Here is a 125,255-nt window from a genome sequence, read left to right as displayed (position 1 = left end):
AAAAGCTTCCAGTACAGTGGTAAATGATGAGCCCCCCGATAATTGTCCTCAATGCAAATTAATTAGCTTTCAATAGGCGTCCAGTATAGTCGTAAACCACGTTCATAATCGAATGGAAATTGCACCCTGATTGCTCTAAAATAAAATAGCTGTGTGATGATATATTCCATTTTATGTTAATTATGAGGGATAAGCTACCATTCTTGATGAAGTCTGTAATTGAAATGTTAGCCCTAAATCCAAGTGTATGGCATTCCTCCCCCTCTCTGGTACAAGGCAATAACAGAGCAACGATTGTGTCGCTATTCCAAATAATATACTTGGATCAAATCATTCACACATTCTATAAAGTAAAATTGTGGGTTCAATATGTTAAAATTAAGCTCAATCAACAGAACTTAATGCTGATTACTGCAAAAAGTAATTTATACTTAACTCATTTAAAAAAAAAAAAAACCCTGAGTAAGGCACTTAAAATGGATAATAGAAAATTGGCATAAAATTAATTTTCATCCCATCAGTTTTCAAAGTGAATGTTACTGATGTTTCTTATTTTTTGAGCCAGTAATTTTTTAAATCAACAGCAACAACTTTTTCAATAATCTGCTCTCACTCGGATGTACGTCACAATATGAGTTTCATCTCCTCCCATAATGTAGACACAGATTGAGTAGTATAGTCATGACAGAAAAAAAAAGGTTTTCTAATCTTTTCTGTATAAAGTTGCATACAATCTTTATATGTTGTTGCCGTGACATTATTGCCTAAAACCCTAAAATGACCAAAAAAAAAAAAAAAAAAAAAGTACTGAATTTGAAATATTTCCTTTAACACAAGTCCTTGGAACTGAATCTCTGCATCACCGTCCAGTTATTATATTTAACACATACCAGCTGCTTGAATTAATCCTAAAATTTCTTTTAATATAGAATGTGGGTTCATAATTCATACATGGTGCATTCATTTCCAGGGTCTAATATTAACCCAAAGGTTGTGCCAGAATGCTGTGGCATGGTGAAGTCAGGAATTTACTGGTCCCAGTAATGCATTTGGCAAGACATTCCTGAGTTCGCATTGCAAATTAGTGGTGGAACGTTCCAATGTCAGCCGACCAGCAAAGAGAGCATGAAACTGCCTTATATAGCCTTATATTTGTCTTCAGACTACATTCATGTCAGATTATGGCTGTTTCTTTGAGAGAGCTCCAGAGCCACAACAGACATCTTAAAAACAGAACAACATAGTCATTCATTCTGCATAATGGGACAAAAAAGCTGTGCTTTATCCTCATTTCCCCTACTGAGAGGAAGTCTAAATTATAAATCACAACTTTGAAGCCTAACTACTCCATGTTCCCTATGAATATATTGTATGATATTTGAAAGAGAGTATGTTTAGCAGACTGGCTTCACAGTACAGAATGCGAAGGACTGACAAAAGAGGGAAATGTATTGTAATTGATTGTTACTAAACATTACTTTCTGTGAGACAACATGTAATGATTGCAGAACCACATCTGACTGCTGGGAGTTCTGAGGGGAAGAAAGCATCGCTTTTAGCATCACACACTCCCGCTGGCACGCAGCTCGAAAAAACAATTATTGCACTTTGTTGTTTTGTCTCCAACTCTTGACTAGCCAAGGTGCAGCTTTGGTTGCTCTTCTTTCTAGATGTATGCTAAAAATTCTATCCTTGCTCTGGCAATTACAGCTAAATTTTTCGACACCTCCTTCAAGTGATTTCACATCAACAGCAGATGCATGTCATCGCTCTCACCATCCGCTCATCGCCGCCCAACACAAAGAACTATGACAAACTGTCAAGAACCAAGCAGCATGCTACATGGAAATGAAGCAATTAAAATAATGCCACATTACAGTTTCCACTGAGGATCAGCATCTGGTGCTCAAAGCTTTGATTCTCCTATACATTAGCTTACATGAGCCAAACTAATTGTTCTTTTCATACTAGTTTATAGAAAACAGAAATATATATTGTGAATATATTAGTGGTGGGGATTTTTCTGTCTCTCTTTCTGAAGGTTCAGTGATATAACAGTATGTAAGAGACTCTAGGGAGTTCAACGAGTCATTCATTCAACAATACTGATTCATTCACTCAGGAACAAAACAAATGGTGATCTTTATGAGTGAATCACTGAATCATTCACTCAAATGATTAATTCAAAAACACTGATTCATTCAGGAACTTACTTATAACCTATGTACATTCCCTAGTGAAAAAATACTAAAATGTATTTGAAGTACAATTATTTTGTGTTTGTTAAAACACCCTGCAATTGTACTTTTGTTATCCTAAACTGGTAGACTTAAAGTCTGCTAAATTGGAACAACTAATGGTGTGCTTAATGTGGCAGGTAAAAAAAAAAAAAAAAAAAACATTAATGTAAAAGTTTTCTATGTAAAATAAATTATGTTCTTTTAAAAGTTCTATTTATATTTATCAGAAAAAAAATCAGGTTTTCCGCAGAACTTTTAAGCAGTACGACTGTTTTCAACACTGATAAGAAAAATAAATGTTTCTTGAGCACCAAGTCAGCATGTTAGAATGATTTCTGAAGGATCATGTGACACTGAAGACTGGAGTATTAACTGCTGAAAATTCAGCTTTGCCACCACAGGAATAAATGACGATTTAAAATGTATGCAAATAGAAAGCAGTTATTTTCAGCTGTAATAATTTTTACTGTGTTTTTGATCAAATAAAGGGATCCTTGGCAAGCCTTTTTGAACAGTAGTGTACTGTATATGCTTTATATTAAATTGTCTTTTTCTGTTAAGCTAAACACCGTAGAAGAAAAAAGCACTATGGAGTTAGAAGCTAATGGGAAAGAAAAGGGCTACCACTGCGTTTCAGTTCAAACAGAAGAGATGCTAGAAACCCTAATGTCTATGGAAATCGGGAACAATCAGAAGTTATTTTTTTAATCAGCTGCTTCTATATGGTTGATTCATCAGAGTCTCTTTTTTTACAGGAGACATGTGAAGCCACAGGGCTGGCTGCTGCAACTTCTCAACCTTTTTGGTGACAGGTTTTATGAGCCTAATGCAGTTTGTGATGTATAGCATAATAACCTCTCTGACTGTAGGGCCCGGCTCCTAATATCAGCTGGCTTGTGTATCGGGCAAAATTATTGTAATGAGACCCTATTTCCATATAACAGCGAAATGAGTTCATTATTCTAAGTTATATTGGTGGAGTAACCGAAAGAAATTGATGCTTTTATTTGGGCGGAATTGGATTCTGGGCATAAATAGAATTAAGCAAAGTTGCAGATAGCAAAAAATGCAATAATAATTATATTGTAGTTATCAAAAGGTCATCACCGGCGGCCCCCCTCCCTCGCACGTCCCTCCAATCTCCCACCACATATTTCAAACGGAGGTGCGCTTGTCAGACCGTCTGCGATTATTCCAGTCACTATGCCCGTACAGTTATTGAAATTCTGTCGCATGTCAATTTTACCACAAAAAAAGCAATTGTTAGACTGTGTCCTTGCATCGAACACCATTTCAAACATCTCCTTTGAAACACAAAACATTCACACGAGTATGCCATCCATCACCGACATGCCGACACAAGCGAGATTTGGTGGATTCCACAGAAGGCTCGCCGTCCCCCTTTATCACCCGTGTTGATCATTCGCATTCCTAATTGCATTTATTTCTTTCAAGGTAACCTTTACAGCAACCCGGTGTGTGGCTGCAGCAGCACTATTCAAAGAGCCCGTCGAGAGCAGCGCTGCAGTGTATCCTCTTCATCAGCTGATTATGCTATCTATCAGCCACAGCTGTCAATGCTCATTTAAGAGCCCTGCCAGACCCTCCGAGTGATGCAGTCGAGTGTAACCCCGCTGATTGCTGTTTTGTAATCCAACACCTCACCCTGTTCCTTCCTCGAACAAACATTCTAGCCCCTTTAAATCTAAAAATTCATAGGCCTAAGCTCTGCTGTTCAGGTTGGGGGGCGTGGGGGGTAAAGCCTAATTACAAACACACTGCCATCGAAGAAAACATTGTTTTGTTTTGTTGTTGGGGAAAGAAACTAACTGAGTGGAGGAGAAGAGAGAGAGAAAGAAAGGAAAAAAAACACAGGTTCAAATTCCTTTCTGCATTGCCAAGACACGCTTGGGATGCTGGCAGCTACAAAGATTCAATTATACAAAGTGCAAAAAATAATTAGAAAAAAATAATAGCACTTAAAAAACAGGCCCCTCCAGAAATTGCGTAGAACAATAAATCTGTTAATTAGCTCATTAATATTCAATTGGGGTCAGTGGACTTAATGGAACCTTTTTCATGGGCCAAGGAAATGTTTAACACTCAGTTCTTCCTCCGCTGGCTCCTATTATCAACTATGCACAGGCGAGTCTTATCAGCGCTCCAGATGGTGGAGAACAATGCCGACCCATTATCGTCCTGCCACAGCGTGTGTGCCTTGTAACCGGTGTGTGGTTGAGACAGTGAAGTATAGATACCGAGGCATTTAGTGTAATTGATATGTGGTATATATCGTATTGTTTAGGCCCTGTTTGTTTGCTCCGCCGCTATTCCAGGCGAAAAGGGAAGGTGAAGATGGATTCTCAGCACTGCGGTTTCGGGGGTCTCTCTCTACAGGTCACAGATAACTTGTCAACACCGAGGCTGGTGTAAAATGCATCAAAGCTAAAACTCCTGGGCACAGAAAAAAAGAGTGAAAACGCAGACAGAGTAAGGTTTTGTTTGTGCAAAACAGAGAAGCCGCTGTCAGCCATTAGCATGCGCTCAGCCTGATGTTTTATTCAACAAGTGTGATGAGGAAAGTTGTCTAGGCGCAGATTGAGCTCCTCAGCGTAGTTTAACTGTTTTAAAGGCTATTATGATCTTATTGTCTACCTTCCTCTTAGTCAATCACATTGCACACCAACGGCAAAAGGTCAAAGGAAACGTAATAACAGTGCCGAAGTGACGTGAAGCATTTGAATGCTTCGAAAAGTGGGATTTTTCATACTCTCGGCTTATGAAAGCTCTCCTGATGTCTCCAGCATGGAGACAAATCTTTGAGAAAACACAAGCTAAATGAATCAATAAAAGCCGAGAGCACAACCGAGTTAGGTGACACATATTAATAGCAACTGGTTATTTGGTGTAGGACATAAAGTCAGAATTTTGCATAGCTCAATAAACAGCTAATGTAGTTCCAGAGAGTCTTGTTCATTATTTCTGATGTGAGAATATGAGAAGTCTATGAATTCTCTTATAAACACTGGGCTCGCAAGACTTTCAATTGGCTCTGTTTCTCAGTCAGGACAGACAGCCGTTTTTATCATCGGCTCTCAACTTGACACTAAAGAGAGAAGGCACAATCATCAAATCTTCTGTCTTGCCACCAGATAGTAGAGGCAGATAACTAGTCTTTGATGAGGTCACTTTCTGTGTCAGGTGCTCTGAACTCACGAGGACCTTCACTTCACTTTCACTTATTAAGAGCTGACAGACTCACAGCACTTGAAGTGTGTTTGCAGACACCTTTGTGATCCAATTTCATATAGAGCTGGGAGTGTAAGCGCCTAATATTTGGTATTCTGTCATGTTTGATTAGACATGTAACCACCTTACACCACTAACTCTATTGCCATTACCTGAATGCACCGAATACATTCTCTTGACTAATTTTGACATAACATTCACACATGCTTTTTCGGTACTTCAGTATATCAATAGATAGAGAGTGCTACAATGCTGGAAATGGTTAAAAGTTGAAGGTGCTCTATGGAAAGGTCATACTTTATACACAAAAAGAGCATTTCCTTGGCACTCATAATACATTTAAAAAGCCTTTCATGGCTATAAACAAGGCAAAAAAAGGGGGTCTAGCAAAAGCTGAATGTGGAATAGTCTGCTATGATACTACTCTTAATATTTACAGTATGCTATTTAAAGATATGACAGAAATAGTGAGTATTTCAAAACCAGCCAGAAAATCTCACAACACAATTCATATACAGTAGTTGACACTGATAAATAGCAACCCAATCACATTATCACTTTCCAAAGTCTTTGCAAGAAACTCAAACTAAAACTGAATCTAAAATGAATTAGGTACAACTATAAATATTTTTAAAAAATAATAAAAAATTATGAAAGCACATAAAACTACTAAAACTTAAAGTAAAACAGTAAAAATAAAAAAATAAAAGCTAATTCAAAATATTAATAAATACAAGTCTATAATAGTATATGAATAATATATAATTATAATAATATATTAGTATTATTATTATTATTATTTAGTCATTTAGCAGACGCTTTTATCCAAAGCGACTTACAAATGAGGACATTAGAAGCAATCAAAACCAACAAAAGAACAACAACATGCAAGTGCTATTACAAGTCTTGGTTAGCCTAACGCAGTACACATAAAAAGTTTTTTTTTTTTTTTTTAAGAAAACGAGTAGATAGAATATAGAAAAAAGAAACCTAGTGTTAGTTTTACAAGAAAAGCTAGCAGTTAGAGAATAACTATGCAACTGATAGAAGGCCAAATGTGTGGGTTTTTTTTTTTTTTGTTTAAATAAAAAGAAAACAAATAGATAAAATAAAATTAGAATAGAGAGTGCTAGAGTTAGAGGGTCAAATAAAGCTGAAAGAGACGAGTTTTTAGCCATTTCTTGAAGATGGCTAAGGACTCAGCTGCTCGGATTGAGTTGGGCAGGTCATTCCACCAAGATGAAGATCTGTAGGAAAGAGACATTATGCCATAAAAATGGACTCTTCTCTAATTAATTCATAGCAAAACCTTTCTTTGAATGAACACACATATCATGGAGACAAAGAGTCGTAAACTTTCCCTCCAAACGTTCAAGTCACCACAGGCTCTTTGACTCCCCAGAGGTGTGACCTCTATAGCAGATAAAGCTCTCACATCAGTGAAGCCCCTGCAGTCTGCGGTTCTGTTAGATCCTAGGAGGATGTGAGCTAGAACTCTTCTGGACCCTTAAGTTTTGTGCCAGGCCTTGCGGCCTTGACTTCCCATTCAACCAAAACTCCTCGGACCTCAGCAGATCTCTTTCTTAACTCTTTTTCACTTTCTACCTGGGAAGAACATTTCTACCTCAGAACATCTTTGGAATTCATCACTCTTCAACCCAGAAGAACGCGATCGGGAGTCCAAAACCTTGAAAACATTAAGACTTTCATCGGAGACTGCATTCCGGACACTCGTCACAACCAAGGCAATGCAAATATCGTACGTTTATCTAAACGAAACAGGTTTAGTATAAGTTATAGAACCCGTTATAAATGGCGCTGATGGTTTTACTCAGGTGGTTAAATGACTCTTTCCATAACTGCATTCTCTGGTTTTCCTGATGGTTTCATCCATCATTTGTCCTTTCCCCATGTATGAGTGATTGTATGTTTGTTTGTTTGACTAGTCTGTGTTAGTGTTTAGTTAATAACACTCGTGCACAAATTACATGAGTTTCTGATTCTGCCTTGCAAATTAATGTCCCTTTACGATTTTTGATCCTTACTACATGCTCTAATGTATTAATACTTAGGAAAGTATTTTCCGTGGCCAAGAAAATATCCTTTCTTAGAGTTGATATGGACTAACAGATTAGTTTTTGGCAATTTATTTCTGCTAAACAGTTAATGAAAAAGTCTGAAAGTGATTGTGCCTCTTTGAGATGGCACAATAATGCGTCGCTCACTTGCAGAATGCAAGTTTCTAGAGGGCACATAAGTCTGAAGTAATGAATTTAGGTAAAGGGGTGCAGAGCCAGTGGTGGTTCTGTAGGCAAACATCAATGTCTTGAATTTAATGCGAGCAGCTATTGGTAGCCAGTGCAAATTGATGAACAGATTTTATATTCTATATAAAATATAAATAATACTAAAATAACATGGTCAACATCAGAAATTGGTAAAAAAATCATCTGAATCAAGAGTTTTACTACATTTGACTATAAACATCCATTCTAGTTTTTCCTCCACAAGTTGACTAACATGCACAAAAACACATTGTCTGCTCCATGTTTTTCTATTATTGTTTCCAATTTAATTTTCTGTTTTAAATGGAAAGGTTTCCTATTTGTTTATCTTGTTTAATTAACATGTTTGAAATGAGGGATGGGAGTGGTGATCAAAATAATTTTGAACAGCACCAGTGAATAAATTCTTGGCAAAAATGAAAGCACCCATGTTTTTCCCTTATAACTCATCCAGTAATGGGGTTGCGTTTTTATATTTACAGAGAAAAAAAGTTATTTCTTTACTATATTTATTAACTGTTGTTATCGTAACATACAAATGTTGGAATAGTGTAAGAAAACTACAAAAGCACATAAACTGCCATAATTGAAATTAAACAGAAATATAAATAATATATGAATTAAAATAATTTACAGGATTTTTTAGCAAAGTGTTTAAATTGAACTAAACTTAATTATAAGCTATAAATACATGAATGCATGTCCATTCCTGCCACAAGATTATAATTGTCCTGCCGAGTGAATAAACTGTTTGCTCTGTAAGATTAGCCTGACGCTCACTCTCTATTAACTTTCTCTCTCAATCTCTCACATGTGCAAGATAAATGTCAACCATAAGAAGGCATGCCTCTCAAATCCCAAATGGGGTCTCACTTTTGAGAAAAGCCAGGTGAAACATAAAAGCAACAACCACTTTACCTCTGTCTCAGCTTGAAGTAAAGACTTTATGGATTTTTCACTGAGATAAAAGCAGAAGCATTTTGTTCTAAGCATGCTTGTTTATTGACACCATTCAGCATGCACAGTAAGATTATTTCAAACTGTATTATCTTTTTAGTCGCTTGTAATATTTCAATTTTACTTTGCTTTATCTCTGTGGAGAATATCTATGAGGGTTGCACAGAGGGTGAAGGACTTAGTGGAGATTTTCGCTCACCCTTTTGCTCAGGCAGCTTAGTGAAATGAAATACAAAAACAACAACAGGGAGTCAGTGGGCATGGCAGTGACCAGCAATGCTGAGGCTTCTCTGGGGAAGATTGAAGTGGCCTGCCATTTCTTTATAAACGTAGATATGACGGAGAGATATCGCTCACACACAAAATGTGTTCAATTTAGTTAGCAATGAAAAAAAAAAACAATTTACTCAGTCTAGTGGATTTAAAAACTGAAAGAAAAAAAATTGAAAAAGGCCTCACACAAGTCAATGTAATTAAAAATAAAAATTAAGCAAATTAAAATAATAACTTTGATATTGGCAATATTGTATGTCTATAGATTTGGTATTAGCAGGTAACGTACGAATTTCAGTACTTCAACATAATATGTAATTCTGACTTCCCACATTCAAATAACTCTCAGCTTTAAATCTTGCAATTGCAACAGTTACAAATATAATGTGACTTCAATGATGACTTCGTGTGCACATGGGGAGCTCCATAATGTCATAATAAAGAACTGGGCATTTATGACATTTCCTAAATTGAAGTTGAAAAAAAAAAAAAAAAAAAAAAAAAAAATTACAGAAGTAGCCTAAACAAAATGATCATATCAAGTCACTACATCTGAAATTATTAAAACCATTATGCATGCTAACGCAACCTTATATTTTGCTTAAAGCAAACCATGACAGATCAGTTTAATTTATATAAGTCTATATAAAGTCCTATATGTCTATAAGTTCATTTACATAGAGCACCCTAATGAAATTGAAATATGGCACAGAAAATAAAAATAACTGCAAAAACCTTCATTATCATTAGAGACTTATTTGCCACCATGTTTCTGTCACGGTGCACACACGAGGGAGGACACAGGAACACGCATACGAGGAGGTAAACTCAAAGAACATACTTTTACTGGACAACATCAAAGCACGACAAGGCAGGGCAGACATCAAACACCAGGGATAACGAGTAGACCAGACGAAATGGCACTACACAGACAGGATTTAAATACTAGGGTAAATTAACGAACACGGCTGGACAAGGATAAACTACTAATGACATGAAACGAGAACAGGAAACAAACCAAATAAGGGCACAAGAGGCAGGAACACATGACACACAAGACAGAGGTCTGACAGTTTCACATCAAAACACCCATTCCAACTTCAAACGTTGGGAATACCCTAGATTTTATTTGTAATTATGACTACACTTTGTCATTCATATGCTTGGAACTCATAAATACAATATTTTCCTCTCCACTTTGTTTGAGTAGTTTGAGTATGTCTCACAATGTGACTTTACTTTATATCAAGCAATTACAACTTTCATTCAAGACATCTTATTCAAGATATATAGACATATATCTTGAATAAAACCGAGCCAGTTATTCCATCATTACCCAGGCACCTCTGGCTGAGCTTATGGAGTGGATCTCATCATTAGATAAGAAGCTGTATTTTCAGTCCCTCTTCTTCTCCTAGCTCACTTTCACCCTTCTGACAGCAGAGCCATTATCCAAACAATCCTCTAGTGATCCAACCCCCTACTAACACACACATTTAGGATCCAGACACAAGGGCAACCTCGAGAGCAGAGCTGTAGGCAAAAAAGGAGACACCCTCCTGCTGAGTGCAATTGGGATTTGAGAAAGTTAAACACTTCCCGAGCACAAATTCCAGCCTGGGCAGCAGTGTAGAGATCCCATTCTCCTCACAGCACACTTCTGTCTAGCAGAGGTCATCTCCATCAGCAGCACTACTCTCAAACACACACTAATGTATACACTGACTCCTCCTTGCTTCCCTGCTGGTGTGGTGGTCCTGAGCCCTCAAACGCTGCTGTCAACACTTTTACAGCCGCCCTTGACTTTCACAGGACTCGCAGATGCTGAAGGAGCTGAAGGACAGAGACATCAAAATGAAAAGGTGATATCAGACAGAAAATATGAATGGCAGAGAAGGAATACATGGAGATCTAAAGTAATTCCAGGAACGATCAGAGGGTTAGGGTGATTCCTACTGCATAGCATATGAGGATCACTTTACATTAATTGCTCATGTCATAATCACTTAATTTTAAAATCAGACTGAGATGGGAAACTAGGTATAGAAAGAATGGTGGACAAGAATCGCAGTTTGGGAAATAAGTTCAAAAAGCGGATATAAAAATCTCGGTTTCTAAAGGTCAGGCAGATGGTGGCATGTTTTTCAGATTAAAATGAGACAGTGGCTGGCTACCTTCACTGTGAAGTGAACCTAAACACATTAGGTTACACCAGCAAAATGAAACTTATGGGTTAGATCAGGTAGAAAATGCTCCTTAAGCTAACAATTGCAAGTTGCCATTTCTTCAGTTTTCATATGTATACTTTTTTTCAGCAAACGTGACAGTAAAGACTTTTATAGATTTAGAAAATAATTCTATTTCAAATAAACGCTGTTTACTTTCTATTCAAAAAATTTCTAGGAAAAAAATGATTGGTTTCCACAGATATTAAGCAGTGCAACTGTTTTCAACATTGATAATAATAACAATGTTTTTGAGCATCAAATCACCATATTAGATTAGATTTCTAAAAGATCATGTGTCACTGAAGACTGAAGTAATGGCTATTGAAAATTCCGCTTTGTTACCACAGGAATCTTAAAATAGAAAACGGTTTAAATTGTAATACTATTTCACAATATTACTGTTTTGTAATCTTAGCCATCTTTAGAACGGTGTTGTTCACAGTCAGAGAGTGACATCCATGTTTACTAACAGATGTGACTGCTGAATTGTTCTGGTAATAAAACAGCTTACAGGAGAACTTTGAATATTTTATAACTTTTTTGTCTCTATAATCTTTATGAACAAATGACCAAAGTCAAGCCCTATTTCTATTTTCTTTCCAAGTGATACATGTGAATAATTACTACAGCAATAATAACATTCATTAAAGTAAATATCAAAGATGCAACTTCCACAATGGCAGATCTCATCATAATTGACATATTATATCAATCAAGGCACATGTTCATGCATCAAATCTTAATTGATCAACAACATCTTTAGTGTGTTTAAAAAAATAAATAAGATACTGGTTGTGCACCAAGCTCTAAGCTCCAGTGTAAAACAGAGACTGGATTCAGATATCATACGTGTCTTCATATAGTACATATAGCAACACACAAGAGATAAATGCAACAAAAATGATCAATGAATTGGAACGTTTAGCATTTTACAGCCAAACCCTGATGAAGTCCTTGATGTTTTCTATAATACATGTAAACCGGGCTATAACAATCACTTATCTCTTCATATATACTCAACTCATCTGAAAGGTTAACATTCCTTAACTGTTGTCTTATATTATATAGTGCTTTAACATAACCATTCCGCACACTGGTGGTTTTTAATTTATGAATGAAGAGCCCTTGAGAAGACAACTGCTGGATCTTTCAAAAGGTCTTACATATCATACTGAATAATCACAAGTTAGTACAATGCTTCTAAAACATGTACCATATGAAACTTTTTTTGTTAGCAATGATATCAGCAGCCAGTTCACTTGACGTCATTTGATAGTGGACAGAAGATCGCCTGATGCTATACTTTGTCTTCCATTGTCCGGTAGCCTTAAGCTATGCCCTCAGGCAATCTGATCAGGTCTTGCTATAACGTATCACTGTTAGCTCATCACGCCTCCGTGTGTACAAACCTGTGCTGCTCCAGCAGAAAAATCTACACAGGAAGGGGGTGGCATTACAAAAACAAAGAGAAGCGTGTTTACAAGTACAAAAACAAGCACATTACATTCAAACAATGCCACATCAGCCCCAATCCCCCTGTCAAGCTCACTCTCCCCAGCACATGCCCCTGGGGGATCCCAGACCTTCCTTCATGTTCAAAGATTATCAGTTAATCCAAAATGTGCCTGAAACACAGCAGCAAAAAAAAAAAAAAAAAAAGCAGGAGCAGGCCAAGAATCGGAGGGGGGCTCATGTGGAGACACAGGGTGTTTGGACTTTATTTATTTGTTGGCTTTCATATTAATCCATTGGAACAACACACCATTTTTTCTTTTCTTCTTTTTTTTTTGGGGGGGGGCATGTGTAAATGTTTCAGAGCCATTAAATGGGAGATGAAAGTTTCAATGGATAGCATGTGAGAGTATTAATTGTAAAGGCCATTATTTGGTGTCCATGAGGCTGAATCAGCTTACCCACTCCATTCCCCATTTGCATACAAAATGCTTTATTTTGGCAATCAATGAAAGTGCTCCACTGTATGTGTGGCTTATCACATGCTTGCAGGGAATGGATTCCTTCGCCATCTCGTTAAATTCTGTTGATGCAGAACAATTTGAAACATGGCACAGGCTGCAATGACATTTAAAGATGCCTCGGCTTAATTATATTTTGCAAACATTTGGGTTGTTTGTCCTCAGGGATAAAGTGTCTCCACTACAAAGTTAACTTGTTAATAACTGCGTGAAGAAGCGCTCTCTCCTTCTTTCTCTCTCTTTTTATCTGTTCTTAGTTTCTCCTTTTTTGTGGAGAACTAATCATTATCACCTGTTAAAGCTGGTTAAGGCCATTCAAGGTGCCTGCTGTTCACACAAGGGACATGCCGATGACATTCTGTCATCTCATTTATTTAAACTAAGGGTTCAGATGTCTGGGATCCATCAGAGGCACAGCTGAATAGTCAACTGAATCAACTCTATATAAAATGTTCATCTTATATGGTTTAAATGTTTGTATTGTATGTGAATCCCACACTCATCTGACTCACGCAGCAATTCACTTTATGTATGTTGTAAACTTTTAATGCCAAAGCACTAAGTCCTATTCTATGCAAAATGAAACATTAAACAGTATGCATGCAGGAATACAGCTTTAACATAAGAAAGCCATAAAGTGAGCTTTTATAAAACCACATATTCAAGATAAAGTGACTCACGTTCTGCATTTGATTTACAGTACATTGCACATTAAAACTGCCTTTGGTTTCTCATTGAGAAAAATCACTCACATTCTCAGGACAGAGATTGTGCAACAAACACTATTCACTTTTCTTTCAATTGTTTGGGATGTTGTGTTTACAGTAAAAAATATATTCCACAAACACTCAACAATAAAGGAACAGTTCAGACAAAATGTAAAATCTGCACACAACTCTTTCTGTACTTGTACAATAATTTACTGACCACAGATCCAAAATAAGCTATGGCATCTTTATCAGAAGACCAAACTAAAATTTCAGTATTTCCATTGTTATCGTTTTTAAGATGGATACATTATACGCGAGGTGCAATGTTCATTATAATACATCGACAAATAACGGTAAGAACAAGTAAGCCAGCAACATAACAGCAACACAAACTTCCTAAGCATTAGTAATAAAAACACAGCAACACATTTGCGGTCCTTATCTCCTTTGCAACGTGTAAGAGCCATACAAACAAGCAAATATATATTAAAAATCATCGCTAATACTTACTGTTCTTGGCCTGTTGTATTTTGCGTTCCCACCAAAAAATGATGTCACTTCCTACAGGAAGATGTCATCGAGGACCCGACTTGTCAGGCCATTCCTTAATTTTTTTTTGTTTTTTTTGCCTCTTAGGAAGAAAATGGAGCATTTTATTGACACAATATAATTTTCTATGAAACAAAAAGCAATTAACACTGTGTAAGTTTTAGAATTAGTTTGAAAGAGTTTAACATTTAATCCATTATATTAAAGGATATTTATTATGGGATGTGAAAATACCATGACATGATTATTTGGAGTCGTTCAAGAAAATTTTACTTCATGCACCTCTGAAATAATGGGTAATGAAATAATAAATGTATTACTGTTATATGTATAGGTATAGGTTACTGTATGATTATATTATGCTGATGTTATTCTTGTCAATATTGTACTGTACAGTGTAAAACTGCATAAATATCTAATCTAAAGTTTATCTCAAGTCTGAATTCTGTTTTGTCTCTCCTAAACTAAATTCATGGCCATTCATCCACTCTGAGTCAACCCATGTAAAAACAAACAGCTCTCTGTCACACTTGAAGAGTCCACATGTATTTGAAGCATTTACATTCCTCACAGTGAGGCATGTGTGCGCTTGTGATGCCGACTCGCCTGTGGGTGGGTTTCTGCTAATATGCTTGTCTGTGTGTTTATGCACAAGTGTGTGTGTGTCCGGCATTTCAACCATGTGCAACTGAACCTGCAATTTCACAGCGCATCTCTCGCTGTGCTGCGGTGTCGTGCTGGTGAGGCACCTTAAATAATGCCATTTCACCCCTGCTGTTTGAGATCAAAGCTTCTATCAGCTGAACCTCTGCGCCTTCTCCACCCTCACAGTGGCCCTCTCCGCCTGCCCACACTTTCTCCACCACATACAGCGTCCATAACAAAGATGCAATGCACTGGCAAACAACTCTAGATGTCAAACAAAGCCAATCAATTGCCTGTTTCCTGTGTGAAAACACAATCAGTTATGGCTTACCTTTAAAACGATAGGTCAGGCACATGTAATTACCTTGCTGGAAGGAATTTGCATCACTGTTTTAATATACTGACATTTGTGCCATATATGTAGTTTGTCACTAAGCAGTTTAATGAAAACTGACATTGGCTTCATAAACAACCATTTCAATACAAATGCAACACTGCTGTGGTAATTAGTATATTTGTTTCCCCCCATGAATAATGTTTATAGTGTATGCAGGCACGTCCAAATATAAATTCACAGGGGTGATATAGGGGAGACCGAGGCTAGCTGTCACAATTTCCCTAAAGTCTTATATGCACTATACAGTTCAAAAGTTTGGGGTTAGTAGGTTGTTATATATGTGTGTGTGTGTGTGTTTATTATATATTATAATTATTGTGATTAATATCATTCTGCAGGTGAACGGCCATCCCATAAAGGCACAAAATCACTTGCACTGATTCTTAACTTAACTGTTCCAACTCAGTCCAAGCAGTCTTTTGCCATCTTCAAGAAATGGCTAAAGACACATCTCTTCCATCTATACTTGTCCTCTAACACTGGCACTCTCTATTCTAGTTCTATTCTATCTACTTGTTTTTATTATTTATAAAACAAACTTGACCCTTTAACACTAGCATCCTCTATTCTTTTTTTTTATTCCAACTATTAACTGTTTTCTTATTAATTATTATACGACTCCCCCGGGCAGGGACACTGGCAAAGGATACAAGTATCTCTTTTTATTTCTCCTTTCCTACTACTTGTTTCACTTCTACTTCAGTTTTTATAATCATGTCGTACTATGTGTAAGTAAGTTGTTTTTTTTTTTAGCATGTGTGTTTGGCTCAGTGTTATTTTTTTAGGATTACTGATAAACTAATGTAGTTTGATTTGTATTTGTTATCTATTTTAATTTTAATTAAAGTTGGAGTAATGTTTGTCATTTTATTAGTTTTTTTATTTTGTCTGTATAGGTTTTTTTTTATTAAGTTTTAGTTTAATTTAATTTGAGTTATTTTAGTTCTTCAACAAACTACATGGATATTAAAGAATATATATATATATTGAATTTATATATGTATATGTATATATATATATATATATATATATATATATATATATATGTGTGTGTGTGTGTGTGGGTGTACATACACATATATGTAGTTGTTTTTTGGTGTTTGGCTTAATGTTTTGTTAGAATCATTATTATACTCTTTTTTTGTTCTTTAATATTTTGAATTGTTTTTTGCTTTATTTTTTGTTTTCATTTAAATATTAAGTTTAGAAATTTTGTTGTATGCATTTGTCATTTTTATTAGATTTTTCTTAAATGTGTGTGTATATAGTATATACTATATAAAGTTTTAGCTTTTAGTTTTGGATCTGTTTTAATTGTTGTAATACTACAATTGCTTGCTGTTGCCCTCATTTGTAAGTCGCTTTGGATAAAAGCGTCTGCTAAATAACTAAATATAAATATATAAATATAAACAAAATAATAGTAACTTGACCCTCTAACACTAGCTCTATCTGATCTATCTATCTATCTATCTATCTATCTATCTATCTATCTATCTATCTATCTATCTATCTATCTATCTATCTATCTATCTTATATATAATTTTACTTTTTAAAATTATTTTAATTAATTATAAAAAAAACTTGCTATGTGTACTGTGTATGTGTTAGACAATCTTGTCACAGTTCTTAAATATTGTTGCTCTTTTGTTGGTTTGATTGCTTCTATTGTCCTCATTTGTAAGTCTCTTCAGAAAAATTAATCTGCTAAATGATTAATGTATGAGAACACAGTTCAACCTTCCATTAATTTAATAATATAAAAGAAGCTGGCCTGAAGTGAATGCCAGAGTTGTTTTCTTGTGTTCACTTGTTTATCTGGGAGCTTTGTAAAAATGTGATGCTTAGAGGATAAAAATTTACAAAACAATATTTTAATACAGTTTATAACTAGGCGTTTGAAAGCAACATACTGTACAAAACATTTGCCAAAAATAATTAATGCATTTTGACCTTTGACCCCTCGAACTCTGACTGGGTGAGGAGCGCAGCAGCGAGTAATGTGACGTCTTGTGCTGGAAGGACCCCAGTGCTCTCTGGCCAAGGCCCAAGCTGCTTTCCCACATGCACGGCGCAGCTACAGATCAGATTACTATTTACACTGCTTTTCAGCCTTAATCAGGATCCCCATCTGCTGCATCTCTTCACCACATAATACATCATCAACACATTCACAATACTGTACAGTTATGCTTTACTTTTACACGTTCATGTCCGGCATCACTTCCCAATTCCACAGTATGAAGACAGTTTGAAGGTCTGGTAAGCATTTGAACTCAGATTATTAATCTGCTTTTGAGCATCCGTCTGATAATATCTCAGAACCAGATTATTCAAAGTCTCAACTGTGGCGTCCTGCTCTCCTCATGGTAACAAATGGAGGATGACAACTGGCCGGTGTCTCAAGGCCTGGCTCACACAGACAAGCTTCCCCAGGTTTGCATTAATCCAGCACATTCACTCACCATCACTGTCTCTCCTCCATGAATATAAAGGCGCCTGGATTTGTAACAGTATGTCCTTCATGACACTCAAAGCCAGCTTCATTCCCATCAATATTAAATAAAAATTAAAGCCCACTCGATATATGGGAGTGTGCATTGATTTAATATTTCACCCCAACAGTGAAAGAAGCCCTTGCTCCTGCACTCAACTTGCAATTTGGAAATAAATTGACTGATTTAGACAGAGCCAGAAAGAGAGAGAGAGCAAAAAGGGGTTTGACACGAACCTGGTCCGCCAGCACCGAGTAAGGTGACATTGCACAACAAATCACTTGCATGAATATAGAGAAAGAAAAAACGATTGCTATTTCTGAAAGCAATTTTGTTTGGTGAAGGTGTGTTGATTGCCATGTATGTGAATCTATCGCTCACATGACAGGAAGGGGCACAAGCATTTCATAACAATCAATGGCATATTTTGCTTTTAGCATAAACAATATGAGCACTAAGACTTTCATACAAAAGCAGACAAAACCTTTTTTGTTTTTTTTGAAAACATAAAAAGGCAACTTTCTGCACAGGCCTTGTGTGTTTCTACGAGGTGTCAGGCACAGTGCAACTTTTGTAACAGTGCATCCGTTGTACTTAAATTGAGCCTAATGAAGAATAATTACATAGTTAAAACCTTGATAACGGAGCAGCCCAGTAAACAGACAAAAGATGAGCTGGCCTGGAGGAAGAGTTTAAGCACACATGTACATTCGCATTACATCACCATGCCCAACTTAACCAATTTACTTTTCCAATTTCCTCCATTTCTTTGAAAACTGGTAATGTTTTTTTCCTCACATGCTCATTAAAACTGCATGTGCTAAAACTCAAATTAAATATGGATATTTATTTAGCTAAGCAACAATGTATTTTCACACCAATGTTGACCATGATATGCACTCAAAGGTCTTAGAGAGGACCATGAATGTATTTTAAAAAAAAATAAAACATAAAACGTAAAAAGGGAAATGACTGTGTAGCCTTTTCATGACTGGTTCAGTATAAATAGTAGGGAAATACTCAGTATAGTATCTTAAATATCTTATAAATATATTTGATTAAATATACATAGAATATGAGTTAAATCAGTAAAATTTTTGATATACGTACATTTCATCATAATTTAAAAATAACATTATATAAAATTATGTAATAAAAATTGATAATTCAGTAGATCATACACTATACACGGAGATGCAATATGGTGACATACTTAGGACATACATTTTATATGGAATCAATATATATTTTTATTCATTCTTATTGTTTTATTAATTCAATCATATGGAGACACAAACTGAAACTGTCCACAGCGTATACAAAAGTTCTGTGAATTCCCTCACAGATTCATCTCAATAAAAGGCTTTCAATGATACAATAATCACGACAGCACTGCCATCTCCTGGATTAATAGTTGAATAACAACAACAATAAAAAATACATAATAATAATAATAATAATAATAACCTATCATTATAAATGCAGCTGCGTTACGCAAACACTATGTAATGTAAATTTGGAATGTCTTATGGATATACGTGATAAATAAAGTGTTCGTGTAAGGGCAGCAATACAATTACAATAAAGAGTAAAAGACGAAATTATCTCATAAAACAGGTTAACAACAGGTCACGAATTTGATTGTTGATTTAATGTGTCGTCAGTCTAATCTCAGCCGGAAGGCGGATTAATGTTTCCAGTCATTTCCGCTTCAGCGAATCAACAGGAAATTTCGTAAAAATGATGTCGTGATGTTGACGCTTGGTTCTACAGCATCTCTTATCTCTGTCGTATCGATATGGCTGTTTCAACATGTCAGAAGATCACCTTCATCTCTTGCATCGTTCTCTGCATGTCTTTATTCCTACCTAAATTATTTTTACCCAGAGTGAAGAAAGAAACAGTGAAGTCGGAGGGTAAGATGAGACAAAAATGTAATCCCTCATTTAGTGTTTCAGTAATGTCAGTGCTGATTTGACCACCCCTGTGATCTCTGTGCTCAGGTCCCCTCCCCTGTTAACCTCTACCAGCTCCATAATGTGAGGATCACTTTCCCTATGTCATTTCCAAAACAAATATATCCTTATTTATTCCTACATCTTTTAAAAAACTTAACACAATAACCACTCTTTTTTTTGGGATCATTAAAACATTATACAGAGTTTTAATTTTTGTCATTTTGTTTACTTTAGTTTATTTTTGTTTTATTTCATATTTTGATAACCACTGGTTACTGAATTTTTGTACAGAAAAATTGTCTAGAAATTGCTTTATTTTAAGTGCAAGCTCTGTAAAATTATTGCATTTAATTATTTTTGAAGTTGGACCAGGACATTTTCCTCCCCCACAACACAGACATTCATTCTCTGAAGATCATGATCACTGGGACACAGACTCTCATTACAACAAGTATTACAACCCCGAGGCCATTGCCAGAGCCAAAGGTGTTGGCAAGCCAAATCTCCTGGGCCAGGTCATCCCTGTCTATGGCTTTGGGATCTTCCTTTATATCATCTACTTGTTCTTTAAAGTGAGTCTTATCAGAAGCTATTAGGAAAGCTTCTCTGTTCAGCACCTCTCCTGTAATAATAATTCCCCTAGAGAAAATATCCAACAGGTGCCATAAAATATATACAGCAAGCTGTGCTTAAGATTTTTTGCATTTATTTGATCAAAAATACAGTAAAAACATTAATATTGTTAAATGTTAATTACAATTAAAAATAACTGTTTTTTTATTTTAACATTTTAAAATGTAATTCATTACTGTGATGCAAAGATTAATTTTCAACAGCCATTACGTCAATTTTCAGGGTCACACGATCCTTCAGAAATCATTTCACTATGCTTACTTGGTGTTGAAGTAACTTTTCTGCTTAGAATTGTTTTTACTCGTCTTTACTCAACTTATCAATTTAATGCATCCTTGCGGAATAAAATAATTTATCTAAAAAAAATTTAATGGTAGTGTATATCTTCTGCAATAAATTATAAACAAAAAATGTGTTTTATTGCCATTGGTTTTATGCATACTGTGTGTGTGTGCATATATATATATATATATATATATATATATGCTTTCAGCAGAATCACTGATACTTACTTTGATCTTTCAACAGCTGACCTCTAAGGACAAACCTCATCGACAAGAGTGCCGATTCCCCATACTGCAGTCAGAACACACATTTGAAGAGATGCGTGAGTTCACATATACATCACCATATTAATTATATACTTAAAGATGTTCATCTAAATGGCACCATATATTCAAATTGTGACTTTTTTTAAAATCACATTTATGTTTTACTCTTATTGCATGCATTCTCAGCATTTCAGTATCTAAACCATATGCAACTCCAGATTAACATTGTGTCCAAGTCCTCGCAAGCTTTGTTCTCTCCCTTTTGTTCAACCCGGATTAACAATCAGAAGTAATGTTTTATAAGCCTAGCAGCTCCTAATACCAATTAACTGCATGTCTTTTGGATCAGTACTAAGAGGTTTAGCTCTATTCATCAAATGGATACCAAAGGGTGGAGGGAGCAACCGATAGAGCATCAGTACTGCACTCACTGTCTGTACAGCATGTTTATGAAAAGTTCAAACTTTTATTAAAATGAAAATACATAGTGTGGCGTCCACATGTTTCAGTGAACCTGTATCTAATATGATTCTTAACCTCATTCAATTGTCTCCCTGACAGCTACTTGTCAGCTGGCGCAGATGCAGACCAGAATGAGTGAAAAAGCCAGAGAAAAGAGAATATCTAAAGTTGTCCACCCACCTGCCAGGTAATCAGATCATATTTCTCTCCTAGCACCATCCAGTATCTTACTGATCAAAGAGCACTGACATGATCTGCTTGCCACTTCGAATGGAATCCAAAAGGAAAAGTGCTAGTTCACAGCATTACGTTTCCCAGGAAATGCATAAACTGCATGCCTGGAATGCTTTGTAAGTCGCTTTGCATAAAAGGATCTGCCAAATGCATAAATGTTTATAGTATGTAATTATTTGACCCTGCCATTATTTGGTATTTGACCCTGCACTCCATTGTTGGTTTGCTTTAATTAGTTAAGTTTTACTAGCTTTACCTTTGTGACTGCATAAGTTTTCTGATAAATGTGTATGTGTTCTAGCAGTGGCTGTGATTTGTTACTTTTCTGTTTTTTTTGTAATAAATCACTGTTTCTGACTCACCACTTGTTCTGACTTCAGGTCACGCAGGGGCACACGGAGGCGTGACGAGAGACAGCTCAAACAGTTGAAGGAGATCACCCAAATGATGCGGGAGAGAGAGTTGCGAGAGGGAGCCTCGCCGGAGGAGGAGGCCGAGGAGGCCCCTTACACTGCAGATTGGGAAGGTATACCTCAAGGCTTTGTGTTGGGTCCACTGCTGTTTCAGTTTTTTTGCCCTTGAATTAAATTTTATTCACTGCTTCCCAAGGCTATCCAGAGGAGACCTACCCAGAGTTTGGCATGCCCTCCCGTAGACACAGATTTCCTAGTGTTATACTTGAAGAACCGGACCATGTCATACCCACAGCAGAGGAGCTTGCTGAGAGAATGGAGAAGGAAGAAGAGGAGGATGAACCTGATGATGCATGTACTAATGAGGAGATGAAAGTGGAGAATAATGAGGGAGAAAAAGAAGAGGATGAGAAAGATGATGAGGAATATGAAGAGGATGAATATGAGGAAGTGGAGGACGAGGAGGCGGAGGAGGAAGATGAGGACGAGATTGGAGAAGACCAGCCCTGTCTTCCTAAAAGTATTGATGAGGAAGATGAGAAACTTGAGTACCCAGGTGAAAAAGAAGAGGAACAGAAATCAAGCAGGAGAAGACGACAAATCACTTTTAGTGATCACAGACACGTCTTCCATTATCCAAAGGGTGGAGCTGTTGGCTGCAAGTATGAGGAAGAGGAGGAAGAAGAACATGATGGAGAAGAAGAGGAGGTTGATGATGACGAAGGGAAAGAAGAGGAAGAAAGTGGTGATGATGAAGACTGTGAAGAAGAAGAGGAGGAAGATCAACATAATGAAGATGGGAAGGGTGTGACAGAGAAGGAGGAGGAGGATCCCCTGATGGAGGCTGAGAGCCTGGGATTCAATGATGAAGTGGAATGTGATACTGAGGAACAGGAAGTAGACCTCATTGACTTCCTACAAACATACCAACCTGAGGTAACCGTCATCTCAAACAAGTCAGAGTCTCCCAAAGCTCAAGCCTCTGGGACTCTTAGAATGCGTCACAAGAAACAAAAAGTGAATAAGTGACGAGTCTGTCAAAAAAAACAATAGTCTTCTGTTCTACCCTCTAGTTCAAACATACCTTACTGTGAATCTTTCTTGCTTATCTTAAGGAAACAGTTTCTCTGTAAGCATTTAGGCTTTTCTGAGATTTCATTAATCTGTTTCCAAGAACAGCTAGACAACATTTTAGAGTGTGTTGTCAAAAAAGGCACTTTTAAGACCCTTTTCCCAGAGAAAATCTTTATCAATAAAACATTTCTGAACAGAAGTAGCTTTTTATGAAAATTATTTCATGAAAACAGAAGTACTGTACCACAAATGCAATGATTTCATCTTAAATATTTGTGAAAGATGTGAAAATTCACGTTCAGATTTTTTTCATATTTTGAGTACTGTATACAAACACTTTATATTGACCAATGTACACATTTTACAAAACAGTGTGACATAACAGTTATACATTATCACTTTAACACAAGAGTGGTGAGATGATTTTTTTCCAAACTATAAAAAAATAGCAGAAAAACACTTTTCATTTGACATTTTCAGTGTTTTTAACCATTTAGAGCAAACCGAAAATGTTAGAGCATTACATGAAGTATAGAAAGTGCTGGAATGGTTTCACAAGGCAGTTATTAACAAACTGTAATAACTTACACAGATTTCTTTGCAGTTTCGCTCAAGAATTTAATATATATTTTATATTCTTTTCTAAAAAAAAAAAAAAAAAGTAATATTAAAAATACTTTTCTGGGGGAAAGATACGTTTCAAAATGTAAATGTCTAAAGTCACAACATATCTATGACAAAAAGAATAGTAACAAAAAAGGTAAGCCATTTGCATCACACTTCATGCCTTTATCTTGGATGAAGAAACATTCTAAAAGTTATTTTTAGCCTAAAATGCAGTTTTGTGCAATTAAGAATGTTCTGTTTGATGGAAACAATGGAAATGTTTCACATTAAACCAAAGGGGCTCTCAGCAGGAAACAAAATGATGATAGATGAATTTCTTAAAAGCAAATTCATTCAAAATTAACGTTTTAGATTTCAGACAATGACAAGATTTTTGAAGACTTTGCGGTGACGTTTGAAATGAAAAATAGAATGATAAACAAACTGCAAATCATGCTAATGCATTATAGAGCAGATCTAGTAAACCTATGTGGCCATCTGAAGACTTCTACAACACTTTAAAGAATAGTTTGGCTTTAAGGTACAGCAGGTCTTTGTATCAGGATTTTTTAAAAATTAAATTGCCACACTGATAATATAACTTCACTTATTTCCTTTCTTCATTAATCAGCACTGTTTAGAACAGACAGAAGTGTACAAGCTATAGTACAATTAAAGATGATGATTTGAGTTTTGTGTAAATTCCATTCGGACACTTTGTTTGATCCACATTTTCACAACTACCCTCATGCAGCAGATTTCATAGATGACTTGAACAAACGGAGTATGTTTACATGCACAGTAGTAATCAAGCTTCAATCACTTTATCAAGTTCTGGTAGTCAAACTCTGCAAACATCTGACCAATGCAATTTCAGCTGGACTAAAGTGTTTCCATGACAAATGATTAATGTAGGCAGACAGAAAGCAAATTTTAAAAAATGCATGTAAACGAACTTACTCGCTTCATTGTCATTGGAGTGACTCTGTTCAGGAAAATCAGCTACTTCACAAGTAGGCAACTAAAGCTGATCTTTCTGGAAAGCTACAGCCCAGTATACTGGAAATATACAGGTTGTTTTCAAGAACAAAGACAGAAGCTTAAAAGGACCTGCATGACAAACAACACTGGCTGAAGAAAACAATGTAGCATCTCACCATCTTCAAGCATCACAAGTGTTTTGTCCAAAGGCACGATATTTACAGCTTTTACCATTAATCTCTGAATAAAGTGCTCAGTACATTCCCCTACAAATGTAGCGGGTCAGTATGAGATGATAATGTACTTACCCTGATATTGACCCTCACGTAAAATGACTTACTACACACTTCTTCCACCACGTAGGACTTCAGGTGCTTTCACACTAGAGCTACTGGTGTGGACCTGGATATGGTAAACCATCCATTTTGGATCTCATGCCCTCTTAAAACTGTATATAAACCGTCCAGGAGGACACAAAGTCATAATGATTACATCTATTTTGTGGAATTGTCACACATTCATCAGTTGAATTTGAATAAATCTGCACCAAAAGCTCTAATGTGAAGGCACCTTGGTCAAGCTTTGTGCTTGAAGCACAGTGAATTATGGGCATGGGGGTAAGACACAAGCAGCTGATGGCATGGAAATGTATAAATACATAAATAGTGGTTAAATATGTCAGACTGTCATACTTCATGCTGGCTTTGGAGTCCTTGTGGAGCATGTGATACGTTACATATTTAAATGGCATGTTGAATGACACAAGTGACATGCATGACTGAAGAAATGTCACATATTAAAGTCATTTACAAAAGTTCATTAAATCAAATAGCCAAACTGTTATAGCACAGCTACATGTTATATTTCTTGTGAAAACTCATAATTGATTGGTTAGTGAACATTAATTCTTTTAGAATTATGGCAAAATTATTTTCATTTTTAATCTTAGGGACAAAAGTATAACTAAAAGATCCTTCTTTTAACATTAGCAAAATGTTAGTTTTACCTTGACAGTTAAGTAAAGAAAGCGAGTAGGAGATTTTTGACTGTCGATTCGAATGAATGCATCCTCTTCTTATAATCGTCCCAGTTTGAGCTTTGAAGTCTTTGTGCTTTCCCCTAACTGTGATGCTCTTTTTAAAAAAAGCAGAAATGCCACTTTGCTCACGCACATTCACACAAGACCCAAACTCGATACGCATTCATGCCTCCAAAGGAGGATCTTGAGAGAGGGACCCTGCTGCTTTGGAGTTCACCGCAGCCCTTAACTCAGTTATTGGGATTGTAAAGCAATCTGGCTGGGTCCTTTCGAGCTTGTGGCTGGCAGAGAGAGATAGTTACTCACAGGCTAGCTTGCTGTCAAAACTGGACAGAGCAATAGCAAATGCCTGCAGGGCACACATGGGGTAGTTGTAGTCCATTGTGAAGACGTCCTCTGCTACACGACCAAACTGCATCACGATGTAATCCGCTGCATACATGAAAGACAGAATACAGGGATGAGAATACAGACAAAACATACTGTTTCTAAAATAAAAATCCATTTCTGGAGTATGTGATGTATGTTCCATGTTTAGTGCCTAAAAAGTGTTTGGACAATTTTGGACACTAAAGTAACTATTTAATGTGTCAGATTTGCATTGCATTACATGCAAAATATTGAACTAAGTGGCTTTGGCAAACAAATGATGCTAGAGCTTTTCTCAGCACTAACAAAACTTTTCTAGGTCCCTTTTTCAACTATTTTTAACCATGGTCTCAAGGTCATTTCAGATAGATCCTCTTGTGTTCAAGGGATAGTTCATCGAACAATGAAAATTTTGTCATCATTTACTCACCCATATGTCGTTCCTGTATGAGTTTCTTTCTTATGTTGAACATAAAAGAAGATATTTTGAAGAATGCTGGTAATCAAATATTCGATGGTCCCCATTGACTTCCATAGTACTTCTTTCCCTACTCTGGAACAGTTTGAATATTCAAAACTCTTCAAAATGTATACATTTTTCATGTTCAAAATGAGAATGAACCTTATACAGGTTTATATAGGTTATAGGTTAAAATCTTAAATTTTGGGTGAACTATTCCTTCCAGACTAGCAGAATAACCATTGGTTGTAGTTCATAAAATTAACATGTTCCACAATGTTTGACAATCAGACTTTTTGACTCTATTTTGAATAACATATTGGTTTATATATTGAAAGTCAACAGACTTCATTTTGATTGAAACGTGTTTATGCTAAGTTATGCTGTTGTTATGCTATATTTCTTTGAAATGAATTGCACTTGTTTACATACACATTACTTAATGGACTATATTAAAATTAAAACTTTAAACATTTTACAAAATCATTGAATTAAAAGTATAAATCAAATGTTATATATATATATATATATATATATATATATATATATATATATATATATATATATAAAATTGTTTTTTTACCAGTATATATTCCACTACAGATGGATTTTAATTCATTCACTACATTTAAACATTGATATTGTTCCGAAATGACTATTTTTCCTTGAATTCACAATGCAAACCAAATAGTACACAAAACTAATATGATCATTTTTAACTCACGGTCATTGTCATGAATTATCTGAAAATTTTTGACAGATGCTTGGGTGACCCTGCCATGGAAGTTGAGCACATATGATTGTGTATCATCGTTCCACACAGGCGTCTTGTTGTGAAGCTCTATCACACTCTCTGTGCTTTTGTTCTGCCATCGAGCCAGTAGAGACTCATGGTCCTGCAAAATAACAGACAGATGTGGGGGATTAGCTTTCCATTAGACCAACATTTTTATACAAAATATAGGTCAAGGGATATTGGTTGCCTCAGACTAATGTTTTACATAAAACATACATTAACTAGTATTTTACTGCTCATGTAACACAAATGTCACATAAATTAACAAACTGAAAAAGATTTACGTAAAAAGTAGGTTAAAAACTTCAATATGATATCATCAGCTCCACATTTGAACAGCTTCTTCTATTTTATTTTGAGAACTACAATTACTCTTTTGATATTCTAGCTAATCACAGCCTATTTACACACAAATAGGCCTACAGTACATGCTGGATTTATGCTATCCTAAACAGCCTTGCACTCACATTTCGAGGCCTTATGGAGACTCTTTCATGGTCCATGTTCATTCCAGGAATAATGACACTCATCTTTCGAGGCCCCTTGAACCCTAAAACATTAGTTTCCTGCGGAACAGAACACAAACATATGAATTAGTCACCATGTTTATATACATGTGACTCACATCTACTTACTGAAGAGGAATTCTTCTTAGAAAACGTTCATGTACACAAACATTTCATTTCCTCTTTTTCCTTTATCAGTGGTATTGCTATGTATACAAATAACCAGCAGAGGTCAGGCTTGGCTCTTTGTTGTTCGTGGCTTTAAGATGTAGTGCCCTTAGGGCTGGGTGCTGGCCATTGACCAAGATCATGCTCACAAACTCACGTAGCAGATTGCGGCAAGCTCCTGTCTTAGATTCCCTGCTTCTAGGCTGGAGGTGGTCTTGACTGGGTTCAGACCACTGTCATATACCGTAAACTTGGTACCCATAATGTTCGATCTGTGGGGATAAAAATTGAAATTCATACAATGAAGTTTTCAGCGTCACAGCAAAGGGATGAATCTCCTAAAGATTGTCAAGAATATGTTCAAGCCATATTTCCCACCAAAATCGAAAGAAGAAAAATAAAAATCATATAAATGAAAGTGTAGCAATACGAAATATGCTATTAGAACACATTTCATATCAAAAGTTTGTTTTGAAATGTGCTGTAATGAGACTCAGACATCAGCATGCACACAGTTGCTCTCTCCTCATATGAATGAGGACACGCCAGCACTCAGGCAATGAACCCAATTACAGTTTTAAATAGGTTCAGCAGTGAACACATGCACACAAACTCATTAAAGGTCCCTCTAGAAGTTTAGAAAGAGACACACGCCTCTTGTCTGTAAGAACAGCATTGATTTAAGTTACGCTACCTTATGAAACACGACACAATGGTTCATCTTTAAATATACCTCAGTTTGCCAATAAAGCTCTCGCCGCCTCGTGAGAGGTCAGTAGGGTCGATGGAGATGAGGTAATTGGATGTTTTGCTCTTCTTTCTCTTCCTCCCGGCTAAAAGGAAAACCTAATGTATAACAGAACAACAGCACAAAACCGACATCAAAAACATCCAACAGAGATTGAGACATAAACAAACAATCAGAGACCATAAAAGAATTTCCATAAACAACTATTATACTATTATGTGTGTATATACACATACACACACACACACACACACTGAACAAAATTATAAACGCAACACTTTTGTTTTTGCCCCCATTTTTCACGAGCTGAACTCTAAGATCCAAGACTTTTCTATGTACACAAAAGGCCTATTTCTCTCAAATGTTGTTCATAAATCTGTCTGTGTTAGTGAGCACTTCTCCTTTGCCGAGATAATCCATCCACCTCAGGTGTGGCATATCAACATGCTGATTAGACAGCATGATTATTGCACAGGTGAGCCTTAGGCTGGACACAATAAAAGGCCACTCTAAAATGTACAGTTTTACTGTATTGGGGGGGTGAAAACCAGTCAGCATCTGGTGTGACCACCATTTTCCTCACGCAGTGCAACACATCTCCTTCGCATAGAGCTGATTAGGTTGTGCACTCCTCTTCAATGGCTGTGCGAAGTTGCTGGATATTGGCAGGAACTGGAACATGGTGTCGTATACACCGATCCAGAGCATCCCAAATATGCTCAATGGGTGACATGTCCAGTGAGTATGCTGGCCATGCAAGAACTGGTATGTTTTCAGCTTCCAGGAATTGTGTACAGATCCTTGCAACATGGGGCCATGCATTATCATGCTGCAACATGAGGTGATGGTCGTGAATACACCAATCCTAAGTGCCAGACGCCATCGAATGTGAGCATTTGCCCACTCAAGTCGGTTACGACAACGAACTGCAGTCAGGTCGAGACCCCGATGAGGACAATGAGCATGCAGATGAGCATGAGACGGTTTCTGACAGTTTGTGCAGAAATTCTTTGGTTATGCAAACCGATTGTTGCAGCAGCTGTCCCGGGTGGCTGGTCTCAGACGATCTTGGAGGTGAACATGCTGGATGTGGAGGTCCTGGGCTGGTGTGGTTACACATGGTCTGCGGTTGTGAGGCCGGCTGGATGTACTGCCAAATTCTCTGAAACGCCTTTGGAGACGGCTTATGGTAGAGAAATGAACATTGAATTCACGGGCAACAGCTCTGGTGGACATTCCTGCAGTCAGCATGCCAATTGCACGCTCCCTCAAAACTTGCGACATCTGTGGCATTGTGCTGTGTGATAAAACTGCACATTTTAGAGTGGCCTTTTATTGTGTCCAGCCTAAGGCACAAGAATCATGCTGTCTAATCAGCATGTTGATATGCCACACCTGTGAGGTGGATGGATTATCTCGGCAAAGGAGAAGTGCTCACTAACACAGATTTAGACAGATTTGTGAACAACATTTGAGAGAAATAGGCCTTTTGTGTACATAGAAAAAGTATTAGATCTTTGAGTTCAGCTCATGAAAAATGGGGGCAAAAACAAGTGTTGTGTTTATAACTTTGTTCAGTGTATACACACACACACACACACACTCACAGTGTATATACACAGTGGTGACCAAAATTATTAGAACACTAGTATTTTCACCAGATAAAAATGGTTTTAAGTCAGTTATTTCTCTCTTTGCTGTAGCGTGTCAGTAGGGAATATCAGTTTACATTTCCAAACACTCATTTTGCTATTAATTGTAATAAACCAGTGAGATTTTTGTTTGACAAAAGCAGTGCTCCACACAGAGATCTGATCTCATCATCATCCTGCTGTCTGGAATGACATGAAGAAACAGAACAAACTGAGACAGACTAAATCCAGAAGAACTGTGGCAACATCTCCAAGATGCTTCAAGAGACCTACCTGCAAAGCTATAGTACTGTTAAAAGTTTTAGGCACTTGTGGGGAAATGCTGTAAAATGAGGATGCTGTCAAAAATAATGTCACAAATAGATTCTTTATCAATTAACTTCTATTAACTAAATTAAAAATCAACATTTGGTGTGACCATCCTTTGATGTTTAAAGCAGCTTTTGCCCTAGGTGCGCTTGCGCATAGTTTTTCAGGTAGCTTTGCAAGTAGGTTTCTTGAAGCCTCTTGGAGACGTTGCCACAGTTCTTCTGGATTTAGTCTGTCTCAGTTTGTTCTGTTTCTTCACGTCATTCCAGACAAACTGGATGTTGTTTAGATCAGATCTCTGTGTGGAGCACTGGCTGTTGTCAGACTCCTTGTGCAAACAAAAATCTCACTAGATTATTACAATTAATGGCAAAATGAATGTTTGTAAGTGTAAACTAATATTTCCTCCTGACAAGCTACAGCAAAAGATAGAAATAACTGACTTAAAAACATTTTTTCGGTGTGTGTGTTTTTGGGAAATTATTGTTTATAGGAAAATATAATTTATAATTATATTTAAAATATAACATATTTATATATGTGTTATTCTATTTGGTAAATAAGACAGCTATAATACATTGTTTTTAACATATGATTTATGATTTAGTCCTGATATTTTTAGGATAAGCAGCAATATTATAGTTAACTGTCATTTAGCTAAATCTCCCTTCGGGCTAAATTTGGTTCCTTTCATCAGAATCAATCATTTCAAGCCCTTCGGCAAATTAGAGGAATGGAGTGTCACTGACTGGGCTTGATTGCTGGGGCACAACAATGATGACTTCCAAATAAGCCAAAACTCTTTAGAAAAGCTGGAAATAATCACTGTTTCGTTGTGCCTGACCTTCTTGCCATCCTCTCTCTCCAGATGGAGGTAGTAAGTGGGGTACATGCCCCTGTCCATGCCCTTCTTATCCCGTGTGATCCGGCATTTCACAGTCACCCCTTGGGGTGCGGGTCTGAGAATGAACTCCTCCAGGTCATCCACGTCAATCAACGGTTCATTGGCCAATGGGGTGGAAGCTGAGGTCGCCTCCTGTCACATTGATTAGGCAGATAGAGATCGTTCCCAGTCAATTATAAATTTACACGGTGGAAGAAATGTACATTTATGGATTATTACAAATACACAATCATATTTCTGTATATTATATATTCTTATTTAAACCTGGAAAAAAGCATTCATTTTTTAAAACAAATTAACTGTAAAATGATGGAAAAAGGTAAAATAAATAAATAACCTTTGTACATTATTATTATTTAGTCATTTAGCAGACGCTTTTATCCAAAGCGACTTACAAATGAACATGAATTGTACATGTAGATTTTTTATTTTTTTTGCCCTAAAAAAGTAAAACCCAGGTACTCAAGTCAAGTAAGGGGAACTCCATTGTGCAGACGGTCATATGTGCTTGCTTTTATTAAATGAAAAAATGTAGCAGTATTTCCACTAGAGCACTCAGCTGTTTGGACCCAGGGTAAATGAATCAAACGTCCCTGTGGTCTGAAATGCAAGCAGCTAGGATTAAAACTGAAATGTTAAAGTGCAACAAAGTAGCCCAGTGACGTTAGTAGGGTCAGGCCCAAGAGACATGGATGAGTCACTACACAACCAAATAAATAACAGACCGATTTAGACTACACGACTTTAGTTTACTGGAATAACTTGGAGAACTGACAAATAACATGCACAAGAATGTGTGTGTGTGGTTTTTTTTTTTTTGCATGTATACGCAAAAGTGAAAAATACAAGAGTGGTCACCCTTTCTTTAAAGTTCATAGATTTTATTTTAATGCATTTCTCTTTGCATTTTCTGCAGTGTGACAAATAAATACATCTTTAAAATGTCCAAGTATTATCTCAATTAATAAAAGCATAAAAATGATTTAGAATTTAGATTAAATATTACAGCCACACCACAGGTATTCTCCTTATTGACTTATCTACAAATACATTTTTATTTTCTACAAAATACTGTACACTGTGATCACCATTGAGACGGTGGTAAGAGCAGGGGTTTCAAACAGGCACGGTTTCCATCAAGTTATTTTAAGAAAGTAATCATTTCACTGTTGCCATAGGAAACAACAGGACTATGACCCTCCATTTCCAGCATTGCAGACTTTGTGCCAAGGTAGACACAAGAGAATACATCCTAGCATGACAATACACAGACTGCTAGTGTCAGCATTGTACATGTAACACTACTGGACACTGAGGAGACACATTTGAAGCTAACACACATAGGCCGCTTGAAATAGCAGTCAACCTTCAATTTTAACATCTCAGAATAGACAGGAATGGACAAGGAGTGACCTTTACCAGCACTATGCAAAACTGCTAGTTGGGGAATCATCAAAAGATACAGTCGACAATGTATCATATTCTGTGGGTGTGGTGGGCAAGTCAGAATCTTATTGGTGCAGAACTGCATCTAATCCGATGATGATCATGATGATACTTTATTGTCAGACAAGTCTGAAATTTTTCCCGCATAACAGTATCTATGTTTACAACATTCAACACCAACAAATACATTTAATCTACACAGTACAAAAGTATCATACATTATACAGTATATTACACTTACATAAGTATTACATTATCCAAGGATCACAGTAATCTAAGGATCTTTAACCTTTTGCAGGCCAAGGACCCCTTGATGTATGGAACAGTGAGCCTCTGTTACATACTGTAAAAAAATTGTGTTACATACTAGACGAGGCCTATCACAACTTGCCTATAGTACCAATGTAATTGCCTTACATGTTATGATGCTTATATTGCAACCTCATTAAAATAATTAAATTCTCATTAAATTCTATCTGTACAGATGTTCAGAGTCATGTATGTGTGTATTGCAATTTAATTTTACTTCCTTTTAATGGATTTTAAAGGATTTAATGCTTAAAAAAATCTAATGTGGTAGGGACAATGAAACCTCTCTCTTTCTTAGCTTTAGCTTTATTTAAACTTTGTATTTATATATTATATATTTTACTATATTATGTTTTTATTTAATACATATTAAATACATATGTTTTAATACAAAAACACACACATTTTTTTCCCAAACACTTACAAAATACACTACTATTTAAAAGAGATATATATATAGTCTCTCATGCTCATCAAAGCCACATTTATTTATTTATTCAAAAATATAAAAACAGTAATATCACACCACTTCCAAATATGCAGAGAAAGTAGTCTACCTTGCTGGACTTTTTGCTGGTGGCAGATCCAGGTCTTGTGTTGCTGTTGAGCTGAGATGAACTTGAGCTGACCAAATCATCTTCATCATCCTCTTCATCAAAGTTCATGCTACTGGAGATTCCTTTGAACAAGAAAAAATATTGAGGTGCTAATCAAACAGTGTGTCGATAGCTGAACATGAGGAGAGAACAGCAGAAGGCATAAAGCAAACATGGAGGCATTATGCAGTGCAAATAACTGCGCTCTGATGCCAAAAGAGCATACGGCATGAAATTCAGCAGACGCAGCAAACTGAGTACATTTGGATAAAAAAAAAAAAAAAAAAACTTCACTCTTTTAATCAGTTAAACAAATTAGCAGAAAATGGGATGCACAGGACAAGATGATTGTCCACAGTCCAGATCGGCTCAAACCAGCTCTAATAAGTCATGCAGAGAGTAAAGACATGATCTAATCCAAATATGTCACGGAAGGAGGAGAGAGAAGCAGACACTGAATCTGAATGCTATAGCATGTAAGTAGATCTCAAAGTGTTAGTCGCCAGATGATGATACATGACGTTGTTTGCATGTTAGGCGATCAGTAATACTGAGGAACGATCTGCAAATCTGCATGGCTTAAGATCGTAGGGGTCTCGCCATCTGTCTCTCTCCCCACTCTCGTTTGTGTTACTCTGAGGACTATCGCTGGTGTACCTTTCTTCAGCATGGTGACCCGTAGGTCCTGTTTGCCCTGTGACTGTGTGCTGCCCACTGCCTCACTCTGGCCCTCTGCCTCGCTCTCCTGGGCAGGTGAGTGGCCCACTGTCAGGATCTGAATCTGGTTGCCCAGCTCCTGACCCTCATCCTGGAAGGCAGCGGGCCCATCAATTCCTGTGGTACCACCACAACACAGTAACACTGTTAACTCCACTACATCAACCGTCTTGCATCCACGTTGGTGTCACAGAATAATGGTGTTCATGGAAATATGGAGACAGACATTCAAATCTTAATGAGTGAATGAATCCCTCTGCAGTATTAAGAGTCTAATTGATGGTTCTTTGTGACACAAACACTACCGGTCGAAAGTCTGGAATTATTTAGATTTTTTAAATGTTCTCTAAAGTTTATTACGCTCACCAAGGCTGCATTTATTTGATTAATAATAAAAAATACAACAGAAACAGCAGTAATATTGTGAAAATATTTTAAAGTGTAATTTATTCCTTTGATGGCAAGCCTTTTACTTCAGTCTTCAGTGTCACACATTCCTTCAGAAGCCATTCTAATATGCTGATTTGTTGCTCAGTTATTAATAATGTTTTTTATTATTATCAGTGTTTCAGCATTCTTTTGTGAATAGAAGTTCAAAAGAAGAGTACTATAGAAACAGAAATGTTTTGTATAATTATAAATTACTTTACTGTCATCCATTTAATGCATCCCTGCTGAATAAAAGTATTAATTTCTTTCATTTTTAATTTTTTTAAAGAAATCAGCATATTAGAAAGATTTCTGAAGGACCATGTGACACTTAAGACTTGAGTAATGGCTGGAATAAATCACAGGAATACATACATTTTTAAAATATATTCGAATTGAAAATAATTTATTTAATTGTAATAATATTTAGCAATATTACTTTTACTGTATTTTGATCAGTGCAGCCTTGGTAAGCATAAGACACTTCTTTCAATAACATTAAAAAATCTTAATCATTTCAAACTCTTGGCTGGTAGTGTATGCAATATATAACCTTCTCATAGATCTTTGCATGTGCTGTTGCTTTTAAACGCCCTTTGGGTTTCAAGAATTTGCCGTCGTTTATTTACAGATGCTCTTATGTCAGCCTGCATTTTGTATTTCATCCAATTAGCCACTATCAGCGAAAGAACATGTTGTCCCGGTCAAGCACAGCTACATGCAACTGTCCAGATTATAGCTACCATCCATCCATGCATCCAACCAGGCCAAATCAAGTCATTATAGCTATCGAGACCTTTGGTTCCCCTCCAAGGATTCATCTGCTGAACAATGTCAGAGAATTAGCTCTGACTAAATGGCCAAGAGGCATTAGTGCTCGTGATTGCACAAAAATCCGTATTGCATTTAGACTATGATTGTCACTGAAGTTAAAGTGACCTGTGACGGGGCTCCTTAACAAGGTAAGTAATCAGAGAAAAAGCCAGGATCATTGATCAAGAATAGTCTCCAAAATATGTTTGCATCAGCTTATTCTTTCAAAGCTTTTGGTCCAGATATAGCATGTCTGATTTGAAATCATCATTTGTGAGTCACAGATCTATTTTTGTTGGTTATGTCGTGTATAAAGCACCATAACCTGTGTCGAGGGCCACTACACGAGTGTGGGGGAGATAATGATGGTTCAGTTGTCGCAGTCTCAGAAGACGACAAGCAGCAGCATAATAAAAAATAGCTGTGTTCAGACATGCAGCAAAAAAAATCTGGTTTCCTTTTATAGGCATATCTGACTTACTGTCTTTTTTTCTTCCAAACCACATCCATACCTGTTTCCTGACAAATGTTGTGGTTGTAAAATCAAATTTGTAAAACAAAAGAAAGCAGCCATCAAACTTAGCTTGATAAAGTCAAAACTACACTGAAAAGAAGTGCATTTGCCTTGTCATTATTAAATTTATTAGAATATTTTATAACTTAAATAATTTACCTTTCTGTCTCGTCACTGAGCTAAAGTAAATTGTTTCGTTAACTGAAAGTAAAAGTTCGTTTTTTGGTGTAATTTAAAATGTTTGTTTCACATCAAATCAAGAATTTTGCATCCTGTGAAAACCACGTGACCACTGATGTCATCGAAGTTCGGTTTGAGAAATTTCTGATCGACTGCCATCTTGTTTTCCCACATCAAGACCAATATTGGTGAGCAATACAAATAACTTAGTTTGTTACAGTTGATATATAAGTATATGATGATTTTGACTAAGTTTTTTGACTAACTGCTTAATGGGTGTGTTTTGTCACATGTACATGTGGCAGCATCTGCGCATCTTCCTTTGTGCGGATTGTGTATAAGTTACACCCGATGCACACTTTAATATATTACAAAGTGCATTAGATGATTTAATGAAAATGATGCTGTTCTTATTGAAGGTATTGATCTCAGACATTTGTGTGTATACTACAAGTCATTTCAATTATTTTTCTCAAAATCTCCCGCAGCAGGAAAAACAGACCCTTTGGAGAAGGCGATAAGCTCTGCAAGGACAAGAAAAAGCAGCCCTGCTTGGCAGAAAAATAAAAAATAAAATTCTTTGTTTTATTTCTACAGATGGACACAGACCTCAAGAGTTTGGTTTTACTCATTTTTCATTTACTCACAATCACGTTGTTCCAAACCCATAAGACTTAGGTTCATCTTTGAAACACAAATTGAGATATTTTTAATGAAACCTGAGAGTTTTCCGTCGATCCATTGAAAGTTCATGTAACCAAAATGTAGAATTACCTAGAAAGTCGTAAAGATGTTTTAAAATGATTACATATGAATTGAGTGTTTTTTTGTTTTTTATGAAGAGATATTATCACTTCATATGATGAACAGATTTAAGTTATGCTTTTATTCACATATAAACACATACATTTTTACAAGGATTCATTTTATGATGCCTTTATGACTTTTTTGGATCTTCTAAGTTTTGGTTACATGGACTGTCACTGGATAGAAAGAAAGCTTTCAGGTTTCATTATAAAATATCTTAATTTGTGTTTTGAACAACAAGAAGTAAATGATTATGATGATTTGCTTGAAAAATTCAGTTACAGATGACATTTTTCCTGTGAATTCAAATATCAGCAGAATTTTAGTAAAATGTACTGAAATCTATAAGAAGTTTATAATGTTTACCTTGCATTCTAATGCATTCTTTGTTTTCTTTTTCTTTTTTTAAGTTAATGCAAGTTCATCTGAAATATGAGTGACTTTTTCAATTGCACATGGACGTTAAATTTCTTGGATGAACATTGTATTCTAGAATTTTATGTGTTTAAGGCATGCAGTGTCAAAGCAGTTTTCACTATTAACTGTTGTAAATTCTTCTTCAAATTGGAATGAAAATTAGGTTAATTAGTGTTGAAGATTTCACTTGATGTAATAAACATTTTTAAATGTTTTACTCTCAAGAGTGTAAAAAGCTGGATTTTTTCCAAACAGTAATTCAATAACATTTAACACATTCTGAAGGTGATGAAATTGCAATTGTACAATTTAAATTTGTATTTATCTGAATATTTTATTTAAAATTATGTACAAATTTAAACTAATCCAAAAATATTTAGTGATAATTTGTGATGTAATCATGCAAAAAATATATTTGGTTGAAAGTGAACCAAAAAATATGTTTGTTTAGAGGAAGTGCTTACTGTAGGTTCACTTCTCACTTTATAGAGGGCTGCAGGAGTCGTAAAACTAGGAAATAACATTTTTACACTACCAGTTCCATTGTCCTGAAGTCAATACATTTTTCTGAGTGGGTTTTTAGTTAAATGCTTGAAATAAGGTCTGTGGTTAACACAGGGGCATAGAATTAGGGGGGGACGCTAGGGATGTGTCCCTACCAATATCAGCCACTACCAAACTGTCCCTAGCAATATTTTTATTAAATAATTAAATATATGTATATGTTTTTGTCATTTCAGACGCATCTGAAATGTCAAATCATTGATATTACCTAACAAGTTAAAGAAAATACGTTCTCAAGGACGTGTATTTAATACGTGCGGAATGTAGTCGCACACCAGACGAGAAGCGTTCTTTACTACAGCAACAGCAGAGTAGCATATTCTTTCAGAATCATCCTGGGTCCAATTCAATTAATATTAAAATAAAGTGATGTGTGATTAAAGGGATAGTTCACTACAGCAACAGCAGAGTAGCCTATTCTTTCAGAATCATCCTGGGTCCAATTCAATTAATTTTAAAATAAAGTGATGTGTGATTAAAGGGATAGTTCACCCCCAAATGAAAATTCTGTCATCATTTACTCGCCCTCAAGTAGTTCCAAACCTGTATGAATTTCTTTGTTCTGCCGAACACAAAGGAATATATTTTGAAGAAAGTTTGTAACCAGGCTGTTTTGGGGCACCATTGACTTCCATAGTAGGAAAAAAAAAATACTAAGGAAGTCAATGGTGCCCCAGAACTGTAGTTGGGTTTATGTCCCCACCAATGTCGAAAGCAAACCTACGCCCTTGGGTTAACACAAGATCAAGATATTTGCACATTTTATGGTGGTTACTAACATGTGACTAAATGGTTGGTACAGAGGTCGGTGGGGACATTAAAGGCATAGTTCACCCAAAAATGAAAATTCTGTCATTAATTACTCACCCTCATGTCACTCCAAAACTGTAAGACCTTTGTTCATCTTCAGAACAGAAACTAAGATTTTTTTTGTTGAAATCTAAGAGCTTTCTGACCCTGTATAGACAGCAATGGAACTACCACGTTCAAGACCCAGAAAGGTAGTACACACATCGTTAAAATAGTCCATGTGACATCAGTGGTTTTAATTTTATGAAGCTATAAGAATACTTTGTGCATGAAGAAAACAAAAATAATGACTTTATTCAACTATTTCTTCTCTTCCGTGTCAGAATTTGATGCGCGGTTAAGTAATTGACACAATTTTCATTTTGGGGTGAACTATCCCTTTAAATGTGATCACCCAGAACAGGAAAACTCATCTATTGCTAGTTCGCTTTTACAGCCTCATTGTGTTTACATTCAAAGTCTTGCAAGCCAGTCTAAATATATACTGAAATACAGAATCAAAGCTCATAAATCTTATTTTTTCCCAAGATTATAACATTTATCATTTGCAAAGATTATCTTGATGAACAAAATGTATAAGAATTATACACTTGGTCACACATCTTATTTAGGCAATAATCCGATGGAAATGGAAAATCCTATTGGCTTTTTGTCAATGGTTAATTCTGGGTTTCTGGGTCGGTCTAATACATCATCCCTGCAGCATTGTATTAAATTTTATTATATTGTAAGCTAGTCTATACAGTGCCCTCCATAAGTATTGGAACAGTAAAGACAGAATTGCTCTGTTGGCTGTGGAGTCAAGACATTTGCAAATATGATTAAAAGATGAATATGGAGACAAAACTACAGAATGTCACATTTTATTATTAGCCGTTTCAACACATACATGTTTTACCAAATAAAAAAACAGCACTTTTAGAGTTCATCCCACTCATTGATGTGAGCATAAGTATTGGGACAGTTGAACATAAGGCAGATATAAAAGATTAAAAGCTATTATTTAGTTGCAGATCCCTTGCGCACAATCACAGCAGTGAGTCTGTGACCCATAGACATCACCAGACTCTTGGTCTCATCCTTTGAAATGCTTTTCCCAGCCTTTAATGCAGCCAATTCCAATTGTTGCTTGTTTTGGGGAGTTTCTGCCTTTACTCTCCTCTCCAGCTGGTGAAATTCATGTTCCATCGGATTTAAATCTGGAGATTGACTTGGGTAATCTAAGACTTTCCATTTCTTTGCCCTTATAAATTCCTTGACTGAACTGGCAGGGTGTATTGGGTCATTGTCCTGATGCAATATGAAGCACTTCCCAATGAATCTGGTGGCATTTTCTTGAATATTGGTAGGCAAGATGGTTTTGTACCTCTTCAAATTCATTCTGCTCCTGTCATAATACATTAAGTCATCAGTAAAGATGAGAGGGCCTGTTCCAGAGGCAGCCATGCATGTCCATGCCACAACACCACCTCCACCATGCTTTACAGATGAGGCTGTATGCTTGGGATCATTGCAGTTCCCTTTTTTTCCTCCACATTTTTGCTTTCCCATCACTTAGATAAAGGTTCATCTTTGTCTGATCGGTCCATAAACACAGTTCCAAAACTCTTCTGGCTCACCTTTGTGCTTTTTTGCAAACTCTAATCTTGCCTTTCTATTTTTGGTGCTGGTCAGAGGTTTGCATCTTGCTGTGTAGCATCTGTAATTCTGTGTCAAAGTCTCCTGAGGACAGTAGATTGTCAGAGCATCACCCCAGCTTTCTGGAAGTTGTTGGTGATTTAACAGACACGTCTTTTAGGATTCATTTTCACAGCTTTTATGATTTGTCTGTCATCAACTACTGTTGTTTTCTCAGCCGATCAGGTCGTTGTTGGTTGCTGGTGTCGCTGGTGGTTTCCAAACTCTTGATTTCTCCATGCCCTTTGTTTTTGCTAGAGCTCTAACTGACTTCCTCTTTTCTTTTAACATCCAAATTGCTTGCTTTTCTCTCAAAGTCAGCTCCCTCGTCTTCATCCTGGTTTGTGTGTGTCATCATCGAATGCAAGATTCAGAATGCAGAAGTAATGGATATAACTGATACGACACATTCCCTGCTTTTAATAGCTTAAGAATTAATGCAACAGGACACAGCTGATCACTTAGAAAGACTTGTGAGGCAACTGCTCCAATACTTATGCTCACATCAGATAGAGGGATGGAACTCTAAAAGTGCTGAACTTCTTAGCTGGTAAAACATCTGTGTGTTGAATCATCCAATAATAAAATGTGACATTCTGTAGTTTTGTCTCATATTCATCTTTTAAACATATTTGTAAATGTCTTGACTCCACAGCCAACAAAGTAATTTTGTCTTTGCTGTTCCAATACTTTTGGAGGGCACTGTATCTATGTCAGCTACTCCACTAAAAGTCATACAGCAAACAAAAAGCAAGAAATAAATATTTTCGCCCCCAAGAAATCCAAATGCTCCCTTGTATGAGTCATTATGGTGCTGACGTTGAGCTAAAAGCATCACTACTGCCAGCGTTGATGGATGGAGCCCATACGTCTATTTGTCTATTTGATGAATGTTTGTGTCTTGTATTGATGAAGGCTGCAGTAGGTCATCTCAGCGCTGCTCTTGGCAGGCAGACAGCAACTGCTCCTAACCAGTATTAGAGGGGATTTCATTATTCCTTGAGAAAAGATTGGCAGTAGAACAGCGGTTTGTTTCTTCTCCAGGGGCACGTTCATTAACGCCCTGTGCCACGCTGTCATTGACAGAGAAAGCGGTGAAAATCCTCAACACGCTCTCTCTCAGGGAGATGGATTTAGATGAGGGGAAATGAAATACAAAAACAATACGGAGAACATGAAGACATGAGAAGATTGTATATAGCTGTGGTAGTTTAAGCAAACACACCACATGAGCGATGGCAAATTACAGTAGCTGCTGTTTGACTTGATATGCTTTTTATTGGTTTACTTTTTTCCACTTAGAAAGCAAATTAACTTAACGTTTTAAACCTGTAGGACTCGCTTTCTTCTGCTGAACAGAAAGAAAGAAAGAAAGAAAGAAAGAAAAAGAAAGAAAGAAAGAAAAAAAAGAAAAAGTAAAACACACGTGTGTGTGTTTTACAGAAGGAGTCATACAGGTATGGAATGACATGAGGGTGAGTAAATGATGACAGAATTAAAATTTTTGGGTAAACTATGCCTTTAAGGCAAAGTCAAACTGTGGTATAACAATTAAGCAATGCTAAAAATAATAAAAATGCTAAGTGACATTGTTGTCTTGCATGGTAAGACAAATTTACTTCATGTGTATGACACCAAGGCAGTTGTGAAATCAATGTAAAAACCATGGAAAAAATACACAACTGTTTAAACGTTTTGAAAGAAGTATCTTATGCTCAACAAGGCTGTATTTGTTTGATCAAAAATATAGTAAAAATTGTAAAAAAAAAATTACAATTTAAAATAATCTTAATACTTAATACTACTAATGCTATATACAATTTTTGGGGGGAATTCACAATCCATGATTTTTTTTTTCAGGATTCTTAGATGAACAGAAAGTTCAAAAGAACACATATACATATATATACATATATACATATACATATATATATATACTGTATATATACACACACACACACACATATACAGTATATATGTGTATGTTAAGCCCGGCTCACACTGTGCGATTTTGAGCATCAGAGAACGCTGAGCGTCATGCTGGCTTTCACATCGAGGACATGGCGTCGTGTACGGTCATACGCCATGTAATAACGCTCATCACTAACGCACCTTCCAACAGTCTGATCATGGAGAAACTTCAGCGACACTCCAGCGCCTCAGAGGACAAAGACTGATGGAAGTTTGCAAACCTGAGCAAAATCTACCAAAATAACGTACTGTTTCTTATAGAAGATTTTTTTTTAGTTCTAGAGAATTATTCAGCCATAAACTCCGGCGCTCTCGTCCTCCGCTCACAGAATTCATCTGATATGTTGCCTTTTCTATATAAACACTGGTTGTGCCGCTGTTTTCATGTGGGTGTGTAGAGCTGCATACACTATTCTTCTTAAATGCGCCGCTATTGCCGCTGTTCATATACTTTTCATGATAGCCAATATTTCGGGCCAATATCTCGAAAGCAGTTCGCAGTCACAGAACATGTATGGGTTGATAATGTATAACTCCAGACAAGTTTTCTTGCGTGCACCCGTTTTTTAACTCATCTTGACTGTTGTACAGTCTGACATTAATGACAACTGAGATCCAATAGTGTGACATGATCATCATGTTCGTACAGTCTGACAAGTACAATCCTAAAAGACTTAAAAAAAAAAAAAAAAAAATTGCACAGTGTGAGCCCGGCTTTAGGCATATATATTTATATGTATATGTATATGTATATGTATGTATGTATGTATGTATGTATATATATATATATATATATATATATATGTGTGTGTGTGTGTGTGTGTGTGTGTGTGTGTGTGTAACATGGTAGTCTTCACTGTCACTTTTGATCAAATTAATGTGTCCTTGCCAAATAAAAAAAAATCTTTCAATCAATCAATCAACTTACTGATCCTGAACTTTTGAACAGTAGTGTACATTCATAAAGGAACAAAAAAATCTTCTGCATGCTCTTGTGACACGTGAACATCCTCAATATTTTCCTCTGTACAGTGCAGGTAATGCTGATCATGACACAAACCGAATCACTGGATGACACAAATGTCCTACACACACAGATACACTCACACACACACACAGATTTCCGTGCACATGCTGGGCCTGATGGTTAACAGGCTGCTCAGCTGACCTTTGTGCTTGCCCTTTTTCTCCTTCTTGGCGCTGCCAGTCTGAGGAGTGGAGGTAGGCGGCTTGGTTTTTTTAGCCGAGCGAGGGGCCTGAACCTCTGCTACAGCTTTAACTTCTTCCTGTTCCGCTTCTTGTACTAAACAAGGATGTGCAGGATGAGCCAGCAGGAGCAGAGAAGATAGTGTAAGAGAATACAAAAAAACAAGAGGAAAATAAAGAAAGGGGTTAACGTGAATGAGAAGAAAAAGAGTTAGCAAAGACACAAAGCAGAAATAAATATTATGTTTTCAGCATACACACAGAAGACGGCTACAAGCACAAAAAAACAAAATATCCCACTGCTCACATACACCCCTGAATGCAATTTTAATTGAAGAGGATTTGGTGGCTGTCAAAACAACTGTGAAATCAAAAAAATTCATTCCTTCTCACAGTCTGTTTCTTTGAACTGTCCTTCAAGGCCGTGAACTGCTGTGCTTTCCTAAACAACAGATCTGGGAGGATTCATCTCATTCACTCATGAAAGTGCATATCTCTGTCGGCTTGATGCTTGTCGATAGCTACAGTACATCACTAACACTGAAAGGCATTAAGAGACGAGCCTGTCAGAATGAGAAAAAGGTGATTAATGGTTTAGTTATGGAAAGAAACCACAGAGACACTGACTTGCTATTTTTGAAAAGAGAGAGTGACGCAGAGTTAAACAATGGAGTTACTTTTTGTTACTCATGCTTTTGAGAGACTGAAGGCATCAATTTACAGGTGAGTAAAGGCTGCTCTGTTTAGGCTCTGTGCAATGAAAACCCTCAAATGTTGACATTGTCATTTAAATTATAGGGCCTAATTATTATCAAAGCTTAACAAGTGAGACAGAATTCGCAATTAAAATACTGCAAATACTTATGGAAGGCATTTTTTCCCAAGACTATAGCCATAAAATGTGAGAAAGTTGATCAAAAATACTAAATGATTATTATATCATTAAATGAAAACTAGTGTTTGCATTTTCCATGCATTGCGTCTAATCCATACAAATGAGCAAACCTGATAATTACATAAAGGTCAATTATTTAGCTTTCCTGGAACTGGATATGACAAAATTATGACATTTTAATCAATTTCAAAAATCAATTTCATCTCATTCAATTATCATTTTATGCAATAACATTGCTTTTGTGTGTGTAAATGCATTTAGTGCATTTATGTGCCTTTGTGCAGAAAAATATTCTGAGCAATGCTCCTTGAGGTACAGTATATATGCCACTTCATATCATCCAATAGGCCTGACAAACACAAATGTACAAAGAAGGAAATAATATGCACGGCATAATAACTGCAGTTACAATTCACTGCAGCTCACGCTGGATGAGTGCCAAATGTTCTGTCTCTTTGATGAGACAGCACAACACTGAGGGAAACAAGGTAAATTATTCATAATACTGTATACCGCTAGTATCAACAGACATTCCTCTCTTTCATAACACGACAAGCCTGTGAGGAAAATAACAGTCCCACAGCACCAGTGTCAAATAATCAACATCAACTGAATGATGATTTATGGGAATGTTCTGGTTTCAGAACCAGTTAAACTCTATTGACAGAATGTGTGGCATAGTGAAAACTGAAAAAATGGAAGATGTCCCTCAGCAGTAAAAAACTCCTACTGATTCTTCACTAGATGTAGCATCAGGAATGTGACTCTAAACTTCTGACACAGTCAGAAGGCATCGGTATGCCATAATAAACATTCAAAGACCGCTTAGAGCACAGCTGTGCTGTTACTGCTAACTAAAACTAAAACTACTAAAAATAGTTTTCAGAAATTAAAATAAAGCTGAAATAAAAAGCCTTGACAACTAACTGACATAAAACAAAAGTTTAAGTTGTAACCCATCAAGTATAAAAATGACTAAAATAGAAAAAATTCAAGCAAAACAAAAATATTTAAAAAATAATAAAAATGACAAAACTGATCATATAAAATATTAGAATTAGAAGCAAATTCAAAATATTAATAAACACTGCAATAGTATTATATAAACAATACTAAAATAAGACTAGTGCAAAGGGCTTTAAACTAACAAGGTACATAAGAAGTCATTAAACACTATAATGCAAATCTATAACACTCACTCAAAAAATGTGATTGCCTGTGTTATTCTGCAATTTTATTGTCTACAGCTTAGCCATAATGCCAAACAGAAACATGGCATGACAATGCAGCACGAACGGCTAAAAATAATGTTAGCTCACAAGTTGGCTAAAATGAAGAAAAGGCTTCTCATAGCTCAGAGGAAAGACCCCTGACATTTAGAAATGTTGAGGTCTGCATTGCCATTGTAGGAAGGGTTTATCTAACACTGAGCAGTCTGGGGCAGAGATCAATAGAGTAACTCAAGCCAGATCCGCTGGCAGTGCGAAGAATGACAGCATTGTTTGCCGAACAATCAGCAAACAAGCATTTCCATTTTCAATCACCGGCCTTTGTAAGCCTCTCTGTTTGAGCAGCTTGGGTCGATATTGGCATGTCAGCATAATGACAGCTTGGAATAACGTCTCATGCCCTTGAGAGTGAACGTGACCCTCCAGTCTCTGTGGCATTATGGTTATTTGAAATATAAGGAAAGAGTTTTTTTGCTATGTGGCTTTGAACTGTATTTTGTACCGTGGTAGATGGTGCTGCTGTTGCCGCTGAGGTAGCTCTCCACAAGGGGAGCCTGTTCCTCCGACTGCCGGGTCCTGCGCACTCGAGACCGCCCGTCCAGATTAGACTGCACCATCAGGGGCTCCTGACGCTTCTTTTTCTGCTTCTGTTCCAATAAAGCTCGCTACAAACACACATTAACAGACACAGGCATGTGATCTTTAGTGTGCAGTCAGTGTACATAACAATACAGTATTTCAAAGCAGATTTGAGATTTACAGTACTTGTACAGTCTGTTTTCATCTTCTGAAGAGTTTTTATGCAAAAAGACATCGCTAGAGATGAGGACAAGATGCACTGCATGTTTTAACCTCGGGGATGAATATTTCCTTTGTAATGTTTCTATATAAAATAATGCAAATCTTTCAATATCAAAAACTTAACCACAGAAGGATACTGCTATGCATGGACATGAAAAGCATCTGCAGCGTTTTCTGAAAACCTAAACAACTGCTAAGCTAAAGAAACCTTAATAATAATCATACTTAATGCTTGTGTAATTAGGGCCCAAGCCAGTAAGGCGCAGGGCCCTATTGTTCCCCTAAGGATTATTAGGGCCCAAGCCAGTAAGGCGCAGGGCCCTATTGTTCCCCTAAGGATTATTATTAGGGCCCAAGCCAGTAAGGCGCAGGGCCCTATTGTTCTTCTAAGGATTATTAGGGCCCAAGCCAGTAAGGCGCAGGGCCCTATTGTTCTTCTAAGGATTATTATTTTTTTTTTTTATTTTTTTTTTTTTATTTTTTTTTTTTATTTCAATCATCCGGGCACTTTTGGGGGCCTTAACGTGCCCGAAAACTCTCGAAAATTGGCACGCACATTGGAACCTGCGGCCATTAGGACGCCGCTGAGGCTGGGACCCGGGCGTGGCACAGGGGCTCTACGGCGCCCCCTGGAAAATTGTCAGAAAACTTGATGTATAGCTCACACATACTTGCACGTATTCATATGAAACTCGGTACACATATAGAACTCATTGAGCTGAACAACTTTCACGCAGCATGTCTTAGGCTCCGCCCAACAGGAAGTCGGCTATTCAGGGCTGTTTAAAAAGCGCATGCTCTGGAATTTGATATACTCCTCTGAGGATTTCCATACGATTGCCACCAAACTCGGTGAACATGATCTCAGGACATTGGGGACGCTAAATTGCGAAGATATTTTTGATATGTCAAACGGTTTGCCCGTGGCGAGGCGATGAAGTTATGGCGAAAAATGAGACCCAGGAAATGCCTAATAACGTCCACATACATTGTATGATGTAGATCAAACTTCAGTGATTTGTTCTTTGTATGATGCCGATCGGATAGATGTGACTATTATGACTGAAAGTTATAGCGCCACCAACTGGCTGCAGGAAGTGTGTCGTTTTCAAAATGCTTTGAATTCAGCATCTTATTTTTACTCGATTTGCTTCAAACTTCACCAGAATAATGTCAAAACACGGCCGATGTAAAACTGTGAAGGGAAGATTGATATCTAAAATTATGTTGCCATGGCAACGTGTCAAAGTTGAAAATTCGTTTCTGGTGATTTTGAGGCAGATAACATGTTTAGAATGTCATGAAACTCAACACACATATGAGTATTAATGATAGTTAGACACTGGAAAAAGCTCATATACGGGCGTGGAAGAGGCACTCTATAGCGCCACCTTTTGTCAAAAATGAGGGGGTTAGTTTTAGCTACAGACCCCAAACTCGGTACATAAATTGTTCTAATTAATCCGGACAACTTTCTAATTTACAGTCATTAGCTACGACCAACAGGAAGTCGGCTATATTTATTTTAATGTGGGTTTTTTTTAAAAACGGGCTGTAAACAAATTAATACTCCTCCAAGCAGAAACACGGAAATCACACCAAACATTTTTTATCATGATGCCAAAATACTGAAGATGCTAAATTGCGGACGGATTTAGGATATCTTGAACGATGATTTAATGGCAATTTATTAAAGTTACAGTAAAAAAGATCATTTCTTTTTTTTTTTTATCTTTTAAGAGCAGCTTCCAAACACTTCATAAAAAATTACATACACAGAACAATACAGTCTGAGGATATGTGATTAATTTTATGAATTTACAATACACTATGCAGAGGAGAAAATTTGAAAACTATCAGAGAGTTAGACTTAGACTGCTTCTGAGTGAGAGATCCCTGTCAGCCTGCAGCTGAGTGAGGGGTGGGGGTGGGGTGGGGTGTGAGTGACTGTGTGAGTGACTGTGTGGATTGAGCCAGTGGGTGAGAGAGAGAAAGAGAGAGAGAGGGTCTGTTTTTTTAAATCTTTAAAAAATGCTTATAAATCATTAAAGATTTTGATAACACTTTATAATAAGGTCTCAATTCTTAACATTAGGAAATGCATTAATTAACGTGAACTAACAATGAAAAATATATTTTTACAGCATGTTAATTCTTCCATGATAGTATGAACTAACAAAGAACAATTTTTTTAAAGCATTTATTAATCTTTTTAATGTTAGAAAATTAGTCATGTTCAAAAGATAAACTTTAAAATGTAATAATATATAAACACATTTTGGAATTAATATTGATCAACATTAAATGGTATATAATTATTAATGATTATATATATATATATATATATATATAATGATAGCTACAGACACCAAACTCGGTACATAAATTGTTCTTATTAATCCGGACAACTTTCTAATTTACAGTCATTAGCTACGACCAACAGGAAATCGGCTATTTTTTTTTTTTTATGTGTTTTTTTTTTTTTTAAACGGGCTGTAAACAAATTCATACTCCTTCAAGCAGAAACCAAAAATTCACACCAAACATTTTTTCACATGCTTCCAAGATACTGAAGATGCTACATTGCGGACTGATTTAGGATATCTTGAACGGTGATTTAATGGCAATTTATTAAAGTTACAGTAAAAAAGAACACTTTTTTTTTTTATCTTTAAAGAGCAGCTTCCAAACACTTCATAAAAAATTACATACACAGAACAAGACAGTCTGAGATATGTGATTAATTTCATGAATTTACAATACACTATGGAGAGCAGAAAATTAAAACTATCAGAGTTCTCCTGTCTCTGTGCTTCTAATGTGTGCGGTGGGTGACTGGGTGGGTGACTGACTGTGTGAGTTCAGTGAGTGTGGAGGGGGAGAGAGAGAGAGAGAGAGAGAGAGGGTCTGTTTAAACTTCTCAATAAAATCCTTAAAAAATGCTTATAAAGCATTAAAGGTTTTGATAACACTTTATAATTAAGTCTCTTTTGTTAACAGTAGGGAATGCATTAATTAACATGAACTAACAATGAAAAATATATTTTTTACAGCATGTTAATTCTTCATTGATAGTATGAACTTACAATGAACAAAATATTTTTAATATTAGAAAAATAGTCATGTTCAAAAGATAAAACTTTAAAATGTAATAATATATTAACACATTTTGGAATTGATTTTGATCAACATTAAATGGTATATATTTATTAATGATGTAAATTAACAACAGTTAAATAATGTTGTTTTTAACATTGGTTAATTCACAAATAACATTAAATATTAACAATATATGTTTTACTTTATTCATTTGTGTTAGAATAAATTATTCATGTTAGTTAATGGAAAAATAAATCATTAAAAAATGCTTATAAATCATTAAAACCTTTGGTAACTATAATAATTTCTCATTTGTTAGCATTAGTAAATGCATTAACTAACATCAACTACCAATGAAAAATATATTTTCACAGAATTTAAAGTTTTATATGTTGTTCTGTGTGTGTGTGTTTCACAGAGTTGATGGTTTGGAATAACCCTTTAATTGCCGTATCCCTTAAAACCAAACTGCCAGAGGGTTACTGTAATGTGTGTGCTCGCTGGGCACCGTTTTATCGATGCCACCGGGATGGCGTATGCTGACGGCTTGGGCCCGTCATCGCTGCTCGCAGCTATATTTATTTATTTTTTTTTTTTTTTATTTTTTTTTCAATCATCCGGGCACTTTTGGGGGCCTTAACGTGCCCGAAAACTCTCGAAAATTGGCACGCACGTTGGAACCTGCGGCCATTAGGACGCCGCTGAGGCTGGGACCCGGGCGTGGCACAGGGGCTCTACGGCGCCCCCTGGAAAATTGTCAGAAAGCTTGATGTATAGCTCACACATACTTGCACGTATTCATATGAAACTCGGTACACATATAGAACTCATTGAGCCGAACAACTTCCGCGCAGCATGTCATAGGCTCCGCCCAACAGGAAGTCGGCTATTCAGGGCTGTTTAAAAAGCGCATGCTCTGGAATTTGATATACTCCTCTGAGGATTTCCATACGATTGCCACCAAACTCGGTGAACATGATCTCAGGACATTGGGGATGCTAAATTGCGAAGATATTTTTGATATGTCGAACGGTTTGCCCGTGGCGAGGCGATGAAGTTATGGCGAAAAATGAGACCCAGGAAATGCCTAATAACGTCCACATACATTGTATGATGTAGATCAAACTTCAGTGATTTGTTCTTTGTATGATGCCGATCGGATAGATGTGACTATTATGACTGAAAGTTATAGCGCCACCAACTGGCTGCAGGAAGTGTGTCGTTTTCAAAATGCTTTGAATTCAGCATCTTATTTTTACTCGATTTGCTTCAAACTTCACCAGAATAATGTCAAAACACGGCCGATGTAAAACTGTGAAGGGAAGATTGATATCTAAAATTATGTTGCCATGGCAACGTGTCAAAGTTGAAAATTCGTTTCTGGTGATTTTGAGGCAGATAACATGTTTAGAATGTCATGAAACTCAACACACATATGAGTATTAATGATAGTTAGACACTGGAAAAAGCTCATATACGGGCGTGGAAGAGGCACTCTATAGCGCCACCTTTTGTCAAAAATGAGGGGGTTAGTTTTAGCTACAGACCCCAAACTCGGTACATAAATTGTTCTAATTAATCCGGACAACTTTCTAATTTACAGTCATTAGCTACGACCAACAGGAAGTCGGCTATATTTATTTTAATGTGGGTTTTTTTTAAAAACGGGCTGTAAACAAATTAATACTCCTCCAAGCAGAAACACGGAAATCACACCAAACATTTTTTATCATGATGCCAAAATACTGAAGATGCTAAATTGCGGACGGATTTAGGATATCTTGAACGATGATTTAATGGCAATTTATTAAAGTTACAGTAAAAAAGATCATTTCTTTTTTTTTTTTATCTTTTAAGAGCAGCTTCCAAACACTTCATAAAAAATTACATACACAGAACAATACAGTCTGAGGATATGTGATTAATTTTATGAATTTACAATACACTATGCAGAGGAGAAAATTTGAAAACTATCAGAGAGTTAGACTTAGACTGCTTCTGAGTGAGAGATCCCTGTCAGCCTGCAGCTGAGTGAGGGGTGGGGGTGGGGTGGGGTGTGAGTGACTGTGTGAGTGACTGTGTGGATTGAGGCAGTGGGTGAGAGAGAGAAAGAGAGAGAGAGGGTCTGTTTTTTTAAATCTTTAAAAAATGCTTATAAATCATTAAAGATTTTGATAACACTTTATAATAAGGTCTCAATTCTTAACATTAGGAAATGCATTAATTAACGTGAACTAACAATGAAAAATATATTTTTACAGCATGTTAATTCTTCCATGATAGTATGAACTAACAAAGAACAATTTTTTTAAAGCATTTATTAATCTTTTTAATGTTAGAAAATTAGTCATGTTCAAAAGATAAACTTTAAAATGTAATAATATATAAACACATTTTGGAATTAATATTGATCAACATTAAATGGTATATAATTATTAATGATTATATATATATAATGATAGCTACAGACACCAAACTCGGTACATAAATTGTTCTTATTAATCCGGACAACTTTCTAATTTACAGTCATTAGCTACGACCAACAGGAAATCGGCTATTTTTTTTTTTTATGTGTTTTTTTTTTTTTTAAACGGGCTGTAAACAAATTCATACTCCTCCCAAGCAGAAACCAACAATTCACACCAAACATTTTTTCACATGCTTCCAAGATACTGAAGATACTACATTGCGGACGGATTTAGGATATCTTGAACGGTGATTTAATGGCAATTTATTAAAGTCACAGTAAAAAATAACACTTTTCTTTTTTTTTATCTTTTAAGAGCAGCTTCAAAACACTTCATAAAAAATTACATACACAGAACAATACAGTCTGAGGATATGTTATTAATTCCATGAATTTACAATACACTATACAGAGGAGAACATTTTCAAACTTATCAGAGTTCTCCTGTCTCTGTGCTTCTAATGTGTGCGGTAGGTGACTGGGTGGGTGACTGACTGTGTGAGTTCAGTGAGTGTGGAGGGAGAGAGAGAGAGAGAGAGGGTCTGTTTAAACTTCTCAATAAAATCCTTAAAAAATGCTTATAAAGCATTAAAGGTTTTGATAACACTTTATAATTAAGTCTCATTTGTTAACAGTAGGGAATGCATTAATTAACATGAACTAACAATGAAAAATGTATTTTTTACAACATGTTAATTCTTCATTGATAGTATGAACTTACAATGAACTAACAATGAACAAAATATTTTTAATATTAGAAAAATAGTCATGTTCAAAAAATAAAACTTTAAAATGTAATAATATATTAACACATTTTGGAATTGATTTTGATAAACATTAAATGGTATATATTTATTAATGATGTAAATTAACAACAGTTAAATAATGTTGTTTTTTAACATTGGTTAATTCACAAATAACATTAAATATTAACAATATATTTTTTACTTTATTAATTTGTGTTAGAAAAAATTATTCATGTTAGTTAATGGAAAAATAAATCATTAAAAAAAGCTTATAAATCATTAAAACCTTTGGTAACTATAATAATTTCTCATTTGTTAGCATTAGTAAATGCATTAACTAACATCAACTACCAATGAAAAATATATTTTCACAGAATTTAAAGTTTTATATGTTGTTCTGTGTGTGTGTGTGTTTCACTGAGTTGATGGTTTGGATTAACCCTTTAATTGCCGTATCCCTTAAAACCAAACTGCCAGAGGGTTACTGTGATGCTTGTGCTCGCTGGGCACCGTTTTATCGATGCCACCGGGGTGGCGTATGCTGACGGCTTGGGCCCGTCATCGCTGCTCGCAGCTATATTTAGGGCCCAAGCCAGTAAGGCGCAGGGCCCTATTGTTTTTCTAAGGATTATTATTTTTATTTTTTTTATTTTTTATTTCGACTATCCGGGCACTTTTGGGGGCCTTAACGTGCCCGAAAACTCTTGAAAATTGGCACGCACATTGGAACCTGCGGCCATTAGGACGCCGCTGAGGCTGGGACCCGGGCGTGGCACAGGGGCTCTACGGCGCCCCCTGGAAAATTGTCAGAAAACGTGATGTATAGCTCACACATACTTGCACGTATTCATATGAAACTCGGTACACATATAGAACTCATTGAGCTGAACAACTTCCGTGCAGCATGTCTTAGGCTCCGCCCAACAGGAAGTCGGCTATTCAGGGCTGTTTAAAAAGCGCATGCTCTGGAATTTGATATACTCCTCTGAGGATTTCCATACGATTGCCACCAAACTCGGTGAACATGATCTCAAGACATTGGGGACGCTAAATTGCGAAGATATTTTTGATATGTCGAACGGTTTGCCCGTGGCGAGGCGATGAATTTATGGCGAAAAATGAGACCCAGGAAATGCCTAATAACGTCCACATTCATTGTATGATGTAGATCAAACTTCAGTGATTTGTTCGATGTATGATGTCGATCGGATAGATGTGACTATTATGACTGAAAGTTATAGCGCCACCAACTGGCTGCAGGAAGTGTGTCGTTTTCAAAATGCTTTGAATTCAGCATCTTATTTTTACTCGATTTGCTTCAAACTTCACCAGAATAATGTCAAAACACGGCCGATGTAAAACTGTGAAGGGAATATTGATATCTAAAATTATGTTACCATGGCAACGTGTCAAAGTTGAAAATTCGTTTCTGGTGATTTTGAGGCAGATAACATGTTTAGAATGTCATGAAACTCAACACACATATGAGTATTAATGATAGTTAGACACTGGAAAAAGCTCATAAACGGGCGTGGAAGAGGCACTCTATAGCGCCACCTTTTGTCAAAAATGAGGGGGTTAGTTTTAGCTACAGACCCCAAACTCGGTACATAAATTGTTCTAATTAATCCGGACAACTTTCTAATTTACAGTCATTAGCTACGACCAACAGGAAGTCGGCTATATTTATTTTAATGTGGGTTTTTTTTAAAAACGGGCTGTAAACAAATTAATACTCCTCCAAGCAGAAACACGGAAATCACACCAAACATTTTTTATCATGATGCCAAAATACTGAAGATGCTAAATTGCGGACGGATTTAGGATATCTTGAACGATGATTTAATGGCAATTTATTAAAGTTACAGTAAAAAAAGATAATTTTTTTTTTTTTTTATCTTTTAAGAGCAGATTCCAAACACTTCATAAAAAATTACATACACAGAACAATACAGTCTGAGGATATGTGATTAATTTCATGAATTTACAATACACTATGCAGAGGAGAAAATTAAAAAACTATCAGAGCTGCTTTTGAGTTAGAGCTCCCTGCCAGCCTGCCTCTGAGTGAGAGGTCCTGTCAGCCTGCAGCTGAGTGAGGGGTGGGGGTGGGGTGTGAGTGACTGTGTGAGTGACTGTGTGGATTGAGGCAGTGGGTGAGAGAGAGAAAGAGAGAGAGGGTCTGTTTTTTAAAATCTTTAAAAAATGCTTATAAATCATTAAAGATTTTGATAACACTTTATAATAAGGTCTCAATTCTTAACATTAGGAAATGCATTAATTAACGTGAACTAACAATGAAAAATATATTTTTACAGCATGTTAATTCTTCCATGATAGTATGAACTAACAAAGAACAATTTTTTTAAAGCATTTATTAATCTTTTTAATGTTAGAAAAATAGTCATGTTCAAAAGATAAACTTTAAAATTTAATAATATATAAACACATTTTGGATTAATATTGATCAACATTAAATGGTATATAATTATTAATGATTATATATATATATATATATATAATGATAGCTACAGACACCAAACTCGGTACATAAATTGTTCTTATTAATCCGGACAACTTTCTAATTTACAGTCATTAGCTACGACCAACAGGAAATCGGCTATTTTTTTTTTAATGCGGTTTTTTTTTTTTTAAACGGGCTGTAAACAAATTCATACTCCTTCAAGCAGAAACCAAAAATTCACACCAAACATTTTTTCACATGCTTCCAAGATACTGAAGATGCTTCATTGCGGACCGATTTAGGATATCTTGAACGGTGATTTAATGGCAATTTATTAAAGTTACAGTAAAAAAAGAACACTTTTTTTTTTTTTTATCTTTAAAGAGCAGCTTCCAAACACTTCATAAAAAATTACATACACAGAACAAGACCGTCTGAGGATATGTGATTAATTTCATGAATTTACAATACACTATGGAGAGCAGAAAATTAAAACTATCAGAGATCTGCTGTCACTGCGCTCCTAATGTGTGCGGTGGGTGACTGACTGTGTGAGTGTGGAGGGGGAGAGAGAGAGAGAGAGAGAGAGAAAGAGAGAGAGAGAGAGAGAGAGAGGGTCTGTTTAAACTTCTCAATAAAATCCTTAAAAAATGCTTATAAAGCATTAAAGGTTTTGATAACACTTTATAATTAAGTCTCATTTGTTAACAGTAGGGAATGCATTAATTAACATGAACTAACAATGAAAAATATATTTTTTACAGCATGTTAATTCTTCATTGATAGTATGAACTTACAATGAACTAACAATGAACAAAATATTTGTAATATTAGAAAAATAGTCATGTTCAAAAGATAAAACATTAAAATGTAATAATATATTAACACATTTTGGAATTGATTTTGATCAACATTAAATGGTATATATTTATTAATGATGTTAACTAACAACAGTTAAATAATGTTGTTTTTTAACATTGGTGAATGCACAAATAACATTAAATATTAACAATATATTTTTTACTTTATTCATTTGTGTTAGAAAAAATTATTCATGTTAGTTAATGGAAAAATAAATCATTAAAAAATGCTTATAAATCATTAAAACCTTTGGTAACTATAATAATTTCTCATTTGTTAGCATTAGTAAATGCATTAACTAACATGAACTACCAATGAAAAATATATTTTCACAGAATTTAAAGTTTTATATGTTGTTCTGTGTGTGTGTGTGTTTCACAGAGTTGATGGTTTGGATTAACCCTTTAATTGCCGTATCCCTTAAAACCAAACTGCCAGAGGGTTACTGTGATGCGTGTGCTCGCTGGGCACCGTTTTATCGATGCCACCGGGGTGGCGTATGCTGACGGCTTGGGCCCGTCATCGCTGCTTGCAGCTATATATTTATTTTTTTATTTTTTTTTTTTTTTTTTTTTTTTTTTTTTTATTATTTTTTATTTCGACTATCCGGGTACTTTTGGGGGCCTTAACGTGCCCGAAAACTCTTGAAAATTGGCACACACATTGGAACCTGCGGCCATTAGGACGCCGCTGAGGCTGGGACCCGGGCGTGGCACAGGGGCTCTACGGCGCCCCCTGCAAAATTGTCAGAAAGCTTGATGTATAGCTCACACATACTTGCACGTATTCATATGAAACTCGGTACACATATAGAACTCATTGAGCCGAACAACTTCCGTGCAGCATGTCTTAGGCTCCGCCCAACAGGAAGTCGGCTATTCAGGGCTGTTTAAAAAGCGCATGCTCTGGAATTTGATATACTCCTCTGAGGATTTCCATACGATTGCCACCAAACTCGGTGAACATGATCTCAAGACATTGGGGACGCTAAATTGCGAAGATATTTTTGATATGTCGAACGGTTTGCCCGTGGCGAGGCGATGAAGTTATGGCGAAAAATGAGACCCAGGAAATGCCTAATAACGTCCACATACATTGTATGATGTAGATCAAACTTCAGAGATTTGTTCGTTGTATGATGCCGATCGGATAGATGTGACTATTATGACTGAAAGTTATAGCGCCACCAACTGGCTGCAGGAAGTGTGTCGTTTTCAAAATGCTTTGAATTCAGCATCTTATTTTTACTCGATTTGCTTCAAACTTCACCAGAATAATGTCAAAACACGGCCGATGTAAAACTGTGAAGGGAATATTGATATCTAAAATTGTGTTGCCATGGCAACGTGTCAAAGTTGAAAATTCGTTTCTGGTGATTTTGAGGCAGATAACATGTTTAGAATGTCATGAAACTCAACACACATATCCATTTTAATGATAGTTAGAAACTGGAAAAAGCTCATAAACGGGCGTGGAAGAGGCACTCTATAGCGCCACCTTTTGTCAAAAATGGGGGGGTTAGTTTTAGCTACAGACACCAAACTCGGTACATAAATTGTTCTTATTAATCCGGACAACTTTCTAATTTACAGTCATTAGCTACGACCAACAGGAAGTCGGCTATATTTATTTTAATGTGGGTTTTTTTTTTAAACGGGCTGTAAACAAATTCATACTCCTCCAAACAGAAACACGGAAATCACACCAAACATTTTTTCTCATGATGCCAAAATACTGATGATGCTAAATTGCGGACGGATTTAGGATATCTTGAACGATGATTTAATGGAAATTTATTAAAGTTACAGTAAACAAGAAAAAACATTTTTTTTTTTATCTTTTAAGAGCAGCTTCCAAACACTTCATAAAAAATTACATACACAGAACAATACAGTCTGAGGTTATGGGATTAATTTCATGAATTTACAATACACTATGCGGAGGAGAAAATTTAAAAACTATCAGAGCTGCTTTTGAGTGAGAGCTCCCTGCCAGCCTGCCTCTGAGTGAGAGCTCCCTGTCACTGCTGCTGAGTGAGGGGTGGGGGTGGGCTGTGAGTGACTGTGTGAGTGACTGTGTGGATTGAGTGTGGATTGAGCCAGTGGGTGAGAGAGAGAAAGAGAGAGAGGGTCTGTTTTTTAAAATCTTAAAAAAATGCTTATAAATCATTAAAGATTTTGATAACACTTTATAATAAGGTCTCATTTCTTAACATTAGGAAATGCATTAATTAACGTGAACTAACAATGAAAAATATATTTTTACAGCATGTTAATTCTTCCATGATAGTATGAAATAACAAAGAGCAATTTTTTTTAAAGCATTTATTAATCTTTTTAATGTTAGAAAAATAGTCATGTTCAAAAGATAAACTTTAAAATTTAATAATATATTAACACATTTTGGAATTAATATTGATCAACATTAAATGGTATATAATTATTAATTTGTATATATATATATATATATATATATATATATATATATATGATAGCTACAGACACCAAACTCGGTATATAAATTGTTCTTATTAATCCGGACAACTTTCTAATTTACAGTCATTAGCTACGACCAACAGGAAGTCGGCTATATTTATTTTAATGTGTGTTTTTTTTTTTTAAACGGGCTGTAAACAAATTCATACTCCTCCAATCAGAAACACGGAAATCACACCAAACATTTTTTGTCATGATGCCAAAATACTGATGATGCTAAATTGCGGACGGATTTAGGATATCTTGAACGATGATTTAATGGAAATTTATTAAAGTTACAGTAAAAAAGAACACTTTTTTTTTTTTATCTTTTAAGAGCAGCTTCCAAACACTTCATAAAAAATTACATACACAGAACAAGACAGTCTGAGGATATGTGATTATTTCATGAATTTACAATACACTATGGCGAAAAGAAAATTTTCAAACTTATCAGAGTTCTCCTGTCTCTGTGCTTCTAATGTGTGCGGTAGGTGACTGGGTGGGTGACTGACTGTGTGAGTTTAGTGAGTGTGGAGGGGGAGGGGGAGAGAAAGAGAGAGAGAGAGAGGGTCTGTTTAAACTTCTCAATAAAATCCTTAAAAAATGCTTATAAAGCATTAAAGGTTTTGATAACACTTTATAATAAGGTCTCATTTCTTAACATTAGGAAATGCATTAATTAACGTGAACTAACAATGAAAAATATATTTTTACAGCATGTTAATTCTTCCAGGATAGTATGAACTAACAAAGAACAATTTTTTTTTAAAGCATTTATTAATCTTTTTAATGTTAGAAAAATAGTCATGTTCAAAAGATAAACTTTAAAATTTAATAATATATTAACACATTTTGGAATTAATATTGAACAACATTAAATGGTATATAATTATTAATGTTTATATATATATATATATATAATGATAGCTACAGACACCAAACTCGGTACATAAATTGTTCTTATTAATCCGGACAACTTTCTAATTTACAGTCATTAGCTACGACCAACAGGAAGTCGGCTATATTTATTTTAATGTGGGTTTTTTTAAAAAACGGGCTGTAAACAAATTCATACTCCTTCAAGCAGAAACACGGAAATCACACCAAACATTTTTTATCATGATGCCAAAATACTGAAGATGCTAAATTGCGGACGGATTTAGGATATCTTGAACGATGATTTAATGGCAATTTATTAAAGTTACAGTAAAAAATATATATATATTTTTTTTTAATCTTTTAAGAGCAGCTTCCAAACACTTCATAAAAAATTACATACACAGAACAATACAGTCTGAGGATATGTGATTAATTTCATGAATTTACAATACACTATGCAGAGGAGAAAATTTAAAAACTATCAGAGAGTTGTTAGACTGCTTCTGAGTGAGAGCTCTTGCCAGCCTGCATCTGAGTGAGAGCTCCTGTCACTGCAGCTGAGTGAGGGGTGGGGGTGGGGTGGGCTGTGAGTGACTGTGTGAGTGACTGTGTGGATTGAGCCAGTGGGTGAGAGAGAGAAAGAGAGAGAGAGGATCTGTTTTTTAAAATCTTTAAAAAATGCTTATAAATCATTAAAGATTTTGATAACACTTTATAATCAGGTCTCAATTCTTAACATTAGGAAATGCATTAATTAACGTGAACTAACAATGAAAAATATATTTTTACAGCATGTTAATTCTTCCATGATAGTATGAACTAACAAAGAACAATTTTTTTAAAGCATTTATTAATCTTTTTAATGTTAGAAAAATAGTCATGTTCAAAAGATAAACTTTAAAATGTAATAATATATAAACACATTTTGGAATTAATATTGATCAACATTAAATGGTATATAATTATTAATGATTATATATATAATGATAGCTACAGACACCAAACTCGGTACATAAATTGTTCATATTAAGCCGGACAACTTTCTAATTTACAGTCATTAGCTACGACCAACAGGAAATCGGCTATTTTTTTTTTGTGTTTTTTTTTTTTTAAACGGGCTGTAAACAAATTCATACTCCTCAAAGCAGAAACACGTAAATCACACCAAACATTTTTTCTCATGATGCCAAAATACTGAAGATGCTAAATTGCAGACGGATTTAGGATATCTTGAACGATGATTTAATGGCAATTTATTAAAGTTACAGTAAAAAAGAGAAAACGTTTTTTTTTTTTTTTCTTTTAAGAGCAGCTTCCAAACACTTCATAAAAAATTACATACACAGAACAATACAGTCTGAGGATATGTGATTAATTTCATGAATTTACAATACACTATGCAGAGGAGAAAATTTAAAAACTATCAGAGAGTTGATATAATGCTTCTGAGTGAGAGCTCCCTGCCAGCCTGCATCTGAGTGAGGGGTGGGGGTGGGGTGGGCTGTGAGTGACTGTGTGAGTGACCGTGTGGATTGAGGCAGTGGGTGAGAGAGAGAAAGAGAGAGAGGGTCTGTTTTTTAAAATCTTTAAAAAATGCTTATAAATCATTAAAGATTTTGATAACACTTTATAATAAGGTCTCATTTCTTAACATTAGGAAATGCATTAATTAACGTGAACTAACAATGAAAAATATATTTTTACAGCATGTTAATTCTTCCATGATAGTATGAACTAACAAAGAACTAGCAATGAACAAAATATTTTTAATATTAGAAAAATAGTCATGTTCAAAAAATAAAACTTTAAAATTTAAAAATATATTAACACATTTTGGAACTGATTTTGATCAACATTAAATGGTATATATTTATTAATGATGTTAACTAACAACAGTTAAATAATGTTTTTTAACATTGGTTAATTCACAAATAACATTAAATATTAACAATATATTTTTTACTTTATTCATTTGTGTTAGAAAAAATTATTCATGTTAGTTAATGGAAAAATAAATCATTAAAAAATGCTTATAAATCATTAAAACCTTTTGGTAACTATAATAATTTCTCATTTGTTAGCATTAGTAAATGCATTAACTAACATGAACTACCAATGAAAAATATATTTTCACAGAATTTAAAGTTTTATATGTTGTTCTGTGTGTGTGTGTGTGTTTCACAGAGTTGATGGTTTGGATTAAGTCTTTAATTGCCGTATCCCTTAAAACCAAACTGCCAGAGGGTTACTGTGATGCTTGTGCTCGCTGGGCACCGTTTTATCGATGCCACCGGGGTGGCGTATGCTGACGGCTTGGGCCCGTCATCGCTGCTTGCAGCTATATTTAGGGCCCAAGCCAGTAAGGCGCAGGGCCCTATTGTTCTTCTAAGGATTATTATTTTTTTTTTTTTTATTATTTTTTATTTCGACTATCCGGGTACTTTTGGGGGCCTTAACGTGCCCGAAAACTCTTGAAAATTGGCACGCACATTGGAACCTGCGGCCATTAGGACGCCGCTGAGGCTGGGACCCGGGCGTGGCACAGGGGCTCTACGGCGCCCCCTGGAAAATTGTCAGAAAGCTTGATGTATAGCTCACACATACTTGCACGTATTCATATGAAACTCGGTACACATATAGAACTCATTGAGCAGAACAACTTCCGCGCAGCATGTCTTAGGCTCCGCCCAACAGGAAGTCGGCTATTCAGGGCTGTTTAAAAAGCCCATGCTCTGGAATTTGATATACTCCTCTGAGGATTTCCATACGATTGCCACCAAACTAGGTGAACATGATCTCAAGACATTGGGGACGCTAAATTGCGAAGATATTTTTGATATGTCGAACGGTTTGCCCGTGGCGAGGCGATGAAGTTATGGCGAAAAATGAGACACAGGAAATGCCTAATAACGTCCACATACATTGTATGATGTTGATCAAACTCCAGTGGTTTGTTCGTTGTATGAAGCCGATCGGATAGATGTGACTATTATGACTGAAAGTTATAGCGCCACCAACTGGCTGCAGGAAGTGTGTCGTTTTCAAAATGCTTTGAATTCAGCATCTTATTTTTACTCGATTTGCTTCAAACTTCACCAGAATAATGTCAAAACACGGCCGATGTAAAACTGTGAAGGAAATATTGATATCTAAAATTATGTTACCATGGCAACGTGTCAAAGTTGAAAATTCGTTTCTGGTGATTTTGAGGCAGATAACATGTTTAGAATGTCATGAAACTCAACACACATATCCATTTTAATGATAGTTAGACACTGGAAAAAGCTCATAAACGGGCGTGGAAGAGGCACTCTATAGCGCCACCTTTTGTCAAAAATGGGGGGGTTAGTTTTAGCTACAGACACCAAACTCGGTACATAAATTGTTCTTATTAATCCGGACAACTTTCTAATTTACAGTCATTAGCTACGACCAACAGGAAGTCGGCTATATTTATTTTAATGTGGGTTTTTTTTAAAAACGGGCTGTAAACAAATTAATACTCCTCCAAGCAAAAACACGGAAATCACACCAAACATTTTTTATCATGATGCCAAAATACTGAAGATGCTAAATTGCGGACGGATTTAGGGTATCTTGAACGATGATTTAATGGCAATTTATTAAAGTTACAGTAAAAAAGATATATATTTTTTTTTTTTATCTTTTAAGAGCAGCTTCCAAACACTTCATAAAAAATTACATACACAGAACAATACAGTCTGAGGATATGTGATTAATTTCATGAATTTACAATACACTATGCTTAGGAGAAAATTTAAAAACTATCAGAGAGTTGATATAATGCTTCTGAGTGAGAGGTCCTGTCAGCCTGCAGCTGAGTGAGGGGTGGGGGTGGGCTGTCAGTGACTGTGTGAGTGACTGTGTGAGTGACTGTGTGGATTGAGGCAGTGGGTGAGAGAGAGAAAGAGAGAGAGAGGGTCTGTTTTTTAAAATCTTTAAAAAATGCTTATAAATCATTAAAGATTTTGATAACACTTTATAATAAGGTCTCAATTCATTAGGAAATGCATTAATTAACGTGAACTAACAATGAAAAATATATTTTTACAGCATGTTAATTCTTCCATGATAGTATGAACTAACAAAGAACAATTTTTTTTAAAGCATTTATTAATCTTTTTAATGTTAGAAAAATAATCATGTTCAAAAGATTAACTTTAAAATGTAATAATATATAAACACATTTTGGAATTAATATTGATCAACATTAAATGGTATATAATTATTAATGATTATATATATAATGATAGCTACAGACACCAAACTCGGTACATAAATTGTTCTTATTAATCCGGACAACTTTCTAATTTATAGTCATTAGCTACGACCAACAGGAAATCGGCTATTTTTTTTTTAATGTGTTTTTTTTTTTTAAACGGGCTGTAAACAAATTTATACTCCTCCCAAGCAGAAACCAAAAATTCACACCAAACATTTTTTCACATGATTCCAAGATACTGAAGATGCTACATTGCGGACCGATTTAGGATATCTTGAACGGTGATTTAATGGCAATTTATTAAAGTTACAGTAAAAAAGAACACTTTTTTTTTTTTTTTTTTTTTTTAAGAGCAGCTTCCAAACACTTCATAAAAAATTACATACACAGAACAAGACAGTCTGAGGATATGTGATTAATTCATGAATTTACAATACACTATGGCGAAAGGAACATTTTAAAACTTATCAGAGTTCTCCTGTCACTGCTTCTAATGTATGCGGTAGGTGACTGGGTGAGTGACTGACTGTGTGAGTTCAGTGAGTGTGGAGGGGGAGAGAGAGAGAGAGAGAGAGAGAGAGAGAGAGAGTCTGTTTAAACTTCTCAATAAAATCCTTAAAAAATGCTTATAAAGCATTAAAGGTTTTGATAACACTTTATAATTAAGTCTCATTTGTTAACATTAGGGAATGCATTAATTAACATGAACTAACAATGAAAAATATATTTTTTACAGCATGTTAATTCTTCATTGATAGTATGAACTTACAATGAACTAACAATGAACAAAATATTTTTAATATTAGAAAAATAGTCATGTTCAAAAGATAAAACTTTAAAATTTAATATATTAACACATTTTGGAATTAATTTTAAACATTAAAACATTGATTTCAACATTAACTGGTATATATTTATTAATGATGTAAATTAACAACAGTGAAATAATGTTGTTTTTTAACATTGGTTAATTCACAAATAACATTAAATATTAACAATATATTTTTTACTTTATTCATTTGTGTTAGAAAAAAATATTCATTTTAGTTAATGGAAAAATAAATCATTAAAAAATGCTTATAAATCATTAAAACCTTTGGTTACTATAATAATTTCTCATTTGTTAGCATTAGTAAATGCATTGACTAACATCAACTACCAATGAAAAATATATTTTCACAGAATTTAAAGTTTTATATGTTGTTCTGTGTGTGTGTGTTTCACAGAGTTGATGGTTTGGATTAACCCTTTAATTGCCGTATCCCTTAAAACCAAACTGCCAGAGGGTTACTGTGATGCTTGTGCTCGCTGGGCACCGTTTTATCGATGCCACCGGGGTGGCGTATGCTGACGGCTTGGGCCCGTCATCGCTGCTCGCAGCTATATTTTTTTTTATTTTTTTTATTATTTTTTATTTCGACTATCCGGGTACTTTTGGGGGCCTTAACGTGCCCGAAAACTCTTGAAAATTGGCACACACATTGGAACCTGCGGCCATTAGGACGCCGCTGAGGCTGGGACCCGGGCGTGGCACAGGGGCTCTACGGCGCCCCCTGCAAAATTGTCAGAAAGCTTGATGTATAGCTCACACATACTTGCACGTATTCATATGAAACTCGGTACACATATAGAACTCATTGAGCCGAACAACTTCCGTGCAGCATGTCTTAGGCTCCGCCCAACAGGAAGTCGGCTATTCAGGGCTGTTTAAAAAGCGCATGCTCTGGAATTTGATATACTCCTCTGAGGATTTCCATACGATTGCCACCAAACTCGGTGAACATGATCTCAAGACATTGGGGACGCTAAATTGCGAAGATATTTTTGATATGTCGAACGGTTTGCCCGTGGCGAGGCGATGAAGTTATGGCGAAAAATGAGACCCAGGAAATGCCTAATAACGTCCACATACATTGTATGATGTAGATCAAACTTCAGAGATTTGTTCGTTGTATGATGCCGATCGGATAGATGTGACTATTATGACTGAAAGTTATAGCGCCACCAACTGGCTGCAGGAAGTGTGTCGTTTTCAAAATGCTTTGAATTCAGCATCTTATTTTTACTCGATTTGCTTCAAACTTCACCAGAATAATGTCAAAACACGGCCGATGTAAAACTGTGAAGGGAATATTGATATCTAAAATTGTGTTGCCATGGCAACGTGTCAAAGTTGAAAATTCGTTTCTGGTGATTTTGAGGCAGATAACATGTTTAGAATGTCATGAAACTCAACACACATATCCATTTTAATGATAGTTAGAAACTGGAAAAAGCTCATAAACGGGCGTGGAAGAGGCACTCTATAGCGCCACCTTTTGTCAAAAATGGGGGGGTTAGTTTTAGCTACAGACACCAAACTCGGTACATAAATTGTTCTTATTAATCCGGACAACTTTCTAATTTACAGTCATTAGCTACGACCAACAGGAAGTCGGCTATATTTATTTTAATGTGGGTTTTTTTTTTTAAACGGGCTGTAAACAAATTCATACTCCTCCAAACAGAAACACGGAAATCACACCAAACATTTTTTCTCATGATGCCAAAATACTGATGATGCTAAATTGCGGACGGATTTAGGATATCTTGAACGATGATTTAATGGAAATTTATTAAAGTTACAGTAAACAAGAAAAAACATTTTTTTTTTATCTTTTAAGAGCAGCTTCCAAACACTTCATAAAAAATTACATACACAGAACAATACAGTCTGAGGTTATGGGATTAATTTCATGAATTTACAATACACTATGCGGAGGAGAAAATTTAAAAACTATCAGAGCTGCTTTTGAGTGAGAGCTCCCTGCCAGCCTGCCTCTGAGTGAGAGCTCCCTGTCACTGCTGCTGAGTGAGGGGTGGGGTGGGCTGTGAGTGACTGTGTGAGTGACTGTGTGGATTGAGTGTGGATTGAGCCAGTGGGTGAGAGAGAGAAAGAGAGAGAGGGTCTGTTTTTTAAAATCTTAAAAAAATGCTTATAAATCATTAAAGATTTTGATAACACTTTATAATAAGGTCTCATTTCTTAACATTAGGAAATGCATTAATTAACGTGAACTAACAATGAAAAATATATTTTTACAGCATGTTAATTCTTCCATGATAGTATGAAATAACAAAGAGCAATTTTTTTTAAAGCATTTATTAATCTTTTTAATGTTAGAAAAATAGTCATGTTCAAAAGATAAACTTTAAAATTTAATAATATATTAACACATTTTGGAATTAATATTGATCAACATTAAATGGTATATAATTATTAATTTGTATATATATATATATATATATATATATATATATATATATATATATATATATATATATATATATATATATATATATATATATATATATATATATATATATATGATAGCTACAGACACCAAACTCGGTATATAAAATGTTCTTATTAATCCGGACAACTTTCTAATTTACAGTCATTAGCTACGACCAACAGGAAGTCGGCTATATTTATTTTAATGTGTGTTTTTTTTTTTTAAACGGGCTGTAAACAAATTCATACTCCTCCAATCAGAAACACGGAAATCACACCAAACATTTTTTGTCATGATGCCAAAATACTGATGATGCTAAATTGCGGACGGATTTAGGATATCTTGAACGATGATTTAATGGAAATTTATTAAAGTTACAGTAAAAAAGAACACTTTTTTTTTTTTTATCTTTTAAGAGCAGCTTCCAAACACTTCATAAAAAATTACATACACAGAACAAGACAGTCTGAGGATATGTGATTATTTCATGAATTTACAATACACTATGGCGAAAAGAAAATTTTCAAACTTATCAGAGTTCTCCTGTCTCTGTGCTTCTAATGTGTGCGGTAAGTGACTGGGTGGGTGACTGACTGTGTGAGTTTAGTGAGTGTGGAGGGGGAGAGAAAGAGAGAGAGAGAGAGGGTCTGTTTAAACTTCTCAATAAAATCCTTAAAAAATGCTTATAAAGCATTAAAGGTTTTGATAACACTTTATAATAAGGTCTCATTTCTTAACATTAGGAAATGCATTAATTAACGTGAACTAACAATGAAAAATATATTTTTACAGCATGTTAATTCTTCCAGGATAGTATGAACTAACAAAGAACAATTTTTTTTTAAAGCATTTATTAATCTTTTTAATGTTAGAAAAATAGTCATGTTCAAAAGATAAACTTTAAAATTTAATAATATATTAACACATTTTGGAATTAATATTGAACAACATTAAATGGTATATAATTATTAATGTTTATATATATATATATATATAATGATAGCTACAGACACCAAACTCGGTACATAAATTGTTCTTATTAATCCGGACAACTTTCTAATTTACAGTCATTAGCTACGACCAACAGGAAGTCGGCTATATTTATTTTAATGTGGGTTTTTTTTAAACAGGCTGTAAACAAATTCATACTCCTTCAAGCAGAAACACAGAAATCACACCAAACATTTTTTCTCATGATGCCAAAATACTGAAGATGCTAAATTGTGGACGGATTTAGGATATCTTGAACGATGATTTAATGGCAATTTATTAAAGTTACAGAAAAAAGAGAACTTTTTTTTTTTTATCTTTTAAGAGCAGCTTCCAAACACTTCATAAAAAATTACATACACAGAACAATACAGTCTGAGGATATGTGATTAATTTCATGAATTTACAATACACTATGGAGAGGAGAAAATTTAAAAACTATCAGAGATCTCCTGTCACTGCGCTCCTAATGTGTGCGGTGGGTGACTGGGTGGGTGACTGGGTGGGTGACTGACTGTGTGAGTTCAGTGAGTGTGGAGGGGGAGAGAGAGAGAGAGGGTCTGTTTAAACTTCTCAATAAAATCCTTAAAAAATGCTTATAAAGCATTAAAGGTTTTGATAACACTTTATAATTAAGTCTCATTTGTTAACAGTAGGGAATGCATTAATTAACATGAACTAACAATGAAAAATATATATTTTACAGCATGTTAATTCTTCATTGATAGTATGAACTTACAACGAACTAACAATGAACAAAATATTTTTAATATTAGAAAAATAGTCATGTTCAAAAGATAAAACTTTAAAATGTAATAATATATTAACACATTTTGGAATTGATTTTGATCAACATTAAATGGTATATATTTATTAATGATGTAAATTAACAACAGTTAAATAATGTTGTTTTTTAACATTGGTTAATTCACAAATAACATTAAATATTAACAATATATTTTTTACTTTATTCATTTGTGTTAGAAAAAAATATTCATGTTAGTTAATGGAAAAATAAATCATTAAAACCTTTGGTAACTATAATAATTTCTCATTTGTTAGCATTAGTAAATGCATTAACTAACATCAACTACCAATGAAAAATATATTTTCACAGAATTTAAAGTTTTATATGTTGTTCTGTGTGTGTGTGTGTTTCACAGAGTTGATGGTTTGGATTAACCCTTTAATTGCCGTATCCCTTAAAACCAAACTGCCAGAGGGTTACTGTGATGCTTGTGCTCGCTGGGCACCGTTTTATCGATGCCACCGGGGTGGCGTATGCTGACGGCTTGGGCCCGTCATCGCTGCTCGCAGCTATATTTAGGGCCCAAGCCAGTAAGGCGCAGGGCCCTATTGTTCTTCTAAGGATTATTAGGGCCCAAGCCAGTAAGGCGCAGGGCCCTATTGTTCTTCTAAGGATTATTATTTTTTTTTTTTTTTTTTTTTTTTTTTTTTTTTTTTTTTTATTTCAATCATCCGGGCACTTTTGGGGGCCTTAACGTGCCCGAAAACTCTCGAAAATTGGCACGCACATTGGAACCTGCGGCCATTAGGACGCCGCTGAGGCTGGGACCCGGGCGTGGCACAGGGGCTCTACGGCGCCCCCTGGAAAATTGTCAGAAAACTTGATGTATAGCTCACACATACTTGCACGTATTCATATGAAACTCGGTACACATATAGAACTCATTGAGCTGAACAACTTCCGCACAGCATGTCTTAGGCTCCGCCCAACAGGAAGTCGGCTATTCAGGGCTGTTTAAAAAGCGCATGCTCTGGAATTTGATATACTCCTCTGAGGATTTCCATACGATTGCCACCAAACTAGGTGAACATGATCTCAAGACATTGGGGACGCTAAATTGCGAAGATATTTTTGATATGTCGAACGGTTTGCCCGTGGCGAGGCGATGAAGTTATGGCGAAAAATGAGACCCAGGAAATGCCTAATAACGTCCACATACATTGTATGATGTAGATCAAACTTCAGTGATTTGTTCGTTGTATGATGCCGATCGGATAGATGTGACTATTATGACTGAAAGTTATAGCGCCACCAACTGGCTGCAGGAAGTGTGTCGTTTTCAAAATGCTTTGAATTCAGCATCTTCTTTTACCTCGATTTGCTTCAAACTTCACCAGAATAATGTCAAAACACGGCCGATGTAAAACTGTGAAGGGAATATTGATATCTAAAATTATGTTGCCATGGCAACGTGTCAAAGTTGAAAATTCGTTTCTGGTGATTTTGAGGCAGATAACATGTTTAGAATGTCATGAAACTCAACACACATATCAGTATTAATGATAGTTAGACACTGGAAAAAGCTCATAAACGGGCGTGGAAGAGACACTCTATAGCGCCACCTTTTGTCAAAAATGAGGGGGTTAGTTTTAGCTACAGACACCAAACTCGGTACATAAATTGTTCTAATTAATCCGGACAACTTTCTAATTTACAGTCATTAGCTACGACCAACAGGAAGTCGGCTATATTTATTTTAATGTGGGTTTTTTTAAAAAACGGGCTGTAAACAAATTAATACTCCTCCAAGCAGAAACACGGAAATCACACCAAACATTTTTTATCATGATGCCAAAATACTGAAGATGCTAAATTGCGGACGGATTTAGGATATCTTGAACGATGATTTAATGGCAATTTATTAAAGTTACAGTAAAAAATATATATATATTTTTTTTTTATCTTTTAAGAGCAGCTTCCAAACACTTCATAAAAAATTACATACACAGAACAATACAGTCTGAGGATATGTGATTAATTTCATGAATTTACAATACACTATGCTTAGGAGAAAATTTAAAAACTATCAGAGAGCTCTTAGACTGCTGAGTGAGAGCTCCCTGCCAGCCTGCATCTGAGTGAGGGGTGGGGGTGGGGTGGGGTGTGAGTGACTGTGTGAGTGACTGTGTGGATTGAGGAGCTGGGTGAGAGAGAGAAAGAGAGAGAGGGTCTGTTTTTTAAAATCTTTAAAAAATGCTTATAAATCATTAAATAAGGTCTCAATTCTTAACATTAGGAAATGCATTAATTAACGTGAACTAACAATGAAAAATATATTTTTACAGCATGTTAATTCTTCCATGATAGTATGAACTAACAAAGAACAATTTTTTTAAAGCATTTATTAATCTTTTTAATGTTAGAAAAATAGTCATGTTCAAAAGATAAACTTTAAAATGTAATAATATATTAACACATTTTGGAATTAATATTGATCAACATTAAATGGTATATAATTATTAATGTTTATATATATATAATGATAGCTACAGACACCAAACTCGGTACATAAATTGTTCTTATTAATTCGGACAACTTTCTAATTTACAGTCATTAGCTACGACCAACAGGAAGTCGGCTATATTTATTTTAATGTGGGTTTTGTTTTTAAACAGGCTGTAAACAAATTCATACTCCTCCAAACAGAAACACGTAAATCACACCAAACATTTTTTCTTATGATGCCAAAATACTGAAGATGCTAAATTGCGGACGGATTTAGGATATCTTGAACGATGATTTAATGGCAATTTATTAAAGTTACAGTAAAAAAGAGAAAACTTTTCTTTTCTTTTTTTCTTTTAAGAGCAGCTTCCAAACACTTCATAAAAAATTACATACACAGAACAATACAGTCTGAGGATATGTGATTAATTTCATGAATTTACAATACACTATGCGGAGGAGAAAATTTAAAAACTATCAGAGTTCTCCTGTCTCTGTGCTTCTAATGTTTGCGGTAGGTGACTGGGTGGGTGACTGACTGTGTGAGTTCAGTGAGTGTGGAGGGGGAGAGAGAGAGGGAGAGAGAGAGAGAGAGGGTCTGTTTAAACATCTCAATAAAATCCTTAAAAAATGCTTATAAAGCATTAAAGGTTTTGATAACACTTTATAATTAAGTCTCATTTGTTAACAGTAGGGAATGCATTAATTAACATGAACTAACAATGAAATATATTTTTTACAGCATGTTAATTCTTCATTGTAAGTATGAACTTACAATGAACTAACAATGAACAAAATATTTTTTATATTAGAAAAATAGTCATGTTCAAAAGATAAAACTTTAAAATTTAATAATATATTAACACATTTTGGAATTGATTTTGATCAACATTAAATGGTATATATTTATTAATGATGTAAATTAACAACAGTTAAATAATGTTGTTTTTTAACATTGGTTAATTCACAAATAACATTAAATATTAACAATATATTTTTTACTTTATTAATTTGTGTTAGAAAAAATTATTCATGTTAGTTAATGGAAAAATAAATCATTAAAAAATGCTTATAAATCATTAAAAGCTTTGGTAACTATAATAATTTCTCATTTGTTAGCATTAGTAAATGCATTAACTAACATCAACTACCAATGAAAAATACATTTTCACAGAATTTAAAGTTTTATATGTTCTGTGTGTGTGTGTGTTTCACAGAGTTGATGGTTTGGATTAACCCTTTAATTGCCGTATCCCTTAAAACCAAACTGCCAGAAGGTTACTGTAATGTGTGTGCTCGCTGGGCACCGTTTTATCGATGCCACCGGGGTGGCGTATGCTGACGGCTTGGGCCCGTCATCGCTGCTCGCAGCTATATTTATTTATTTTTTTTTTTTTATTATTTTTTATTTCGACTATCCGGGTACTTTTGGGGGCCTTAACGTGCCCGAAAACTCTTGAAAATTGGCACGCACATTGGAACCTGCGGCCATTAGGACGCCACAGACGCTGGGACCCGGGCGTGGCACAGGGGCTCTACGGCGCCCCCTGGAAGATTGTCAGAAAGCTTGATGTATAGCTCACACATACTTGCACGTATTCATATGAAACTCGGTACACATATAGAACTCATTGAGCCGAACAACTTTCACGCTGCATGTCTTAGGCTCCGCCCAACAGGAAGTCGGCTATTCAGGGCTGTTTAAAAAGCGCATGCTCTGGAATTTGATATACTCCTCTGAGGATTTCCATACGATTGCCACCAAACTCGGTGAACATGATCTCAAGACATTGGGGACGCTAAATTGCGAAGATATTTTTGATATGTCGAACGGTTTGCCCGTGGCGAGGCGATGAAGTTATGGCGAAAAATGAGACCCAGGAAATGCCTAATAACGTCCACATACATTGTATGATGTAGATCAAACTTCAGTGGTTTGTTCGTTGTATGATGCCGATCGGATAGATGTGACTATTATGACTGAAAGTTATAGCGCCACCAACTGGCTGCAGGAAGTGTGTCATTTTCAAAATGCTTTGAATTCAGCATCTTATTTTTACTCGATTTGCTTCAAACTTCACCAGAATAATGTCAAAACACGGCCGATGTAAAACTGTGAAGGGAATATTGATATCTAAAATTATGTTGCCATGGCAACGTGTCAAAGTTGAAAATTCGTTTCTGGTGATTTTGAGGCAGATAACATGTTTAGAATGTCATGAAACTCAACACACATATCAGTATTAATGATAGTTAGACACTGGAAAAAGCTCATAAACGGGCGTGGAAGAGGCACTCTATAGCGCCACCTTTTGTCAAAAATGGGGGGGTTAGTTTTAGCTACAGACACCAAACTCGGTACATAAATTGTTCTTATTAATCCGGACAACTTTCTAATTTACAGTCATTAGCTACGACCAACAGGAAGTCGGCTATATTTATTTTAAAGTGGGTTTTTTTTTAAAACAGGCTGTAAACAAATTCATACTCCTCCAAACAGAAACACGTAAATCACACCAAACATTTTTTCTCATGATGCCAAAATACTGAAGATGCTAAATTGCGGACGGATTTAGGATATCTTGAACGATGATTTAATGGCAATTTATTAAAGTTACTGTAAAAAATAGATTTTTTTTTTTTTTTTTATCTTTTAAGAGCAGCTTCCAAACACTTCATAAAAAATTACATGCACATAACAATACAGTCTGAGGATATGTGATTAATTTCATGAATTTACAATACACTATGGAGAGCAGAAAATTAAAAAACTATCAGAGAGTTATTAAACTGCTGAGTGAGAGCTCCTGCCAGTCTGCCTCTGATTGAGGGGTGGGGGTGGGGTGGGCTGTCAGTGACTGTGTGGATTGAGGCAGTGGGTGAGAGAGAGAAAGAGAGAGAGAGGGTCTGTTTTTTAAAATCTTAAAAAAATGCTTATAAATCATTAAAGATTTTTATAACACTTTATAATAAGGTCTCATTTCTTAACATTAGGAAATGCATTAATTAACTGAACTAACAATGAAAAATATATTTTTACAGCATGTTAATTCTTGCAGGATAGTATGAACTAACAAAGAACAATTTTTTTTAAAGCATTTATTAATCTTTTTAATGTTAGAAAAATAGTCATGTTCAAAAGATAAACTTTAAAATTTAATAATATATTAACACATTTTGGAATTAATATTGATCAATATTAAATGGTATATAATTATTAATGATTTTATATATATATATATATATATATAATGATAGCTACAGACACCAAACTCGGTACATAAATTGTTCTTATTAATCCGGACAACTTTCTAATTTACAGTCATTAGCTACGACCAACAGGAAGTCGGCTATATTTATTTTAATGTGGGTTTTTTTTTTTTTTAAACGCGCTGTAAACAAATTCATACTCCTCCAATCAGAAACACGGAAATCACACCAAATATTTTTTCTCACGATGCCAAAATACTGAAGATGCTAATTGCAGACAGATTTAGGATATCTTGAACTGCGTTTTAATGGCAATTTATTAAAGTTACAGTAAAAAAGAGAAAACTTTTTTTTTTTTTTTCTTTTAAGAGCAGCTTCCAAACACTTCATAAAAAATTACATACACAGAACAAGACAGTCTGAGGATATGTGATTAATTCATGAATTTACAATACACTATGCGGAGGAGAACATTTTAAAACTATCAGAGATCTCCTGTCTCTGTGCTTCTAATGTTTGCGGTAGGTGACTGGGTGAGTGACTGACTGTGTGAGTTCAGTGAGTGTGGAGGGGGAGAGAGAGAGAGAGAGGGTCTGTTTAAACATCTCAATAAAATCCTTAAAAAATGCTTATAAAGCATTAAAGGTTTTGATAACACTTTATAATTAAGTCTCATTTGTTAACGGTAGGGAAGGCATTAATTAACATGAACTAACAATGAAAAATATATTTTTTACAGCATGTTAATTCTTCATTGATAGTATGAACTTACAATGAACTAACAATGAACAAAATATTTGTAATATTAGAAAAATAGTCATGTTCAAAAGATAAAACATTAAAATGTAATAATATATTAACACATTTTGGAATTGATTTTGATCAACATTAAATGGTATATATTTATTAATGATGTAAATTAACAACAGTTAAATAATGTTGTTTTTTAACATTGGTTAATTCACAAATAACATTAAATATTAACAATATATTTTTTACTTTATTCATTTGTGTTAGAAAAAATTATTAATGTTAGTTAATGGAAAAATAAATCATTAAAAAATGCTTATAAATCATTAAAACCTTTGGTAACTATAATAATTTCTCATTTGTTAGCATTTGTAAATGCATTAACTAACATGAACTACCAATGAAAAATATATTTCACAGAATTTAAAGTTTTATATGTTGTTCTGTGTGTGTGTGTGTTTCACAGAGTTGATGGTTTGGATTAACCCTTTAATTGCCGTATCCCTTAAAACCAAACTGCCAGAGGGTTACTGTGATGCGTGTGCTCGCTGGGCACCGTTTTATCGATGCCACCGGGGTGGCGTATGCTGACGGCTTGGGCCCGTCATCGCTGCTTGCAGCTATATTTATTTTTATTTATTTTTTTTTTTTTTTTATTATTTTTTATTTCGACTATCCGGGTACTTTTGGGGGCCTTAACGTGCCCGAAAACTCTTGAAAATTGGCACGCACGTTGGAACCTGCGGCCATTAGGACGCCGCTGAGGCTGGGACCCGGGCGGGGCACAGGGCCTCTACGGCGCCCCCTGCAAAATTGTCAGAAAGCTGGATGTATAGCTCACACATACTTGCACGTATTCATATGAAACTTGGTACACATATAGAACTCATTGAGCTGAACAACTTTCACGCTGCATGTTTTAGGCTCCGCCCAACAGGAAGTCGGCTATTCAGGGCTGTTTAAAAAGCGCATGCTCTGGAATTTGATATACTCCTCTGAGGATTTCCATACGATTGCCACCAAACTCGGTGAACATGATCTCAAGACATTGGGGACGCTAAATTGCGAAGATATTTTTGATATGTCGAACGGTTTGCCCGTGGCGAGGCGATGAAGTTATGGCGAAAAATGAGACCCAGGAAATGCCTAATAACGTCCACATACATTGTATGATGTAGATCAAACTTCAGTGATTTGTTCGTTGTATGATGCCGATCGGATAGATGTGACTATTATGACTGAAAGTTATAGCGCCACCAACTGGCTGCAGGAAGTGTGTCGTTTTCAAATTGCTTTGAATTCAGCATCTTCTTTTTACTCGATTTGCTTCAAACTTCACCAGAATAATGTCAAAACACGGCCGATGTAAAACTGTGAAGGGAATATTGATATCTAAAATTATGTTACCATGGCAACGTGTCAAAGTTGAAAATTCGTTTCTGGTGATTTTGAGGCAGATAACATGTTTAGAATGTCATGAAACTCAACACACATATCAGTATTAATGATAGTTAGACACTGGAAAAAGCTCATAAACGGGCGTGGAAGAGGCACTCTATAGCGCCACCTTTTGTCAAAAATGGGGGGGTTAGTTTTAGCTACAGACACCAAACTCGGTACATAAATTGTTCTTATTAATCTGGACAACTTTCTAATTTACAGTCATTAGCTACGACCAACAGGAAGTCGGCTATATTTATTTTAATGTGGGTTTTTTTTTAAAACGGGCTGTAAACAAATTAATACTCCTCCAAGCAAAAACACGGAAATCACACCAAACATTTTTTATCATGATGCCAAAATACTGAAGATGCTAAATTGCGGACGGATTTAGGATATCTTGAACGATGATTTAATGGCAATTTATTAAAGTTACAGTAAAAAAGAGATTTTTTTTTTTTTTTTTTTTTTCTTTTAAGAGCAGCTTCCAAACACTTCATAAAAAATTACATACACAGAACAATACAGTCTGAGGATATGTGATTAATTTCATGAATTTACAATACACTATGCTTAGGAGAAAATTTTAAAACTATCAGAGAGTTGATATACTGCTTCTGAGTGAGAGCTCCCTGCCAGCCTGCATCTGAGTGAGAGCTCCTGTCACTGCATCTGAGTGAGGGGTGGGGTGGGGTGGGGTGTGAGTGACTGTGTGAGTGACTGTGTGGATTGAGCCAGTGGGTGAGAGAGAGAAAGAGAGAGAGAGGGTCTGTTTTTTAAAATCTTTAAAAAATGCTTATAAATCATTAAAGATTTTGATAACACTTTATAATAAGGTCTCAATTCTTAACATTAGGAAATGCATTAATTAACGTGAACTAACAATGAAAAATATATTTTTACAGCATGTTAATTCTTCCATGATAGTATGAACTAACAAAGAACAATTTTTTTAAAGCATTTATTAATCTTTTTAATGTTAGAAAAATAGTAATGTTCAAAAGATAAACTTTAAAATGTAATAATATATTAACACATTTTTGAATTAATATTGATCAACATTAAATGGTATATAATTATTAATGATTATATATATAATGATAGCTACAGACACCAAACTCTGTACATAAATTGTTCATATTAAGCCGGACAACTTTCTAATTTACAGTCATTAGCTACGACCAACAGGAAGTCGGCTATATTTTTTTTAATGTGGGTTTTTTTTTTTAAACGGGCTGTAAACAAATTCATACTCCTCCAAACAGAAACACGTAAATCACACCAAACATTTTTTCTCATGATGCCAATATACTGAAGATCCTAAATTGCAGACGGATTTAGGATATCTTGAACAGTGTTTTAATGGCAATTTATTAAAGTTACAGTAAAAAAGAGAAGACAATTTGTTTTTTTATCTTTTAAGAGCAGCTTCCAAACACTTCATAAAAAATTACATACACAGAACAAGACCGTCTGAGGATATGTGATTAATTTCATGAATTTACAATACACTATGCGGAGCAGAAAATTAAAAAACTATCAGAGAGCTGTTAGACTGCCTCTGAGTGAGGGGTGGGGTGGGGTGGGGTGTGAGTGACTGTGTGAGTTGAGGGGCTGGGTGAGAGAGAGAAAGAGAGAGAGAGAGTGTCTGTTTTTAAAAAATGCTTATAAATCATTAAAGATTTTGATAACACTTTATAATAAGGTCTCATTTCTTAACATTAGGAAATGCATTAATTAACGTGAACTAACAATGAAAAATATATTTTCACAGAATTTATTAATGTTTGTTGATGTTAGTTAATCAAAATGTTTATGTTAATTCACAGTGCATTAACTAATGTTAACAGATAAAACTTTAAATCTTAATAATGTTTCAGTTTTGAATATTAACTAACACTAATAAATACGGTAACATTTTCTATGAAGCCCGTATTTATAATACATTATAAGGGTATTCTTAAGGCATTATAGTGAATGTATAATGGATTATAAAAAACCTTATAATGTGTTATAAAATCTCATGAATAATCATAACAACAATTATAATACATTATAGGGTAACACTTTATAATAACTGCATGCTATGAATCATTAGGTAAACATTAGTCAATAGTTAGTTCATCCTTTATAAAGCATTGTGGCAACATTAATAGTCATTAGTAAGCAGTTTTTAAATACAGCTATAAATGGCTTGTTCTTTATTTATTAGGCATATCTATGACAAAGGAGATTTAAAGGCTCAGTCATCTTCCTAACAGAAAAAATAAACAAACACAACACAGAGGGAAACAGAACAGAAATATTTTTTCAAGATGCAAAAAATGAAACTGTACAACTGTACACTTTAATTTTTATTTATTTACTTTTTTCAATGAAATTGCAGAGGTTTAGTTTTCTTTTTTTTATCAAGTGTAAAGTTTTCATTTTTTGCATCGTGAAAAAATATTTCTGTGTTCTGTATCTGTCATGAATCTGGTCCATGCATTTTCGGTTAATCACCACCAGAGGTCACCCACTCACTGCATGGACTCTTGCACTTCACTAATTCACTGTTCACACTAATCACTCAGGCTTTATAAACCATGGACTTCCTTTTGCTAGATGCCGAGTATTGTTCTCGTATATCCTAGCAATAGCTACTCTACAGAGCCCTCTCAGTGATTATAGCCTTGCCTTGCCTTGCCTTTTCTAGTGTTTTGATATCTGCCCGTGTTTCCTGGATTCACCCTTTGCCTTGCCGTTTGGACTCTGTTTGCATCTCGTTTGGATTATTGCTTGTGTACCTGGATTATCTCTCTGCCTTGCCCTATTGGATATTGTTCGCCGATCGTCGACCCACGCTTGCCCGGATCTCTCTTGTGTCTTGCCCATGCCATATCTATTTGGCTGTGTCTTGACTATGTTTATAAATAAAAGTTAGCACATGGATCCGCATGTCTCACGTCTTGTTCGCCCCATTACAGTATCCCTCTGTGTTGTGTTTAACTTTTCTGTTTGGAAGATAAATGAGCCTTTAAATCTGCTTTGTAAATGCTTTATAAGGTATAAATAGTCCTCACTTTAGATGAGCTCACACAAATAGATGGCTGGCAACTGCTAAATGTTTTATAACTACCTGACTTAATCATGAATTACAACAGGAATATATGTTAATAAAGAATTTTTTAAATGTTTGAAATGTTAAATTGATCATTAATAAAGTATGAAAAATACAATTATTAAACATTATATATATGCTCGAGAACAAATCATTTGTAACTGCCTATAAATACCTTACAACATTTCTTGAGTGCATGGATGTTTATATAAAACTATTTGTATTAGTAGACTTAGGTAGGGTAGGTAGAATATTCACATACTTGCAAAGTATCCTATACTCAGTTTGTCTGTTGAGGAACCATCAAAATAAAGTGTTAGCATACAGTATATTCATCAGACGCACTACTAATACTCTCATGACTGCTAGTTGATATGTAATTGCAGAGTTACTTATGTTATTTATAATGCATTATGCATTCATTATAATGCCTTAAGAATACCTTTAATACGTGTTATAAATACGGGCTTCATAGAAAGTGGTACCATAAATACTAGATACTTATTGTTCATGTTAATTAATATAGTTAATGTTAAAAACTGAAACCTTATTGTAAAGTGTTACAAAGTTATAAAGTTTTATATGTTGTTCTGTGTGTGTGTGTTTCACAGAGTTGATGGTTTGGATTAACCCTTTAATTGCCGTATCCCTTAAAACCAAACTAACAGAGGGTTACTGTGATGCTTGTGCTCGCTGGGCACCGTTTTATTGATGCCACCGGGGTGGCGTATGCTGACGGCTTGGGCCCGTCATCGCTGCTTGCAGCTATATTTTTTTTTATTTTATTTTTTTTTATTTTTTATTTCAATCATCCGGGCACTTTTGGGGGCCTTAACGTGCCCGAAAACTCTCGAAAATTGGCACGCACATTGGAACCTGCGGCCATTAGGACGCCGCTGAGGCTGGGACCCGGGCGTGGCACAGGGGCTCTACGGCGCCCCCTGGAAAATTGTCAGAAAACTTGATGTATAGCTCACACATACTTGCACGTATTCATATGAAACTCGGTACACATATAGAACTCATTGAGCTGAACAACTTCCGCGCAGCATGTCATAGGCTCCGCCCAACAGGAAGTCGGCTATTCAGGGCTGTTTAAAAAGCGCATGCTCTGGAATTTGATATACTCCTCTGAGGATTTCCATACGATTGCCACCAAACTCGGTGAACATGATCTCAAGACATTGGGGACGCTAAATTGCGAAGATATTTTTGATATGTCGAACGGTTTGCCCGTGGCGAGGCGATGAAGTTATGGCGAAAAATGAGACCCAGGAAATGCCTAATAACGTCCACATACATTGTATGATGTTGATCAAACTTCAGTGATTTGTTCGTTGTATGATGCCGATCGGATAGATGTGACTATAATGACTGAAAGTTATAGCGCCACCAACTGGCTGCAGGAAGTGTGTCGTTTTCAAAATGCTTTGAATTCAGCATCTTATTTTTACTCGATTTGCTTCAAACTTCACCAGAATAATGTCAAAACACGGCCGATGTAAAACTGTGAAGGGAATATTGATATCTAAACTTATGTTGCCATGGCAACGTGTCAAAGTTGAAAATTCGTTTCTGGTGATTTTGAGGCAGATAACATGTTTAGAATGTCATGAAACTCAACACACATATGAGTATTAATGATAGTTAGACACTGGAAAAAGCTCATAAACGGGCGTGGAAGAGGCACTCTATAGCGCCACCTTTTGTCAAAAATGGGGGGGTTAGTTTTAGCTACAGACACCAAACTTGGTACATAAATTGTTCTTATTAATCCGGACAACTTTCTAATTTACAGTCATTAGCTACGACCAACAGGAAGTCGGCTATATTTATTTTAATGTGGGTTTTTTTTAAAAACGGGCTGTAAACAAATTAATACTCCTCCAAGCAGAAACACGGAAATCACACGAAACATTTTTTATCATGATGCCAAAATACTGAAGATGCTAAATTGCGGACGGATTTAGGATATCTTGAACGATGATTTAATGGCAATTTATTAAAGTTACAGTAAAAAAGATAATTTTTATTTTTTTTTATCTTTTAAGAGCAGCTTCCAAACACTTCATAAAAAATTACATACACAGAACAATACAGTCTGAGAATATGTGATTAATTTCATGAATTTACAATACACTATGCTTAGGAGAAAATTTAAAAACTATCAGAGAGTTGATATAATGCTTCTGAGTGAGAGGTCCTGTCAGCCTGCAGCTGAGTGAGGGGTGGGGGTGGGGTGGGCTGTGAGTGACTGTGTGAGTGACTGTGTGGATTGAGGCAGTGGGTGAGAGAGAGAAAGAGAGAGAGAGGGTCTGTTTTTTTAAAATCTTTAAAAAATGCTTATAAATCATTAAAGATTTTGATAACACTTTATAATAAGGTCTCAATTCTTAACATTAGGAAATGCAATAATTAACGTGAACTAACAATGAAAAATATATTTTTACAGCATGTTAATTCTTCCATGATAGTATGAACTAACAAAGAACTTTTTTTTTAAAGCATTTATTAATCTTTTTAATGTTAGAAAAATAATCATGTTCAAAAGATTAACTTTAAAATGTAATAATATATAAACACATTTTGGAATTAATATTCATCAACATTAAATGGTATATAATTATTAATGATTATATATATATAATGATAGCTACAGACACCAAACTCGGTACATAAATTGTTCTTATTAATCCGGACAACTTTCTAATTTACAGTCATTAGCTACGACCAACAGGAAATCGGCTATTTTTTTTTTTAATGTGTTTTTTTTTTTTTTAAACGGGCCGTAAACAAATTCATACTCCTTCAAGCAGAAACCAAAAATTCACACCAAACATTTTTTCACATGCTTCCAAGATACTGAAGATGCTTCATTGCGGACCGATTTAGGATATCTTGAACGGTGATTTAATGGCAATTTATTAAAGTCACAGTAAAAAATAACACTTTTCTTTTTTTTTATCTTTTAAGAGCAGCTTCAAAACACTTCATAAAAAATTAAATACACAGAACAATACAGTCTGAGGATATGTTATTAATTCCATGAATTTACAATACACTATACAGAGGAGAACATTTTCAAACTTATCAGAGTTCTCCTGTCTCTGTGCTTCTAATGTGTGCGGTAGGTGACTGGGTGGGTGACTGACTGTGTGAGTTCAGTGAGTGTGGAGGGAGAGAGAGAGAGAGAGAGAGAGAGAGAGAGAGAGAGAGAGAGAGAGAGAGAGAGAGAGAGAGAGAGAGAGAGAGAGAGAGGTCTGTTTAAACTTCTCAATAAAATCCTTAAAAAATGCTTATAAAGCATTAAAGGTTTTGATAACACTTTATAATTAAGTCTCATTTGTTAACAGTAGGGAATGCATTAATTAACATGAACTAACAATGAAAAATATATTTTTTACAGCATGTTAATTCTTCATTGATAGTATGAACTTACAATGAACAAAATATTTTTAATATTAGAAAAATAGTCATGTTCAAAAAATAAAACTTTAAAATGTAATAATATATTAACACATTTTGGAATTGATTTTGATAAACATTAAATGGTATATATTTATTAATGATGTAAATTAACAACAGTTAAATAATGTTGTTTTTTAACATTGGTTAATTCACAAATAACATTAAATATTAACAATATATTTTTTACTTTATTAATTTGTGTTAGAAAAAATTATTCATGTTAGTTAATGGAAAAATAAATCATTAAAAAAAGCTTATAAATCATTAAAACCTTTGGTAACTATAATAATTTCTCATTTGTTAGCATTAGTAAATGCATTAACTAACATGAACTACCAATGAAAAATATATTTTCACAGAATTTAAAGTTTTATATGTTGTTCTGTGTGTGTGTGTTTCACTGAGTTGATGGTTTGGATTAACCCTTTAATTGCCGTATCCCTTAAAACCAAACTGCCAGAGGGTTACTGTGATGCTTGTGCTCGCTGGGCACCGTTTTATCGATGCCACCGGGGTGGCGTATGCTGACGGCTTGGGCCCGTCATCGCTGCTCGCAGCTATATTTAATTTTGTTATTTAGTGTCAATCCTTATGTAAATCATAATATTTTGCATTATCGTAGTTCATTTGAATGTCCATTATATACAAAATAAAAGATAAGGATTAGTTCCATACATATGTCACACACGTCAATAAATTGATCAAATGTGACAGCAAAGACAGTTGTAACGCGACAAAAGATTTCAAATAAATGTTGTTTTGAACTTTCTACTCAACACTGAATATTATGCAGCACAACTGGTTTTCAACACTGATAATAAAAAGAAAAATGTCTTAAGGAATCAAATAAGCATATTCAAATTTCTGAAGGATCATGTGACACTTGACCTATTGGAGTAATGACTGTTGAAAATGTAGCTTTGCCATCATAGGAATAAATTACATTTTAAAATGTATTCAAATATAAATGTTACTTCAAATTGTAAGAATATTTCTCAATATTATAAATGCAGCCTCGGTGAGCATAAGAGACTTCGTTCAAAAACATTAACATATATCTAAATAGGGCAACTATAGGTGATCTTTCTCAACCACTCAGCTCCATGACTCATAGCACACTCACAGCATTTCCATTCTATAATTTTCTCTTGAGAAATCTCTGATGAGGTCTAACTGACCCCAAGTAGTCTGACAAGTCACTCTAAGACATTTGCTCTAATGAAGATATTCAATACTTCACAAAGTAAAAACTAACTTTAAGCACTGGTTCTCCTCTCCATCAATGAATGAGGTTTATCCATGACAAGAATAAGTAACAAAGTCAGAAGAAGATGAGCACTGAAATAAACCTTGGAAACTTTTGCGCTTAAACAACAATGGAACGAAGCCACATAAAGAACCACTTGGAGCGCACAGACTGTGTCTCTTCTTCATATGGGGTGGTGATGGCGCAGTGGATAAGACACATGCCTTTGGTGTGAGAGACCCGGGTTCGAGTCCACTGTGAGACACCAATGTGTCCCTGAGCAAGACACTTAACCCCTAGTTGCTCCAGAGGCGTGCGACCTCTGACATATATAGCAATTGTAAGTCGCTTTGGATAAAAGCGTCAGCTAAATGAATAAATGTAAATGTAATGTTCATAAAACTTTCAGCGTCAAAAAGCTAAAACCAGCCACTACAACATGCCTTCCCTTCACACACGACTGCATGTTCATCCCAGCATGGGTTTCCCCACACAACATTCTTCTCTTTCGCAGCAACCTGACGTTATGAACAGCTATAGCCAAGAGTTCTGGGGAGATCCCTGTGCTGGAGTCTATTAAACATTAAAGGAATCCTTGAGCGTGTAGTGGGCTTGAGACCAGGTCTGTCCAGTCAGGCAGAAAAACACCCTCCCCTGTGCTAGCTGGTGGGTGTGCAAATGGAAAATCCTTAAGTGAGAAAGAAACCCATTATCACGGATTATGCAAGCAGAAACACATCATTAGCTGCTATAAAAATCCAAATATTAAGCCTTTTCTTAATTTTCATTAGGGCTGGTATATTGATGAATCGATTTTTTTTCAATCTTCATTTTGATTCCAAAAAATATATATTTTTGTCTGTGCTGTTGTCTGTGGATGCATGAAAAAAATGTGTCTACCATCCAATAATCAAAATAAAATGTGCTTTGCTACTTTTGAAAGGAAACAAAGTCTCAGCTTTCGCATTATGTAAATTTTATCACAAAATACAATGAAATATCACAAAACAATAAATGGTTCTTACTTCAGGAAAGCTATTCAATGTTTAATGCTCTTTTTTTTCCGGATGGACAGAACAGCAGAGGCCGATAAATCCAGGGGTGGAGGAGTGTGTTTCATGATTAACAAGAAATGGTGTGATCCCAGGAATATCTCCATTCTGTCGCATTCCTGCTCACCTCATCTGGAACATCTTTCCATTACTTGCCGCCCATTTTATCTGCCCCGGGAGTTTTCATCGATCATTGTTACTGCTGTGTACATTCCACCACAGGCGGACACCGGCTTGGCTTTGTCTTCACGATGTGCTCAGCGGCTACATTAACAAACATCCTGACGCTGCCTTTATCATCGCGGGAGACTTTAACAAAGCCAATCTCAAGCAGGTCATGCCGAACTTTTATCAACATGTATCCTGTCCAACTAGAGGACCAAACACACTGGATCATTGCTACACTCAGTTCAAGAATGCCTACAAAGCCCGCTCACTACCGGTTTTTGGCAAATCAGACCATGCCGCCATTTTCCTAACACCGGAATACAAACAAAGGCTCATTCAGGATCCTCCGGTGCAGAGAGTAGTGACGCGCTGGTCCTCCCACGCAGAGGCAATGCTGCAGGCGGCTCTTGATGAGGTCGACTGGGACATGTTCCGGGCGAGTTCTTCTGATGTCAGCGAGTTCACGGATGTAGCATTGAGCTTTGTAAACACGCTAACCGAGCAAGCTACAGAAACAATAACTGTAAGGACATTCTCCACTCAGAAACCGTGGGTGGACAGAACAATCCGTGCTGCGGTTAACACACGCACTGCCGCTTACAATGAGGCTCTTCTGACCGGGAATATGAGCGAGTACAAAACATCGTGCTATGCTCTCCATCGCGCAGTAAGAGCCGCCAAACACCGATACAAAGAGAGAATTGAGTCTCATTTCCAGCTCAATGACTCTCGACGGATGTGGCAGGGACTGAGGACCATCTGTGACTTCGGAAACAAATCCTCCGCGGAGGTGAGAGCAGATCCGTTGCTGGCCGACGAGTTAAACATCTTTTTCGGCTGCTTCGATTGCAACGGCGGCGGCGCGTCTCTGCTGACCAGCGCGTCAGGAAGCAGCAGGCACAGCAGCGATGATCCTGTAATCACCGTGTAGGAGGATGAGGTTCGGAGGGCGCTAAAGAAAGTGAACGTCAGGAAAGCAGCCGGACCTGATGGGATAACCGGCCGTTTGTTCATGTCTATCTTTAATGAGTCCCTTGCTACCTCCGTGGTTCCCACCTCATTCAAAAAATATGTCATTATCCCTGTGCCAAAGAACAATAAACCCTCTTGCCTGAATGACTATCGCCCTGTTGCCCTCACATCTATAGTCATGAAGGTTTTTGAGAGACTTGTTAAGAGCCACATTTGCTCCTCCATAACTGATACTTTGGACCCTCTTCAGTTTGCCTATCGCCCAAACAGATCTACGGACGATGCCATCTCTCACGTCCTCCACTCTTCCCTCACACACATGGACAGCAACAATGGGAATTATGTAAGGCTGCTATTCATTGACTATAGCTCAGCTTTCAACACTATAGTCCCCATCAAGCTGGCTTCTAAACTCACAGACCTCGGCCTGAACTCCTCACTCTGTGACTGGATTCAAGACTTCCTCACCGGCAGACCTCAAGTGGTGAAAGTTGGCCAGTTCACCTCAAACTCCATCACTCTGAACATAGGAGCCCCACAGGGCTGTGTCCTGAGTCCCCTGCTCTACTCTCTCTACACGCATGACTGCGTATCCTCTCACAGCTCCACATCTACTGTCAAATTCGCTGATGATACTGTGGTTCTGGGCCTCATCTCCAACAACGATGAGACCGCATACTTGGATGAGGTAGAGAGACTCGCATCATGGTGCCAGGATAACTGTCTCTCTCTGAATGTGAGCAAAACTAAAGAGCTGATCATGGACTTTAGGAAGAGACAGCAGCAGCCCTACACTCCTCTTATGATCAGTGGGACCCCTGTGGAGAGGGTGAGTAACTTCAAGTACCTCGGAGTAAACATCTCCGAGAACCTGACTTGGACTACACACATCCAAACACAGGTTAAGAAAGCCAGGCAAAGACTGTACCATCTGCGACAGCTGAGGAAATTCAGGGTCTCACCAGCAATCCTGAAAACTTTCTATTCAGGGACCATAGAAAGTGTATTGACTCAGTGCATCTCAGTGTGGTATGGAAACAGCTCCAATCAGGACTCCAAAGCTCTACAGAGAGTTGTGCGCTTAGCTGAGCGCATCTCAGGGTCTGCTTTCCCCTCTCTGCAGGACATCTACCTCAAATGCTGCAAAAGTAGAGCTGTCAAAATCATCAAGGACTCAAATCACCCTGGTAACCGTTTATTCAATCTACTACCATCTGGCAAGCGCTTCCGTAGCCTGATGGCAAAAACTGAGAGACTTAGGAGGAGCTTCTTCCCCCAGGCCATCAGGCTCCTAAACTCTAACTCTGTGTCATAACATCACCCTGTACAACTTTTTGCACATTCCTCTTATTATTATTTAAGTCAACAACATACTGACCTGCACATTTATATTTATATTTTTTATCTTTTTATTTTATTATTTTAGTTTTTTCTTATATTATTTGTATACTTTATAATTGCACTGTCCTTGGAGCGGACCTGACCTACATTTCACTGCTGGTTATACTCTGTATAATTGTGTATGTGACAAATAAAAATCTTGAATCTCTTGAATCTTGAAACTAGAGAGAGGAGAAGGTTGATAAATAAAAACACTACATTAAAAATTCTTTCGATTTTTACTTGTTGGTGATGTCTGATTTACATTTCACTCAGAAATTCATAGTAAATTTCACAAAGAAATGTGAATTAAACATGAAATTTTGAAGTAATAAGACTGAAATAGTATTTTCTAGTAAAATGTACTCAAATAATTGTTTTATTTGCTACTTTGAAAAATACTTTACAGCAGGGGTCACCAACCTATTTGTGAGTGAGGGCTCCCTAAAAGGATAAAATGGTCTCAAGGTTTGATATACTCCAAATAAATAAATAAAATAATAAATATCATTTTATTTGTCATTATCACATATACATATATACATACATACATGACATTAATGTTTTCTCACAAGCATTTTCAATATTTTTATCAATCCAGGAAAATATTTCCGAAATATTATATATTTTTATAAATTTATCACAATATTTATTTTCCCATGTCATACAATATTGGTATTTATTATGATATTAATTTACCATTAATGGTGAAGGAAATACTTTCCATACGTTTATTAGACCTTGAGAATGAAGGTAAACATAAATTCCACAGAGGACCTACCTTTTAATTTAGGGCCCCAAAAAATAAATTTTATTTTTCCCTAAATTATGTGTTTTCCTTTTGATTTTTTTTTTAATGGATTCTGTGTTTTATGATTCAGTACAAAAAAAAGTTGCATTTTAATTGTATTATATAAGATGCTGTACAATGGAACTGTAAATTAATAATAATAAAAAAAATTACTTGGTTGTATGATGTTCCTTAAAATTATATGATTAATATTATTATTATTACTATGGGAATTGCATTTTAGTATACAGTAGTAATATAATCGGTCAAAATATATTACAAAAGTCAAATATATAATCTATACAAAAGTTAAACTGGGCTTTTATTTGGCAGTTTGTCGTGAAGGTCTTTCAGTTTTGGTTTAGTTTCAGCGTGTATTTGCCATTTGGAATTAGTGGAATTACTTGGAATTTCACTGTTATAATATTTTTTTGTTTTGTTTTAGCAGTTTTCATAATGTACTAGACAGAGAGATTGCATAAGTCTTTGGTATTCATTTATATAATAAAAAAGCCTATAATAAATCAGTACACTAGATAAGGTAAAATACATCATGTATGATTCTGTTGATTTGTGCTTACTGGTGAAAGTGCAATACCTGAAATGCAAAAGCTAATTTCTCAAATGACAACAATCATGATTATAATTTTGAGCAAAAAAAAATTTGATCAGTTTAACCATTATACAGCATGACAAACATTTGACAAAAACCTGAATAAAATTTAACTTAAACTTGGCAAAACAAAAACAGGACAAGGTTGACTAAATATGATATCTAAAATGTACATTTGAGGAAGACTAAAACTAAATGAAAAATGGCTGCCGAAATTATTACTGCTGTACAGTTAATTAATAATAATCTTATTGCTAAAATATCAAGTTTTCATCGACTAAAACTAGACTAAAATGTTGAGACTTTTAGTCGACTAAAATTTGACCAAAACTAAATAGGATAAGGTTGACTAAATATGATAAAAACTAACAAGGACATTTAACACGGGATTGAGACTCAGACTAAAAATAGACTGAAAATTACTGACAAAATTAACACAAGAATGTTAAACATTGATATCATTTAAAACGTTTATATAAAACTGGATTATATGCAATTTAAATGATTAAACAACTCCTGTTTTATTGGATTGTTTTAACTAAAAATAAATAACATCTTAAATTTTAACCTTTCATATTATAGTAATGCACAGCAATGAGAGATTGTTTTCATTAAGAAAAACTGACATGCACTGTACCTAATTGCATTGTAACAAATCAAAACCACATCAAAATCAGAAGCAGATCAAGAGGTTGTGAATTGTAATCAAATAGATTTGTGCAATCTGTTTCAATACACAGTCCTTCTTTTCAGAATATCACAGAGATATCATTAAAACAAAAGATTTCAAATCCTTTGATTTGACACACCCTGGATTTGGTTTGGCTCTAAAATTAGTCATCCTTACACAGAGACAATGAATTTGTGTGTTTTTAATAATGCTTCATGTTCCTACAAGATTGCATGTTCCTCAAGGGTTTCTATACAAAGCTTGTTCTATTGGCGGTACCTTGTTGCTTGGGGAAACATTCCTTTTTGCAGCACGCACAGATTTCCATATTGATGTTCTAATAAAAAGTTGTTTATCTGCGAACACATTGCCTAAACACGTTCACCGTCTGTGCTCTCCTCTGTTCTCAGAGCTGATGCTAAACAGCTCTGCCAAATAAGCCATAACATTTCAGTATCATCAAAACAGATCGCTCAGAATACATGCTCATGCAGCACCTTAAAATTCATTGAAATGCAGTGGTCAAAGACTCCTGAGGCCATAGAGAGCACAAAGAGGCTGGCTAAGGTGATGCTCAACAATTTCAGACTCTGCTCCTTCAAGGTTATTATGCAAAGCAGACAGGCAATAAACATGGTAATTTAATCTGATGGTCTTGTGAAGAGTGTGGGAGGCTCATTAAAGAGCAGCCGAGCACTATGGGCTAAACCTATTGGCTTGAGTCAAGATTTGGAGCAAATTATGCTCGTCTCCCTGTCCAGCTCTAGGAACCACTGGTGTTTACAGCACAACAGCAGATAAACAGATGCAAAGCACCCTCAAGGAGATATCCTCCATACTCCCTCACTGCAGAGGAGAGGAACATGGAGGCTTGCGTTCCTAACGTTTTCAGCTCATTAAAATGCTATCTCCCATCTACAACCCACCTCTAGACAGTTTGGAGAGGTGAAGAGAAGAAGATCTTTGATAGACTAAATTTCTGAGCTGTAAGTTTTCTCTGAAAAAAGGCTTCAATGGTGAGGCAGATGCTCTTTCTGTCTCCTCTAACACCCTAAATCTGTCCCAGCTCACTGAATCTTTTTATATCTGTCTGATATTTGAGAATAAACCAACCAAATCTGTATGAATAACCCTGACACCCTGATCTTGATACTTCTAATTGCAAGTATTTCACTGGATGTTGAATCATGTTGAATTATGAACTACACCTCATGTTAAATTATGAAATTCAATTTCTGGGGGGAAAAAAATGGCTAGCTACTGACTGTAATAAAAATGACTCTGAAGGACATACGTAATACTATCAATATATGTACACATTACCATTCAGAATTTGGACTCAGCAAGATTTTTTATAAATTAATCCTTTTAGTAAGAATTACGGTGGCCGAGAAGTGCAAAACAAATCACGATTCTGAAAACAAAATAACAAATTACAAACGCAAATGCAAATCTAAAAAACAAAATAACAATTCAGAAAACACAACAACAATTCCAAAAACATTATAACAATAAGAAAACACAATGACAAATCCGAAAACAAAATAACAAATCAGAAAACAAATTAACAAGTCAGAAATCAACGACAAATCAGACAAACCGGAAGGCAATAATAACATATTGAGTGTAAATTATAATTTTATAATTTACATGAACCCGGGTCGATCGCGTCCAAAAACACAATGGCACATGCTCTACCATCTGCGCCACTGGAGCAGACGCTGTAAATGGTTGACTCTGCTGTTCTTCTTGTCGTTCTTCCCGTACACCTTGATTGACAGATGTCTCGTCCAATCAGCGATGAGTAATCTATTCCCAAACCAATGGCGCTCTCTCAAACTATACCTACCTCTTCCGGTTTGTCTGATTTGTCGTTGTGTTTTCTGACTTGTTAATTTGTTTTCGGATTTGTCGTTGTGTTTTCTGATTTGTTAATTTGTTTTCTGATTTGTTAATTTGTTTTCGGATTTGTCGTTGTGTTTTCTGATTTGTTCATTTGTTTTCTGATTTGTTCATTTGTTTTCTGATTTGTCATTGTGTTTTCTTATTGTTATAATGTTTTCAGAATTGTTGTTGTGTTTTCTGAATTGTTATTTTGTTTTTTAGATTTGCATTTGCATTTGTAATTTGTTATTTTGTTTTCAGAATCGTGATTTGTTTTGCACTTCCCGGCCACCGTAAAGAATGCATTAAACTTCTCAAAAGTGACAGTAAAGACATTCAAACTGTTAAAAGAAATCACAGTATATATTTCAAACAAGTGCTGTTCTTTTGAACTTTCTACTCATCAAAAAATCCTTATTTTTGGCATTTTTGCCTTTATTATGATGGGACAGAATAGAACTGACAGGAAGCGAATTGGGAGAGAGATAGGGGGTGGGATCGGGAAAGGTCCTCGAGTCGGGATTCGAACTCGGGATGCCTGTGGCACAACGGGGGTGTTTGTCTTGTTGCTAGGCTTTCTACTGTAGGTATTAATGGACTATTTTTCTTAGTGTAAAATTCTAACTAATCTATATATTTAAAAAACTTTCAACTTTAATGAAAATTTTATGTCCAAGTATTTATTTATTTATTTTTGCTAAATAGCTGTATAGATGTATAATAATGAGCAGGATAATGTACAAACAGCCAGACATGCAAACTACAAGACTAATGAAGACCACAGAGGAACGAGTCTGGCTAACTGAAAGAATCAATCTTGGCATACGTTTTCAAAGCTATATGGGGCAAGTCTATTGAAGTAACAGCTCATAATGTAAAGCAAAGGGACTGCTGGCATATGGAATCTTATCAAAGGCATTTTCTTTAAACTGTCTTGAGAATATGTTTCCGTGATGTGATTCCTCAATGAATGGTTTATCTCTCATTGTTCTGTTTCTGCCTGTTTTTTCTTTTGTTCATTCTATTTGATTTATCCGATTTCCTTTGAGCAGAACTTTCTGCACACAGTGCTGAAAAGAAACCAAAGGAAGACTCACCTGTCTGTCCAGCTTCTGTTGTCGTAGGTTCGTGCCCTCATCATCCAAGGTGCTGCAGGAGGACAAAACAAGATTAATGGGGAAACCTCACAAAAAAGATGTGCCACAGCGAGAGAAGCGCCAACAGAGATACGATTCAAACTTACTAGAGGTCCTTTTGTGTATACAAAGATAGTCCAGTGTCAAGAGAAGCATTCAGTAAAAGAAAAATATAACCTATCAATGATTTAACCAAAGGCGATCTTTACAGATGTAATTCCTTACTGCTCATGTCCTTCAGTAAAAATTCTGCTGCGCAGGATATGACGTACCGTAAATCTTCAGTATGAAACATATCTTAGCTCATGCATTATTGAAAAAGCAACTCTAGTATTATCATATAAATAAAATCACAGCCATCGCTCTCTATTTACTAGTCACTAAACCTAAAATATGGGCAAAACAGTATATAAGTGCATACACACATCAGACAGTGCTGCTGTGTTGATCATGCATATGACTCATTGTGCTCTTTCAGGTCCTGTGAGGAGGGAGGTCTTTGGTGAGGCCTTTGTGCTCTGCCTGTCCCTCCTCTCGTTCTCTTTAATCAGCTATGACACATTCACTCCAGACCTCCTTATGCATTTCTGCCGCCTGTTATTGCGGAGCCGAAAGCGGTGTTAATTAAATGGCAATAGAGGGCTTCCTCTGTGGCTGTGGTGGGTCATGCGGAGAGAAGAAGTGTGACAGATCAAGGGTAGTGTGGAAAATTATTTGTGCGCTGTAATCTGTAAAGCACAACCAGGGTGCTGGATTTAACATTTGATAGGAACGTATTTTACAATCGATCAGAATATTGAGATGCACAGTTACAAACACTGTAAAGAAATGAAGAATTCTGCTATCTTTGCTGTCCATGTTGATTTGCCTCCTCTCTGGATGTCATTAGACAATAAAGAAATCATTAAAAAAGATTTACAGCAGTTTAGGTTCAGAACACCACAGGTGTTTATTTATAATTAGAAATGTATTTACTAATTTCTTTGATGACATTATAAAACACAAACAAACATGCTAATCAGACGCTCTCATTTTCATAAATATTTAGACAAATAGATGAAATGACAGACTGATAGATAGACAGACAATAGATAGGCTGATTGATAGAATGATAAAAAGAACAAAGATTGTACTCATTTGTAAGTCGTTTTTGGATAAAAGCATTTACATTATATTTACATTTTGTTAATTAGCAAATGTAAATAACAAAACTAAATTGAAATTTTAAAACAAACCCCAAATCAAATAAATAAGTAACACAAATAAAAGAAATCTCTTCATATAAACAAAAATAAGGCTTTCCATTTAAATTTAGAGGCAACCACTGCATTTTAATCATGATCCAAACAAAGATGCTGCATACATTTTTAATCTAAATTAGATTGTAAAATTTCGAAATCTGATGCAAAAACAGAATGGTCTGACTTTTGTGAAACTATACATAAGAAATATCTGCATAAAACAGAACCAGCAGACGAGCTGAATGAGACACAGATTCACTTTCTGCCAGCAGGTGGCGCTTAAAGCGTTTCCTTGGTTTCTGCTGTAAACAAAGCAGCGCTGCACTTACGAACTTCAATATGCATTATACAGAGGCAAGATGAAAAGAAAAAAAAATACCATCTAAACTTTTCTAAAGACAGCAAGTTCCCCTCAGACATACATTCATATAAACTCCTATCCCTAATTGAAACTCGATTTGTTTAGCATCTCAACCGATTTGAATCGTCACATATTTGAATCGATTTTCAAGTGGCTCGCGGTTAATCATTACATCCCTACCACTGACAAAGAAATTATCAGTCTTTAATTTTAATGGTAGGTTTATTTGAACAGTGAGAGACAGAATAACAACAAAAAAATCCCGAAAAATGCATTTAAAAAAAAGTTATAAATTGATTTGCATTTTAATGAGTGAAATAAGTAATGTACTCCTTTGCAAAACATGACTTAGTTCTCGGTGGCAAAACCCTTGTTGGCAATCACAGACGTCAGATGTTTCTTGTAGTTGGCCACCAGGTTTGCACACATCTCAGGAGGGATTTTGTCCCACTCCTCTTTGCAGATCCTCTCCAAGTTATTAAGGTTTTGAGGCTGATGTTTGGCAACTCAAACCTTCAGCTCTCTCCACAGATTGTCTATGGGATTAATGTCTGGAGACTGGCTAGGCCACTGCAGGACCTTAATGTGCTTCTTCATGAGTCAATCCTTTGTTGCCTTGGCCGTGTGTTTTGGGTCATTGTCATGCTGGAATACCCATCCATGACCCTCAGTGCCCTGGCCCTGACGGTACATGGCCCCGTCCATCGTCCTGGTGCAGTTGTCCTGTCCCATTAGCAGAAAAACACACCCAAAGCATAATGTTTCCACCTCCATGTTTGACGGTGGGGATGGTGTTCTTGGGGTCATAGGCAGCATTCCTCCTCCTCCAAACATGGCGAGTTGAGTTGATGCCAAAGAGCTGGATTTTAGTTTCATCTGACCACAACACTTTCAACCAGTTCTCCTCATTCAGACGTTCATTGGCAAACTTTAGACAGGCTTGTACATGTGCTTTCTTGAGCAGGGGGACCTTGTGGGCCCTGCAGGGTTTATGTCCTTCACGGCATAGTGTGTTACCAAATATTTTCTTGATGACTATGGTCCCAGCTGCCTTGAGATCATTGACAAGATCCTCCAGTGTAGTTCTGGGCTGATTCCTCACCGTTCTCATGATCATTGAAACTCCACGAGGTGAGATCTTGCATGGACCCCCAGTCCGAGGGAGATTGACAGTTATTTTGTGTTTCTTCCATTTGCGAATAATTACACCAACTGTTGTCACCTTCTCACCAAGCTGCTTAGTGATGGTCTTGTAGCCCATTCCAGCTTTGTGTAGGTCTACAATCTTGTCCCGGACATCCTTGGACAGCTCTTTGGTCTTGGCCATGGCGATGAGTTTGGAATCTGATTGATTGATTGCTTCTGTGGACAGGTGTCTTTTATGCAGGTAACAAACTGCGATTTAGGAGCTCTCCCTTTAAGAAAGTGCTTCTAATCTCAGCTCCTTACCTGTTACTTTTTTGAAATGCGTTTTTCTGGATTTTTTTGTTGTTATTCTGTCTCTCACTGTTCAAATAAACCTACCATTAAAATTATAGACTGATCATTTCTTTGTCAGTGGGTAAACATACAAAATCAGCAGTGGATCAAATAATTTTTTCCCTACATATATATATATACACACATACATACACATACAAGGCACCGAACCCCCAACTGCAAAATACGTGCTACTCACACTATGCTGTAATAGACATAGCTGAATTATTGTCATTTAGGAATAAGTAAGACGACAGACGAACGGACAGAAAGACAGACACACAGTTACAAAATATTTCTAACCAAACCAGTACTAAACAGCCTGGACCAACACAGAAATTCATGTTGATCTAAGCTTGTCTTTTCAGGAGGATTATACTCGTGACTTTTTCTCCCTCTCTCGCTCGGATGGATATTCCAGTGTCTAGCTGCAAAGAACTCAGAATCTCTACTTTCCTATTTAAACCTGAGAAATCTCACTCTCTATTGACTGCCGACACTGACACCATTTTTATCACACATGCACATGGGCACGAAGATACATGCCCACGAACACATACTCATTCAGAAATACAGACACCTATTCAGTAACTCACACACTTACTCAAACCTCAGGATACAGAAAAAGCAATGCTTTTTGACACACATTTGTGAACTCCTTTCTAAAGCTAAAATACATAAATGCACACATGCACAAAGCGAAGTGCATAATGTTAGCAGTCAAGGGTGTCTGTTCCCATCAGATTGGCAGATAATGACATAAACAGAGCGGTTATAATGAGGGTCAACAAGAAATGAGAGATAAATTGATATGTTCTGACAGCTGCCTGCAATGTGCGGTAGAATTTCTCTCCCTCACCATCAAGCTTCACTGATGACAGTGACAATTCACTTTGTGTGTCATTAATCTGTGTATATGCATGTGGGCGTTTAACTGTATGTGTGTAATGGAATCTGAAAATAACATTTGCTGATTTGCATGCTGTACTTTTAACTGCAAATTTTCATTCATCAAAACAAAATACAAAGCAAAAATGTCTAAAAAAATCTGACATCAGACAAGGCCCGTTTTTAGAGAATATCTTAAATTAAGTTCACCTTTCTTCTGCTTTTTTATATTGCATAGAAAAAAAAGATTTTGAGAGTGAGTGATAACCAGGGCTGGAAATGGGGGGGGATGCGGGGGGACGGAGTCCGGGGAGTGAATTTCGAGGGGAGACGGCGTTTCATTTCCAACTGGTCAGATTTATTTGAAAATTAAAGTTTTTTCTATATTTTATCCATTCAAAAGACTACAAAAGTGAACCCAGTTCTGCATAAACCGTAGTGCAGTGCAGACTAAACAAAATGTAGCGGGATATTTGTGTCTATGGTTTGCTGGGAAATGTCATCTTTGATTGGCCATCAAGAGCAGACTGCAGCCAATGGCAATGCTTCTCTATTGCTGCGCATGCTGCTGCTCACAGCACAGATCGTGAAAGCAGACTGCAGTTTGTCATTCATTGTAACAAACAAAGTGTAGAGACGATGTAAATAATAGATTCAGTGTGCAGTGTAGAGAGCTTCGTTCACTAAAATAGAAGTTTGTGAGATGAACAATGATTATATAGAGTTTGCAAATGTGAAATTGAATTTATACAACAGATTTATACATTATTGATTTGAAAGTGACGTGACATATGGCCAAGTATGGTGACCCATACTCAGAATTCATGCTCTGCATTTAACCCATCCAAAGTGCACACACACAGCAGTGAACACACACACACCGTGAACACACACCCAGAGCAGTGGGCAGCCATTTATGCTGCAGCGTCCAGCAGTTGGGGGTTCGGTGCCTTGCTCAAGGGCACCTCAGTCGTGGTATTGAGGGTGGAGAGAGCGCTGGACATTCATTCCCCCCACCTACAATCCCTGCCGGCCCGAGACTCAAACCCACAACCTTTGGATTACGAGTCCAACTCTCTAACCATTAGGCCACGACTTCCCCAGAAGTCCAAAATGTTCAAAGTTTATTCAAAAGTTAATATAAAGCGACTTACATTTTAGGAACACTTGTCTGATCTGTTCAGAACTATTTTGTTGATGAAATAAAGTCACAGCTGAGCCACTGCGCATCTCCAAGCAAACAGCGCTGTTTCAATTATGAATGAATCTTTGTTTTTGAACAAATCTAGTGAGTCAATGATTCAATGACCCATTCATAAAGAAAGTCACTTGCTTCATTCCTTAATGAATCAGCCGTTTGAATGAATCGATTAGATGAATGATTCAGTGACGGACAGTGACTTGCTGCCACCTACTGGGAGTTTCATTTTTAAAGTATAAATTTTAATTGTTTAATGTTTCTATATTCAATCTCATAACATTGTTTTTATTAAATGTATTAATGCCACCTCTGAGTCTTGTTAAATGTCTGTAAATATTCCACATTTGTGCTCTTCTGTTCCGTGCAAAGATTAATTGTTGATGTTGATTTCAGGTCTTCCTGGTTGTATCTTATTATTTTAAAATGAATTTATTGTTTAATTAATGTTTGTTTTTACAAAAAGTTAATAAATCTATTTTTGGCACAACATATGACATACATTTAATAAAGTTAAAAATGAATACAAAGGTTAAAAAAATACTTCATTATAAGGAGTCAAAAATCACCTTATAATAGTAAGGTTAATTTCTGTCATTGATCAGAAGGTGTTCCTAATTTATTTATTTATGTTTCTTTAAGTAGAAGCACTAGTGCTCCTGAAAAGAAACGTAAGTGTAGAGTCCTTAAGAATGTAATGTTACCTTTTAAAACTAATTGAAAACGTTTTTGCAAAGTGTAAACTATTAAATATAATCTACAAATCCTGCAATACTGTACCGCTAAATAAGACGTGTTTTGAGGACTTAGCTAATCAGGCCAATGAGAGACAATCATTCAAATTTTTTTCTTTAGGCGGTAGGAATGATTACATATTTCTTTACACTACTCTACTGCACAGATCAAGAATGAAGGTCAGTCACACTTTCGAGATAGCTTTAAAGAATTTCTATAGTTATGTAAGTCTTTTCTTCTTCACGTCACATCTTTCCGCATCTTTCTTTCTTGGTTCTTTCCGCCTGCAATGAGACTCTTATTTTGATCCAGTCTTTTCACAACTATCTGCTGCAATTCACTGAGTGTGTCACAGGACAACAACAGAAAAGCAGAAACTCTACATGGAAAAATTGCCTCCAACAGGTTTTTTTTTTTTTTTTTTTACATTTCCAAGGACATTTTTGACAGTGGAAAAAAATCTAACTTGAAACTATCCATCAATTATGAAATCCAGTTTCCACCATAGACTAAAAAAATACCAAAAAAGTCAGAAATGCGAGATATAAACTCTGAATTCTAACTTTCTTCCAAGCTTAACATTGGAATTTACTACTTTTTTAGAGGACATTTGACTGATCAGGGTAAAATTCTGACAGACCATGGCAGTATTAAAAAAAACAGCATTTGTTTATGTACGTGCACACTAGCATGACAGTGTTCAAATGGAAAACAGGCAATGGTACTTATATATCCCTGTTTGTGAATAACAAGGTCCTTAACTGCCAGTGAGCTGTGTGTCTCTGTGTGTGTGTGTGTGTGTGTGTGTGTCCATGTAGGGTCTGTGACCAACCAGAGCAGACTGCCTCTCTAATAAACTGGCCAGGGCTGTGAGATTAGTGTTTGTGATGCAGAAGGTCCAGCTGAGGCAACTTCAGTTACACCAGCGTGATCTCTAAGCGCAATTCATTTTTCATAGCAAGCCCGTTCTGCAGGGAGGAGATGCTCATTACACAAGGAAAAAAAAGCCATGAAGGGCCCAACGGCGCTGCTGACTGAGGGATACATGGGGGAAGGCCACATTCACTTCCTGTGCTCACTGCCATTTGTTTCCCTAGTCTTTTAGTACTGTAGGGGGTGTCAAACATAAGAATATTGCCTACCATCACGAAGGCATTATCAGTCTGCCTGAAAGCAAGACACTTAATAGCAAATCGCCCTACTGCTGCTTCTCTAATTATTGACCTACTTTCTTTTTTGGATGGAAATCATTGCCTGAATTTCACATATGAGTAATTCAACTGTTCAACCATAGCTCTAAGGTACAATATGCAAGAGTGCAATGTGTTATCAATTAGATCAGCCTTTTTCAATTATAGCCAAATTTAAAATGCATATTGTAACAATGAATTGATAAGTGTTATAATATATTAACTGTGGTTACAATTATTCATGAGATTGCACAATGCATCATAAGGTGCATTACAATGCATAATTAATTAAAACTACTTTTATAATGCATTATCCATAAAGGCTTTAAGTAAAGTGTTACTGCCGTGTTACTTTTGAAAGGTTCAAATCACTCTCCTTTTAATGCCACTACTGACTACAACAAACAAGTGAGAGATATAATTTATTATTTCTTTTCTACAAGTTTAGTTAAAACAAATGACTCATGTATGCCTCTCTTTCCATTACGGTTCCCTTGAGCTCCTCTAGTGCCAAAGCTCGTTAGATTTCTCAAATCCATTCAGGTCACAAATCACAGACCTCACACACAGGAAACTGGGGTGTGGTAGAGGGCAGATCTTCACAATCAAAACACACTCCCATAGAGACAGTCTTAGACCCTCCAGGGTAGGTTGAGCATAAGAAACAAACATAGACAAGGTATAGTGACAATGCAGCAGTGACCGTTACGTCAACTAGCTCCGGTAGGGCCATCTTCATTGCTTAGCCCAGTAATAAATTTTAATGTCAGACAATCTGATATAAACAAAACTTCAGCAGCAACTACACAACCGGACAATCACAAACTAGCTCTGAGCACTCAACTAGCAGCATGAGAAACACGAGAGTACAGACAAGGACAAGAGAATCACCTTTGTCACCTTTTGCAGCCCGGTCCGCGATCCTCTCATTATCCATTCATCATCCTCTTTCCCCCATCAAAGACACCTATCCTCTCAAAACCAAACACACAAGCTCACTCTCTCACCAACAAACAGATGTACCTGTAAGGGATCCAGTCAGACGAGTGTTTGGAGCTCATATCTGTGTGTGTTGAAGTGGTTCAGAGCGCAGGGGGAAGGGTAGCGGCAGTAGAGTAGGACAGCAGCAGCGATGCCAACAACAGAGCCCATGCACCCCAACCATCCCCTGCACTTCTGTCTCCGCTATCTACAGATCTACAGTCTCTTCCATTCACACAGCTCCTGCTTGCAGTCCGCAGCGGATCCTTTTCATCATGAGCCGGACTCAGCAGCTTCGCTGTGACTCCAGTTCCCTCGGCATGTGCTGTTTTCTTTCTGTTTGTTCACAATCCCTTGTGCTTTATTCTTCCGTTCACCTTCACTGTGTGTCTCTCATCATCATCATCATCTTATACGCTGCTCTGTGTACTGTGGCTCTCGCTCACTGCACCTCGTACCGACTGCCTCTTTCCCTCCCTTTTCTCTCTCTCTCTCTCTCTCTCCTCTCGCTTGTTCTCTCTCTTTCAGACCACTGTCATTATAACCTTACAAACAGCCCTAAGAAGGGGAGAACATATAAGAGTGAATCCCTTTTGTCTAGCTGCTTTGATGTTTGTCGCGATGCTCTGCTGGTCCATCAACACACACAGATACACACGAGGCTCTGAAAAGCGGGAGCCTCAAATGCGTTTTCTGAGCCATGATTTATTCATCCTTTCATTCAGCGCTGGGCTCATTAACATGGGACAGAGCAGCGCAGTTGTAATTGTCTTTGATTTAACATGCTGAATCCAAACTCAGCACACCATTTTGTCTTTGTTTATTGGCTTTCCGCTTTTTTTCTTTGGTCCCCCTGGTACTTCACTCAGCTAAATCAGGATCCGACTTCATATACATATTTTAATATCAGCATTATCACACCACCTTCATTAGCCACCGCCGAAAACAAAGGTAAATGAACTCATCAAAATTGTGGACGTTGTATTTTAATGCTAAAATCATATTCGGAGTTCAAAAACGATGCATGACTTCTTCTGCAGTTTGTAAGCAATGTTTTGCTCATTTTAAACAAACATGATGCAGTGGCGTCTTTAATCTAAATGAAAAACAATGTTCTTCAGCTTCCTGTATGGCTTTAAATAATTTGTCCTTCCATATTTGTCTCAAGCGCACTCCTGTAAGCTGTCGTGTTTCTCTGTAATATCCTCATGCAGCCTGAAGCATATTCTGTTTTACTGTATATCAGCTTCTTCATCTCTCCTCTGGACTCCCTCATCTTTCTTAGTGCCACACTTAGTCATGTTGATTTAGTGCACGGCTCAGGCACACTCTCTTCCCTGACCAGTAAAACGATCTTGGCGCTTTGTGTGTGTGCTGTTTTTGCCAGTTAAAAGTATCTGAATATAAGTAAAATCAGCAAGAAATCAAGTAAAACTACAGCACATTACTTTAGGAAATAACCATGCATTAAAGGGGTCATATGATGCGATTTCAAGTTTTCCTTTCTCTTAGGAGTGTTACAAGCTGTTCATGCATAGATATAGAATAGAACTGAAGGCAAAGATCAGACAGACGTCTGACCTGCTTTCATCTGGTGTTCAAAAAAAAGAAACTGATACTATTCGGTGGCCAATAACGTTCATCAGAGATCTGCAAACTGTCCCTGCAGGAGGGCCGAGGTCAACATTCATCCTAGCAGCGGTCAAAAACAGCTAACATGGTGGGATGCTGCTGGATCATACGCACTCCGCTACGCTCCAGCAGAGGGAGAGCAGGTGGAAAAGCAGCATGGCTGCTGGTAAATATTTGATGGTGCTGCAAGCCGTTTGAAGTCACAATATACTGAGCTCATTGCAGATCCATTAGTGAAATCTACGGCCACCGTTCCTAAAATTATGTAGCCCACCATCAAGTTGTGCTAACAGCACGCGCACTCTGCTAACTTGATTGGCCGAGTCCCAAAAAGAGTCAATAAAGTGTAACACTGGCACAAATGCTAAGTAGATATTGGATGTTTTGATGCACTGTAGCGCTTCAGTGTTGAGAGGGGCTATGACAGGGGGTCTCTGTGTAGTATGGGGCTAGCTAGCATTGCCAAGGCCAGCATGCAGGCAGCTGCACAGCCAGAGTATGAAGAGCTTTGTTAATAATGCAAAGAGTCCATCAGCCATGCAGGACACGAGGTGCCAACGGTCGCTGATGAATGAACATAAATCCACACTGCTTGTGTGTGTGAGTGAGTGTGTGTGTGCGTGTAAGATCTTTCTTTCTTATTCTGATCAAATGACACTGTCATTGACAGTGTATCTTGACTGTATCAAATGGCAGTAAATAAATAAATAAAGTCACAATTCACCAGTTCTGCCCTATGTGAAAAACAAATATACTCAAATGTATTTGAAATACATTTGTTTAATGCTCAGTATACAGCAAATACATTTGCATATTAGGCTACTTAATGAAAATACCCTGCAATTGTACTTTTAGTATACTAAACTGGAATACTTAAAGTCCAAGGGTGCTTTCACACCTGCTTCGTTTAGTTCGGTTGAATTGCACTAGAGTTCGTTGTCCCTCTTGGTGCAGTTCGTGTGGGCAGTTGTGAATGCAGTAATTGCACTCGAGTGCGCACCAAAAGCGGACCAAACAAACGTACCGATTGGCTCGATTGTTCGCTCGTGGTGAGAAAGCAATCCGACCCAATGGACCAACGAACCAAGCGGTATCATAATTCATAACGGGAAATATGTTAGATAAAAAGCAGCAGTCAGTGTCTTTGGTGAGTGAGAATTTGTGAGAAACTGTGATTTTGTGAGTGAGAATATGTGTTATTGCAGTTAAAAACCAAAGAGCACCTCTTCATATTAAAACGTTGTGTAATTAATTTATCTTCTCCGCGCATTACAAGAATGCTGTCCTGACGAAGCCTTGATTCTCGCTGGCTGTAACTGCATTTTGAAATCTATATAAAAATGAATCATTGAGCGAATCGTTTGGGAGTCATGAGCAAAATGCATATTATAAGACAATGAAAGTGTTTTTTGACCTTGCATGCATGTCAACGTATTGTTTGGGACTCCCAAAAACTAAATATGAACCTTTCATTACCCATAATAGGGGCACTTTAATTGCAGAATTAGTGCTGAAGTCCAACTAAAGATATACTGAAGTATATTTGAACTATAGCAAGCATACTTTTTCCATTTAAAGACCGATATTATTCAAAGATCATACAATCCTCATCAATAATGACATTAAAACGCTTAAGGCGTAATATTAAGAAATGTACACTGTGCATAGGTAGTACTCCAAATAAAGTTTAATTATAATTTTTATATCAGTAAGTCCTGAGAACTATACTTAGTATAAAATAAATGTATGAAATAGCATGAATTAAATGTATTTTCAATATATTATTTTTTACTTTTTTGTATTCAGCATTGGCTATCAGTTGCGTTTAGAACTGATTTTAAGATTGTGATTTTTACGGCCCAGTTTGTTTAAAATTAAACTGCTGTAGAAGTCATAAAATCTTTATTATTATTTTAAAATTTGACCTGTTTTACTTTCATATTTGTATTTGTTTTTTTCTCAGAGTTTGTTTTTTTAGGAAGGGTCAACATTTAAAAGTAATAGAATTGCTTTAAATGTGCTATGTAAACATAGACTTATAATTTGATGTGGTTGTATATTATAAATGATGGTATAGAAGTTTTATTAAAAACATCACATAGGCTACTACTTTTAAAAGCAACAGAAAATTAACAGTAAAATCTGTAAAATTGAATAAAAATAATCAATTGGATCACGCAGGGCCTTAAAAAGATTTGACTTGTAAAATCAAATGAGAGGTCTGTGATTTTTCCCAAATGTGGTTCTACTAGCAAAATAAGTTTTTGGACTTCTGGACCAACTATTTAAAATAAGATGGTGATTGTGCATATGGAAGACATATGGGAGACATAGGGAGGTGAAGAGTCTCTCATGCTCATCTTGAGTGCTCTGCAGGCAGCACATCTGAAGACACAACCTGACGTCCTCTTTGATTACATTATATATTCCTGCTTCTGCCCGCTATTCTAAACCAATCGCAAGGTTTTACTGTTTTAATGAGCTCAGAGACGTATAGGTTAGGTTCACAAAATTACATTAAAATCACAAGAAACCACCACAAAAAATTTAACTCCATAATACTCTTCAAGGCTTTCTGTCTCTTCTTTTTATGTCAATAGCTCAGAGATTCAGGCAAAAACTAGATCACAGAAGCACAAGTGATTTCAAGCCCATCAGTTCTAATTTAAAACAATCTGATGACCTCTTCATTAAAAACCAGTGAGACGGCAGCGGTTCTCAATGAGATACAGACCTTTTGTGATTACGGCCACAATTGTGAAGATAAATATTTACTGACATCTAATTGAGATTGCATTAGCAGTGGCTGGAAATCCCAGATGGGCAGCTGGGCAGTTTGTAGAGGAGGGTCTATACAAACAGAGGAGTCTTTATTCCAAACCGAGGAGTAAATCTTCATGTGGTGAAGAGGAGAAAGAGAGAGGGAATGGCAAAGAGGAAGTACGAGAAATGTTGGCTGATGGTCTGCATCGATTCCCAATGACTGAAATAACAGCTCATGCCTGAACAGACCCATCTATAGGGTGACATTTAGATCTCATTCACAGATTACTCAACATAAAAGAGACAGACACTGGAGGTGTAAGCGAAGAAAAATACATGACACTTAAAAAGAATAGACAGTCCTTAACTCCAATTGTTCTGCACCCTATCTAGTCTAGATGACTAATTCATGGCCACAGGATCAAGGTTTGGTTAGCATGGCTGCATTAGCTTCTGCTGGTAGAAAGCGTAACTACACCATCTAGCAGCAAAAAACCTATTTCTGTGTTGATGACTGTTCAAAAGTATCAGTGTCTTCTGCTTTATTTGCAAGGAACATTTAAATGTTTAATTATATTATAGCCTAGTAGATATTTTGATAAGTCCAAGACAAATCTCAAATTCCTTTTGTCAACAATTCTCTATGCTATAGTTGAGTATTACAAAATCTTCTGTAGGGCAGTTCATTTAATTAAAAATGTATTATTTAAAGGAATTTGATCACTCAAGTATACAAAAGAAAATGAGGTTTGAATCAAAAACTTTAATATCTTATATTTTATAACATTTATTATTAAAATTAATAACAGCCAATGAGAATGCAAACAGACACTTCAAATAGAATGAAATATATTAACTTAAGACAGAAATATCTTAAAAAGAAACATCACTACATCTTCCTGACAGTAAGAAAAGATTAATTTTACTTCTGTTATTACGCTTCTCAGCTTTGTACTTACTTTCTTTACAACACACGATCAGATATTTATGGAGCAGTTTAATACCGAAATCAATTTAATGTCAAAAACAGCCTTCACCCTTAAGGTCCACACTGGATCATTACACAAATGCTCAGGTGAGATTTGTATATTTATTGAACTGCGCTACTGCATTAAACATGTGTGATGTGCTATGCATAATGTAGTTATTTTGTCAACACTGTATTATTTTCTGTCAGACTGGTGATAATTCAACAAGAGGTCTACATTAGATCTCTTAATGATGTCAAGGCTTTATCCCAAATCACCTGCACCCTCATTCAATTCATTTAGTGGAGCAGAGCTTCAGGTTAATATGCCCAGATTAGAAACACACTTCAGCTCTAGAGAGAGCTACGACATGGCTAATAAGCCAGAGATGTTCCTTGGGGAACCGAGTATGAACAGACTATTCACTACTGCATTTAAAAGATTCATGTAAATTCTGTAATCATTCACTCACAGTCATGAGGTTCCAAACATGTATGACCAATAAACTTCCCTTCCACTGTGGCTCACACATCTCATTCGCTTTGACATGCAAAAGCAAAACTGACCTCAATATGGAACAAACATGAAAAAGCTAAATTTTCAGCAGCCATTAGGCCACCATCATCAGTGTCACATGATTCTTCAGAAATCATTCTAATATGCATAAGAGACTTGAGGTTGATAGTTTTCATTTGTGGTTGAACAAACGTTAAGTAACGTCTAACATCTGCCAACACATGCTTGCTCTATCTTTGATCTCTATAGCAACAGTGCACAATTGCCTAGAGGCACGACGCTCAATGTTGGAAAGGGTTATTGCTACCATTTGTTCTGAGCTAACTGAGCTTCAAAAAGGTCAATGAGATTTCAGGTGAAGACCGAATTAAATGGATTTATGCCAAGCTAAAGCAGTGCCAGGATCCTCCGTGGCAAGCAACGAAAATTCACAAACACAAATAATTCAGTGCAGTAGTTCAGACAAGGGGAAGAGAGGCACACGGATGGCTGGAACCTCAGGGTTAATGACTGCACACAAGCACTCGCACCAGTTCTGCAACAGAACTTACATAACATGTATGAATGAGTGTTTACACTTGAAGGCAATATGATGCCATGAACTCTCATGGCCAGATATCCCTTCATGCTAATGAGGGGTGATGCAGTAATGGGGCGTCTCACGTCTGTGTGCCGTGTACTGCAGAATATTCTCACACTGGTGACTATATGCAGATCAGCTGCATAGATAATTACAGATCTCCACCTATAAGCACACACAAAAGAAAAAAGTTTTTCCTTCTAGATAAAATAAGATTAAATTGAAAGGAATTGGAGACTTTGCCTTCACAATTGTCTTGTTTCTTAGCTGTTTGATTCTACAGACCCCCAAATGTTCTCTGGAATCTTTTGTAACATAAATTATTTTGCCATAATTTCTTATCAATTGTTGAATAAAATAATTAATTTACTTCAAAAGACATTTTATTGACCCCAAACGGTAGTGTATTCCTATGTACAGAGACCCATTTATATTTTTTAAAAAATCAATTAAGAAAATAATAATTCAAATTATTAAATAAAAAATTATTAAATATTGTAAATGTAAATATTTTCTGAAAAATAACAAGACAATGTGATGTTTTTTTTGTTTGTTGTTGTTGTTTTTACCCAGTATTACTGTTAGATCTACAAACCGGAAACTCTGGAAACGTTGAAAACTCCTGCTCTAGAGTTTCACAAGAATGTCACAAACTGTGCTCAGATTTTCAGTTACACCAAAGGTTGCAATCTTACATGAAGTCTCATTCTCATTCAGTGAATAACATTTCTCATCAAAATCTTCTAACAATATGTTCTATACAATCCACATTAATACGGTTTCTCATCTCATTATCTCATTTGTGTCTATTTTTGTTTCTCCTAGGATCTTCATTAGAAACATGAGACAAAGCTGACACTTACATTAAAAGAAACAACCAAGAACTTAATTAAGTCTCCTGAGGCATGAATGAGCAATTTCTGAGCAATAAAATGTTGCTCTGGGTACAACAGAGTAGTAGTCTGATTCAATTTATTTTAGTCAGAGCTACCATACTATTTCTAGTAGCTAAAAAAGTTAACCAAAAGGGTAACAGTACTTGGCTTTCTTCTCTTCTACCAGTGTCCAGAACGCTCAGCATTTTAAATGAAAGTTAATTTCCATTTCATCAAAGGAGCAACGTAACACCAGCTGCGGTGGTCATGTAAAGCACAGGTGCGCAAACCAGAAGGCACAAGGTGATTCTTGTCTCCCATTGCAACACTACTCTCTGTACTCTTGAGCAATACAGCATCACTGCAGCCCACAATTCCCCAGCACCAGAGTGAAATATGCGCATGCATTGAAAATGATGTGAGGTTGAAAATGTCAGCACGGTCAAGCCACTGGTGCAGTAGACCTGCACAGATCCCATCTGTTTTTCTGATAACAGTAGCTGCAGATGACTAAAGAATGTGGATCCAAATTTGTCCTATAAACAATATGTTTCCTTAAAGGTATAGTTCACCCAAAAATTAAACTCAGCAAAAAATTTACTCACACTTGGGTAATCCAAGATGAGTTTGTTTCTTCATTGGAACAGAGTTCCCCGTCGGTCCGTTTGCAATTGTGTTTGATAACGTGTTTTATGGGATGTCGCCAATAATTTAACCACCAACAACGCATCTAATATTCTCTCATGAGTTTCCATGTTCCCTTAAAAAAAATAACCATGGCTTTACTACAAATAAAGCCAAAAATCATGGTTCTTGTAGCCATGGTAACCACAAATTAACCATGGTTTTGTTACTTCAAATAATAGTTTACAATTAGGATAATATTGTTTGTTGTTATAAAAACAGACCTAAGCCAACAACAGCCTTTAAAATTACTTAAAAAATGCATTATATAAAAACAATGAGGCAATAATGATTGATTAATTAATAATTGTATATGGTTTCATTGAATAACACTGTTCAAATACATAATGGAATACAAAATAAACAATTTATTTACATTACATATTATTACAAATGCCTGTAAAGGGCGCCAAAGGCCTGGTAACTTCTGCTGTTACACACAGTACAATCAAATCCTTGTTTAATATTGACCAAACATTGACTAATTCAAATATCCACATAATCTTTCATTTTTGGTAGCCTTTTTGCGATAGAAATGCTACAGCCTCTGTAATTTCTTCAACAAAAACATGTTGACATCACAACCCTTACAAATATTAACCATGGTTTTATCGTAGTAAAACTGCTTAAATTTTCTTTTGCGTGATTTCTGAATGCTTGAGAATATAAAATCAAACAACTGTATTAATAAAATCCTAGTCAGCCATAGGTAACTGTCTAGAGCTACAATTGTATTTGTAATTTGTAAATAATATAATTTAATTACAATGTATTTATTTATTTATTTATTAACTTTTATATTTTATTAAAGTTCTATTTTAACCACTATATGCGTTTTTATTATTATTATTATTTTTACTTCCATAATATTTGACGGAGGGGGCACAACCATACAGTTTTGCTTAGGGCACCCATTTGGCCAGCAGCGGCCCTGGCCTCAGTTAACAAATATATACAACAGTTATTGAAAAAAAATAAAAAATAATAATAATAAAAATAATAATAATAATATTATATATATATATATATATATATATATATATAATAATATTATATATATATATATATATATATATATATATATATATATATATATAATAATATTATATATATATATATATATATATATATATATATATATATATATATATATATGACAATATTCACAATTGTTTTATAAATCCTTTACTTCAGAAATGTATATTAAAAAATACAGTGGGGAAAAAAATATTTTATCCCCTGCTGATTTTGTATGTTTGCCCACTGACAAAGAAATGATCAGTCTATAATTTTAATGGTAGGTTTATTTGAACAGTGAGTGACAGAATAACAACAAAAAAATCCGGAAAAATACATTTCAAAAAAGTTATTCATTGATTTGCATTTTAATGAGTCAAATAAGTATTTGATCCCCTTCAATCAGCAAGTTTTCTGGCTCCCAGGTGTCTTTTATACAGGTAAGGAGCTGAGATTAGGAGCACTTTCTTAAAGGGAGTGCTCCTAATCGCAGTTTGTTACCTGCATAAAAGACACCTGTCCACAGAAGCAATCAATCAATCAGATTCCAAACTCATCGCCATGGCCAAGACCAAAGAGCTGTCCAAGGATGTCAGGGACAAGATTGTAGACCTACACAAAGCTGGAATGGGCTACAAGACCATCACTAAGCAGCTTGGTGAGACGGTGACAACAGTTGGTGCAATTACTCACAAATGGAAGAAACACAAAATAACTCAATCTCCCTCGGACTGGGACGCCATGCAAGATCTGACCTCGTGGAGTTTCAATGATCATGAGAATGGTGAGGAACCAGCCCAGAACTACATGAGAGGATCTTGTCAATGATCTCAAGGCAGCTGGGACCATAGTCACAAAGAAAACAATTGGTAACACACTACCCCGTGAAGGACTGAAATCCTGCAGCACCCGCAAGGTCCCCCTGCTCAAGAAAGCACATGTACAGGCCCGTCTGAAGTTTGCCAATGATTCAGAGAAGAACTGGGTGAAAGTGTTGTGGTCAGATGAGATCAAAATCCAGCTCTTTGTCATCAACTCAATTTGCCGTGTTTGGAGGAGGAGGAATGCTGCCTATGACCCCAAGAACACCATCACCACCATCAAACATGGAGGTGGAAACATTATGATTTGGGTGTGTTTTTCTGCTAATGGGACAGAACAGCTGCACCGGGACAATGGATGGGGCCATGTACCACCACGGCATCGAAGCTAGCCAGGGCATTGGAAATGAGTCATGGATGGGTATTCCAGCGTGACAATGACCCAAAACAGAAGGCCAAGGCAACAAAGGAGTGGCTCAAGAAGAAGCACATTAAGGTCCTGCAGTGGCCTAGCCAGTCTCCAGACCTTAATCCCTTAGACAATCTGTGGAGAGAGCTGAAGGTTTGAGTTGCCAAACATCAGCCTCGAAACCTTAATGACTTGGAGAGGATCTGCAAAGAGGAGTGGGACAAAATCCCTCCTGAGATGTGTGCAAACCTGGTGGCCAACTACAAGAAACATCTGACGTCTGTGATTGCCAACAAGGGTTTTGCCACCGAGAACTAAGTCATGTTTTGCAAAGTCAATTTATAACATTTCTGAAATGCGTTTTTCTGGATTTTTCTGTTGTTATTCTGTCTCTCACTGTTCAAATAAACCTACCATTAAAATTATAGACTGATCATTTCTTCGTCAGTGGGCAAACGTACAAAATCAGCAGGGGATCAAATAACTTTTTTCCCACTTTTTTACAGAATACAGAAATTAAATTTCCAAGAGTCACAAGATAAGTCCCCATGTGGCTTCAAATCTTTTCTGTGGTTCTGCGCATCTCTGTGTGAATGAATAGTGCATACGCTTGCTTCATTTACTACTCATAGCCTACTGAAGAGCCTGTGATGCTCACAACTTATTTGCCAGAAAAACGTAAATACACACAGTATTTCTGATAATAAAATATATAATAAATAATTTTTTAAAATAAATTATTTAGAGATGTTTTTGATCATTAAAATGTAATGAAACCATTAAAATGGAATCCAGAAAATGAATCCAGAATTTGGTAAAAATAAAACTAAATTTAAGAAGAAAAAATAAATAAATAAAAATATTAAACTTTGAATAAATTGCTGTTAAATTGGGTAAGTTTCATGATTTTAGTTAATTAGACATGCTTTTTGATTAATATAATTTCATTTGACCATTAAAACAGAGTCTAGAAAAATTAAAACGGAAAAAATGGAATTTGGACAAAAATTAAAACAGAATTTGGGAAAAAATAAAATGGATTTCATAAGACCCTACAGTTGAATGACTGGGACCACGTGGATTACTTGATGTTTTTTAAGCTGCTCTTTGGACTCTATATATTTTTATATACTCTTATTCTCATTGCACCCTTTCACTGTAGAGGATCCATTGGTGAACAAGTGATGAAGTGCTAAATCCTGAATGGCCTGAGGGTGAGTCAATTAAAACAATTTTAAAACTTTTTCTTTTTGGGTTCTTTAGGGATCTGTGGTGGCTCAGTGTCACATTGTTAGTTAAAAAAGCAAAACATGTTCAGAATAACAATATTCCCTTGTTCTAGATACACAGCTAGAGATTGTGTTTGCAGGGTGAGTGATGAGCAATGTGCCATGCATCACTCCTGGTACTCTCTTTAGTGTCGGAAAACTCTCAGAAAATGCTTTGAATCTGAATCTACCTCAGTAATTTCATCTAACAGTTCCAATGCAACCGCAGGGCTCTGCCAAATGGCACAGCTAAAATCACCTTCATTTTTCATTGTCAATTCAATCCTCACAGACTGTGCACTGCAGTGGGATTTCATTTTAGGTCTCTTTAGATTATTTAAGACCTTAAACCTCATGAAGAATCTCATTAATGAGCAATACAGCGAGGTGATGACTACTGACCTAAATAACTTTCAAAATTTTCAAATCAAAATCCAAAAGAGGAAAAGGGATTTTAGAGCATTTGTTGTCATTGTTGCTCAATGCAAAGGACAGATATCAAGCTCAGTTCATCAATATGAGAACGTGATGACTGAAATATTCTTATAATCAATAACTCATTGTGACGCTATCAATTTACCATAGACGATGCATTTAATTCTGGAAAATGTATAAATGTGTAAATTGTATAAATGGATATGTACGCCATGTATTGCCCTTGCTTCTGTACCTTGATGAACCTAATCTTTTTTTGACTTGGCAAGTACAAAGAAGAGCCACTCCAAGGTGCAGCTAATTTTAGTTACCATGGTAACATCTATGGGTGCATGGTTGTCAAGGTAATGCCATTACATCAAACAAAGTATGTGATGAAGACCAAAAAGAACAAGAAAAGTATGAAAATAAACAAATGGCTATATTAAATTATCACAATATTGTGAAAGTAAAAAATATTCAGCGAAGCAGATTATTTTACTGAACTATTAAATGTGAAGTTCATGATAAAGTGAAGTTCACTATGATCACACTATCATTATTAGTAGGTAAAACTAAAGTCAGCTTTTTAAAGTTAAGTTTGTCATTTTCACTAACACTACATCATATTATCTTGTGTCTTTCCTTAAGTGAACTTATATGTGAAAATATTTCTAGCACCCCATGGTGGACAGTAAAATCTGTTACAGCTCAGCTTTACTAGTTTTAAAAAAAAAATACAAATACTGATGTCACTGTTATTTTAGTATTATTTATATACTATTAAAGTATGTAATAATGTTCCATGTAAATAATATTACTATATACTAAAACTTAAATGGAAAATTAATTAAACTTGAATAAATTATAATAAATAAATGATGAAACAAAAATGTAAAAAACACTTAAAACAAACACTTACAAAATTAAAATGAAAACTAAAAATATAAAAAATTAGTTTTTTTTTTATTTCATTTTAATTTTTGTTAAATAATAATTGATAATTTTAGTACTTCATCTTAAACTTATTTTATTTCAGTTAGTTAATTAGGCAAACGTTTTAATCATTTAAATGAGCAGGACACCCTTTATTTGCGAGATAATTAATACCAATGTCCAAATTCATAGTTTTCAAAACATGCCATTTCTGTGTTTCTGTTGAAACGTCATAGTCCTTAATTACAGGACCAATATACCACATCTAATCCTCCTTAAATATCACTGAATCAGAGCTTTAACCTAAAGAATCCCAATTATTACACCGCAGCATTATTACAGGTTACTTTTTGACATTTCTTAGCAATGATTACGCACTCTTGTCTGTGAGTGTGTCTGCATTTCACACTGCTACAGTACTAATGAGATGACGTCTTTGCCACGTCTCACTGCCTCATCTAACACAAGCACCTCAACTCTGTAGCCCACAACCATAGCAACAAGCCACTAATTAACCCCCCCCCCCCCCCAAAAAAAAGCCAGAACAAAATGGAACACAGTGTAAGCCTATAGAGCACATCATGTGCGGCCATCAGCTCTGCTATTGTAGATGTACTCACATACGCCGATGAGCTATGAAAGGAGATGCCTTATCACTACACTGCAGAGAGGCAACATGAGAACAGAGAGAAGAGCAATGCAGAGCAACATGAATTTGCTAACTAAACATACTGATATACATGTGTGTATTTACCATCTACACATTACATTTCCGAATAAAAATATATAATCAGATATAAAAAAAACAGATCTATTTTGAAAAGCATCCAGTTGGTGTTCCTTAGTTAAACAAGCCACAGCATGTGGAGTTCAATGAAAGGATCTGCACTGACATCTAGTGGGAAATAACAAATTGGCCTCATGCATGATCAGTTCGGGTTTTGGCTAAAATGTCCATTTTACATGGTTTTACATTAGACATTTCAGGCAATTTAGAAATCCCAACCAGGATATGTCCAGGAAAAGAGGACGTATGGTCACCCTTGGTATTATACCCTTTTATACCCTGACATATTGAATCCAAGACACTGAAATATAAGTGAACATTTTCATATACTATTATTTCAGTGTCTTGGATTCAACATGTCATAAAAAAAATTATGAGTAAGTGATTTTATATATATATATATATATATATATATATATATATATATATATATATATATATATATATATATATATATATATATATATATATACACACACACACACATATTATGTAGATTCATTACACATAGAGTGAAATATTTCAAGCCTTTATTTCTTGAAATTTTGATGATTATGGCTTACAGATAATGAAAACCCAAAATTCAGTGTCTCAGAAAATTAGAATATTACATAAGATCAATAAAACAAAAAGGACATTTTAAGCAGAAATGTCAAGCTTCTGAAAAGTATGTTCATTTCCATGCACTTAATACTTGGTTGGGCCTACTTTTGCATGAATTACTGCATCAATGGTAGCATGGAGGCAATCAGCCTGTGGCACTGCTCAGGTGTAATGGAAGCCCAGGTTGCTTTCATAGCGGCCTTCAGGTCATCTGCATTGTTGGGTCAGGTGTCTCTCATCTTCCTCTTGACAATACCACATAGATTCTCTATGGGGTTCAGGTCAGGTGAGTTTGCTGGTCAATCAAGCACAGTAACACCATGGTCATTGAACCAGCTTTTGGTACCTTTGGCAGTGTGAGCAGGTGCCAAGTCCTGCTGGAAAATGAAATCAGCATCTCCATAAAGCTTGTCAGCAGAAGGAAGCATGAAGTGCTCTAAAATTTCCTGGTAGATGGCTGCATTGACTGTGGACTTCAGAAAACACAGTGGACCAACACCAGCAGATGACATGGCAGCCCAAATCCTCACTGACTGTGGAAACGTCACACTGGACTTCAAGCAACATGGATTCTGTGCTTCTCTACTATTCCTCCATACTCTGGGACCTTGATTTCCAAATGAAATGCAAAATTTACTTTCATCTGAAAAGAGGACTTTGGACCACTGAGCAACAGTCCAGTTCTTTTTCTCCACATCCCAGGTAACTGACATTGTCTCTGGTTCAGAAGTGGCTTGGTAGCCCTTTTCCTGAAGACGTCTGAGCGTGGTGACTCTTGATGCACTGACTCCAGCTTCAGTCCACTCCTTGTGAAGCTCTCCCAAGTGTTTGAATCAGCTTTGCTTGACAGTATTCTCAAGCTTGCGGTCATCCCTGTTGCTTGTGCACCTTTTCCTACCCAAATTCTTCCTTCCAGTCAACTTTGCATTTAATATGCTTTGATACAGCACTCTGTAAACAGCTACACCTTTCAGTGATGACCCTCTGTGACTTACCCTCTTTGTGGATGGGGTCAATGTTCGTCTTCTGGATCATTGCCAAGTCAGCAGTCTTCCCCATTATTGTGGTTTCAAAGAACAAGAGATACCCAGAATTTATATTGTAGGGATGGTCATTTATTGAAACTCAAATGTAAATATTCTAATATTTTGAGATACTGATTTTTGACTTTCATGAGCTATAAGCTAAGCTCTAATCATCAAAATTAAAACAAAAAAAACTTATTGAAATGTTTTACTTTACATGTAATCTAAAATATATGAAAGTTTAACTTTTTGAAATAAGTTACAAGAAAAAAAAAGAACTTTTTCACGATATTCAAATTTTTTGAGATGTACCTGTATATAATATATACAGTATGTGTGTGTGTGTGTGTGTGTGTGTGTGTGTGTGTATGGGTCAATGACGTGACGCCTAAATTTTCTGTCCGATTGCATCTTTTCAGTTAAAATTGGTTTAAATGCATAAAAAAGATGCTATTGTAACGGGGCCGACGAGACGAGAGACATGCGGATCCCTTTGCAAGCTTCTATTAACAAACATAGTCAAATAACAGGCAGGGTCAAAACACCAGCAAACGAGTGTGGCACGGACAAGACACAAGAGTATTCCTAGGGCATGCATGGGTCCTCAATCAGCGATACAAGAACAATATCCAGAGGGCTTGAGAAGAGGGGTAGTCCGATAGCCTGAGCAATAATCCAAACGAGGTACACACAGAGTCCGAAACGGTGAGATAAGGGTAAATCCACGATACAAGGGCGGGAAACAGGAAACGAGACTATAAACAAAACAAACTAAACTTAGACTTAGAAAACACAGAATGGCTCGGTAAGGCAGCTAACACTAGGAGAGTGTTATACGCAGAACCAGACTCCGAGCTAAACATGAACACAGAAGGCTCGGTAAGGCAGCTAACACTAGGAGAGTGTTATATGCAGAACAATACTCAGCAGAGAGGAAGAGGAAGTCCATGGTTTAAGTAGGGTGTGTGATTGTGTGATAATTCTCAGGTGTGAGTGTGATTAGTGCAATCAGCTGTATATGTGTCGTCGGTGCAATGGATGATGGGAATTGTAGTTTGTGGGTGAAGTGCAACAGTAGTCTGGTGCAAGAGTCAATGTGATGGAGGAGTGACCTCTGGTGGTGACTAAACGGAAGTCCACAGACCAGATTCGTGACAGAGCCCCCCCAAGGAGCAGCTTCCAGACGCTCCAAACTCAGAACAATACAGGAGGGCGGTGGAGCGGAGGCTGAACAGGGGGAGGGACGGAGGGACAGGTTCATGAGGAAGTGAAGAGACCCGGAAATGAGGCAAAGCCGGCAGAGCAGGGCACCAAGACGGAGCAGACAGGACTAGAGCCCACCAGGGCAGAGCAGATGACCTCCACGGCGGAGCAGACGGAGCAAGAGCCCACAAGGGTGGAGCAGACGGAACAGAAGGCCTCCGTGGCGGAGTAGACGGAGCAGGAGCCCACCAGGGCGGAGCAGACGGAGCAGAAGGCCTCCAAGGCGGAGCAGGGGCCCACCAGGACGGCGCAGACTGAGCAGAAGACCACCAGAGCCAAACTGAAAACCATCACAGCGGAGCAGACGGAGCAAAAGACCACCACGGCGGAGCAGAGACCCAGGGCAGCGACTGGGACCTAGGGGAAACTGAGACACAAGAGACAAGCAGAGCATATATGGCCTCAAGGACAGAGGCAGGGAACACAAGAAGTTCATTGATATTTTATTTGGTAACAATGGAGCAGGCAGACAATTCATAAGTAAGTTCACAGACCTGACTCATTAACTAGGACTGGCAAGACAGACGCATTCGGAGAAACAGAGCAGGAAGACGAGTAATGAATGGTGTCTATGGCAGTGACAGGGTTAACAGGATAAACATGTAGTGCATCTACGGTTTCTGGGCTCACAACTGGACTAATGGGGCAGATAACAGGTCTCTTATTTGGAACTGGACAAACAGGTGGTTCAACATTAGACTTATGAGGGGAATTGGGACAGACAGACAATTCAACAACTGATTCATAGGTTGATCCTGGGAAGACTGACAGTTCATGATCGAACAGATTGACAGAAACGGGCAGGACAGAGAGTTCAAAATCAGCATCCAGACAGACAGACAGATCACAATCAGCCTTCAAGGCTGATTCAAAACAGGACGAGAGTTCGGAGATGGGCCCATCGCAAAGAAAGAGTTCGCAGGCGGCCTCCTTAGCCGTGACAGGGCAGGACGAGGATTCATAGGCGGCCTCCATATCCGTGACAGGGCAGGATGAGGATTCGCAGACGGCCTCCTTAGCCGTGACAGGACAGGACGAGGATTCATAGACAGCCTTCATATCTGTGACAGGGCAAGATGAGGATTCGCAGACGGCCTCCTTAGCCGTGACAGGACAGGACGAGGATTCATAGACAGCCTTCATAGCCGTGACAGGGCAGGACAAGGATTCATAGATGTCCTCCATAGCCGTGACAGGGCAGGACAAGAGTTCAGGGACAGCCCTTTTGGCTGCGACAGGACAGACAAAGAGTTGGTGAGTGGATACCACTGACACCTCCGAAGGTTCTGCAGCGGTTGCCGCCACCTCTGGAGGTTCTACAGTGATAACAGTCTCTTTGACCGCGACATGACAGGCTGAGAGTACATTGCTGGGCGCCACCACCATAAAAGAAGCTGAAGCTAGCACCACTGCTTCGGGAGGTTCTGCAGCATGTGCCGTCACCTCTGGAGAAGCTGCAGCGGGTGCCATCACCTGGGGCAGTTCTGATGTGGTGTACTCAGCCCAAACGCAACAAAGCGATCCCCATCATGGGAAGCGCTTCGGACAGTGGAATTAGTGTAGGAACAGGAGGGGTAAAGTGAGCTGGTTTGGGGATACCAGCTGCACGTGCAGACACCAGTGGTACATCCCTCACACTGGATATCAGACTAGGATACTGAAGGACTGACCTTGAATATCTGGGTGAGGCAGACAGGATGTGACAAGACTCTGGCTGATCAGCTGTGACGTGACGTGGTTCTGGATGGTTAGCGGTGACGTGAAGAGACTCTGGAAGATCCGCTGTGACGTGAAGAGACTCTGGCAGATCAGCGGAGACGTGAGGAGACTCTGGCAGATCAGCGGAGACGTGAGGAGACTCTGGCAGATCAGCGGAGACGTGAGGAGACTCTGGCAGATCAGCGGAGACGTGAGGAGACTCTGGCCGATCAGCGGAGACGTGAGGAGACTCTGGCCGATCAGCGGAGACGTGAGGAGACTCTGGCCGATCAGCGGAGACGTGAGGAGACTCTGGCCGATCAGCGGAGACGTGAGGAGACTCTGGCCGATCAGCGGAGACGTGAGGAGACTCTGGCCGATCAGCGGAGACGTGAGGAGACTCTGGCCGATCAGCGGAGACGTGAGGAGACTCTGGCCGATCAGCGGAGACGTGAGGAGACTCTGGCCGATCAGCGGAGACGTGAGGAGACTCTGGCCGATCAGCGGAGACGTGAGGAGACTCTGGCAGATCAGCGGAGACGTGAGGAGACTCTGGCAGATCAGCGGAGACGTGAGGAGACTCTGGCAGATCAGCGGAGATGTGAGGAGACTCTGGCAGATCAGCGGAGATGTGAGGAGACTGACGATCAATGGTGACTTGACTAGACTCATGAAGATTATCCATAATTTGACTTGGCCCTTTAAGATCGACTGTGAATTGACTTGGCTCATGACTGGCAGCAATGGCTTGACGGGGTGTTGTTGTGTCCGCCATCTTGCGATCAGGTTCCGCTCATCGCCGCCATTTTGTGAGAGCACTCTGATGCAGCCACCATTTCAGTCAAAGATGCGGTGTCGCATTCCTCCTCCGCGACACCCACAGTGAATGGAGAGCCAACACACAACAGAGCATAGTCCGAAAACTGACTTAGTGAAGAATGTGGACCCTCACAGATAAGCTTTGGCTTTAGTGGATAATTAATGCTGTCACCAAAAAAAATAAAAAATAAAAATAAATAATCGATCAAGACATCATCCAGGAAATCAGAATAATTAGCAACGTCTAGATATTCTTGAATGAAGTCCTCAAGTGATCGCGTAGGGCTAATCATAGTCTTGCAGTGTACATACCTGGCCAGTATTGTTCATGAAAGCCGCTGGATCCTTGGGTGGCCAAGTATTCTGTAACGGGGCCGACGAGACAAGAGACATGCAGATCCATTTGCAAGCTTTTATTAATAAACAGTCAAATAACAGGCAGGGTCATTTGGAGCGACCACTCGTCATGTGGTACAACCAATAATAGCAATAAATTTATTAAATTAAAAATAAATGATCTAATTTCTGTGTCTTAAATATGAATCACTGCTATAGTATGCTTAAGTGAATGGGATTTTAAAAATATTTTTCAATTTGCAATTTACAGAAAAAAGTCTGCTAACTAAAATTAAGGTGGCAACTGATATTATAGAACAAAAATATGAGATCATTATGTACAAAAACTCAAAGAAATGCACATAATTTCTAAACACTTCAATTACTGAGAACATCTAAAAAAATGTTAAGCATCTTAAGGAAATTAATTAATTTTCATATAAATCATGGTTGCACCACATGACATTTTTTAAGGCTACGGCTGATTCATCTAGATGAAAAAACACTCAAATCACTTAATTTAAAATTTTTATATGAATTTATGTGTACACAACCTTCTTAACCTTCATTGGCTGCCCACTGCTCCGGGTGTATGTTCACTACTGTGTGTACACTTGGATGGGTTAAATGCAGAGCACAAATTCCAAGTATGGGTCACCATACTTGGCCACACACCACTTTCCCTTAATGTTTGAACAACTACAAAAGATATTATTATTTTTTGTATTTTAAAATTTGCCTGTCGAAAATTCTTATACGTCAATGACCCACTATATACAGTGGGTACGGAAAGTATTCAGACCCCCTTAAATTTTTCACTCTTTGTTATATTGCAGCCATTTGCTAAAATCATTTAAGTTCATTTTTTCCCCTCATTAATGTACACACAGCACCCCATATTGACAGAAAAACACAGAATTGTTGACATTTTTGCAGATTTATTAAAAAAGAAAAACTGAAATATCACATGGTCCTAAGTATTTAGACCCTTTGCTCAGTATTTAGTAGAAGCACCCTTTTGATCTAATACAGCCATGAGTCTTTTTGGGAAAGATGCAACAAGTTTTTCACACCTGGATTTGGGGATCCTCTGCCATTCCTCCTTGCAGATCCTCTCCAGTTCTGTCAGGTTGGATGGTAAACGTTGGTGGACAGCCATTTTTAGGTCTCTCCAGAGATGCTCAATTGGGTTTAAGTCAGGGCTCTGGCTGGGCCATTCAAGAACAGTCACGGAGTTGTTGTGAAGCCACTCCTTCGTTATTTTAGCTGTGTGCTTAGGGTCATTGTCTTGTTGGAAGGTAAACCTTCGGCCCAGTTTGAGGTCCTGAGCACTCTGGAGAAGGTTTTCGTCCAGGATATCCCTGTACTTGGCCGCATTCATCTTTCCCTCGATTGCAACCAGTCGTCCTGTCCCTGCAGCTGAAAAACACCCCAACAGCATGATGCTGCCACCACCATGCTTCACTGTTGGGACTGTATTGGACAGGTGATGAGCAGTGCCTGGTTTTCTCCACACATACCGCTTAGAATTCAGGCCAAAAAGTTCTATCTTGGTCTCATCAGACCAGAGAATCTTCAGGTGTTTTTTAGCAAACTCCATGTGGGTTTTCACGTGTCTTGCACTGAGGAGAGGCTTCCGTCGGGCCACTCTGCCATAAAGCCCCGACTGGTGGAGGGCTGCACTGATGGTTGACTTTCTACAACTTTCTCCCATCTCCCGACTGCATCTCTTGAGCTCAGCCACAGTGATCTTTGGGTTCTTCTTTACCTCTCTCACCAAGGCTCTTCTCCCCCGATAGCTCAGTTTGGCCGGACGGCCAGCTCTAGGAAGGGTTCTGGTCATCCCAAACGTCTTCCATTTAAGGATTATGGATGCCACTGTGCTCTTAGGAACCTTAAGTGCAGCAGAATATTTTTTGTAACCTTGGCCAGATCTGTGCCTTGCCACAATTCTGTCTCGGAGCTCTTCAGGCAGTTCCTTTGACCTCATGATTCTCATTTGCTCTGACATGCACTGTGAGCTGTAAGGTCTTATATAGACAGGTGTGTGGCTTTCCTAATCAAGTCCAGTCAGTATAATCAAACACAGCTGGACTCAAATGAAGGTGTAGAACCATCTCAAGGATGATCCGAAGAAATGGACAGCACCTGAGTTAAATATATGAGTGTCACAGCAAAGGGTCTGAATACTTAGGACCATGTGATATTTCAGTTTTTCTTCAAATCTGCAAAAATGTCAACAATTCTGTGTTTTTATGTCAATATGGGGTGCTGTGTGTACATTAATGAGGAAAAAAATGAACTTAAATGATTTTAGCAAATGGCTGCAATATAACAGAGTGAAAAATTTAAGGGGGTCTGAATACTTTCCGTACCCACTGTATGTATATATAGAAATAGATATATTTACATACAGTATATATATATATATATATATATATTATATATATATTACTTGCATACATACATACATACATACACACATTATATATATATATATATATATATATATATATATATATATATATATATATATATATATATATATATATATATATATATATATATATATATATATATATAAATATAAGATTCGCTGATTTCCCAATGCGACGATGTCTTGTTTAACAAGAGTCACTCACTGGAGGAAAAAAAAAAAAAAAAAACTGGACATTTTAATATTGCTTTAAAAAAGCAAACATGCTAACCATGGCCTATTGATTTAAGCTACTATACGTAGCCACAAGATGGAGCACTAATCTTAAATAAAGGTCTCAGGAGTTTCACCACAATGTGGCACCATGAAAACATCTGACATTCTTGTTTTCATCTTCTCATTCTGATATACAGATAAATAGACTATACTACAACAACAACAACAACAACATAAACAATATTTATTTTAGTACAATTTTCTGAGTAATAATAAGTAATCATAATCTCTTCCACACAGCCACAAGCTCAACTAGGCACTATTTACATACCTTATGCTACAACATCCTGACAGGCAGAAAAGATTATAGTTAAATATTGTGTCAGTTTTTATTTTTATTTACTTATTTTTTACTCGGCAAGCCTACTGACCCACTTAGAGCCTACAGTTTTACTCCATCAACATCCACTGATCGCTCACTCCTCCATGCCTTCACACATATGCATGCAGGAAGCCGTCCCCCATACTGCACCTGTGAGTTGCTTCATTTATATTCATGGGGATGTGTGCCGGCCTATAAGCTGCACTGCACTTAGTACAGAATGTACAAGTAAGCTACAGGAAACTGCCCTCAACTCTCTCCATTTCCTGTGAACATACACATGGCAGGCTTCTTTGTTGTAAAATCTTAAATCTTCTAAATGTGCATGTAATATCATAATCAAAGCATGTTCTCTAAACTCAGTATGGATCTCTGAATAAGGCCGAGGTCTCTGTGAGGTGCAGTGCTTTAAACTGTAGTGTCTGTTCAAAAGCAAGCAAATTCTCTGGGCATCTATAACTTACATAGCTGAGTGGATAGGAATATAAGTATTCCTAATATAATAATTCTATTTAATCTGTTAATGATACACATTTTGAACTCAGAATAAAAAGACAGTACAAAAAACTACTGTTTACCAGGTTTGCACTACAGTGTTTCCCAAAATGTTTTGCCTTCTTGCCTTCTTCAAAATCCAACTTGTGGTATGTGGGGTTTTGTGTATAAAAGTGACATAATTAATACTTTATATTAACAAACATTAATGTAACCCCCCAGTATTTATCCTCCCTAAATGAGAAGAGAGTAGTTAAAAACCACTTTGTTTTAATGTTTGGGCACCGATTAAATTTTTCTTTGGTATAAAATTATATGGTTATCTGTTCCTTTAAAGGTGGGGTAAGCAATTTCTGGAA

At 36.4% G+C, this 125,255-nt stretch overlaps 2 protein-coding genes across 2 annotated transcripts; one reads left to right on the top strand and one right to left on the bottom strand.

The window, feature by feature from the left end:
* Window positions 1-19,800: 19,800 nt before the first annotated feature.
* On the top strand, window positions 19,801-23,524 carry LOC306872852 (protein RIC-3-like; the record flags this gene model as incomplete). The annotated part of the gene is made up of 6 exons (XM_079421729.1): window positions 19,801-19,918; window positions 20,324-20,532; window positions 21,122-21,200; window positions 21,706-21,793; window positions 22,221-22,366; window positions 22,450-23,524. 6 exons carry the CDS (start codon window positions 19,801-19,803, stop codon window positions 23,280-23,282), a joined length of 1,473 nt encoding a protein of 490 aa, XP_079277855.1. The 3' UTR covers window positions 23,283-23,524.
* A 2,310-nt stretch (window positions 23,525-25,834) lies between these two features.
* LOC306869947 (tubby protein homolog) lies at window positions 25,835-119,488 on the bottom strand (the record flags this gene model as incomplete). Its single annotated transcript, XM_079416915.1, has 14 exons — window positions 25,835-26,385; window positions 27,507-27,678; window positions 28,046-28,144; window positions 28,410-28,524; window positions 28,986-29,098; window positions 31,806-31,997; window positions 34,178-34,299; window positions 34,874-35,050; window positions 44,284-44,418; window positions 46,948-47,110; window positions 93,841-93,892; window positions 94,152-94,158; window positions 118,703-118,870; window positions 119,008-119,488. 14 exons carry the CDS (start codon window positions 119,486-119,488, stop codon window positions 26,252-26,254), a joined length of 2,130 nt encoding a protein of 709 aa, XP_079273041.1. The 3' UTR covers window positions 25,835-26,251.
* Between the last annotated feature and the right edge of the window lie 5,767 nt (window positions 119,489-125,255).

This window comes from Barbus barbus (genome assembly GCF_936440315.1).
Source record: "Barbus barbus genome assembly, chromosome: 1".
In the NCBI taxonomy this organism is placed as follows: Eukaryota; Metazoa; Chordata; class Actinopteri; order Cypriniformes; family Cyprinidae; genus Barbus; species Barbus barbus.
Note: the sequence above shows the minus strand (reverse complement) of the source record. Positions and strands in the feature narration are given on the sequence as shown.